The sequence below is a fragment of the Carya illinoinensis genome, chromosome 3 (assembly GCF_018687715.1).
Source record: "Carya illinoinensis cultivar Pawnee chromosome 3, C.illinoinensisPawnee_v1, whole genome shotgun sequence".
In the NCBI taxonomy this organism is placed as follows: Eukaryota; Viridiplantae; Streptophyta; class Magnoliopsida; order Fagales; family Juglandaceae; genus Carya; species Carya illinoinensis.
The window spans coordinates 2282119-2411233 of NC_056754.1; the positions used below are offsets into that span (position 1 = coordinate 2282119).

A 129115-nucleotide genomic window follows, 5' to 3' on the forward strand; every position below is an offset into this window, starting at 1 on the left:
ATCTTTTCTTTTCCACTCAATGATTTTCCTTTCCCATTACACATTCATGAATCGGTCTATTTCACCCCCCTCTTTCAATATTTCTTGCCCTACCCCTATCTTTGACGTGGTTCTTGTGTTATATTGTCGATGATTGGTTGACTACAACCCACTGAATGAAACCCTCAAATCCATGAATTATATGATTGTAAATTTAGTGCAAAATCATATTTACTTCTGCCGTGAGTTGGGCTCTCTGTTTTTGTGTGGGGGTTTGAAATTATTGACCATTTCTAGTGCTTAATACAAGCTGCAAAATTTTTTACCATGAATTTCAGATTTTTATTTTTACCATATTCACATGTTGCTTACTGCCATTGGCTCCTTATGTTAATTTAAATATTTGATATCTAGAGGAAATAAGCCGCCAACACTAGTCTAGCTAATTGTGATAATTGGACGTGAGTAAGACCTTAGGATTTAAATGCAATGAGGGTGGGTTGGATCATGTTGTATGCACACATCTTTGTGAGCTAATTGATTGCATGACTTTTCCAACCATCTACCCATCAAAACTATTGTAAGTTAGCGTGTGAATGCTGAATCCTTGAGTTTCATATCTAATAGAGTGTGTGTATATATATATATATATATTGATATTGAAACATATACTTATATATATGCATTATAAGCAGCTTGGAGCTTATCTGAAAGCTAGCCTATACCTAGAATAGGCTAATATTAGTTTCATCAAGTTAAATCCGATAAAAGTAATTGGGGAAACTTTTCTATAAGGATCAATGATTTGCCATTAAATCAGTGCATTTCTTTTTCTTTTTTCTTTTTCTTTTTTTGTTTTGTTTTGTTTTTGTAATAGAACTAAACACGGACATATTAGATCAATTTTATATTGCATACTAATGTTACAACTTTTTTTAACCACAATGAGTTTGTAATTTTTTTTTTCTTGTAATGTCTTTTTTTGTGAACCAAGTATTTTTCTTATGAAATGTTTATCTTATTTGCAAGATCGCTTAGTGACACACGTACAAAAGTTACTATTGTAAAACTTCTAAATCAGTCTAACAATAGCTTGTTTGGGGGTTATTGACCTCTAAGTAGCAATACTTGAACATAAAAAACTACGACACTTTGATCTATATTCCTTAATTTTATGATAGCTGGAAATTGAGTAAAATTGATCGACGACCCTGCCCTCATCATCTCTTTTACGCATTCATGACTTCCCTATAGGAATTAGTTGGCCTACATATACCCATGAGTTTGGACATGTTGCATCTCTAGGCTCCCTTTTTCTTTTTTTTAGGATTTTTTAGGATATGTTACATATGTCAACCTTGATGTATAATAGTCAAATAATATACTACGTCTTTCCCATGTGAATGAACTGATTAGATGTTACTGATAATCATGATAATTAGTAAGTAGTGTTCCCATGCATATTTTGCTGCGAATTTATTTTCTATTTGCAACCCAGAAAGCTAGTTATTTGCAGCGAAAATAGCCAAATTTGTGACCAGTATTAAATTAGTGCAAGATCATTCAAGGCGGAAAAACACAGGTGCAATAAAAATATTATGGACGTAACAAAGTTTATTGACATTTGCGACCTCTCTATCCTCTTTTGTTGAGAATTTATTTTCTATTTGCAACCCAAAAAACTAGTTATTTGCAACAAAAATAGCTACATTTGTGACCAATATTAAATCGATGCAAAATCATTCACAATGGAAAAACACAGTTGCAAGAACATTCGCAGCAAGAAAATTGGGTTGCAAAAAATATAATGGATGAAAGCACTATCGTCTTACATTACCATTGCATCTAATAGAATGGGACGCAAATAGCATGAGGATCATCCTCTCATTGGCAACGTAGAGGGCGCGACGCTAGAAATAAATTCTTTGTAGCGTAAATAAATTTTTACCAGCGAGTCAAATCAACATCACTGGTGCGATTTACGACAGTTGATATGAGCTTTTGCGTCTATGATGGATGATTTCTTACGACGTATAAAATTGATCGAATAACTTGTCATTTGCGATGTTTAATGCGTGCGCTGTATAAACTCTTTTGAGATGGAGTACGACCGGCCATATAGCAAGGAAAAGTGGACATCAATAATTATTAATGGCAAAATTTCTACCATTAGCTGCGATGAAAAATGCCGCAAAAATACAATAACAAATATTAATATATATTATGTAGAGAGGAAGTTTGCAATGTAAAATGATTTAAATAATATTCTTATTTTGTATGAGCAGGAGCAGGAGCAGGGGCAGTTGTATATAATATCTAAAAAGTAGCATCATGATGAACAAGTACTACCACTTGTTATTTAAAATTAATTAATGACTAATTAATGAATGCAAAGTAATTAAACTAGATTAGAAATTTGTGGTAGATCTCACCATCCCGATGATCAGCCAGTAGCTCACGAACCACAATAACTGAAGGAGAGGAGAATAGAAGAAGGGAGGCCAGCAGAATGCAAATGAGAACGATCGCCTTTATTTTTAGATAGGAGTACGCGGTGTCGATTGAATTCATGTCATGAAAAGACCCTTTTTCCTACACTCTTATTTATATAGGCCATTCCAAGTACTTCCATGTTACGTGGACTTGTGCTTGACTAATTGCCACGTGTAAATAGTATTAATACACGTAATCAGACCAGGCGGATCAAGCTTGAGGGGTATGATCAATATTCATCAAAAGGCAAAGCTAGCTAGTTGCAAAAGTTACCTTTAATTGGAAGATAAAATTTTAAACTTTTTACGAAGGATCACTATTATTAATGCGTAATACCCCATGATCGGATCTTCTTCCTGTCTAATCATGTGTCACTTTTTTTCTTAAAAAAAAAAATCATGTGTTGCTTTTTTTTCTTTTTAATATTTTATAGATATAGAAAATTATTGAGTCCTTTGTATATCAGTCTTGAGAGTAGTCAAAAAATTATTGAACCAAAAAATATATTTATAAGTGTGTTTATTAGTACATTTAATATATATATATATCATTGATGTGTCTTTGGTTGGCTTTCGTCATACCTTGCGTAATATTGCATGATCGAATCTTGTCTGAGTCTATTCACGGTGTGTTTTTTTTTTTTAAAATAAAAAAATATATAAAAAATAATATTATAATATGACATAATTTGATTTATAAAATTTGAATTTATAACTGCTTTAATTGATAGATTTAGGTTGATTTAGACTGATTCTAATATATTTTAAACCGGTTTGAACTAATTTAGAATTAGTTTTATTTTTAAATTGTCTAACAACTAAGATTTTGTTTTAACTTCTTGTACAAAAATATAATAAAATTAAATATATATTAACTTTTTCATCATTTTACTCAATAAAAATCACAGAAAAATTAAAAGATAAAACATGTAGTTCTTAATTTATTTATTTTTAGTTGAAGAAAAATATTAGGAAATGAATGAGTTTTTTTTTTTTTTTTGTACTAAATTCGTGGTTGTACATAAAATACTACATTTTCCATGTGCTTATAACTTGATAGTCTTTATTTTCTTCATATATATGAGGCAGAAAATGTTGATAATTGAGGTTGAATATATAAATGATGTGTATTGAAATTATTTAGATCCATACAATATTTTTATTGAAACTAGTAAATAAATTTATATTTTATACTCTTTTATACATTATGTTAAATGCTTGAATTGCATTATATATCAATTTTAATACTTTTTTACCAATATTAAAACAACCGATTCAAAATTATCGTGAATGGCTCCGTTCAATTTCTTGAATCCGTGATCTGATCTACCCTATTCTAAACTTGTTTCCAATTCTTCAAGCCTTGTTGCAGATCAATATGTCTTCCACAAGAGTTTCACACCAATTTATAAATAAATAAATTTTCTTATGCTAGCTTCATATGCTCTCATGAATTACCAATATCATTATAACTGGGCACAGACTTGGGACGTTACAGGGCTTCAAGACCACTTAATATATAGTACATCGTTGTGCGGAGGAGATGGGATCCGACTCCGAGTCCAAGTTTAGATTTTGCCATACTACACTTGCTCTTCATAATTGATAAATGATTAATATATATATATACACACATACATCTATATATGTATTGCATTGCCAAGTAGAAAGAAAGATATTATAGATCTATATATAACATTTAAAAAAATTATTTAATAATCACAACAAGATGACCAAAACTATGTCGGTCAGCTCCTTTTTTTAATTTATTGGCACTTGTACAGCATATCAAGATGCAGCATATTTTACATATATATTTCCATACTGGAAAGGAAGCTCGATCGAACAAGCTCCATTACAATATTAATCATGGTCATGTCAAACCAAATCTTATTTATTCTCAAACCATTACATGAGTACTACTTGTAACTTTAGTACTATTTATTCATACTTTCTCCACTCCACAATAATTAAGTAGTACTACTGATTCAAGGTCCTTGAGGTGGCTTGCAACCGCGGGTGTATTTGGAACTGCTTGGATCACACTTGATGGGCGTCTTTGGTTTTCCTATGCATCGAGCATTGCCATGCCTTCCGCATGATATTGCTGGCTTGTTGGGATTCTTGGTTCTGCTAGTACCTCCTGCATCGATCGAAAATAACTAGATTAGTTATATATACGTGTCTTGATGTGATCACTGCATGCCATGATTATTTTCTAGTACTAAAGTTTCTCATGAATGTATAATATAATATATGATACCTAATGAGTTAAGATCAATCTTGAAGAGCAATTTTAGCAGTGAAGAGATTGTTCTATATGATCCTTTTGTTTTATATGATCTGTGATAAAATCATAACATGAATAGCAAATGTTAATATTATGTACAGGGCAGGTAATTTACAATGTAAAATAATTAAAAATATACTTTTTTTTAAATAAAAAGGGCTGGTGGATATATAATATCTAAAATCTAGCATCACGAACAAGTACTAGTTCTTATGAACTATCTCTTCTAGTTCATGCATGCATGTATGTGTTATTTTATATATATATATATATATATATATATATATATATATATATATATATCTTTGTGTTAAATTCATGATAATTGACAATGTTAACATGATGATTGTGTAGAACATGCATATATAAAACACACATGATGATATTTGAACAATTTGTACACATATGATGTAAAATTATTTAAACATGATCACAAAATTAAGGATTAATGGGAAATCCAAATAAAAATTGTTATTATATAAATGCTGCAAGAGGATAATATTTAAACTGTGGTCATCATGAGCAACTTCTGACATAGAATATATAATATCTTTTGAATTAATTTACAATAAATTGATAACATGACTAATGAATATAGAAGATGTAATACTACTATGTTAATGATAGATTATGAAAATAGAAGCAAATTAAAAATCTGTACTCTCACCCTCGGCCTCAGGATCATGACCAGTCAATTCACGAGCCATAATTGAAGGGGACGAGAAAAGAAGGAAAGCCAGGAGCATGCAGCAAATGAGCGAGATAGTCTTCATTCTGGTGAATGCAGATTAATTAGATATATTGTACGTGTTGAGGCAATTGTCCACCAGTTAGCAACCCTACTTATAGGTCCATTCAAGTGCGAATTTGTGCTTGGCCTTGACGTGTTTAATAGAAAAGGAGGTCGATCGGATTTTCTTCATTTCATAATATTAGGCATAATATAATTGGAAGAGGCCAACTAATTTGAGTGGTATCAATTATATTTATAAAAAAAATAAAAAAAAAATCGAAAGCAACCACAAAGAAATCAATAAATAAATAAAAACAAAAGCAAAAGCTGGTGGGCTACTTGCTTATCTTGTCCCCAGCTGATGTCTTTAATTCTTGGAGACCATAATGGCCGACATGCTTATCCTCTTACATATGTAACATATAAATTAAATAAACAAAAGTTAAAGCTGGTGGGCTACATGCCTATGATCATCAAGAAATTCAATTATAAATAAATCACATTTTTATTTATAGAACGTAACAAGCATCGAGCCTGCCTTCTTTGGTCGGCTTTCGTCATCCCTATTACGTACGTACGTAATACTGCACGATAGATGCTAATCCGAGTCTATTCACGTGTTTACTTTTTCTTCTTCCCTTCCCATATATCGAATAAGGAAAATAATAATCTTACTACTCCTTTATAATTTATTTATTATTTTTTTTATATTTAATTTTTTTAATTTTTTATTTTACTTAATAATTAAAAAAGTAGATATTAGTAAAATTATATATTTTTTCTTAATAATTAAGAATATTAAAAAAATATTTAAAAGAAAATAAAATAAAAATAAAAAAACTTAAAATATACTTAAATAATAAATAGATAGTAATAGAGTAATAAAGTTACCACTATCCATCGAATAATTATAGACCATTCCGCGTACTTCCAAGTCACGTGGACTTGTGCTTGACTAATTTGCCGCGTGTAAATAGTAAGCGGTGGCATGGGATCTTTTCGTCATTATGTAATACATACATAATTATAATAAATAATATTATATATAATTATAAAGTATATAAATATTATATCAAAGTATATATAATTATAAAATATATAAATGTTATATAATTATTTAAAAAAATATCTATAATTAAAAAATTAATTTTTTATATTAATTAATTTTTTATATTAATTAAATTTTTTTAAAAAAACTATACAATATTTATATAATTACGATTATAAATATTATCTCAATTAGAACAGGCAACTGGCCAATTTTGAAAGATATGATCGTTGATCAAAAGTAAAGCTAGCTAGCTGCAAAAATTACTTTTAATTGGAAGATAAAATATTAAATTTTTTATGAAGGATCGCTATAATTAATGCATAATACTCCACGATCGAATCTTTTTCCTGTCTAATCATGTGTTGCTTTATTTCCTTTTAATATTTTTTAGATATAGAGAATTATTGAGTCCTTCATGTGTGAGTAGTTAAAAAATTATTGGACAAAAAAATATATTTGTAAGTGTGTTTATTAGTGCATTAAATATATCATTGATATGAATAAAGAAAGAAAATGCTAATTAAAATAGTAAACCAAATCAAATTGTATAAGATATCGTTTGAATAGTAAAAATATTTTATTTTATTATTATAATTTTTTTAAATTTTTATATTAAATATAATAAATAATTTAATTTTTTTAATTTTAAAATAATAATAATATTAAAAATAATATTTTAATAATATTTTATTCAACTTTCATCTCATTTTAACTCACTATCTAAAAAGTACATAAATTAATTAAAAAAATGTTAATACTCGACAAAGTAGGTAGAATAGAGTGTGAAAGTATGGAGGCAATCTCATTATGAGTCATTCGCCTTGTCCTAAAATATAATATCTTATTGATCAAATGGAAAATCACGTGTTTGCTTTTATTTTCTATTTTTATAATATATTTTATAGATATTTTGGAGTTAGAGAAATAATTTGTGCAAATTCTCAATAAGTAAGTTTCACACAAGTATTTGTTAAAAATTAGACCTCATTGAAAAAAATATATATATCCAAAAAAATTAATTTTTTATTAATGATACTCACTTTTTAGCAAAAAAATTTATACAAAATTATCTATTCGAGATTTCAATCTAAAAAATTATTGGAACTTGTATCAATTTTAGGTTTTGAGAATATTCAATCTAAAAGATAAGATGAATCTTTCCATGAGGAAAGACAAAGCAATTGACTAGAGATGTCATGTTCAAAAGAAAAATGAAAAGAAAAGACCAGAAATATTATGATGATCAAGTCGTTTAACTATGATCCCTCGTTGTTTAACTCATCAATTACAATTTTTAGTATAGGAAAATAGTAATAATATTAGTTTTTTTTCAAAACCTCCACGTGAGATATATGTCAATCCAACTTTAACTTTTTGATGGGTTTAGTGCTCATCAATCGCAGACCTCCATTTTTTCTGCTTATTAGGTTATATTAGTTAGTGATTATGTAGAATAAATAAAAGTTATTGATGGCAGGGTGTTCTTCGTGATTTCACTCTCTACTTTCCTTCTTCGACAATACAAACGATAAGCTTGTGAAACAATCTAAAACAATAAGGTATAAATGCATAAATACCTATATGGTCATAATCTTCTATATATAAAAAGTGTGTATGAAACGGAAAATCTTGTTTTAACGGTTTTTCTTGTTTTTCCGTTAAAGTTAACACCGTTTGTTTTAACGGTTTGGCACATAAAATGAAGACATAAATGTTGAAAGAGAACATTCAATGTTGTTATATGATTTATTAATCTCAATAATTATAATACTTAATAGTTTATATAATAATAAGTAATTAAAGATTAGTTATTATATTTTTCTCTTTCTCCTTAACATATACACGTGTATTAGGTGCATAAGACGTGAATCCCTAAATATAATATACGTATATTATACGTTTCATTAACTCAGATTATTGAGTATTCTAAATTTAAAAATCTCATATAATATATAATACAAGTGTGTTTAATCAAAGTGTTTTTTTTTCCCATGGTAGTATGACGTAACTTCCGCTAAGTCATATTCCATACGTGGGCTTGCTATGATAAGCACGTGACAAAAGCCGTGATCCTTGAGCTAATCAAGAAAGAGTAAATTCGGCCAACAATTTCAAAATATATTTTATGATTTATATATATGCTATATATAGAAAATATTATACCACAAATTTTATAAAAAGATTATTTTTTAACTTTATGTTGTCCCTGATTGACTCAACTAACAGCAAAATAAGAATTTCAATATTGTCTCTATTGATTGTCTACAGGATGACATAAATTGATGAATTATAATACAAGCGCCAAACGACACATATTTTGAACTGCCGTTTGTGTTAGACTTTTATTAAATTTTTCGTATACATCTTTACTAAAATTATAGATGTTATAAACATATATTAGATTATATGATATTTTGAACTAATTTTTTTATTTTCTCCAATATGCCTTAAATTATTAAGTGACATCAATAATTTTTATAAAATATATATTATTTTTTACAAATAATCATTTCATAAAATTAGACAAACGTGTTTTGCACATTACTCCTACCTAGTGTTTATAATAAACATATATATAGGATTACATGAAAAAAATTTTAATTTTTCAATTATCGCATTATTCACTACTACCTAAGGGTCGAGCGAGTTTCGAGCAAACTCTCTATCTAATATTCGTTCAAGCAATATGTCTATATTCGCTTTGGCTTGAGCCTCAAGCCTGCACTTTATGACCCAAGCCTCATTGATACTCCACCAAAAAATTGTGACAAATCCTTGTTGAATTGAGTCATCAAATCGGGCCGCAACAATAATTAATCATGCTTCACAAACCCAACACCTTTAACTTCATTAGTCTTTTTATTTTTAATTTTATGGGGACATTTATTAGGGCTACTCAACTCGTTTTGGTATTACATGCTTTTACTTTTACGAAATCGACTATAAACTGAATCAAGTAGTATAAATTAATGAAAACCAGTTAATGTTTGACAAAGTAGTTACAAAAGTAATATATATATATACACACTAGTTGATGGTGCAACGTGCAAGGCACGTTTTCCCCGTTGGCATTCAAAAATCTCTTTTTTCTTTCTTGGCCAAAGTCTTTAATTCAAAACATCTATTGGCACTCGAAAGAATGAAAATGTGACGCCCAAATGCGAAAAACTAATCATGTCTACCTGTGGAACATGGAGGAGCTAGGGAATAGTAATCTTATCTTCTAGAATAAAAACTAAATTCTATCATTTGAAATCCTAGAATGATATGCACTGAAAATAATTCATTCTAACAAGTCCAAAAAAAATATGCCAAAATCAGTAGTCATTACATTTAATAGCCAAAGATTTTCATAAAAAGTATCACATCTTCTCTAGCATCATTCCTGAAACAATCCAAAATTAGAAACATCTGAACCATTATCCAACAATTTCCTAAAAGCATCTTGCTACGGATTCTATCCACAAGGTATCACATCTTGTCATATTGTTGATCCAAATTTAGCATAGCACAAAAAATTACTTCCAAGTGTTTTTTGGGAGAATCAAAACAGCTATTACCTAGATAAGGCAGTATGTACATCCAAGAGTTATGTTGTTATATCATCTCAACATGAATGGAAAGGACATTGAATTTTTTTGTGGCGTCGTTGCTACCACTGGTCCATGTCAGCAGTAAGTTGCAAATAAAAGAAAGCGTCTAGAAAATGAAGCATTAGAATGGAAGAAACAACGAAAACAAAGGAAAAAAACAATCAACATAGAATTCTTATCCAAAACCAAGAAGCAGGAATAAATAAAGGCAAGACAAGCTCTTAAATTCACAACCTCACACAAATCCTCTAAATTCAAAACAACCTTTACAATTTACAAGCAAATAATCTTATCAAAACATCTACCTAAAATTTGCATTAATGGAACCATCACAAAGGAAAAAAAAAAAAAACAAAAATACCTAGCTTTTAACATTTGTATCTACATGTTGATCATATAAAATCTGCGCCAACAGATAGCAAATTACATCAATAATTACAAACAAAAACAAAATCAATCCTTCTTTCAATAATTGGGAGAAAACAAATAATATTTCTTGGGAAAAAATCTATCAATTTTTTTATGAGTGAGGTTCAAAGAAAGAGACCCGCAGCAGACAGCCAAAGTAGCTGATGAGAATGAGGGCCAGTAAAATGAAACAAACGATAGATCAAACCGAACAGATAACCTGTATTGAATTGAAATTAGCAACAAATGTTAAAAAAATACAGCAACAAAAATATTAAGTAAATAGACATCGAATCACAGTGAATTGCCATAAAATAAAAGTAAGCATGTAGAAAATGGAGCAAGAGAATGTAACAAACAGGAAAAAAACACAGCACATAATTCAGATCCAAAGACATAGACACAAACAAATAAGAACAAGACCAGCTTTCAAATTCAAACCCCACATGGTTGCCATGAACTTCAAAGAGCCTTTTCAACAAAAACATCTAGCTTTATACATCTGCATTGTTGGTGTTGGAGTATAGCCTCTCATATTGACAGCATGGAGTTGAAGTCTAAAGAAGAAAAGCTAAAGGCAGAGAAGGAGCCAAAGAAGATTTAAAATACCGTTATTTATGTTATACATTTATTTTTCTGTGTAGTATAAATATTACAAGACCTTCAGGTATTTGATATCAATAATATTAGATTACACAAACTCTCGTATTCTTCCTCTGTTTTAGTTTTTCTCTGCTATTCATCAAGTTCTCAACAGTTGGAACCATAATGAAAAAGCACCAAACCACCTAGCTGTATACGTTTAGATCTATAAATGCACCACACAAAATCTGCATCAACAAATATGATCTCATACAAACAATTACAAAACTAATATACATACACAGAAAGGGTACTAACAATACACACTAATATCTTGCTGCCCTCACTTCCATGAAATCATCAAATTACTTTGATAATTTCTATCAACCTCCATCGTTGGAAGATAGGAAAATGCAATAGATTCTTGCTGACATTAGCATTCATCAAAGTAGCAGTATTGACCACAGCTGAAAGGGTGCTTATAGTGATAATGACCCTTCTCTAGCCAAAAAGCAGACCACAGGGTCATCAACAGTTATGTACAAGGTTGATACTGCAGAGCAAGTTACACAAAACGTGACTCCCACAAAGAAGAAAAGGAACAACAAATATTGGGTTTCCATGACTACTGCTGAATGAAAGGTGGGCCACACTGAAATCAAGGCAAGATCATATAAAAATTCAAAATCATACATAAGATAACAATGACAAAAGTCAACCTACAGTGCATCTGAGCTATATTGTTGGTGTTCAAGAATTAGAATTTTTTATTCTAAATTTTGTTAGCAAGAATGGATTTGCGTCATTCTTGATGTAGCCATTTCATTAGGATCTGATAGAAAGGGAGACTAAGAAAGAAAAGAAATGGAACGATGCACTGTAAACAACAATCAAAGAAGCCTAAAGCTAAAAAGAAAGATCATAATAAAGTTTCTGAAGACTTTCCACCAGGTTACATCCACACAAGGCTAAGAAGGGATTAACCAACAAATAGCCACAGCCTTGCACAAAACATCTGTTAACTTTGTTCCTAAACACCCCTCAGATTCAATCCAGGGTCTTTCAGCATTCTAGACAGTTCCCACTTTATGCACCACAAAGCATCAAATTAATTTTTGCGGCACAAGTCATACCCACCCAACTATATGCATGCTTATAATTTTTCTATATGACCATTAATACACAGGTGCTTCATTGTAAATCTCGTGTAAATTGTTTCCAAGCAAGAAGAGAAAAAAAAAAAAAGCAAAAGCATCAAGATATTACAACGACTGGTTCTGGGCCGTCATAAGGCAGATTAAAATTGTCACATGTCTCTCTAAGCAAATAGATACTTTTTCTAACTATTTTTCTGAAAACCTTGTGCAACCTTGCCTAAAAATTAGCTAACTCAAAAGGTCCTCACATTGGATGACATAATCCATTACATTCTGAAAGAAGAAAACCCCAAACCAGTTACCATATTTTAATGACAGAATAACTGCAGCTAGAAGGAAATATAAAAAAGAGAAGTAAATAATTATCTAATTGAATATAAAAATATTACATTTATAAACAAAAAACTACCTCAAACATTGGCGCAAACTCAAACGCTACAAGTATCCCAGAAAATCAAAGATTAAAACTTAGGTAGAAATGAATTGCAAATCAAATTCTATAAGCAAAATTCAGGACATTTTAGCTGTTCATCAAACGTGTTCAATGCCACTTGCAGAAGCATTCAAACTTAAAACCCAAAAACAAACAGCACCAGAGCTTAACCTTTCAGTCTAACGTTCCACTCTTAACACTTACTGAATTCCTCTTCGTAATATCAAATTCAATAATTACAATTCAACGTTTGAACATATATTTTATTTTAAGGCAGGGCTACCATACCGCCCAGCGTGCCGCCTAGCTATAAATTTTTTTTTTCTCCTTTTTAATTTCACATTTTTTTAATAGATTTAAATATTTTCAAAAAGTAAAAAATACACAAACACACTTAAAATCACTTTTTTAATTACTAAATAAAACAAAAAATTCCAGAGCAGTACACTTGAGCCGTACCGCCCGGGCGGCACAACAGCATTTTCCTTCCTTTATTTAATGATAAAAAATATTGATAAAATCACATGTAAACACTCAATCAAATGGTTAGAGAAATGACACTCTATCCATCATCAAGTAAACACAACTGTGTAAAAGGGTAAAACAATAAATTTGAGGAGAAATAAATTTTCATTTCCTAAGAACAACCACCACATGTCAGCATTCATAAGTCATTACAAGAAAACTCCTAAACCAAATGCTCAATTGATTTTACATTGATAACCTACCAAATAAAACCTCTAACAATTGAACAGATTGTATTGATAGGAACAACCTGTTAAAGTAAAAATCAGGTGATTCTTTTTATTTATCTAAACCATTGAACGTTACTTACAAAAAATTTAGAAACCAAATAAATCAACCAAAAAAAAAAACAATGAAATTAAAAAAAAATGAATTGCCCTCCGTATAGATTTAGAATCAAGTCAAAACATAATATTGATAGGCAAGAAACAGAAATCGAAAATGTCGGATTCCCTCACACTCAACCACTTTGAACACGACCAACATGAAAGAAAATAAATGCAAAACAGAGAAATGGACAAAGGAAAAGCAATAGACAGAACACGAATTGAAGAAGAAAAATGGAAAAAAAGCACAGAAACTTTCAGACCTAGGAGCATATGTGAAGTACCCTTCAGAGTCATATTACGTAAAAAGCAAAAAAAAGGAACAAAAAGGGGCATACCAACTGGGCACCGCGAAGACCAAGGAACATATAAAAGCAAATGAAGATTAAAATGATTAAAAAAAATCAAAGAAATTAAACCCAAAAACCCTACAATGCAAACCATCTAGACGGACCCAATTGCACGAAACATAGGTCCAGCAGAACCCGCGAAAATCTAACCCAATGATCGCTGATAACAACAACCCAAAACACGATCAAGTTCGAAACACGAGACGTCAAAAAATGCCAACACGAAATTCCGCCAACAGAGTTTCCGTTGAGCTGGCTGCCTTTGACCGTGGAGAGGTGGTTCCTTTCGAGCCCCAGGAATACATTCAAAAGCCTCACATTCTCTCTCTCTCTCTCTCTCTCTCTCTCTCTCTACGGGCTTTGGTTTCCATTGGAGAAAGAAGCATCAGACAGTGCGGGAGGACAAAACCCTCATGTCCGGCGTGCTCCGCAGCTACTGACGACCGCAAGTGCCGTGAGGTGGAGAGAAAGAAAAGAGAGGGGGTCTGAAAGCCAAAGTGGTCGAGAAGTAACTGTTCACGAATCTAAGGGACAAAAACGTAAAATCGGAATAAAAGTAAAGCAAACCGAGGGACAACAATTAATGACTGTTTAGCTTTTGCCATACGGTATACTGCACTTGCTCTTCTTAATGGATAAATGATTAATATATATTAGCTCTCGAACACACTACAAGAATAAGGTCTTGTTCCAGCAATTTTATGTTTGATGGAACAAAAATTGTTGCAAAAAATCTTTATTTTGCAACAATTTTTATGTTGTTGCAAAATTTTTTACATCAAAATTCGAAATTGGTCTTTTGCAACACTTTTTGGCTTTTTACGTCGACTATAAATTGCTACAATATTCAAATTAATTTTTATGGCGATTTTTGAACTTGTTGCAATAAAAAAGTCGCTGCAACATCTCAAAAACAAAAAAAAAAAACTTTTGCAACGGTTTTCAAATTAGTCAACAAAACCGTGCGCCTTAATTTATACCCACTGTTTTTCACTTTCCCCCTACAGATCTTCACATCTTCAGTACGTTCTCCGGCCCCCTTATGGTCTACAGATCTTCCGCCGTCGACCCACCGCGCTGGCAACCCAACCAAGCTCATCTCCTTCAATGCCGTAAATGAACCCGGCCAGAACAGGGTCTTGTTAATGGTTCAAGGAGGAATTACGGCAAAAGAACTGGCCATGGAAGCACCAGCAAGAGCTAACTCTCCAAGATGACCCACAAACATGATTGAGATCACCTGCAAACCGCTCACCGAGAGACCTAGCTCGAGTTGAAGAAATTTCAGACTGAAGACCAGGGGAGCCTCTGCTCTGGGATCGCATAGATCTGACGACGAAGCTCACGGCTTCGACGGAAACGACCCTGTTATCGGCGGCTTCGTTCGGAATCACGATCCCGAAGATTTGCTTGAGGACCAAGAGCACAATCCTGAGGGCATTTCTGCGCAGGTCGACTTTTTTCGAGGAAGGATTTTGGGTTATCCAAGCCTACCAGGGGTCGTACCAGGGTTACCTACCAGACCCTATCTTCCAAGTACGGCTCGACGGCCGAACCCTTCACTCTCCATTTTTCCGTCTGCCCCTCACTCTCAGATCGGCGACGGACGGTCACTGAGTTCGGCCGCTCCTTTTGGTCGGCTTCTAAGGGGAAGGCAGAGGATCGAAGGGAGAGGCAGAGCACCGAACAAATTCTCTTCATCTCTCTCAGATCGGTTTCGTACGGAATCTCTGAACTCGGCCACTTCGGCGTCGAACCAGTGACCTTCTTTGAGCAGTCTTGATGCGGGATAGAGGAGGACAAAAAGTGAATATTCTGGCCGGTGGAATGAAATAAAGGGGAAGACCAGTTCTTTTCCTCTCTCTCGGATCGGCGTTTTGGACGGAGTCACTGAGCTCGTTTTCAGATTCAAACCAGGGCAGCGCCGTATGGCTGCCGCTGTGGTGGACGCGGTTTGCCGATGTAAAGTTAGAACTATTGTTCTACCGGCGGCACAGAAGAAACCCGTCTACTTTCTACCTCGTTGAGAAAAGACAGCATCAGCGAAATAACTAGTATTTGTGGTGGATGGGCTGCCGACGTAACGATACAAGTTACATCGAATTGTGGATTCAGTCGAGGATGCAATCGATAATTGCAGCGGCATCTTTGGGGGACTGCGACGTTGTAAATCGACCCAAACAATTAAGTGCAGCGATTACAATCGATTCTCCTAACGACAGTTGCAACGGCTTTCCTCTGTTTTTTCCATCAGTAAAAAACGATGGAAAACATCTATAAAGCCAACGATTCACGACATTAGCTGAGTTCCAGCAGTTGCAACGATTATATGACGTCCAACATGCGATGAAGCCACGATTGTTGGTACAATCCATCAGCTGCGAAATATAGGGTGATTTCCGAAGGATTCAAGAGCTGCAACATGGCGTATCCTTTGTAATGACATTAAGAAAATGATTAAATATTTGAGGTATAGGACAAGAAGATGACCAAAACTATGCCGGTCATCTCGATTATTTTTAATTTATTGGCATACGTACAGCATATGATCAAGGTGCAGCTAGCATATTTTACATTTAATATATTTCCATACTGCAAAGGAATTAAGTTCGAATATCGATCGAACGAGATCCAATACAATATTAATCATGGTATCAAACCAAATCCTATTTATTCTCAAGAGGAATACATGAGTACTACTCGATCGTAACTTAATTTAGTAGTACTATTTATTCATACTTTCCCCACACCACAATAATTAAGTAGTACTAGTACTGATTCAAGGTCCTTGAGGTCATGGCTTGCAACCGCGGGTGTATTTTGAATTACATTTGGGGGGCGGCGGCTTTGGTAAGCAAGAACTATATCGTTTGCCACGCCCGCATGGTACTGCTGGATTCTTGGGATTCTTGGTTCCGCGAGTAACTCCTGCATCCATCGATCGAAAATTAATAACTAGATTAGCTCTTCATATTTATTCAGTCATGATTAATTTGTAAACATATTTGCCAGTGCAATAATAGCATCACGTACAGGATAAATTATCATAGCCCATATATATTTTAATAATTCAGTCATGTATTTCATAATCTCCATGTTCTATCGTGTTTTTTTCCTATTATATGTGTCTTGATCTGATCACTGCATGCCATGATTATTTTCTATTACTAAAGTTTCTCATGAATATATAATATAATATATGATACCTTATAAGTTATGAGTCTTGAAGAGCAATTTTAACAATACTGAAGAGATTATTCTATAGGATCCTTTTATACGTTTTATATGATCTGTGATAAAATCAGAACATGAATAGCTAGCAAATGTTAATATTATGTACAGAGCAAGTAATTTACAATGTAAAGTAATTAAAAATATACTTATTTTCTTTTATAAAAAGGGCAGGTGGATATATAATTTCTAAAATCTAGCATCACGTACAAGTACTAGCTCTTATGAACTCTCTTCTATTTCATGCATGCATGTGTTATAATATATATATATATATATCTTTGTGTTAAATTCATGATAAACAATTGGTACGCATATGATTAAAATTATTTAAACAACTAGTCACAAATTAGGGATTGGGAAATTCAAATAAAAAAAATTTGTTATTATAGAAAAGCTGCAAGAGGATAATATTTAAAACTGTGGCCATCATAAGTAACTTATGACGTAGAATATATAATATCTTTTGAATTTTGCAATAAAATGATGACATGACTAATGAATATAGAAGATGTAGTACTACTCATGTGCTCTTACCCTTATACGCAGCCAATTCGCGAGCAGCAATTAGAGGGGATGAGATAAGAAGGAAAGTGAAGAGAATGCAAATAAGAATTATAGCCTTCATTTTGTTGATGGCTGAGTAATGGTTTGTACTGAGAGGCCATTTCACTCCTACACTCCTATTTATAGATGAGTACCATTCAAGTGCATGTGTAATTATAGTATGTGGTTAGAAATTTCTTCAGTTGATAATATATTATACGCACGTATGTACAACCAAATGATCGAGTTTGGTGGATAAGATGGAAATTGGAAATTTTATATGAATAAAAAATAAATAAAAGCGAGAGGACTTAGCAATTGACTAGATCAGATCAGATGCGATGCTTCTTCTAATTTTAATTATCATGACAGTCTTTTATTCTATTTCATTATTATTAGTCATTATAAAAAAATTATTTATTAATTTGTGATCAATTATTTATTCTCAAAACAATTATATTTCTATTATAAATAATTATTTTCATTGTAAATAATTTGTAGTAAATATTCATTTTTATTACAATGTATTCATTTTATAATACACATTTTCGTAAAATAGAATTTCAATAATCAAATCAAATGGAAAGTTCGTGGCTATTGTGTATACACACTACATTATGGGAGCTTGACCGAGTCCAATCACCAATCTGCAGAGTAGTGAGGAAGTCATGGGGAAGGGATGCATGTGGTTGGCTTGGTAGGTAGGTTGTATCATTCTGAAAAGACTGAAGAAATATCTAGATATTATCACTAAAATCCAGGCGTATATAGTTGACCCCAAGTCAAATAGTAAGGCGGCCAGGCACCGTCATGAAAGGGAAATGATAGGGATCCCGCTGGGGGATCCGTTCATTTGTCTCGCTTATTTTTTTTTTTTTAAATTTTTTTTATAGAAAAATTAAGAGAATGTTGTTTAATTAATATTTTTTTCAAATTATTTTTTTAACACTTTTAACTATTTTTAAAAAATAAATAAAATTCACAATATAATTAAATATAATTTTTTTAATATTTTTGTAAAAAAAAAATTTTAAAAATTAAAAAAAATAAATTAAACGAGATAAGTTAACGGAATCCCGAGCGAGCTCCGTAGCATTGTCCATCATGGAAATGGCCATATGCTTGTCTGATTATGGAACGTCGTCAGCACGCATAGAAGAATAAAGAATGGATGTCACTCATATAGTCCACGCATAAAGCCAGATTTGCTTCGCAAGGTTAAAGATTGGAGTCCTCGACGGCACATCCATCTTGCGGAAGTGTACAAGTGATAATACACAAAAATTAAATTTGAAAAGCTTGACACCTTGGATTGCGTGATCTCTGACTGCAGTGATTAAATGCTTTATTTATTATAAAGATGGTGCTAAGGCATAGCTGGTGGCCACATTTAGATATTTTTTTAAAAATTATTTTTAATACTTTTTAATATTTTAAAAAAATATTAAAAAAATAATAATATTACAAAAATTCTTAATCATTAAAAAAAAAAAAAAAATAATCAGCGGTGGCCCCAACGGAAGCCACCAGCTGTGGCCTTAGTTTTTTCCTTCTTGTAATTATTGTACAGCCACGACTTGTATCTATATATACAAATAAAGTATAATTTCTTCCAAATATATCTTGTTTAAGTATGTGGTTGGAAATTTCTTCAGTTGATAATATATTATGCGCACGTAAGTACAGCCAGATCGAGTGGTATCAAAAGGCCACCTTTAATTCGATAGATAAGATGGAATTTTTTATGTGAAATTATTTATTAAATGATCAATTATTTTTTATTAAAACGATTATTTTATATTAAAATAATTATATTTTTATTATAAATAATCATTTTCATGATAATTTATTTTAAATACTAGTTTTAATTATAACATATTCATTTTATCATATACATTTTCCTAAAATAGAATCTCAATAATCAAATCTAAGTGGAAAGTTCGAGGCTATTGTGTAACACATATTTATCTTTATATATATAAAGTGGTTATTTAATATAATTTTATTAATTTAATAATTTTTATTGTTTTAACATTAAAATTAAAATCGTTAGTTGTATGAATAAATTACAGTGGCTCTCTCTTCTTAAAAGTTCTTATTTTTTTAATCTCTCTCCCCAATCACTTATGAATAAATTCATAATTATCAAAGTTTATGCAGCATGCATTGATCCTGTAACTCATGCATTGATGATCATTTATTTATGAGGTATATTTGATATATATATATATATATATTCTATTATATATATAAATTATATAAATATATATTCTATATTCTATTATATATATATATGATATTTTATATAAATTATAATTTATATATAAAATTATATATGTGATTTAAAATTTCTATTCATTCCTTATATAAATAAAGAGAAATATAAAATAATTAAGTTTAAATCTATTTACTTACTACATTTGTGAATATAATTATTTTAATAAAATATTATTTATTTATCAATTTAAATTTATTATGAAACATTAAAATCAAATAATAATATCTTATAAAAATCATAGTATTTTATTTCTTTATAAAATTTATATCATTTTTTAAAAATAATCGTTTTATTAAATTAAGAAAACATTATGTTATTTTATTGTTAACGGTTTATCTTATGTTCTGCATAGTTTTGGTTTAAGATTTTTTTTTTCATGTATTTGTTATTATCAGTCGTATTCAAGAGTACATATAGTAGTAAATAATAAGATTTTGATTTTAAATACTTTAAAATTGATTTAAGTTAATTTTATTATTTGATATGAGATATTATTTTTTTTTTAAATATTACATTATTAATCAAAAAAATTTCTTATTAAAAATAATATTTCTTTAGCGATCGTCTTTGCCCAGCTACTAGTATATATATACACTAATTACTACATTATGGGAGCTTGACTGAGTCCAATCAGCAATCTGCAGGGTAGTGACGAGGACTGGGAAGGGGTGCATGTGGTTGGCTTTAAAGAAGCACTTGGTAGGATGTATCATTCTGAAAAGACTGGAGAAAATATCTAGATATTATCACTAAATTTAAAAGGCTTATATAGTTGACCCCAAGTGAAAAAGTAAGGAGGCCGTACACCATCATGTAAATGGTCATATACTTGTCTGATTATGTATAGTCGTGAGCTCATATAGAAGGAGGATTTCGTTAAGAGTTTTACCGTAAACAAATAAAGTTACGTATTAATCTGTATATTAATATTAATTTATTTATATTTAAAATTTAAATTAATATTATTTTTAATAAAATTTATTTTTTAACTAATCATATTAAATTAATGCATAAATTAATATATAATTATACTTATAATTATATTTTTTCTTCCGTTAAACGATGCCAACCAAATGCCTTTGGAAATTGAGTGCCTCGCCGCCGATTTGAACCTAAATTTAGAACTCCACAAGAATAATTTTTTTTCTATGTTTTTTTTATGTATTTTTAAAATATTATTAGATACATTTTTAAATTTTATAATATCAATAAATAACATTACTTAATTACTAAATAAAAATAATAATAAAAAAAAATATTGAGAGAAATAGTCAAAAAACCCATTATCAAAATTCCAAACATTTCTTTGAAAAACTTTTGGCCTTAGAATCATTAAATATCTGAAATCTCAATTATCATTCATTCAGTACGTGTCACCTACAGAAGTAGCTAGCTAGATCAAGTGAAATATTATTGAGTCATTGTAACTATATTTGAGAGAAGCTCTAAGATAATTAATTGATTATAAAATTTATTTATATGTCTACTTATTAACAAAACTATATAATATCATTACTTCATAAGCTTATTACATGATCAGCAAGTACAAAAAATACTTTTAATACGCTTCAAGCATTAACTATGAAATCTTCCATACACTTTTACCTAATAAATAACCTCATCTTCCAACATATTAGTTATATGAAACGTGTCTTCCACGGTATCTTTTGTATACCAACTAAAACTTTTAATAGATCGAATCCTCTAAACCAGAATATCATAACCAGACAGATTTGGGCTTAGAGGCTTTACTATTACTACTACTACTATGAGATCAGTATATTGGGCCACGCAAGTATGAGTGTCAACCTGGGCCTTAAGTCCTAATATTGACTAAATGGGCCTCTAGTTTAGGTGTTTCGGCTTTTACAGGATTGCTCTTGAGAACCAGATATATAGACTGACTCATTCTTGACTGAAATAGTAATATATCATTGTATTGCAATGTTGCATTACCAAATAGAAGAAAGAAAAAGTGAGTACTTGATAAGAAAATAAGCCGACCAAAACTAAGTCCGTCAGCTGATTTTTTATTGGTACACATGATATATATATATCAAGATGTATATTTTACATATTTCTATTTCTACACTGCAAATGATGAAACTCGAGCTCCATGACAATATTAATGGTATCAAACACCAAATCCTATTTATTCTCACGGCATTACATGTAACTGCATACTTTCACCATGCCATAATAGGTAGTACTGATTCAAGTTCCTTGAGGTGGCTGGCAACGGCCAAATATGGTCTTTTTATCATACCTGATGGGCTTTTGCTTTCCCACGCAAGAACTATATTGAGGATTGCTAGGCTTTCTGCATGATACTTTTGGCTTGTTGGGATTTCCGGTTCCGACAATAGATACTACATCGATAGAAGATAACTAGATTAATTAGCTCTTTATATTTTTACTCTGTCATTTGTAAACATATTTGTCATGCTCGATCGTGTTTCTTCCATTTAGGTGTCTCACTGCCATGATTATTTTCTAGTACTAAAGTTTCCGAGATCAATTAGAGGTTGCTTTTGAAAACTGGAGTATTCTTATATATTTTTAAATATCTCCTTCTTAAACATTACTTAAATATAAAATATTTTTTAATTTTAATTTTTCAATTTATTCATCTAATCATTATAACTTTTTCAAACTTTGAAACAAATACAAAAAATAATATAATTTTTTAAAAAAAAAATTTCAAAACAAAAATAATTGTAAAAAATTATATTCAAATAATTTGTTAACTTTATATGTAATATTGGCATTCAATTTTTTTTCTCTCTTTTATAATCATACATAATGAATGTTTCTTACGTACAAATCAGAAAATTTATTCGTTTTCTGTAAAATTATAATGCGAGTATATCATTTTAGAAAAATTCTATTTGCAGTTTTTCAAATGGAGACTACATGTATAGACCCTTTATTAAATGAGAAAAATTCATCATTTTAAGAAGGATATTTTTATAATTTTAAAAAATTTTAAACATAAATTTACCTAGACCTGCATTGCAGTCTCCATTTGGAGACTGTATGTAGTATTACTTCTCTTTTTCAAAATTATTGTGTAAGTATGCACATTCCACAACTATATATATAACATTATCGTATTTCAAAAAAAAAAATATATATATATATATAACATTATCGAATTGATAAGTTTTAATTTAAAATAATATAAAAAATTTCTAGTTATAAAGTATGTTTTTTTCAAGAGTAATGAGGAGGGACCGTACGTACACAGTTATAATTTTCATCTGAATTCTCAATAGCAAATTAATGTGTTTATTCATGTGTTTGTTCTATTTATTTATTTATCAAATTATATGCTACGTGGATGTATGTGGTGTATAATTCTTAGAATAAAGTTTTTCAAAGCATACTATAAATATTACACATATATATAGGTTAAATTAAAACGTACACGTACGTAAACATGATCCCTTTAATACGCGTACGTTTCAAGCATTAACTACGAAATTACCCATACGCATTCACATAACAAATAGCATCATTTTCCACCCCATTGATATGATATATAATAAGAAATAGTTTAAAGAATTAAATTTTAATTTTTTTTTTTTTTAAATATCATGACATGTTATGTTTGGAGAGCAAAACTTAAAAAAAAATAGCTTGATTCAGGCCGGTTCAATTTGAGTTGGTAAGAAAACGAATCAATTTTAGTAAACCTTTTAAATCGTTCACTAAACTCTTTCAATCGATTGATTTAGGCCGATTCAAATCGATTCTAGCCGATTTTAAACCGATTTGAACCGATTCAAAATTGTCTTTATTTTAAATTTTTCTTGCTCAAAAATATGATATAACTAAACATATAATAATTTTTTCATCATTGTATTCAATAAGAATCATAGAAAAATTAAAAGATAAAACATATAGTTCTTTATTTTATTTAGTTGAACAAAAATATTAGGAGATGAATGAGTGTTTGTATTAAATTAGTGGTTGTATATATATATATATAAAATACTACATTTGTCATGTGCTTGTAACTAATTAATGATCTCTATCTTCTTCATATATAAGGCAAAATGTGCCGATAATTAAGATTAAATTCATAAATTATATGCTTATTGAAACTATTTAGATGCATATAATATTTTTATTGAAACTAGTAAATGAATTGATATTTTATACTCTTTTATACATGGTATTAAATGCTTGAATTATATTATATATGAGTTTTAATATTTATATCAACACTAAAACAATCTATTCAAAATTAATGTAAAAAATCACTCGGTTCAATTTATTGAATCGCTCTTCTTCTTCTTTTTCTATCCGATTCTCAACACTAATCCGATTTTTCAAGCCTGGCGTCTTCCACAGTCCCACGCCAATTTATAAATAAATAATATTTTTTTACATCATTCATATCCTCTGAACGAATTACCAAATATCATAATTGTTAGTAAAATATACAATAATATAATAAAAATTACAAGGAAATTAAAAGTCAAAAGAAATCAGTTTGGACTGAGGCACGGAAATATCACTTTCTTTAAGGAGATTCAAGCTCTCTGCGGTGTACAAAGTTTCAAATTAACCGGTGCAGCAGAACTTCTCTTGACTTGACTCCTCCAGGATATAACAGTCCAATTGATCGTTGTATAACCCGAACCAACTCTGCACAAGTGGTTGAGCTCAAAGCCTCACCAGAAGAACACCTTTCTTTTATCTGGAAATACTCTCAACAAATATTTATGTACAATCCTCTATTTTATTTTATTGTATATCAAGATAACACTACTTTCAAAAGCCTCTTTGTAGACTAGATGAACGCCCCCAATATATAGAAAGCATTCAGCATGTAAAAAAGGTAACCGTTTGTACATACGGCATCTAGGCAATAAAAGAAGGAAAAACAATAAAAACGTTGGCCATTATCAAAGATCCGTGAAAAGAACGTTGGCCAATTAACTATAGTTATTACCCCATTAACACATACCAACGGTAAGTAAAATAGGCCAAATAAATATTGTTTAACACGTACCAACGGTAAGAAAAGCAACGATTAAAATATCAATTAAAAAAATATCAACATTTCCTCCCTATTTTTTTAATAATAAAAAAATATTTCTAGATAAAGAATGATTATTATGTATCATGAAGGTGTGCTCTGCATTGAACCTTCACTTAGTGAAATAACAACCTTTACTCCAGAGTTAGTAGTGGTCTCAGACTTAAACTATAACTGCTTAAGGGAAATAAAGAATTATTACTCACACATAGCAATCCAGTGTTGACATGAGCTTTATTAGCCAGCACATTACGGTCCTGTGCTAATCCCGGTTTCATGAGTGTATTTGAGAATAAACCCAAATCTCATAGAGAGCAGCCTCACTCTCACACTCACATAGGTGAAATCTGTTAAGGGTGCTCCTGTAATTCTTACACCCTACTCATAAGAGCTACAGAATTTCATTAAGAGTCTCAAAAAACTCATCCTCCACAACATTACAGGATAAATGCACTCACATCATAGGAATGAGAAATAAATAAATAGTACATTTCTTACGACCATCATATGATTCGTTTTTCCCATTGAACCCAGTTCTCAGGATCTCTAGTCCCCAGGTTGGGTATCCTCATATATGGCTCATGAATTTATGGGTTTTAATCTCATTCCCCTCGATGAATTCTAGACCCTTTCTCTTGTCAAGGCCTTGGTTAATGGATTTGCAAGATTATCACAAGATTTAATATAATCCACGTTAATAAAACCATCATTCAAATAAGATCTCATTGTACTGTGTTTTCTCCTTATGGATCTAGATTTACCGTTATAATAACGGTTTTGTACTCTACCAATAGTAGCAGTACTATCACAATGAATTAAAATGGATGGAACAGGTTTTTCCCATAAGGGAATCTCATGTAGTAAATCTCTCAACCAGTTTGCTTCCTCACTTGCTGAAGCTAAAGCTATAAGCTCAGCTTCCATGGTTGAGTTAGCAATAATCGTCTGTTTTTTAGACTTCCAACATACAGCACCACCATCCAATGTAAAAATATAACCAGTAGTTGAAAGAGAATCACCTAACAGGGTATTCCAATCAACATCACTAAAGCCTTCAAATACAGCAGGATGCCTTTTATAAAATAAGCCATAATTTTTTGTACCAGATAAATATTTCATTATCCGATCCATTGCATACCAATGGTCTCTTCTAGGCTTAATAGTAAATCTACTAAGTACTCCTACTGCATAACCAATGTCATGTCTAGTACAATCAGTCGCATAAAATAAACTCCCAATCATGCTAGCATATTCCTCTTGATTAATAACATCATCATTATTTTCAATAGAAAATAAATGAATACTAGAATCAAAAGGAGTAACTACATGCTTGCATCCAACATAATTATATTTCTTTAATAATTTTTCTACGTAATGCGATTGATCAGGAAAAATACTATCACATATTTTGGTAATTTTCATACCCAAAATAAAATTAGCCTCACCAAGATCTTTCATTTCAAAATAGTTACTAAGCATGTTTTTTGTTTCAACTATGACATGCAAATTAGAACCAAATATCAATAAGTCATCAACATATAGGCTAATAATAACATGTGAATTTTTCCAAGATTTATGATAAATACATTTATCACTTTCATTTGATTTAAAGCCATTCTCAATCATGCAAGAGTCAAATTTTTCATGCCATTGTTTAGGGGCCTGTTTTAAGCCATATAGGTATTTAATCAACTTATACACTTTTCTTTCTTGGCCAAGCTCTACAAAGCCTTAAGGTTGATCTATATAAATTTCTTCATCTAGGTCCCCATTTAAAAAGGCTATTTTAACATCCATTTGATGAATTTTTAAATTATAAATTGCTGCAATAGCAATCAATAATCTAATGGATGTTATTCTTGTAACTGGAGAAAAAGTGTCGAAAAAATCAAGGTCAGCTTTTTGTTTAAAACTTTTTGCAACAAGTCTAGCCTGAAATTTTTCAACTGTTCCATCCAGTCTAAATTTTTTTTAAGGACCCATTTACACCCTATGGATTTGTAACCCGATGGTAATTCAACTAATTTCCAAGTTTTATTAGAAATTAATGAATCTATCTCATCATCCACAGCCTCTTTTTAAAACACAGAATTAGATTATGCTAAAGCTTCTTGTAAATCTTTTGGATTTTCCTCAATATAGTAAATATAATAGTCGGGACCAAATTTTTTTTCAATTCTAGCTCTCTTATTCCTTCTTAATTCAAAAGATCCTTCATTTTCTAAATGAGTAGAAGAACTAGTTTCAGAAAAAGAATTTTTTCTAAATTCTTGACCCCCACTATTTTTTGATTTAAAAGGAAATTTTTTTTCATGAAAAATTGCATCGCCCGATTCAAAAATAACTTTATTTTCAATATCATAAAACCTATAGGCTGTACTATTTTTTGCATATCCAAGAAAAATACAAGTGGTAGTTCTAACACCCAATTTAAGCCTTTTAGGATCTGCTAGCCTTACAAAAGCCAAACAGCCCCAAACTTTAAAATATCTCAACTTTGGCTGATACCCTCTCCATAATTCAAAATGTATAGTTTTTAAATTTTTGTAAGGCACCCTATTTAAGACATGACAAACAGTTAAAACTGTTTCACCCCAAAAACTTGAATCAATAAGCATAGTATTTGTCAACTCAATCAAAGTTCTATTTTTTCTCTCAGCCACACTGTTAGAAGCAGGTGAGTATAGTGCAATTGTTTCATGAATAATTCCCAATGACTGAACAAAAATATTAAACTCATTTGAGACATACTCTCGACCTCTATCACTTCTAAATCTTTTAATCTTTCTACCAAATTAATTTTCAACTTCATGGAGGAATTCTTTAAACTTTTCAAAAGCATCACTTTTATTTTTCAATAAATAAACATATGTATATTTTGAGAAATCATCAATAAAAGAGATAAAATATTTATTTCCTCCACGAGTTAAAATACCTTCAAATTCACAAAGATTGGTGTGAATTAAATCTAACAATTTGGTATTTTTTTCAACACTTCTATGAGGCCGTTTTTTAATTTTTGCTTGACTACAAACTTCACATTTTTTAAAATCTTTTGTCAACTTGGGAATTAATCCTAAACTACTCATGACAGCAATATATCTACTATTGATATGAAATAAACGTGCATGCCAAAAATTTAAAGAAGAAAGCATATAAACACAAATATTCGATGCTTTATGCTCAACATTTAATTTAAACATATCATCACAAACATAGCCATTGCCCACAAAAACTCCATTTTTTGTTATAACAAATTTATCAGATTCAATAATTTGTTTAAAACCCGCTTTGTTGAGTAAAAAACTCGACAACAAATTCTTTCTCATATATGGTGTATAAAACACATCTTTCAACGTCAATATACATCCAGAGGTGAATTTCAATTCAACCTCACCACTACCAATAGCCTTGGTTTTATTAGAATCACCAAGTGTAATTTCTTTCTCTACTTCAAAATGAGTATAATTTTTAAACAAACCTTTATCATAGCAGATATGCCAATTAGCACCGGAATCTGCCCACCACCCTTCAACAAATTGAAAGGGTTTATTGAGATGTCCACCGCTTTCCGTGCATTTTTCGATTGTAGACTCCATTTGAAATTGAATCTCCTTAAAATTGTTAGTGAAATACACAATAATATAATAAAAATTACAAGGAAATTAATATTCAAACGAAATCAGTTTGGACTGAGGCACGAAAATATCGCTCTCTTTAAGGAGATTCAAGCCCTCTGAGGTGTACAAAGTCTCAAATTAACTGGTGCAGCAGAACTTCTCTTGACTCGACTCTTCCAGGATACAACAGCCCAACTGATCGTCGTATAGCCCGAACCAACTCTGCACAAGTGGTTAAGCTCAAAACTCTACCAGAAGAACACATTTCTTTTATCTAGAAATACTCTCAATAAATATTTATGTACAACCCTCTATTTTATTTTATTGGATATCAAGATAACACTACTTTCAAAAGCCTCTTCGTAGACTAGATGGACGCCCCCAATATATAGAAAGCAGTTAGCATGTAAAAAATTTATAGTTTGTACATACGGCATCTGGGCAATAAAAAAGGAAAAACAATAAAAATGTTGGCCATTATCAAAGATCCGTAAAAAGAACGTTGGCCAATTAACTATAGTTATTACCCCATTAACACATACCAACGGTAAGTAAAATAGGCCAAATAAATATTGTTTAACACGTACCAACGGTAAGAAAAGCAACGATTAAAATATTAATTAAAAAAATACCAACAATAACTAGGCTCAGATTTGGGACGTTAGAGGGCTTTACTACTGCCAATACTACATCGTTGTGCGGAGGTGATGGGATCCGATTCCTAGTCCATTAATTTTAGCTTTTGCCATACAGTATAGTACTACTCTTGCTCTTCATAATTGATAAATGATTAATATATATATATATATATATAATATGTATTGCATTGCCAAGTAGAATTAACCAATATATATTAGATCTATAACATTAAGAAGACGATTAAATATATGATATATAGGACAACAAGATGACCAAAACTATGTCGGTCAGCTCGATTTTTTGATTTATTGGCAGTACTTGTACAGCATATGATCAAGATGCACCATATTTTACATATATATTTCCATACTGCAAAGGAAGCTCGAATATCGAACGAGCTCCATTACAATATTAATCATGGTCATGTCAAACCAAATCCTATTTATTCTCAGAGCAATACATGAGTACTACTCGTAACTTGATTTTGTACTCTCTATTCATAATTTCACCACAACGCAATAAGTAGTACTACTGATTCAAGGTCCTTGAGGTGGCTTGCAACGGTTATATGTGGTTCTTGGATTACACTTGACGGGCGGCTTAATTGGTATGCAAGAAGTACATCGAGGATTGCCAGGGCATGATATTACTGGCTTGTTGGGATTCTTGGTTGGGGAAGTAACTTCTGCATCGATCGATCGAAAATTAATAACTAGATTAGTGCTTTAAATATACTCAGTCATGATTTGTAAACATATTTGCCATTACGATAATTGCATCACTTACAAGATATATAAATTATCATAGCCCATATATATGTTAATAATTCAGTCATGTATTTCATAATCTCCATGTCCTATCGTGTTTTTTTTCCTGTTATATGTCTTGATCTGATCACTGCATGCCATGATTATTCTCTAGTACTAAAGTTTCTCATGAATATATAATATAATATAATATAATATAATATAATATATGATACCTAATAAGTTAAGAGTCTTGAAGAGCAATTTTAGTAGTACTGAAGAGATTGTTCTAGGTGATCCTTTTGTACGTTTTATATAATCTGTGACAAAATCATAACATGAATAGCTAGCAAATGTTAATATTATGTACAGAGCAAGTAATTTACAATGTAAAATAATTAAAAATATAGAAGATGTAGTACTACTTATGTGCTCTTACCCTGATATTCAGCCAATTCACGAGCTGCAATTGAAGGAGACGAGATAAGAAGGAAAGCAAAGAGAATGCAAATAAGAATTATAGCCTTCATTTTGTGGATGGCTGAGTAATGGTTTGTGCTGAGAGGCCATTTTACTCCTACACTCCTATTTATATATCAGTACCATTCAAGTGCATGTTTAATTATAGTTAGGCCTGTTCAACCGGGTTCCAACTCGGAAACCCGGGTACACCCGGGCCAGGAACCGGATCTCAAATCCGGATCGAAACCCAGCCCAGATTAATCCGGATCAGACTCGGTCCGAAACCCGGATGCATCCGGATTTTGAAAAAACCAGATTCCGGGTTTCGGGTTGAACCTGGTTTCTACAAACTTCAACTTCTCTCTCTCTCTCTCTCTCTCTCTCTCTCTCTCTCTCTCTCTCTGCATCTTCAGTACCCACCAACCGACTTTTTCTTTCATTCCCAAGTTCCCCTCGGTCGAAGGCCTACCCTCCCCGTTCGACGACTTGGGCTCAAATCTTTCGAACTCCGAGCTCCACGAAACTGCTTATGAGATCCTCGTCGCTGCATGTCGGAGCACCGGTAGGCGGCCGTTGACCTACATCCCGCAGTCGGAGAAAACCGAACGGGCTCCTGCGATCTCGCATTCGGCTTCGCTGCAGAGGTCGCTGACTTCGTCCACAGCCAGTCGGGTGAAGAAGGCTCTGGGGCTGAAAACGTCGTCGGCTTCTAAGAGGAGGGTCGATGGAGGTGACTCAGTGAGTCAAGGGCGAGGGAAGAAGGCGGTCACTGTTGGGGAGCTTATGAGGGTCCAGATGAGGGACAAAGGCGGCACGGTTGTTAGCTTGATCCAGTTTGAAGAAACACGGGTACTGGGTTTTAAACCTGGGTTCCGAGTTTAAAACCCGATACCCGGCCCGGGTACACCCGGGTTTAGACATCCGAGTTTCGGGAAATCCGGTTATCTGAGTTCTAGTCTGGATCGAGTAAAACCCAATCTGGATGAACAGTCCTAATTATAGTATGTGGTTGGAAATTTCTTCAGTTGATAATATATTATACGCACGTACGTACAGCCAGATGATCGAGTGGTATCGAAAGGCCACCTTTAGTTTGGTAGATAAGATAGAAATTGGAAATTTTATATGAATAAAAAATAAATAAAAGCGAGAGGACCTAGCAATTGACTAGATCAGATCAGATGCGATGCTTCTTCTAATCTTAATTATCATGACAGTCTTTTATTCTATTTCATTATTATTAGTCATTATAAAAAAATTATTTATTAATTTGTGATCAATTATTTATTATCAAAACAATTATATTTCTATTATAAATAATTATTTTCATTGCAAATAATTTGTAGTAAATATTCATTTTTATTACAATGTATTCATTTTATAATACACATTTTCCTAAAATAGAATTTCAATAATCAAATCAAATGGAAAGTTCGTGGCTATTGTGTATACACACTACATTATGGGAGCTTGACCGAGTCCAATCACCAATCTGCAGAGTAGTGAGGAGGTCATGGGGAAGGGATCGATGCATGTGGTTGGCTTTATTAAAGAAGCCGGGATGCATGTGGGTGGGATGTATTATTCTGAAAAGACTGAAGAAATATCTAGATATTATCACTACGGTAATTTCAACTTTATATTTGTCATATTTGCATAATAATTTGTTGATTACGGTTGGTATTTTATTATATTAATTGGAAGTTTGTACTGTATGCAAAGAAATATAATGTGTGAATTTTTCGTATCGGCGGATATATTTTATCTGCAAGAAGAGAATTTTCGTACAAGAGAGAATAAGGCTTCGAAAACGTGGGATGATGTACTACATCGCGAGTATGACGTTCGGAAAAGAGAAGATAAAGTGAGAAAGATAGTAAAGAATCTAAAAAAGGAAAAACAAAAATTATTGTTTTTGTACTGGATTATTACATTTGTAATAATGTTTGCTTGATTTAGATAAATTCCATGTAAACATATTATTGTATATGGATTAGATTAGATGGTTTTTGAATGGTTGGCTTGTTAAGACCATGTTTTGATGAACAACATGTAACTAATATGTTGCTAAAGCAACTTGTGTAATGAAGTTTCAAATTCTGCACTTCAATCGTCTTCAGTAGCCAAGTCTTATTAGTTGATGGACTATGATCATTTAATCTATAATGAAAGCAGTCTAGTGTGCAACCTTGCCATGTTTTCACTTATTATTTGAGATGCGTATTCTATAGATGTTTGGATTGTTTTGGTTTTGCTATGATTGTGCAAATTTGTAATAAACAAAAATTGAAGAACCTGTCATGATTGTGCAAATTTGTAATAAAAATTTGTTTTTGCTATGATCTTTTATTATTTATTTAGCTTCTGATTTTAGAGATTAAGGTACAAAATTAATTAAAATCTATTAGTTAAATCGGCATAATTCATGATGGTCTCTTGCGGAGGGTCTTGCATGTTCTAAAATACAACAATTGCCTTTGGCTTACTCATCAACCTTGCTATTGTCCTGCTTTCAAGCTTTGAGTAGAAATACTTGGAATTGCTACTTGTCCAAACCAAGTGAGTGAGCATGCAGAATGCACTAATGGCAACAATTAAAACAACACTTTCTTTCTTGCATTTTGTTTACATATCTTGGTTACTATTTACACTGCATGAACACTAAATTATAAACCATACACAACTACTCATTCCTAAACTACAAAAAACATCGCCAGTCTCTGAGCCTTTCAGTAGCACCTCAAACTTCATCAATGTGCTTCGCCAAACATGACCAATTTATGAGCACACTGGAAGAAACCCGAGCAGTCATGCAATTGACTGGTGTTCAAGTAGGCTAATCAAATCCTGACAAATGCAATATTAAAATTTTAGAAATATTAAATCGTACTGTTCAATCAAGAAGCTCAATCATTCAACTTTTACTATCAAAAAGTTTTCCCATCTACTATGAAAAATTTATAGAGGAAATGATTGAAACAATTTAATATTTGTACATGGCTCATGACAGAAACTAAGGTTGAAATAAGAACATTCTAACTTGAAATGAAGAACCCTTACAGTGTCACTTTCTGCCCTTGCTCTTCAAAACTCATACAAGTCATGTACAAGCATTTGGACCTCACGATGACTTGGACAAAACTCATTCCACTTACTACACCATTGAAGTCCACAAAATACAAAATATTTAGAGTAAAACACCAAGTTTACTGCGTAATATCCTAACTTCTCTTAATTTCAACCCTGCATTAATATACACACTTAACCTCATCCATATAATTCAAGTTTAAATAGAGAGAGCTTACCGAGATGGCCAGGAACCGAAAGAGACCTTAAGCTTACTGATCAAATCCTGTAGCATATCTCCATACCCTCTCCATATGGTCACACCCAAAGTACAAAAAATTTACCCCCACCCCCATTTGAAATATAGAATAGTAGAGGTACAAAAAGTAAACACCAACCACGTGGTTTCAAAAAACCAAACCCCCACCCCCACATCCATATTAAGAACCCAATATACAAAAAATTTAACCCCCCCCCACATCCACAAACTACACCAAAAACACTCTCCAAGTGGTTTCAAAAAAATATATACCAGCCCATCACCATGGAGTTACAAGTGCACATTACTCTGGTCACACATCTGAAACAACCACACCAATAATTAAAACAAGGACAGAAGCACGGTTGGTCTTTAACCAAACTATTAGGTATCATGATGTCATACATGGTATTGAATTATTAAAACCACAGTTAACCTCATTTTGTGGAGTTGATTGTGACAGAATGACATTTTCTGTCGAAACAGCACCAACATCAAATGTGTGTTGTTTAGATCCCGGGTTCTTGCCCAATTCTGTTTCATCTACCAATATTTTCCTGCAAATCTAAGTTCCAAAACAAGAAAACACATATATTAGAATCATAAAACAAACTATTGAAATTCATACAACTTCAGGGATTTATTATCGGTTTCTTTCTCTTTCTTGCAATCTTTTCTACGGGTGGAACCTTCCTCTTACTTGGAGGTCTCCCTTTCCCTTGGACCATGTTGGGGTTTAATATCTTCTTCTTCCCTTTACCCAAGTCCACATTTGGTTGCAATGTCGTTTGTTCGCACTCCGACTCTAGTGTTAAACCCTCACATTTTGAGTCAAACTCATCAACAACACGCAAGAATGCACTAACTTGTGCATTATTTGAGGATATTTTTGGTTACTAATTTTGAACATCTTTTGACCACAAGCTCATAATTCCGTGCATCTGATCTGTCCTGCTGGTTATCGTAACTACTTCTGAGTAATGTGTATCTCCTCTTTATGTCATTTCTCTAATGATCCAAGACATATACTGATGGTAGCAGGTTTATTTTCTTCAACTGACAAACTCTAAGTGCATGCCTACATAAAATCTCCCGAGTCTCAAACAGTGCACACATGCATTTTACCTCCACCTCGTCCTCGTTAAAGAAAACTGAGAAATTTACTGTTTTGATGTGGTCTTCAATAGATATTTCATCCAACACATCGTAATTTAAAATTCACCCTTGTGTACTTACCAAGGAACAGTTACAACACATTAGGCTGAGCAACTCTTTTTGGACCTCTTTGAACTTTGCATTTGTATAAAACTTTTGAAACTGTTTTTCAATGTTAAAGTGAGACACGCAAGGAATTGTTTGGTTGATTGAATTGAAGTCAGCAGTGGTCTCTACCTCGACCTTCTTTCTAAGAGCATTATCAAATTGGTCGACGAATTCCTTCAACGTGGTTTCGGAATGGACATACCCGTCGAAAAATGCATTCATGCTCTCCGACCTTTGAGTCGTACTCATACCAGCCCAAAATACAGTCTTCATGTAAGCTGGAACCCAAAAATGCCTTTCCTCGTATAAGGTATGAAGCCAATTATTGTCAACCAAATCATACTTGGCAAGTACTTCACCCCAACTCTCATCAAATTCTATTGTGGTCTGTGAGTCATATACTGCAGTCTGAATGTCAATCTTCAACCCCGCATTGAATTTAGCACGAGATCTTAAATTCTCTGGAAGTTTGCGCATGATATGTCATAGACAATATCTATGACGAGTTTCAAGAAATACAATGGCAATAGTACTCTTCATTGCCCGATCTTGGTCGTTTATGATGGCTTTGGGCACCCGACCATTCATGCAATCCAACTACATTTGAAATAACCACACAAAAGTATCTGTGTCCTCATTTGAAATCAATCCCGCTCCTAATAATATGGACTGCCCATGATGATTAACACCAACAAACGGTGCAAAAGGCTTCTCGTACCTATTTGTTAGGTATGTTGTATCAAAAGTTACGACATCTCCAAAATATTCATAGGCTGCTCGACTCCGAGCATTAGCCCAAAAAAAATTTCGTAACCTTCCATCATCATCCACGTCCATGTTAGATACGAAACCATCATTCTGATCTCTCATTCTTTGGAAATACTGATTAAGGGCTTCGCCACCTCCTTTACCCAACCTCAAATGTCTACTCTTGTCAATGAAATTCCGACAATCTTTCTCTTGAAAAGTTAGGTTCTCAAAACACCCCGCATCAACGACAAGAGAATAATAATTTTTGTTCATTCTTATACCGGCTCGATTATTCAGGTCCAGGATCCTCTGACTGTATTCATCTAGAAACTTGTGTGATCGTAAGAATCTTGTCTTCTTGGGGCTCACAGTTATATGGTTGTGCACATTGTCAACAGTTGTGAAAACCCACTTGTCATTCTTGCTCAACATTGCATTTACTCTCGCTTTACAATCCGTTCTGGTTGTTGGGCGTGGCTTCGAGATATTACTATTCTTAGGTTAGTACTTTCTGCCACGGGCACAACCAACAGTGACATACACAGGCCTCCCATCATCACCTTTCTGGTTCTCTGTGTCCGTACACCAAAACCCTCTAGCTTCGCATATTGCTTGTAGTAGGTTGTCAGCTCTTTCAAACTTTCAAATTCCATCCCGGATCTTGGCAGTTCAACTCTACTCTCATCATCTTGGACAATAGTGGTATCCTCTAAATCTTCATTTAAATTGAAGCCCATTTCTACATTTATTTGCATATGGATGGATTAGCATAAAAATAATATTACAAAAACTATAATCAAGGTAGGTTGATAACTAATACCATCAGCGTCAGGAAAATGTGCATCAGTCATCGGTGATGTATTCCCCACATTTTGTTCAAATTCTGCAGCAGCTAACACAGTTGACGATGAGGGCGCCTCTTGTCTCTGGTCCTCCAAATTAGTCGGCGAGTAGGGCATATAATGTGGCATCTACTCAAACAGTACACGTACGTTGTTAGGCAAAATGGAATGACTATTAACAAATGCTATGATTGTTAATTTCTGAAATTTAAAAATTCAAAATTTTCATACCTGAAATGAAGCATGAAATGGCCGATTGTCTACCGGATGACTTGTCGAAGGGTATGGGATATTTACATCAAAAGAACTCTACAATAATGCAATTTTCACTTATTCATGAGCTTTTAAAATATAAAAGACATTAAGAACTATACTCACTTGGTAGACGATTAGATTGCCATAAACAATATCTGAAGGTGTCATTAATGAATGCGAACTCGACGTCGAGCAACTATGTGGCATTCTATCTTCGTCTTCCCCCATCACACTAAGACGTCGAATGTCTTCCGAGACTTTATAGACGAAGAACATGATGGCAAAAGAATAAAAAGGAAGATTAAACTCTCATACGTAATGCATATTATGAAAAGATAAGCACTTTGTAAAGAAATGATCATATGGAATGAACTCAACTGATCGATTGTGTTTAATTTTTATATTTTTAACCAAACCAAACTGAACATACATAGGTAATATGTCTGGTACCAAACATAATTAAGGAGTTCAGACTTCTAAGCCTAACTAATCTCCACTCTCACAATAATTTTTACAGCCAATGTTGCTGAAGATTTTGGTGTAACAATTCGCGTTTCCTCTTATATTTTGTTGTATCAACACACTCAAACTCTTAGATTTTGCTATACCAATCAAAAATTAAGCCCCAGCCATAAAACTTTTACCTAAAAAAAAGAATGATATATATATACTGAAAGCAGCAAAGATTTTTTTTTCCATCAAACAGAGCATTTCCATAATAAAAGCAGAGGAGAATAAACACTCTAAAACCAGATGGGTTTCTTCCGCGTATGCTCACAAAGATGAAATTTTTTTCTCCATGCCCAAGGCCCCATTACCAATCTCAGAAAACACAAAGCATCTCATCTCGATGTACACATGAATAACATAATAGTGTTGATTTGAAAATGAAAAATATTTACCTACGAAAGCTCAGCAAACCATTGGCAAAACAGAGCTGTTGGGGTAGTTCTTGCTGGTTTCGTGCATTCAATCAACTCGCCGAAAGTTGCAGTAGCTTTCGGATGTACGAGTGTTTGGAGTTGGCGTTGAACATGGAGACGTCGTCGCACGAGGTGGCCCTGGGAAGAGGAACCCCGACGTAGGTTCGTGACGACGTGGGTTTACGCGGGATTCAAATCGTGTTTGCTTACTCCGAAATATAGCTCGCGGGTTGTGGCGGACGACGCTGGGCTGACTAATCAGTGCCCCTCGGTGGCGCTGACGAGAGACTCGGCATCGCCGGGAGGCTCTGGGTAGAGGAAATGCACGCCGGTTGCTGTCGAGGGAGGAGGGTATTCGCGGGATGAATTCGAATGGGGATAAATCAGAAACTGATTTTCAAATGGAATCAAAACGCACGTTTTGGTTAAGAAGGAAAAAAAATAAAAAATAAATAAAACAGACCCGCCACTTAGTGAGTGCAATGTGTGCACCACTACAGTGACTTCTGCGTAGCTGAACTCTACTATCATTACTTTAGAAGCTTATTACCTGATCAGCTAGTACAAAAAATACTTCTAATACGCTTCAAGCATTGACTGAATTGGTAATGTATCATTGTATTATAATGTTGCATTACCAAATAGAAGAAATATATGTATAACATTAAAACGAAAGAAAGAAAAAGTGAGTACTTGATAAGAAAACAAGTTTACCAAAACTAAGTTGGTCAGCTATTTTTTATTGGTGCACATCATATATATCAAGATGCATAGTTTACATATTTATATTTTCACACTACAAATGATGAAGACCAAGCTCCATCACAATATTAGTGGTATCAAACCAAATCCTATTTATTCTCACAGCATTACAAGTAACTTTATGCGTACTTTCACCACGCCATAATAAGTAGTACTGATTCAAGTTCCCTGCGGTGGCTTGCAACGGCCATATGCGGTTTTTTTACCACATTTGGTGGGCTTTGGCTTTCCCACGCAAGAACTATATCGAGGATCGCTAGGCTTTCCACATGATACTTTTGGGTTGCGCGCTGGGGTTCGCGGTTCCTCCAGTAGATGCTGCATCGATCAAAGATAACTAGATTAATTAGCTTTTTATATTTTTACTGTCATTTGTAAACATATTTGTCATATTCGATCATGTTTCTTCCTGTTAGGTGTCTCACTGTCATGATTAGTTTTTAGTACTAAAAGTTTCCGACTTTAGTTTGAGGTTGCGTTTGTAAATCAAGTATTCTTCAATATTCTTCAATATTTTCTTTTTAAATATCACAAAATATTTTTTAATTTTAATTTTTTAATTTTTTTATTTAATTATTAAAACTTTTACAAACTTTCAAATAAAACACAAAAAATAATACAATTTTTTAAAAATTTCAAAACAAAAAATAATAGTAAAATATTATATTTAAATAATTTATTAACTTTATATATAATATTTTTATTCAATTTTTTCTCATTTTTTTTAAATCTAATAAAATATTTTAAATCAAATAATTTAATTACTATTCACAAATATTCTAAAATATTCTCAATATCTAAATGATCCCGAGTCTTAGAGATTAATATTAGCACTGAAGAAATTGTTCTATATCCTTTCGATTGATCTATGTGATAAAATGATCATAACAATAACAAATATTTATATTATATATGTAGAGAGGAAGTTTACAATGTATAATGATTTAAAAAATATTCTTATTTTGTATAAGCAGGGGCAGGTGGACATATAATATCTAAAAAGTAGAATCATGATGAACAAGTTCTATTACTTGTTATGTAAAATTAAATAATGACTAATTAATGAATGCAAATTAAACCAAATTAAAAATTTGTGGAAGATCTCACCATCCTGATCAGCTAGTAATTCGCGAGCCACAATAACTGAAGGAAAGGAGAAAAGAAGGGAGGCTAATAGAACGCAAATGAGAATGATCGCCTTCATTTTTAGACAAAATTGTCGATTGGATTCATGTCATGCAAATACCCTTTCCCCTGCACTCTATTTATAGGCCATACGAAGTCACGTGGACTTGTGTTATTTGCTGTGTGTAAATGGTAAGGTGGTGGCATCTTTTCATCATTCTATAATACACATGATGACTGGCCAAGTTCAAGGGGTATGATCATTCATCAAAAAGCAAAGTTTGAGGGGTATGATCATTCATAAGTGCAAATTTATGCTTGGCCTAGACGCGTTTAATAGAAAATAAGGTCGGATTTTCTTCATTTGATAATATTAGGCATAATATAATTGGAAGAGGCCAACTAATTTGAGTGGTTTCAATTATATTAAAAAAAAATCGAAAGTAACGACAAATAAAGTAATAAATAAATAAATAAAAACAAAAGCAAAAGCAAAAATTACCTTTAATTGTCAGAAAAGACGATTTTGTTTAATAAGGAAAAATGAAAGATGATCTCGTTAATTTTTGGAGACCATAGTGGCAGACATGCGCTTATCTTGTTATATATGTAAAATATAAATTAAATAAACAAAAGTTAAAGTTGGAGGGCTACATGCACATGATCATGAAAGAAATTCAAATTATAAATAAATCACATTTTTATTTATAGAGAGCGAAACAAACGATCGAGCCAGCTTTTAGTTGGCTTTCATCATCCCCCGTTACGTAATACTGCATGATGGAAACTTGTCGGAATCTATTCACGTGTCTACTTTTTCTTTTTCACTTTGGAAGTATGTGTGGTCTCCCTTCCCATATATTGAATAATTACAGACCATTCCAAATACTTCCAAGTCAGGTGGGCTGCTTGACTAATTATTTCATAATACACGTAATTAATAAAGATGTCAAATCGTATTAACGGATCGTATTCGTATTATATTAAAATATATATATTATACTATATAGTTCAATCTTAACCTGACCCGTTAAGTTTATCGTATCAAAATCTCAAACCCTAACACGATTTATTAATATATCGGGTCGGGTCGAGTAAACCTGTTTTGACCTATTAATAAATATTACGAAATAAGTTACCACGATACAATATGACCATTTCAAACTGTTTATGTATATAGATTGAATATAAAAAAAATTAGCCAGTTTGATCTGATTAAATTTAACATAATTTTATATAAATTTTAAAATCACAATATTTATAAAAATTATAAAGCTAAATACAAGTCTAAAATTACAATCCAAATAATAAAAATATCGAAATTGAAATTCTAATAATTTTATTTTTAAATATAAAGGTATAATTATAATTTTAACTTTCTTAACGTGTCATAACGTATTCTATATCGTTTCGTTTGATCTATGTGATAAAATGATCATAACAATAACAAATATTAATATTATAAATTTAGAGAGGAAGATTACAATGTAAAATGATCGCTATTTTTAATGCGTAATACCCCACGACGATCATGTGTTGCTTTTTTTCTTTTTAATATTTTATAGATATAGAGAATTATTGAGTCCTTCATGTATCAGTCTTGAGAATAGTCAAAAAATTATTGCACCTAAAATTATATTTATAAGTGTGTTTATTAATATATTAAATATATCATTGATGTGAATAAAGAAAGAAAATAGTAATTAAAATAGTAAACCAAATCGAATTGTATAAGGTCATGTTTCGATAGTGAAAATGTTTCATCTTATCTAATTTTATCATTATAATTCTTTTAAATTCTCATATAAAATATTATAAATAATTCAAATTTTTTAAATTTTAAAATAATAATAATATTAAAAAATAATATTTTATTTAATTCTCAACTTTCATCTCAACTTATTATTCAAGCTGCACCTAAATTAATTTTTTTAAAAAAGTTAATGCTTGACAAAGTACTTAGAATAGAGTGCGAAAGCATGGAAGAAATCTCGTTGTGTTATTCACCTTGTCCTAAAATATAAATCTTAATAATCAAACGGAAAACTCATGGCTATAGTTCATCGCAAGGGACACCCCTTTATTCGGCTTCCGTCGTCCCTATTGCGTCATTTCGAACACCATGATTGGAGCTTTTTGTGTCTAATCACGTGTTTGATTTTATTTTCTATTTTTATTATATATTTTATAGATATAAAAAATTAAAAAAATAATTTATTCAAATTTCAAATAAGTAAATCTCACGGTAAATTTTTATAAAAAAGTAGATTTCTCCTTAAAAATATATCCAAAAAATTAATTTTTTATTAAGAAAACTCACTTTTTTGCAAAACATTTACACTAAATTATCTATTTGAGATATCACCCTGAGAAATTATTGAGACTTGTAGCAGTTTTGAGAGTAGACAGTTAATTATTTTTTCAAGGAAATTTATTTTCATGTTCCTTTATCGATAACATGCATAGCTTTGATATATTAGGCTACGAGAGACTCGAGCAATAGAGTGGGCCTTGGCCCAGATTCCTAATAATGAGGAAGTGGGTTTGTGGTGGAGGAAATGGGATTCGAGTCCAAAGTATTTTTCTGATATTAACGGCTTCATCTAACACTTGCTCTCAAAGCCCAACTGAAAATAGAATAGGCGGTTATAAAGTTCGTACATAATTGTTTAAACAAAATTTATGACCGAATTGATATGCACTGATTTTATATTTTTTTAAAATCGATTACACATCAATTATTTTCCTAAACTATTAATCCGGTTTTATCGGTTTCTGGTCCGGTTTTTCAATTTTAATATGCTATATTATAAAGTGATATATTATAATATATAATATAGTGATATATTATAATATACAGTAATATAGTATTAGTATAACTATGAAAATGCACTATATAATATTAGTATAAGGAAAAACTATTATATATAATTATATATTATATATAAAACTTATATACAATATAAAAAATTAAAATATATATGAACTAATCCAGTTTTAGAAAAAGAAAAATCGAAACTAGACCGATTTTGACTGGCTTTAAGAAAATAAAATCGGTACTGAACCGAACCCACTGCTTCGATCTGGCCTGGTCTGATTTACCTGTTTGCTAATTTTTTTTACACCCCTAGTTTAGCGTATCAATTACTATTTTTAGTATAGGAAAATAGTAATAATATTAGTTTTTTTTTACGAAGCTTCCACACGAGATAATGTCAATCCAACTTAGATAGTAAGGTCTTTAATTTGATGGGTTTAGTGCTTATCAATTACAAACCGCCATTTTGTCTGTTATTAGGATATATTAGTTAGTGATTATGGAAAATGAATAAAAGTTATTGATGGTGGGGTGTTTTTCATGATTTCGATCTCCACTTTCCAGATTTGACAATACGAAAGATAAGAATATGAAATGCTCTAAAATGATCAAGTATAAATGCATAAATACCCAATACCCAAGTGGTCATATTGTTTATAATAAACATATATATATAGGGTTGGATGACGAAAGTTCTAATTTTTCAATTATTGCATTATTCTCTACTAACGAGGTGTCGAACAAGCTTAAGCAAATTCTCAATCTACATTTTGCTCGAACAACATGTCTATATTTGCTTTGACTTGAGCCTCAAGCCTACACTATGATCTAAGCCCCATCGAAACTCCACCAAAAAATCATGATGAGTCCTGGTCAGATTGAGTCATCAAATCGGGCTACTACAATAATTAATCAGGCTTCACAAATCCAACAACTTTAACTTCATTAGTCTTTTTATTTTTAATTTTATGGAGACATTTATTGAAGCTACTCACCTCGTTTTGGTATTACGTTTTTTTATTTTTATAAAATATCAATAAACCGAATCAAGTAGTATAAATTAATGAAAACCAATTAATGTTTGACAAAGTAGTTATACTAGAGTGTAAAAGCGTGGAGCCAAACTCATTCTATGTTATACACTGTCCTAAAATAACATCTTAATGATCGAATGGAAAACTCAAGCCCGGCTATCGTTCATCACCTTGGACGTCGCCCCTTTATTCGGCTTCCGTAGTCCCCATTGCATAATACCAAACCCCATGATAGGAGCTTCTTTGGGTCTAATCACATGTTTGCTTTTATTTTTATATTTTTGAGAGTAGTAGTTAGTAAATTATTTACATGTTCTTTTATTGATATATTAAACACATGATCAATACAACGTGTCAACAATGCTGGGGAGTGTTTAAACAAACTTCCTATAATCCCTCGAACCCAAATCGCTCTTGGTATTGCATGCAGTTATAACACTATGAATCTGCAAATAAATTTACCAAAACAAGCCGGATACTAGTTGATGGTCCCCGTTGTGTGAAGAGTAGCATTCAAAAATCTGTTTTCTTTCTTAGCAAGTCTTTAATTCAAAACATCTATTGGCACTCAAAAGAATGAAAATGTGACGCCCAAATGCAAAAAACTAACTATGTCTACCTGTGGAACGTGGAGGAGGGAATAGTAATCTTATCTTCTAGAATAAAAACTAAATTCTATCATTTGGAATCCTAGAATGCCATGCACTGAAAATAATCCATTCTAACAAGTCCAAAACATTATGCCAAAATCAGTAGTCATTACATTTAATAGCCAAAGATTCATAAAAAGTATCACATCTTGTCTAGCATCATTCCTGAAACAATCCAAAATTAGAAACATCCGAACTATCATCCAACAATTTCCTAAAACCGTCTTGCTACATATTCCATCCACAAAGTATCACATCTTGTCATATTGTCGATCCAAATTTAGCATAGCACAAAAAATTACTTCCGAGTGTATTCTAAGATCATTTTACGTTAACCAAACACAAGTACAATGCGAATGTTTTTTGGGACAATCAAAACAGCTATTACCTTAGATAAGGCGGTATATACATCCAAGAGTTATGTTGTTATATCATCTCGACATGAATGGAAAGGACATATAATTTTTTTGTGGCGTCGTTGCCACCACTGGTCCATGTCAGCAGTAAGTTGCAAATAAAAGAAAGCGTCTAGAAAATGAAGCATTAGAATGGAAGAAAAGACGAAAACAAAGGAAAAAAACAATCAACATAGAATTCTTATCCAAAACCAAGAAGCAGGAATAAATAAAGGCAAGACAAGCTTTTAAATTCACACCTCACATAAATCCTCTAAATTCAAAACAACCTTTACAATTTACAAGCAAATAATCTTATCAAAACATCTACCTAAAATTTGCATTAATGGAACCATCACAAAGGAAAAAAAAAAAAAAAAAAAAAAAAACAAAAATACCTAGCTTTTAACATTTGTATCTACATGTTGATCATATAAAATCTGCGCCAACAGATAGCAAATTACATCAATAATTACAAACAAAAACAAAATCAATCCTTCTTTCAATAATTGGGAGAAAACAAATAATATTTCTTGGGAAAAAATCTATCAATTTTTTTATGAGTGAGGTTCAAAGAAAGAGACCCGCAGCAGACAGCCAAAGTAGCTGATGAGAATGAGGGCCAGTAAAATGAAACAAACGACAGATCAAACCGAACAGATAACCTGTATTGAATTGAAATTAGCAACAAATGTTAAAAAAATACAGCAACAAAAATATTAAGTAAATAGACATCGAATCAAAGTGAATTGCCATCAAATAAAAGTAAGCATGTAGAAAATGGAGCAAGAGAATGTTAAACAGGAAAAAAACACAGCACATGATTCAGATCCAAAGACAAAGACACAAACAAATAAGAACAAGACCAGCTTTCAAATTCAAACCCCACATGGTTGCCATGAACTTCAAAGAGCCTTTTCAACAAAGACATCTAGCTTTATACATCTGCATTGTTGGTGTTGGAGTATAGCCTCTCATATTGACAGCATGGAGTTGAAGTCTAAAGAAGAAAAGCTAAAGGCAGAGAAGGAGCCAAAGAAGATTTAAAATACCGTTATTTCTGTTATACATTTATTTTTCTATGTAGTATAAATATTACAAGGCCTTCATGTATTTGATATCAATGATATTAGATTACACAAACTCTTGTATTCTTCCTCTGTTTTAGTTTTTCTCTGCTATTCATCAAGTTCTCAACAGTTGGAACCATAATGAAAAAGCACCAAACCACCTAGCTGTATACGTTTAGATCTATAAATGCACCACACAAAATCTGCATCAACAAATATGATCTCATACAAACAATTACAAAACTAATATACATACACAGAAAGGGTAATAACAATACACACTAATATCTTGCTGCCCTCACTTCCATGAAATCATCAAATTACTTTGATAATTTCTATCAACCTCCATCGTTGGAAGATAGGAAAATGCAATAGATTCTTGCTGACATTAGCATTCATCAAAGTAGCTGTATTGACCACAGCTGAAAGGGTGCTTATAGTGATAATGACCCTTCTCCAGCCAAAAAGCAGAGCACAGGGTCACATCAACAGTTATGTACAAGATTGATACTGCAGAGCAAGTTACACAAAAAGTGACTCCCACAAAGAAGAAAAGGAACAACAAATATTGGGTTTCCCTGACTACTGCTGAATGAAAGGTGGGCCACTCTGAAATCAAGGCAAGATCATATAAAAATTCAAAATCATACATAAGATAACAATGACAATAAGTCAACCTACAGTGCATCTGAGCCGTTGTTGGTGTTCAAGAATTAGAAATTTTTATTCTAAATTTTGTTAGCAAGAATGGATTTGAGTCATTCTTGATGTAGCCATTTCATTAGGATCTGATAGAAAGGGAGACTAAGAAATAAAAGAAATGGAACGATGCACTGTAAACAACAATCAAAGAAGCCTAAAGCTAAAAAGAAAGATCATAATAAAGTTTCTGAAGAGTTCCTGCCAGGTTACATCCACATTAGGCTAAGAAGGGATTAACCAACAAATAGCCACAGCCTTGCACAAAACATCTGTTAACCTCATTCCTAAACACCCCTCAGATTCAATCCAGGGTCTTTCAGCATTCTAGACAGTTCCCACTTTATGCACCACAAAGCATCAAATTAATTTTTGTGCCCCAAGTCATACCCACCCAACATATACATGCTTATAATTTTTCTATATGACCATTAATACACAGGTGCCTCATTGTAAATCTCTTGTGTAAATTGTTTCCAAGTAAGAAGAGAGAAAAAAAGCAAAAGCATCAAGATATTACAACAACTGGTTCTGGGCCGTCATAAGGTAAATTAAAATTGTCACATGTCTTTCTAAGCAAATAGATACTTTTTCTGACTATTTTTCTGAAATCCTTGTGCAACCTTGCCTAAAAATTAGCTAACTCAAAAGGTCCTCACATTGGATGACATAATCCATTACATTCTGAAAGAAGAAAACCCCAAACCAGTTACCATATTTTACTGACAGAATAACGGCAGCTACAAGGAAATATAAAAAAGAGAAGTAAATAATTATCTAATTGAATATAAAAATATTACATTTATAAACAAAAAACTGCCTCAAGCATTGGCGCAAACTCAAACGCTACAAGTATCCCAGAAAATCAAAGATTAAAACTTAGGTAGAAATGAATTGCAAATCAAATTCTATAAGCAAAATTCAGGACATTTTTCCTGTTCATCAAAAGTGTTCAATGCCACTTGCAGAAGCATTCAAACTTAAAACCCAAAAACAAACAGCACCAGAGTTTAACCTTTCAGTTCTAACGTTCCACTCTTAACACTTACTGAATTCCTCTCCGTAATATCAAATTCAATAATTACAATTCAGCATTTGAACATATATTTTATTTAAGGGCAGGGCTACTATACCGCCCAGCGTGCCGCCCAGCTAAAATTTTTTTTTTTTACCCTTTTTCATTTCACATTTTTTTAATAGATTTAACTATTTTCAAAAAGTAAAAAATAAAAAATACACTAACACACTTAAAATCATTTTTTTAATCACTAAATAAAACAAAAAATTTCATAGCGGTACACTTGAGCCGTACCACCCGGGTGGAGCAGCATTTTCCTTCCTTTATTTAATGACAAAAAATATTGATAAAATCACATGTAAACACTCAATCAAACGGTCAGAGAAATGACACTCTATCCATCGTCAAGTAAACACAACTGTGTAAAAAGGTAAAACAATAAATTTGAGGAGAAATAAATTTTCATTTCCTAAGAACAACCACCACATGTCAGCATTCATAAGTCATTACAAGAAAACTCCTAAACCAAATGCTTCATTGATTTTACATTGAAAACCTACCAAATAAAACCTCTAACAATCGAACAGATTGTAATGACAGGAACAACCTGTTAAAGTAAAAATCGGGTCATTCTTTTTATTTATCTAAACCATTGAACGTTACTTACAAAAAAATTTAGAAACCAAATAAATCAACAAAAAAAAAAAAAAACAAACAAACAAACAATTAAATTCAAAAAAAAAAAAAATGAACTGCCCTCCGTATAGATTTAGAATCAAGTCAAAACATAATATTGACAGGCAAGAAACAGAAATCGAAAATGTCGGATTCCTTCACACTCAAACCACTTTGAACAAAACCAACATGAAAGAAAATAAATGCAAAACAGAGAAATGGACAAAGGAAAAGCAACATACAGAACACGAAAATTGAAGAAGAAAAATGGAGAAAAAGCACAGAAACTTTCGGATCTAGGAGCATATGTGAAGTACCCTTCAGAGTCATATTACGTAAAAAGCAAAAAAAAAAAGGAACAAAAAGGGGCATACCAACAGGGCACCGCGAAGACAAAGGAACATATAAAAGCAAATGAAGATTAAAATGATTAAAAAAAATCAAAGAAATTAAACCCAAAAACCTTACCATGCAAACCATCTAGACGGACCCAATTGCACGAAACATAGGTCCAGCAGAACCCGCGAAAATCTAACCCAATGATCACTGATAACAACAACCCAAAACACGATCAAGTTCGAAACACGAGACGTCAAAAAATGCCAACACGAAATTCGGCCAACAGAGTTTCTGTCGAGCTGGCAGCCGTTGACCGTGGAGAGGTGGTTCCCGTCGAGCCTTAGGAATACATTCGGAAGCCTCACATTCTCTCTCTCTACGGGCTTTGGTTTCTGTTGGAGAAAGAAGCATCAGACAGCGCGGGAGGACAAAACCCTCCTGTCCGCGTTGGCCGCAAGTGCCGTGAGGTGGAGAGAGAGAAAAGAGAAGGGGTCTGAAAGCAACTGTTCACTAATTTGAGGGACAAAAACGTAAAATTGGAATAAAAGTAAAGACAATTAATTTAGCTTTTGCCATACAGTATACTACACTTGCTCTTCATAATCGATAAATGATTAATATATATATATATATATATATATGTTATAGAACTATCGAAAAGGAAAGAGAGAGATAGATTTATTATAAAACTTTCTAAAAGGAGAGAGAGAGAGAGATAGAACTCAGAGAAGTTATGAAACTTATGAATTTCTTAAAAAATTCAACGATATATATAGGCGTACAAAGGGAACTATGCCAGTTACTATGCAGTACTATACATATGTACTATGCCAGTTACTATGCAGTACTATGCTGGCACTATGCACTGTGCGATGTTGGCCATTTACTATGCCAGTTAGTATGCAGTACTATGCTGGCACTATGCGCACTGTGCGATGTCGGCCATTTACTATACTAGTTACTATGCAGTACTATGCTAGCACTATGCACACTGTGCGATGTCGGCCATTTACTATGCCAGTTACTATGCAGTACTATGCTGACACTATGCACTGTGCATTTGACTTCTAGCTCAAGGTGGTCATACAATTTTACAATGTTATTTTACAACACTCCCCCTTTGGATGACCACATATAATGAATATGCCTCGTTAAAACCTTGCCAAGGAAAAATCCTGTGGGAAAAAACCAATGGCGAAGGAAAAAGAGTACAATATTCATGTGTACCGTAAAATGCTTTAAGATTGCCTCATTAAAACCTTGCGAAGGAAAACCCAGTGGGATAAAACCTTAGCGAAGGAAAAAGAGTACAATCAGCATAAGTCTTCAAGACGTTACTCCCCCTGAAAAGTGCATGATAAAAGGTCTTCAAGTCTCCGCATTCCAATGTTCTGTACAATCTTCTTAAATGTTGCAGTTGGTAATGCTTTTGTGAATAAATCTACCAGATTATCACTTGACCGTACCTTCTTGATATCAATTTCAACTTTCTTCTCATGAATTGCAATGATCTTCTTGTGTGTATCTGAAAGATAACTCGCATCTGTACATCCAACTAACTGTGGACTTGATCCATGTTGATAAAATAATCACAACTAGATCTTTCTGCTCATCACTACTCTTCTGGAGTTGTACTCTTCTGGAGTTCTTGTAAATAACACAGTTAGTAGAGAATTCATCAACATTAAACCGCTAACCTCATTTTTTAATAAAAACGGTGGCTAGCCTTTTAAGATCAGACAAGCACCGCGGATTTTCAACTCCTCTGTAGGTGTCAGGCGTGCTGTCAGGCATCGCAGCTGTCAGACGTGCTGTCAAGCGCCGCAGAGCTATGAAGTTATATTTCGTCTCTTTTCTCTTGCTTCACGAGAGATGTTGTATCATAATTTTTTCTATAAAAGAGATATTCAGCTCATTTTCATTCACATCTCATCTTCTTCACTTTTCTGTAATCATACTGCATTTTTACTCTGCAATCTCTTTCTGCATTTTTACTCTGCAATGGCTCAGCGATCTTCTCATAGCCAATATATGAGGTACTCTGCACCTCGTTCATCAGCTGTTCCTGCCTCTACCACAGGTGCTATCATGCAATATAATGATTTGACTCGTAGGGCAGATAATGAAGCTATCTATGAGCTTGTGAGTCTCGGTACCCGATACTCATCATCCATTGTCGCATTTTCTCAGCGACTGCAATCCAGAACTTGTGGAGTTGACGATCTCCATGAGAATATTGTTATACTTCAGCGACTTCTTCTGGAGTCCAACATGAAGATAGAATCAATAAAGCAAGAGAATAGGAATTTAAAATCCTTGCTTAAGTCTTCTTTTCGATTGCCCACCGCTTTAGATAGGGATGCCATGCAGATTCTTGAAGAACAAGAGCATTTGAAGAATGAGGCAAAGTGCCTTAAATTTCTGTAATTCTTGTTTCAAGATAATAAAATAATATTTCACAAATATTCATATTTGTGTTTCTATCTTTTGGTAAATGTTCTGTGTGCTTTATTTCTTCTTTAATAATGCACATTTCATATCAAACCCATAATATGAATCTGAAATACTAATTGTATTAAAAGATGATATTTCATGACTAATAACATCATCCATCTTCCCCTTAAAGCCGCAAGGGTTTCAGATTTATATTTCAAATATGTGCAGTTTTTATGAGCTCTTCTGGAGCCTCAATGACATTTAAATCATATATATAAACTGCAATAATAGCTTGTTTTCATTTACGTTTGGATTGCTTTAGATTATATAAGGATCTTTGAAACTTGATAGAATACATATTTCCAGATGTATTCATATTAGAAGCTTCAGACATTTCCTATCCTTCAGGGATTTTCATATATATATCATGATCCAATGATCCATATAAATATGCAGTTAATCATGCATATCCAAACTTTCGATAACTTTCAAACTAATAAAAATCTTAATATGATTTAACCACTTTAAAATCATATCAATATTGTTTCATTTGTGTTTGGACTTCAAGTCCATATTTATCACATTTTACTTAGTGATATCAATTCTGCAGGAATTAAAAAACTGACTCGTGATTTATATATCACATTTTTATTTCCTTTCCATAAATACCCACTGACATTCAACAAGCATCACCTCTTTAGGTGTTTGGACTATAAGTCCCGATGCATCATATTTTACTAGTGAATCAATTCTGCAGGAATTGTTTCTTTCAAATATTGGCCAATATTTTACGTCGGTCTTCTTCGACGGTTCTTGATTCACTTTCTCCATTATTTCTGGTAATGTCAATTGACATCTCATATGGAAATACGTTGTCGACAACGATTTTATTTCTATCCATAATTTCTCCATTATTCGAGATCTCGTTATTTTCAGGTACCTGTCCCTCTTCAAGGGAAGACATTTTCAAGAAAAACCTCTTCAGGAGGCACTCTTCAAGAGTTTATATAGGAGAATTTTATACAAAGAATTTGGATGGACTTTATTGCTTGTTTTGTGGGTATGGCCTCTTCAGGAGCACCAAATTATTTGTGCCTTTCTCTTTTGAGATACTCTATCTTTTGTATCGATAAGTCTCACATGCCTTTATACACGTTTTTAGACTGCTGAATTTCTTAATTGTCCTACAGGGACTTCAATCCTCGCTGAGATTTTAGCAGTTAGAATATGAGACATTTTTATCTTATTGCATCCAAAATTTAATTATCATCTGAACTTCTGGTTCACATATGATAATCAAGATAACGTTGAATAATTTCATCTTATTTGCTTCAAGCAAATTTTTCTTTTCACTTCTGGTGGTAAGACTTTATAGTAAAAGAATCTTCTGGTTCTTTTATGGACGTCCATATGAAAATCATTCGACTTATCATAATTGATTTTGGATGATCAAGATAACCATGCAAAGATACAAATATTTTGAATCATATCATCTTTTAATGCATCATAATATTTGATTCAATAATTTGTATAATATCATCTCAAAGAGAAAGCTTACAGCTTTTCCAATACGAGCTTCTGGCCCAAAAAGATATTCATTATCACGTCCAATCTCTTAGTTTCTTTGAATGAAACGCATCATTCTTTTTACTTCAGGGAATAAAATGATATAAATTCATTATCATTCACTTCAGGGAATGATATAGATCTAGTAAGACGTGATTAATGATTCTTATCAAAAACTCATTATTTTGCTCAGTCACTGAAATACCTGACACAAATTTAGAATATATTGTGAACGTTTGCATTTCATATTACTACTTCAGGAGCATACTCGATATTGCTACTTCAGGAGCACATTCGAGACGTTCATTCAAATATATATTCTTTCCACAATTTCAATTATGCAACTTCAGGTGCATAAATCATAATGAGTTTTTGGTACAAGTATCACTCATATGAGATACTCAATAAAATTATTGATTTAGGGCGATCCTTCAGGGATGCTCCATTTCCATTCTCAGATAAATCATATCATCAATAATTTATAACAAGTATAAAAGAATAAATAAAACTTTCATTACTACAAAACATTGCAGAATATAAAAATATTTTATAATAAGATAAAGGAAATACATTAATTAAAAAGGAACATTTTCATGATCAACTCTACCACTAGAATCCTCAAAGAAATCAGAAACATCAAGGCTTGTAATATCTTCTCCATCTATAGAATCTAAAGCATATGATGGTTCAGCAAAATTTGTTTCAAATTTCTTTGTTTTTTCTTTTATAGAAGATTGGTATAAGTCAACCAAGTGTTTATCTGTGCGACAGATACGAGCCCAATGTCCAGTCATACCACATCTATGGCATCCATCTTCATCTTTCTTTAAAAATTTGTTTTGAGGACTTTTGCCCTTCTTTGAGTTGAACCACTTCTGGTGGTACGGTGTATATCTATTATTGTCCCTTTTAGTGTGGTCACTTCTAGGACCTCCACTTCTATAGTTTTTCTTACCACGTCCACGCCCTCTTTTTCTTTGAAAAGATGCACCATTCGCTTCTGGGAATGATGTAAATTTAGTATCATTCATTTCAGGGAATGATATAGAACCAGTAGGACGTGACTGGTGATTTCTTAATAAAAGCTCATTATTTTGCTCAGCTAATAGAAGACAAGATATAAGTTCAGAATATTTCTTGAACTTTCACTCTCGATACTGCTGCTGCAGGAGCACATTCGAGGCATGAAAAGTAGTATATGTCTTCTCTAACAAGTCATCATCAGTGACTTTTTCACCACATAATTTCAATAGCGAGCTAATTTTAAAGAGTGCAGAGTTATACTCACTAACACTCTTGAAGTCTTGCAACCTCAGGTGCATCCAATCATGATGAGCTTTTGGGAGGATTACAGTTTTCTGGTGTTCATATCTCTCCCTTAAATCATTCCACAAAATAAGTGGATCTTTTACCGTTAGATACTCAGTTTTTAATTCTTCATGAAGATGGTGCCGAAGGAAAATCATTGCCTTAGCACGGTCTTGCAGGGACCCTTGATTTCCTTCTTTAATTGTATCTCCCAGGTTCATCGCATCCAGATGGATCTCAGCATCAAGGATCCAAGATAAATAATTTTTTCCAGAAATGTCAAGAGCAACGAATTCCAATTTTGTAAGATTTGACATTTTTTACATATATAAATCAAGAATATAAAAATATATTGAAAAACTTACTTGAAGTAGAGGACTATTAGCTTCAAGATCGTCAGAACTTTCGTGCTGATAACGTGTTATAAGACTATCGAAAAGGAAAGAGAGAGATAGATTTATTATAAAACTTTCTAAAAGGAGAGAGAGAGATAGAACTCAGAGAAGTTATGAAACTTATGAATTTCTTAAAAAATTCAACGATATATATAGGCGTACAAAGGGAACTATGTCAGTTACTATGCAGTACTATGCATATGTACTATGCCAGTTACTATGCAGTACTATGCTGGCACTATGCACTGTGCGATGTCGGCCATTTACTATGCCAGTTAGTATGCAGTACTATGCTGGCACTATGCGCACTGTGCGCACTGTGCGATGTCGGCCATTTACTATACTAGTTACTATGCAGTACTATGCTAACACTATGCACACTGTGCGATGTCGGCCATTTACTATGCCAGTTACTATGCAGTACTATGCTGGCACTATGCACTGTGCATTTGACTTCTAGCTCAAGGTGGTCATACAATTTTACAATGTTATTTTACAACAATATATATATTTTGAAGAAGATTAATATATATTAGATCTAGAACATTAAGAAAATGATTAAATATTTGATATATAGGACAACAAGATGACCAAAACTATGTCGGTGATCTCGATTATTTTTAATTTATTGGCAAACAGTACAGCATAAGATCAAGATGCATCTAGCATATTTTACATTTAATATATTTCCATACTGCAAAGGAATTAAGTTCGAATATCGATCGAACGAGCTCCATTACAATATTAATCATGGTGTCAAACCAAATCCTATTTATTCTCAGAGGAATACATGAGTACTACTCGATCGTAACTTAATTTAGTACTATTTATTCATACTTTCACCAAACCACAATAATTAAGTAGTACTAGTACTGATTCAAGGTCCTTGAGGTCATGGCTTGCAACCGCGTGTGTATATTGGTTTACACTTGGGGGGGCGGCTGCTTTGGTAAGCAAGAAGTATATGGTTTGCCACGCCCGCATGGTACTGCTGGATTCTTGGGATTATTGGTTCCGCGAGTAACTCCTGCATCCATCGATCCAAAATTAATAACTAGATAATTAGTTTTTTATATTTACTCAGTCATGATTAATTTGTAAACATAATTTCCAGTACGATAATTGCATCACGTACAGGATTATAAATTATCATAGCCCATATATATGTTAATAATTCAGTCATGTATTTCATAATCTCTATGAATATGTAATATAATATATGATAACTAATGAGTTAAAGAGTCTTGAAGAACAATTTTAGCAGTAGTACTGAAGAGATCATTGTTCGATCTGTATATATGATCCTTTCGTACGTTTTATATGATCTGTGATAAAATAATAACATGAATAGAAAATGTTTATATTATGTACAGAGCAAGTTTACAATGTAAAATAATCAAAAATATACTTATTTTCTGATAAGAAGGGCAGGTGGATATATAATATCTAAAATCTATCATCACGTACAAGTACTAGCTCTTATGAAATATATATATATGTCTCTTCTAGTTCATGCATGCATGTATTTTTTATATATATAAATCTTTGTGTTAAATTCATGATAAACAATTGTTACACACATATGATATAAAATTATTTAAACAACTAGTCACAAATTAAGGATTGGGAAATCCAAATTAAAAAAAAAAAAAAATTGTTATTATACAAAAGCTACAAGAGGATAATATTTAAAACTATGGCCATCATGAGCAACTTCTGATGCGGAATATATAATATCTTTTGAATTTTGCAATAAACTGAAGACATGACTAATGAATATAGAAGATGTAATACTACTCATGTGCTCTTACCCTGATATTCAGCCAGTTTGCGAGCTGCACTTGAAGGAGACGAGATAAGAAGGAAAGTGAAGAGAATGCAAATAAGAATTATAGCCTTCATTTTGTTGATGGCTGAGTAATGGCTTGTGCTGAGAGGCCATTTTACTCCTACACTCCTATTTATCAGTACCATTCAAGTGCATCTGTAATTATAGTATGTGGTTGGAAATTTCTTCAGTTGATAACACGCACTTACAGTCAGATCGAGCAGGCCAACATCGAGTAGTGGTATCAAAAAGCAAAAAGGCGGGCTACCTTTAGTTTGGTAGATAAGATGGAAAATTTATTTTCTATGAATAAAAAGTGAAAGCAAGAAGACCTAGCAATTGACTAGATCGGGTGCCTTGCATGTTGGTGATTAAAAAACAAAAGTAGAGAAAACAACTGTCAATGCTGACTCATTTTCTTCATCAATTTTTATGGATTGTCTTTAAAAAAAAAAAAAAATCAAATGTTAATTATCATGACAATCTTTTATTCTATATTATTATTACTCGTCATTATATGAAAATTACTTATTAATTTGTGGTCAATTATTTCTTATCAAAATAATTATTTTTTTTTATCATAAATACTCATTTTTATTATATTATATTCATTTTATCATACACATTTTTTTAAAATAGAATTTCAATAATCAAATGGAAAGTTCGTGGCTATTGTGTGATATATATACACACACGTACACTACGTTAAGGTAGCTTGACCGAGTCAAATCACCAATCTACAGAGTAGTGAGGAGGTCATGGGGAAGGGATGCATGTGGCTGGCTTTATTAAAGAAGCAGGGATGCATTATTCTGAAAAGACTGAAGAAATATCTAGATATTATCACTAAAATTAAGGCTTTTATAGTTGACCACAAGTCAAAAAGTAAGGCAGCCAGACACCATCATGGAAATTATGGTCATATGCTTGTCTGATTATGCAAAGTCGTGAGCACGCATAGAAGAATAGAGACAATGGACGTTCCATTAAACGATGCCAACCAATGCCCGAGGAAATTTTGGCCTTGGATAATTAATATCTGAAATCTTCAATTATCATTCATTCAGTATGTGTCACGTACAGAATTATATCCTAGCTAGAAGTGAAATATTGAGTCACTGTAACTATATTTGAGAGAAGCCCTAAGATAATTAATCGATTATAAAATTTATTTATATATCTACTTATTAACACAATCTATATACTATCATTACTTTAGAAGCTTATTACCTGATCAGCAAGTACAAAAAATACTTTTAATACGCTTCAATCATTAACTATAAAATGTTCCATACACTTTTACCTAATAAATAACCTCATCTAGCTTCCAGCATATTAGCAATATGAAGCGTGTCTTCCACGATATCTTTTACATACAAACTAAAAATTTTCATGCGTCAAATCCTCTAAACCAGAATATCAAGACCAGGCAGATTTGGGCTTAGAGGGCTTTACTACTACTACTGCTACAAGATCAGTATATTGGGCCACGCAAGTATGAGTGCCTACCTGGGCCTTAAATCTTAACATTGGTTAAATGGGCTTAATCTGTAGGAGTTTCGGCTTTTACTATACTAGGCTTGGTCTTGAGAACCCATATATAGACTGGCCCATTCTTGACTGAATTAGTAATATATCATTATATCATTGTGAAGAAATAGATGTATAACATTAAAACGAAAGAAATAAAAAGTGAGTACTTGATAAGAAAAACAAGTTGACCAAAACTAAGTCGGTCGGCTGATTTTTTATTGGTACACATCAAATATATATCAAGATGTATATTTTACATATTTATATTTTCACACTACAAATGATGAAGATCGAGCTCCATCACAATATTAATGGTATCAAACACCAAATCCTATTTATTCACGCGGCATTACATGTAACTTTATGCATACTTTTACCATGCCATAATAGGTAGTACTGATTCAAGTTCCTTGAGGTGGCTGGCAACGACCAAATATGGTTTTTTTCTCACACCTGATGGGCCTTTGCCTTCCCACGCAAGAACTATATTGAGGATCTCTAGGGCTCCCGCATGATCCTCCTGGATTGTTGCGGTTCCCGGTTCTTCCAGTAGATCCTACATCGATCGAAGATAACTTCACTAATTAGCTCTTTATATTTTTACTCTGTCATTTGTAAACATACTTGTCATGCTCGGTCGTGTTTCTTCCAGTTAGGTGTCTCACTACCATGATTATTTTCTAGTACTAAAGTTTCCGAGAACAATTTGAGGTTGCTTTTGGGAATTCAAATATTCTTAGATATTTTTAAATATCTCATTTTTAAATATTACTCAAATACAAAATATTTTTTAATTTTTTCATCTAATCATTATAACTTTTTTAAATTTTGAAACAAAATATAAAAAATAATTCAATTTCTTTTTTTAAATTTCAAAACAAAAATAATTGTAAAAAATTATATTCAAAAAATTTGTTACCTTTATATATAATATTTTTATTCAATTTTTTCTCTCTTTTCTAAAAATTCAAAAAAAAATCTTAAATTTTATTATTATTTACAAATATTCTAAAATATTCTAAGTATCTAAATGATCCTGAGTCTTAGAGATTAATATTAGCAATGAAGAGATTGCTCTGTATCCTTTCGTTTGATCTCTTTGATAAAATGATCATAAAATGATTTAAAAAATGTTCTTTATTTTGTATAAGCAGGGGCAGGTGGACATATAATATCTAAAAAGTTATATCATGATGAACAAGTACTACTACTTGTTATGTAAAATTAAATAATGACTAATTAATGAATGCAAATTAAACCAAATCAGAAATTTGTGGAAGATCTCACCCTGATCAGCTAGTAGTTTGCGAGCCACAATAACTGAAGGGGAGGAGAAAAGAAGGGAGGCCAGTAGAACGCAAATGAGGATGATCGCCTTCATTTTTAAATAGGATTGTCGAGTGGATTCATGTCATGCAAAGACCCTTTCCTCTGCACTCCTATTTATAGGGGCCATACGAAGTTACGTGGACTTGTGTTATTTCCTGCGTGTAAATAGTAAGGTGGTGGCATCTTTTCATCATTCCATAATACACGTAATGACTGGCCAAGTTCGAGGGGTATGATCATTCATAAGTGCGAATTTGTGCCTGGCCTAGACACGTTTAATAGAAAACGAGGTCGGATTTTCTTTTTAGGCATAATATAATTGGAAGAGGCCAACTGATTTGAGTGGTTTCAATTATATATTTAAAAAAAAAAATCGAAAGTAACCACAAAGAAAGCAATAAATAAATAAATAAAAACAAAAGCAAAAGCAAAAGCAAAAGCAAAAATTACCTTTAATTGTCAGAAAAGATGATTTTTTTTTTCAATAAAGAAAAAATGAAAGACGATCTCGTTAATTTTTGGAGACCATAATGGCAGACATGCCTATCTTGTTATATATGTAACATATAAATTAAATAAACAAAAGTTAAAGTTGGTGGGCTACAAAAACAAAAAAAAAAAAGTTGGTGGGCTACATCCACATGATTATGAAAGAAATTCAAATTATAAATAAATCACATTTTTATTTATAGAGAGCGAAACAAACGATCGGGCCAGCTTTTAGTACTTGGCTGTCATCATCCCCATTACGTAATACTGCATGATGGAAACTTGTCCGAACCTATTAACGTGTCTACCTTTTCATTTTCCCTTTGGAATGTATGTGTGGTCTCCCTTCCCATATATTGAATAATTATAGACCATTCCAAGTACTTCCAAGTCACGTAGACTTGTGCTTGACTAATTTGCCGCGTATAAATGGTAAGGTGGTGGCATTGGATCTTTTAATTATGAGTTTTGTTATATATAAGTACAGTCGCACATTAATCTGTGTACTAATACTGATTTATTCATACTTAAAATTTAAATTAACATTATTTTTAATAAAATTTACTTTTTTACCAATCACATCATATTGATACACAGATTAGTATATAATTCTACTTGTAACTATATTTTTTCTTTAATTATTTCATAATACACGTAATCAGAACAGGCCAAGTGGCCAAGTTTGAGAGGTATGATCATTGATCAAGATCAAAAGCAAAGCTAGCTAGCTGCAAAAGTTACCTTTAATTGGAAGATAAAATATTAAACCTTTTACGAAGGATCGCTATTATTAATGCGTAATACCCCACGGTCATGTGTTGCTTTTTTTCTTTTTAATATTTTATAGATATAGACAATTATTGAGTCCTCCATGTATCAGTCTTGCGAGTAGTCAACAAATTATTGGACCAAAAATTATCTTTATAAGTGTGTTTATTAATACATTAAATATATCATTGATGTGAATAAAGAAAGAAAATAGTAATTAAAATAGTAAACCAAATCAAGTTGTATCAGATCCTGTTTGGATAGTAAAAGTGTTTCATTTTAACTCATTTTATCATTTTATTGTTACAACTTTTTTAAATTTTCATATAAAAAATATTATAAAAAATTTAATTTTTTTAAATTTTAAAATAATAATAATATTAAAAAATAATATTTTAATATTAATTTATTTAATTTTTAACTTTCATCTTAATTCATTTTATCTCAACTCATTATCCAAACCGCACCTAAATTAATTTTTTTAAAAAGGTTAATGCTTGACAACGTACTTAAAATAGAGTGTGAAAGCGGCAATCTCGTTTTGTGTTATTCACCTTGTCCTAAAATATAATATCTTAATGATCAAACGGAAAACTCATGGTTATTGTTCATCGCATCCCTGTGTTCGGCTTCCGTCGTCCCTATCGAGTCATTTCGAACCCCATGATCGGAGCTTCTTGTGTCTAATCACGTGTTTGATTTTATTTCTATTTTTATAATATATTTTATAGATATTAAGAATTAGAGAAATTATTTATGCAAGTTTCACGCAAGTTATTTTAAAAAAAGTAGACCTCGCCTTAAAAATATATCCAAAAAATTAATTTTTGTTATTATTGAAACTCACTTTTTTACAAAACATTTACTCTAAATTATCTGTTTGAGATTTCACCCTAAAAAATTATTGAGACTTGTACCAGTAATTATTCCATAATACACGTAATGTGTTTTTCTGATATTATGGGCTTCATCTAACACTTGCTCTCAAAGCTCAACTGAAAATAATGTAGGCTGTCATCAAGTTCATAGATGATTGTTTCTTAAATTCTAACGTAGAACAAAAAAATTCGTCCATTTACTACAAAATTATAAGGTGATTATACCATACATGCACGTATTGCATTGCCATAAAGAAAGAACTAGATCCCAAAACGTCAAGAAATTATTTTAAGTGTCTGAATTGATAAGTTTTAAAACTTTCTTGTTGGTTGAGTATGTTTTTTCCATGAGTAATGAGGTTGGGCTGTGCACAATTTGAATTTTCATCTGAATTCTCAATATCAAACATTCACATTTTTTTTTTTCTTTTGGCTAATTACCATTGATAATATTGTGTATGATCATTTCGTTTTATATCTCGATCAGAGACTCCTTACATTGTTCGACCGAATTCAACAACTTAGAACCTTCTCTCATAGATTTCCTTAACCACGTGGAATTCCATTAATTAGATAGTAAGAAAATAAACTAACCCAATTAATCAAGTCAGCTCTTTTATTATTGGCACACGTATATCATATTAAAATACAGTGACATGATTTTACATATCTCCACACAGCAAATCGAGCTCACAAAGGCCGGTCCTTTCTTATGATATCAAACCAAACTAACTCGACTTTTATTCTCAACGACACATACGTTCTTCTCATGATCATGACGAGAATTAAGTACCATGACAAGTAATTAAGTACTTGTTCAATTTCCTTTTGGTGCCAGCTCGCAGTCGCGCTTGTATCGATCCTTACACTTTGGCTTCTGTTTCGCTATGCATTTACTATACGAGGGATTGTCAGGCTTTCCGCATGAAATAGCCCTCTTGCATGGGATCCCCGTGTCGGCCACCAGAACCTGCACTAACTGATAAATGAATATAACTAAATAATTAGGTCGATCTTAGCCAATTAATGTAAAATTATTAGTTATCCCTAATATATAATTGCATCAACAGCTATAATTATATATTCTACAGCTGTCATCTGTATTTTCTAGTAAAATTCTTGAATATATCTATTACGTAATGAGTTTATGATATATTTTCTTGATTTTTGGGGCTAGCTACTGAATACCGTACGAGGCCCGAGGATACTCAAAACCCTTTCTTCTAGTTCATGTATGTGTTATAATATTATATATATATATAATTTCAACAATGTATTTAACATGATGATGTCATTTAGAACATGCATATATAAAACACGTGACATGATATTGTTTAAACAATTGGTATTCATGATGTACTGAAATTATTTAAACAATTAGTCACAAATTAATTAAGTATTGGGAAAATCCAAAAGAAAACTGTTATTATATAAAAGCAAGAGGATAATATTTAAAACTTGGGTCATAAACAACTTCATGTAGAATAATATTTTCGAATATTGCAATAAACAGACATGACTAATGAATATAAAAGATGTAGTACTGTGCTCTCACCATTACTCTCAACCAGTTCGCAAGCTGCAATTGAAGGGGACGAGGTAAGAAGGGAAGCGAAGAGAATACAAATAAAAATATGGATAGCCTTCATTTTGTTAATTGCAGATTAATGGATTGTGCTGAGGCCATTTTCCTCCTAACTCCTATTTATAGAATACCATTCAAGTGCATGTATGATTAGTACGTGGTTGGAAGTTTTTTCAGTTGATAACGATAATACGCCCGTACTTACAGTCAGATCGAGCACTAGCTAGCAGGCCAACATCGAGTAGTGGTATCAAAAAGCAAAAAGGCTACCTTTAGTTTGGTAGATAAGATGGAAGATTTATTTTCTATGAATAAAATATGAAAGCAAGAAGGCCTAGCAATTGACTTGATCAGATGCCAGCCATGTTCGGGATTTTTTTTTTTTTAAAAAACATATGAAAAAACAAAAGAAATTAAAAAGATGCCACGGTCGTGACATGGTACTGTCCATGTTGACTCATTAATTTCTTCATCGATTTTTATGGGTTTTGTTTTAAATCTAATGACTCGAAAAAAAAAATATATATCACAGATGTTAATGAACATTGGAAGGTCGTCTTTATGATGTTCTTTCAGTTATCTTTTGTACATTTTTTTTAATCACCCCAACCGGAAAAACAAATAAATATGTCACATGATGCATTCATTGTGCACAAAAAAAAAAAAAAAGGAGGAGTATTATAAATTATTTCGTGCCCTATATATTATATATAGATCAATGAGTAGTTCACACTTACCTACCGGGTACAGTGAAAAGAATGAAGATTGTACAGATCTATAATCTATATATTAATTAAGATTACTGGCTAGAAATTGGCCCCAACTGATGTCTTTAATTTTTGGAGACCACAATGGCCGACATGCTTATCTTGTTATATATGTAACATATAAAATTAAATAAACAAAAGTTAAAGCTGGTGGTCTACATGCACATACATGATCATGAAGAAATTCAAATTATAAATAAATCACATTTTATTTATAGAGAGCGAAACGAACGACCTGCATGCCTTTTTTTTATATAAAAAAAAAAAAAAAAAAAAAAAAAAAAAAGCATAAATCCTTTTCATTCATTCACTGATTTAGAAGACACATTGAAAGATAGTGGGGAGTTTCCTCCAAATCCACTATACAGTCTGTTACAAGTAAAGTCAGTTTACCTGGTTTATATGCAACTACATTACCTTCTCTATATACATGTTTAGTAATACAACTATCAAAAGATGCTAAACCGTCTCTGATTTCTTCAATGATCATCCCAAAGTAACTTTCATCTTGCTCTTGTTTCTGAATGGCCAAAATAACCCTCTTAGAGTTCCTTCAAGCACTACCCTTCTCATCCCCAAATACAATCCAAACTCTGCTGCTATACGAGCTCCTTTAGTCTCTGCTATTGCTGGATCAGGAGTATAACTTTCATTTTTTCTCATTGTGGCTAGAAATTTACCTTCCTCATCTCTGACTGCATGCCTTTAGTTGGCTTTTGTCATCCCTATTGCATGATACTGCATATGGAAGCTTGTCCTAATCGATTCACGTGTTTATTTTTCTTTTTCCCCTTTGAAATATATGTGTGGTCTCCCTTTGACCCTTTCCCCTACACTTAAGCCATGCCTTGGTACATCCAAGTCACGTGGACTAATGCTTGACTAATTTGCTTTCTCTAAAAAAATAACAATAATAAATAAAGTAAGTTGCTAATTATCCAAATTACTTGTGTTGAAACCGTACCATAAAAAATTACATTATAATTAATGAGTTTCAACGTACAACCTCATATTCTGGAAACCTTAAAAATTATAAAAGTGCTATATACAGTCGTGTTATACAGTCGGGGCGCAGTCGTTGACGCCATGTCGGTTTATTTAAGAAAAAAAAAAAGAAAGACGAAATGTGCGGAAATGAGAAGGAAAATAAACTCAAAAACAGTTTGGGTTCATCTTGCTTTCCGGTTCCCTCGTGCCTCGTGTTCGATCATCTGGAAGCTCCATTGGCCATTTGTTTCTCCATCGTCCATCGTCGTGCTCGTTTGAGCTGCTTCCATCATTTTAGTAGCATAGAAGCTCGTATACAAGAGGAAGAAGCACGCCAGAAACAGTAACCGAAACTGAAAGTCTGAAATAGAGTTCCGCTTTGGGATTCTGGGACCGTGGGTCTCCATTTTTTTTTGGGTATTTTTGTGTGGTCTTCTGCGGTATAACAAAATCCCCACAACCAATTGAAAAAGAGTTCATGAGTAATAAACCCAGATAATTTCCCTCATTTTCCCGCATTCATTGGAAGGAGGGAGGTCAACATGCCTTCGGTGTGTGCACGGTGACGGATTGTAATACATGGTAATAAATTGCACACCGTAGGGCAAATCCTCTTAATGACATATTATGCCTCAACGATTATTTTCATTGAACGAGAAAGCTATAAAAGCTATAAGAACTTTTGAACTCAATGTTTAGATCTACAGCCTCAACATTTTTGCACAAGACGACTAAAGTTTCACTAGATGAGGTTGCATCATCCTTGTGCTTAATCATACCAGAATCCACAAGAACAGGAACCTCTGCAGCAAGCCACGGTGCAAGACCCAAGCAGAGTGCATGCGCTATGCCAAACCCAGGACAGTTCTTCGCCCAAAGTAGCTTGAAATGCACAGTCAAGCAGATCTTCCCCCCTCTATACATCTTTTGGGTCTTGTCGTCGAGTTGGGGGAGCTCGAGCTCGGAGGCGGTGGAGGGGGTTGTGAACGTACCGGCATTTGCCGGTCCAACGAGTCCCCTCGAGATTGGCTGTGGAGATCTGGAACCAATCATTCATTTGGGAGTAGGCGATCAAAGCCTTGTACTCCTCCTTCAGCCTCTGCGTCCATGCCGCTCTGTCCCTATTTTCCTTCACGTTCTGGAGTCTTCTTTATTTTCCTTCACGTTTTGGACTCTGGGCAACGGAACAAATGAAAACTCACAAAAAGCAAAACGCTGTGTTTTATTTTTTTGCCAACTCAGCAGCCGCTTGCAAGCCGGTTACGTTCGGCGCTTGCATTTAGCTTTTCCCAAAATTATAATATCTCATACATCCGGGTGCTTCGGATATTTGATGATCTACTGATTTTTATGATTTTTTTTTTGTGAGAAATAAATAGGTAGAGATAATTAAATCGAGTACGTGTGAGGTCGTGCTATATTTTTTAACCTACTGTTTCTTTTTCAATTAAAACGATCATTTTTAAAGGAGTTAAAAAAAGCATGCATTTCATCTTATACATAAAGCATGCCATCATGCCATGGCTAAGTCGAACAGAATCCTTTTCTTCAGTACGTACCTCTCGAGGCATGGCCTCTATGACATGATATCTCCCAGAAGAAGGAAACCGGCATGCCTTATGCGCGCGCGTGTGGGAGAGAGAGAGAGAGAGAGAGAGAGAGAGAGAGAGAACAGAATGTTATTTCCATACAGAGCTATTAAAGTCATGGTACTGATCCCTACTGAGAGAAAATGTAATGCAGAAACTGACATGATGTACAAATAACGATAAGCAAACTCAATAGAAGCAGTTGATCTTCCCTTTGATGCCCTGATGCCAAAAGGCTAAGCATTCACTTCAGACTTCGGCAGCTTGAAGAAGGGGAGAGCTGAGTCCCTCGGTGCCTGATCTTGAATATCGCAATGACATCAGGCCTGGATCTCTATATGCAGTGACTAATTTATCATAAAATTCAGCCATGGTAGGATCGTTAACGTCCTCTCTGTCTTTCTTTACCAAACACTGCACAAGACACTCTTTCAGCTCATTTCTTGAGGAGTACTATCAAAAGAATGCACGAAAATAGTCTTTGCAAATAAATTCACTGTCAGAAAAGTAAAATTGCGAATAGTAAGGCTGAATGGTGCAATACAGGAGCATCTAACTTAGATGATATACCGCTGTAAAAGCTCTCATTTTAATTTGTTGTCGGGAAAGCTTTTTATCACCAAAAGATAAAGCAAAATTTATAAGGTCGATCCCCTGCAGAACAGCAGTACCAGTACTGCCTGCGCGCTTTACCAACCACAGTTTAGGCCATAGCTATTTCTAGCATGATGAACAATGTAAACTATAACATTCTGCATGTTATTGTACAGAAAAATCGCTTGAGTAGTGAGCAAGGGTGACTGGGATCAATGGATGCAACTACACCAGCATTAAAGAAATCAGAAACATGCAAGGTGCAGATCTAGGAATGAAAGAAATCCACAGGCATCTAGGAAGCTTAATAGGACGACACATAATTTCAAGAGGGAACATGTCTGGTTGCTGGTCATGTCAACGAGCCGGGCATAATAACATAAATATATTTAACATAAACAGTGCGCTGACTGCAAAGGGAGCCTTACAAGACCAAAGGGATCAGCCCATCATCAGCTCAGGGAAAAAGGAAAAACCAGTCGATCAGCAGTCAGGGTTCAAAGAGACAGTGCCACAATTGTCAGCTCATTCATTTTCCACTTATCATATCCTCAAGATACCAAGTCTTACTTGTAGCAGACAACAAGTTACTAGTTATTAAGTGGCAAATAGATCAATTTAAGATTTTTATCTTGTATTGCCACCACATTGAGCTTACATTTTGTTAGAGAATTGGGGTTTATGTAAAATATATCCTAGTTACTTTCTCTCAATCGTCAGTTCTTAATGGAACTTTCATGTTATCCTTTCCAGCAACATGAAAAGTACCATAAAGCAAAATCTAATGGTCCTTAATTGTTTATACTTAACTGCTATTCCAAAACCATGGAAATGGATCAATACGGCCATTGATCCCCATATTACCATTCTATATTATAATCATAACCATCTATGCAAGGCATTACAACTATTCTCAAGCCCTAATTCCAGTAATTAAGCATCATAAAAACAAATAATTGAACTTTAGATCCAGTCATGCTCCAAGTGGATCTCCTTGTAGTTTCAAGAAATTTTTTTTTTTTTTTTAAAGTACAAAAATTCTTTTTTAAGACAAATGAAGGTGATTTCTTCTCTGATAAACTTGTGGTAATCAAGTTCCATATCATTGGAAAGATGTAAAAGAAACCTGAATATATAGCTTATGCTACTCTGGATTAATACGTGTTTGATATTGAGCGTGATACCTATTGCTTCTCAGATTCTCAATTGACTCTTGACAGTAGAAACTAAAGAGAAGCAAGCTTTGCTAAGCAAGACAACAGTAGGTAATGTAAGGAAAACCACGCACATATAAGAAGAAACATTAGCAGATATAAAGGAACATGACAATTTCCCAGGTATCAGATATGCTATAAAGAGCTACCCAGGATAGGGTTTACGAGAATAACAAATGCAAAAAATAAACGAAAATGTTAAAACGAATTTCGCTTGAAATATCAGCCAGAAAATTAAATTAGCAGAATCAGAAAAATAAAAGATAAATTATAGTTATTTGTAAGCCAAGTCCCTCGGTAGGATACGTTTTGAATAAGGGTAGAAACCGTTTCTGGCAGTACTCATTGAAAAGAAGTGTGAGAATAGGAAGAGGAATAGTTAAACTGGAAGCTAACGGAACCTTCTTAATCCCAAATATCCCAATGGCAATAATATGCATCAGCACCAAAGAAAAAATGGTTGAATAGTGCACTATAGGCCAAAACTTTCCACCAGTTTGATATTGGAGTGCATATACATTCGATAGCTGTACAAGAAATTCATAAAAAGTCATAAAAGTAGGTACAAAGCATTGGAAAATAATATTACCTCCCCAAGCGAATCTCAACTAAGTAGTCCAAACAAGCAGTTTAGAACTTAAAACACTTTCAAAAGTCCTGCTTTTGGATTGATCGTCCCTCTTGTGTTCTTCCCTTCCAATGTATAAATGGTGTGGCCCCAACAGCCAACACCAACTGAAACTCTTTTCTTACTTTTCACAGGGTCAAAGACTTGGATGGATGCAGGATATACTCCACAAGGAGCAGTATGGACTGAAACATATTTCATGGAATAAATTTTTTAAACCAATATAATTTTAAGTCCTTTGTTTATCTTCTCTCCCGTATCAGCTTCTCTCTGAAAACTGAACATGTTGCAAAAGAGAGTACTCATTTGTCTTTACCAAAGCAAACCATAGGGCAAGTAAAATCCAAAATGAAGGATGGCAACACCTCTAGATGCATATGCCTCACCATTTGCTAAGCTAAAAATTATTAGCTCTAGATATTTAAGGTCCAACAGCACAATCAACTTTAAAACAATTATAACCAGTCATAATTTCATATACTACCATAATTTCATAATTTCAAGGATAATATATTGTATATTAGGCTAGACCACACACCAACTTTCCACTAGAATAACTTGACAGTAATCTCAGACTTGTTTATGATTTTAAGAGCAGTGGTAAATCAAGTGGGACAGCATCATGAAAGGTGCACCTATTATTTTTATTTGAAACAGAACCTTGCTTATGTTATTTTAGGCTAAGTGATTAAGAGAAATAACGAGGGGATAAAGCTCATAATGGTAAGAATGAATTAAAGAATGAAAATGACGGCATTCCACTAACCTGATTGCGGTAGATGATGTACCCCATACAATAGTAAACCAAGAGAAATGGCAGAATTAGTGGAGCAAGGAAGAAGTATGTTATACCAAGAAGCCCAAAGAAGAGAATCTTGGGAATTCCACTGTGGTACGGAATTGATGGAACCTCAAATTCATCACCATATTTTCCTGAAAATACTCTCTTGAAAAAACTGCATATGAGGGGAACCAATCGACAGAGTTCTGAAGATAGACTGGTCCAACCAGATGTCACGACATATGCAATGAAGAATGATGCCTACATCCAAATTAAAAAAACAAATATTGTGACGTCAATTGTAGTATTAAGAAATGGTTTCAATAGTATAGGCCAACATTTAAAGTCAAAATATAGTTTCCTAAAAATTGGTACAGGTTCTACCAAGTGCCAACTGATGAGATATTATTTTCAGGTTCATTACTTTTCAATTGGAATATTATTAGGATAAACGATGCCCAAAAGAAATAAATCAAAATAAAAATACAAGGAAAATTAGAAGGTAAACCAGTGTTATCCGACATTTTTTTTGGTGCACAGTGAACCTCATCACTGGATACGTATATCCCAAAGATTAACAGAGTCGACTGCCTTGAGTCAACCATGAATAAAGAGATCTCAAATCAGCACAACACAAATGTTTATCAAAATAAGTTGAAATTTCCTAATGTCATGAATGTAAAATAATGAGTCGGCTTTTGCAAATCTCTTTAATGTCATCTCAATCCAATTCAAAGTCACTGCCTTAGGCATCGTGTTCCCTTTCTGATCCTAAGTTCCACTTTCACTGCATGCTACTAATAATTGAGTTACGTTTGGAAAAGTTCCGACAAGCCATTGTCCTACCATGGACCTGCCAAGTGGGAATGGGTCATATGAAATGAGTAGCCTTTCAATTACAAAAAAATCTGTGTCTTCATAGAAATATCCCAAATTCCAAGCTATAAGCAGAAATATCTACTCACCTGTGCTGGTACAGCTTCAGCTAGTACGCTGGCAATCTTTTTGGGTTCAAGGAAGACGCTGACCTGGTAGAGAGCTGATCCCGATAGTACATTTGCGAAGAAAATGTTCCATATTGTAAACCACAATACCTTGATACATGCACTTTTTTCTATCTGACTAAGAGAGATGTATCCTTGCATGGAGGAAAACATTATCATGATGGGTGGCACAAAAGATAGGAACATCTGAAGAATGAGACTGGGAAGATATCCTGTTATCACTTCACTGACGAAGGTTCTGCAAAATAAAAAAATTGCATATTCTTGTATCATACCAGAGAAAGGCATAATTTCTTGAATAAAATCTCCGGCAAGCTTTAAATTCAGAAGAATGACACTTAATCAAGTATGAAGATTGATTTGCACTTACAGTTTTAGTATGCCTTTCAGGAAAGGAAACCAGGTCTCCAACTGATCAAGATTAGTAAGTCCTTGTACTAGTACAACTGGAATAAGAAATAGAATTGTAAGAGCAATACATGCTACAAACACCACCAGCACGCAGATCCATCTTTTTATGAATGAATCAGAGAAGAATGGCCAGTAAACATCCTGAGGCTCAGGTGCTCGCTCAGTGACCCACTTTGTGGGATTCACTGCTTGTTGAATGTGTAAAGCTACTGCAGCACCAAGCCGTGACTTGAATGACACAAATGCAGCAGGGACTTCCTATTAAAATCGAAAGGCAAAGGGCAAGCTGTATCAGATATGATCTTCTTATTAGGCTTGATTAATATAGAAGTAATCTATTGTGGGGTGAAATTCATGCATGCCACCACACACATTCGTAAGGTTAGCATCTGGTGAAGCTTTGAATCCAACACGAGGAATTTACATAATTAAATTTGTTCCATATTACTCCATGTCAATAATAAACTGCTGATTAATATCTTTATAACTACATGCCTAGCATCTAAAAAGTGGACTTGAAAGATACCTATTAATCTAGAGCTATTTCTATTAGATACTTCCTCCATCTCAATTTGTTTGTCCCATACAGGAATTCAAACTATTGAAATAAACATCAATATCAGTCTCTAAAACTGATATTTTTCAGAGTTTGGTTTATTATTTTTGCATGTTGATACTTCTGCAACATAGCTATTTACTAAATTCATCAAACTTTTTTGGCGTTCAAAATGGGTAAATAAAATGTGACATCCAAGAGAGGAAGGGCGGATTAACAAATGGTCCTCACCAAAGCCCCACCGAAGGCCTTTCTTCTCAAAGGTCCCTGATCAAGGAAAGATTCAAGGTCTTTGTTACAACAATCAAAACACTTTACAACAAAGCTTGCTTGCCCCACATCCTATGAACCTCCCCAAATGTCAAGAGACTAGTTATCACTGGCTGAATTCAATTACATCACCATCTATATATAAAATGTACTTTTGTGAATGTCAAACATACGCATCCATGTGCATGCGTTTGTGTGTGCACATGCTAATAAAATTTATGACCCTTCTAATTTTTCCATTTTTGCAATAGGTTATCTCCATCAGATGCTGGCAATAAGTATAGCCCATATAAGGATACAATCCAATCTCTTGGACATTTTCATGTGAAACTTATGTTTGATCTGTGTCCCCATTATAGTTTTTAGCATATGCAAGCGTGTCATGCCACAGAATTCTTTGGATGCTTTGACTTATCTTTTCTCTTTGAATGAGGAAAAACTATAAACAGGGTGCACATTTGTGGCTCATCTTGGTTTCCAACCTATCATCCCCTTTGCTCTTACAACCATCAAAATCATAAATAGTAATGCTAGATATAGTCCTAGGGTGTACAGGTCCCACACTCCTTTAAAAAAAGTAGGGTCTACCATTAAAAAAATAAATTTTCCATGTGGGTCCCAGATTTATCCACTTTTTCAAAGGAAGTGCGCAGGACTTACATATCCTAGGACTGCAAATTTCATTTCTCAAATCATAAATAGGTATACATAGCCGCCAATCATTTTGGCAGTTTTGTACATTCCACCTTCTCCGCTATAATGGTTCAAGAAAAAATAAAATAGGATAAAGTGCTATAAATAGGGTCAAACTGGTTTTCAATGATGAAATCCACAGGAACTCATGAGTCATGAACATTTCAAACAACTAATTTGAAGGAAACTATAGAGGATACTACTCAGTTTTCATATAAATAAATAAATATTTAGAGACTAGGTATTAGATAGTGATTAAAAAAAAAAAAAAAGACCTTTGAGTAGCTTTAATAGGGAAACACTCAATACTTCATTATCAAGCTTGTTGGAGAAAATCTCAGGAGATAAATAACACACCTTTCCTGCTGATGAAGATTGTTCCAATCTCACATTATCTTCTAAATCTTGCAACTTCTTTTCATAGTGATCTACAAGATCAACCTTTCGTCCAAAAATTCCCAAAAAGCCATCACGCCTGAACCTTTGTGGAGTATGATTGTTCAGTTTCAAGTAGGAAAGCCTTTTGTACAGCTTCTCTGTATCACCCTGCAAAAAATAAACACATAATCGTTACAAACCCATGATTTTGTAAGTAAATTTTTTTAAAAGAAAAGATAAATCCATAATGCTAAGGGCCCACCTCCACACCCCCAAAATACCAGCTATAATAGCATAATATATAAACACCAGTTATAATGTTACACCAATAATAATTCACCTCAAGTGCTTCAGAGAAGGGCATGTATAGGGACTTGCAATCTACAGGAATTCCTCTCAACGTTATATGTACATAGAAAGGTTTCTCCCAAAAGTAAAATGCTGGACGTACATTTCAGAAATCCAGAGATTTTGGTACTATATGTATACCACAGAATTGGTTATGTTCATACATAGACATTTCAAACTATTAACTAGTAAAAATATTAAGCTCTACTAAGAAATTTGAACTACAGTAAAGGCAAAAGACACAATCAATCAGAAGTTCACGTGGATGCTTACAATAAGACCTTGAAGTTTGCTAGTTCGGCGAACCACAGCATGTGAAAGATAAGTAGAAGGGTGGTTCTCTATAAAGAAGCTGTTGACAGTTTCACTGCAGGTGCCTCCAGATGGGATTGGGATACCGCGTACTAATATTGTAAATTGATGAGGCTGAGGTTTGGATGAATAAAAGTAAGCGATTCTCTTTGATGAAATATATTCATACTCCTGCATATGTAAAGTCATCAAATTGAGATTTCTTAGTTCTTTATTTATTTATTTTCAATGAACCAGAAAGTATGATGACATTAGTCAACCAAATGTGAATGACAGATTACTTACATAATAAAGAAGATAGCAGACAACTCCAGTGAAAACATATGCAGCACAAAAGTGAACCCATAACCTTGAGAAAGTCAAAAAATAGTAATCAGGGTTTCCTCACCATAACTTACAAAATGCTAAAATATGTTCATGTAAACTTGAAAGTAATAACTCCAATTAAAAACTTCAAGACGAGACATTTCTATGAACCGGTCCAAAACTGAAACAGGACACCATCAAATGGAAAGTTATTAGAGAAGTCAATCTAATGAAGAAAGTAAGAGTTATCACCTTTAAAGATATGTATATATATGTACATCTCATGAGAAATTAGCCAGGGTATAAATAGTAAGAGAAATGATATTTGCTTCATAGAGTGAGCAAGTGTGCCAGTACTCCTTTTAAAAAAAAGTGAGTTAATAAGGGACCCATATGAAAAAATTAATTTTTTAATGGTGAACCCCACTCTTTTTCAAAAGGAATGTGCGGCGCTTGCACAACCCATGACTGTATCTAGCACTACTCAAATAATAAGGATAATTTAGTGAATAAAATTACCCTTTGGGTGTCAAGAAAAAGCTGGTTTAATGTAATTCATTCCCACCCACAATCGAAATGTGGAAATCCAATAAAGTTTTGAGTTAAAATTAAATTAAATTAGGAAGTCTTAAAAAAGATAGGACATGAGTACTCCTTTGATGTCATAGTGTGGCCAGCTGATACTCACCAGTTTGAACCATTGTTGACATTTGAAATACTGAATGAGTCCAGTGACTTGTTTGAAAAGTGAGAAAAATCAACATTTAGCTGATTTCCCAGATAATTGACCGGAAGAAGAATGAAGATCCCAACAACCCCGGCAAAGGTAAAAACTCTCAAACTACATAAAACGAAAAAGATAGGGATCAGTTGAAGATGATATGTAAATGAAGTTTTGAAAGAAATGAAGATCATGATAACAAGGCTAAACACCATGCAGGAAATGCTTGAAGGGCATATAGGTAATAGGGGATTGGGAGCAAGGTGTTAGGCATAGCAAACAGTGGCAGAATAGGCATGTTTCTTTGGAAACAGGACAAATTTAAAAGAAAAATTGCACCATTTAAAAAAAGGATAATAGATAAAACCACCCCAAGCTAGGGGAATAGAGATACAATATCGGTTATGGCAGGAGCTACCAGTTCAATAACACATGGAAATCAGGAGAGGAAACTGATAAATAAGTCCCGAGTTGAGAGTTGAAACAAGAGCACAATAGCGTAGTAAAAAGTCTTGCCCCCCCCCCCCCCCCCCTTTTCTTCCTTTCCTTCTCTTCTTTATGGTTTAGTTATTCTTTCAACGGAAATAGGGGCTACAAAATTGGTATTGCCCATTCCCTTCCAAACTTGGTCCCGAGACATCCAAGTCTCCTTAACACTTAAGTGAAGTAATGGTAGTGTTAGCAACTAAAGCAGCATGGTGCAGGCCAGGGTGAAAATGGTGTGGTGGTGATGGACTGAGAGGCAATGTCATGAAATGAAAAACAATTCCTAATTGATATGATCTAAAATTAGTCCATCTAAAGGATGAGACTACTTAAATTCTTAAACTCCAAGGGTTTTTGAGCCTGTCATGTAGGTATGCATGCATGCAATGAAAAACCAGTTGACAGTTTCCCAGAGACGTCAATCTAATACACAATAGATCACATATTTCAAGTTAGCAGCTAGTTACCTGAAGATAAAAATACGCATAAAGACCACGGCATCCAAGCCCAGTACCGACAAGATTTCGTCCTCGGAGAGCTGCCATGCCTTTCTGACCCAACCAACAGTCGGTAACAAACTTTCCAAGTTGAATTGACCTCCCTGTTGAGCTTTACCTTCAGCAGCCAAGCGCGGTGCATAGACAGTGACGTTACCTGGCTGCTTCCTCAAGATAGAATACAGAGTGAAAAACAAAAGGCAAAGGCCAAGATTGATTCCGACAGAAGTTAGAAGAGCTGATAGAATCATTCCTCCAAACAAGTTTGAAATCTCTGTATCAACTCCTCACAGCCAGTAACCCAACCGGCACATCTGCACTTGCGGAAGAGTCTTCAAAGACTGCAGCTAGTAACAAAAATCACTTTGGAAGGAAGAGAGGGTTCAGAGGTTTACGAGAAGCAGCCTACAATTAATTGAGAAGAATAACCGATATGAGCTTCACAATGAAAAAAATCAATTAAGAATATATCTTTCTTAAAATATTTTTATTCCTTTAAACTGTTCATTTCCTGAGTTCGAGGAGCTCTGATCCTTTTGGGTACAATTGCGAGCACTGAAAGGCTCAGCCCGAACTGAATTAAGCCATCGACATAAACTATTCGTGCCGGAAAATTATTTTTTACAAGCCGGACATTTCCAAGACGACACAATTTTTCAACTTGCACTACCAGAAGAAATAACAGCTTAGATCCCCATATAAAAACTGCCTTCTTGAAGTGAAAAAGTGTACATCTCAATTTTCTCAGGACACCAAAATAAACCGAAAAACAACAATATTCCAAGACGCAGATTATCAGACTCTCGTGCATATTCCTGGTATATGTTAAATCAAAGAACAAATATTGTACATAAACTCACATAGAACAAAAAAACATCGGCAATTCTTCTTTTTCAGATGGGTGGCATAAAAACAGTGAGATATCAGACCTGGTTAAGACTTAAAAGAGAGAGGAAGGGCGAGAACCCAGACGTAGCAGAAGCAGCAAAAATGGCCTGGTCTTCTGGTTGATTACCTCCAAAATTGAGGAAGGAAAGAGCGGCTTTTCGTAAGTAACCGACTCTTTTTGGCATCTTCGATGTGTTACAGTAGTACTTCATAAAAATCAAAGAGTAGATAAGTACAAGGCAATATTACGTTAATTAAACCTCGAATTTATTTCGAGCTTATTTAATGCGTCACTTAAATTACGATAAACAAAACTGTTAATTTATACTAAAATTAGTGACTTAGCATATGATTAGGGTTGCGTTAGGAGTTTTAAAAAATATTTAAATAGTCTTAAAAAATTTTAATATAAAAGTTAAATTGTTTAGATATTATATATTAAAATATTTTTTAATTTCAAATAAGATAAAAAATATATTTAGAAAAAATATTATTTTAATATTTTTCTTCAAATATATTTTTTTGGATTATCTAGAATGTAGTTTAAATTTTAAAAAAATTGTCAATTAGTAAAAATACATATAAAACTTTCAAATAATTATAATTTTAAAATTTTTAAAGATATCATGATCATGATCTTCAAAAAATGAAATGATCATTTTCATCATCAGTAATAATCCACGTCCATATAAACGGTCAATGTTAAGAGTCTAATGTAACTTTTTAATCTCTCGTTACAAGACAATGCATATATATTTATATTTTAGGCATAAAAAGTGCACCAAACCATCATATTTTCTTATCATAACATCCTCTGCTTTGTTCCACAGCATCCTCTGATTTTCGTTGTCTCCATTTTTTGTTCTTTCTCTGCCAGTAGAGATGACGACATTGTCTTCGTCAACCTCCCGACAGCCTTCTTTGGTGATGCAGATCTCATCGACGGGTTTCACTTCGCTGCTATTGGGGATATTTCTGGCCCTAATGCCCTGATGCACGACGGGGGTATTGTGGGATTAATGTGGTGAAACAGGTTCTATTCTAATCTCTTTGCAATGATGACATGCCATCCTATTATTAGAGGTTGCAAATCTCATCTTCACACCATATCCGATTCCTAGCCTCTCTCCATCAAGTCATTAATTTATGAATTTATTTTTGTGAAATCTTTTTATGATTATAATTGAAAATGATCTTTTATCTCCACCAGACGATTCCAACTATACTGAGTAAGAAACCCATATGCTCACCACCAGGAGATTGTACTGTCTAATGGGATTAATACGGTAACTGTTGCCAAACAAATATATCTATTCCTAAAGAAACAAATTCTGGGAATTTAATAATTGAGTTTCCGAAATTTGAGAAAAAGATTGAAATATCTTTATCAGTAATAATCCAAATTTATATAAAGGGTCAACATTAACAATCTAATGTAATATTACAAGGCAATGCATATATATATATATTTCTATCTTTGGCATCAAGATACAGGCACACCAAATCATCATATTTTCTTATGACATATTTTCTTTAGCTGTCAAAATTAGTTGACAGTCAAACACGTTCCAAACAATGACACTTCTCCTATGAAAGGCAAGAAAACTTAGCTTTAGACCACTTGCAACAAATTTCATCGTACATAAAACGGATACTGGTCGCGGGGGCTGCTGGCTAACCTAGCTAGTTGGCTGGCTCCCGCCCTTTTTAGGTGACGATGGCCTCCCTGTGCTTTGATACTTCATTTTCGCTAATTTATTCGCCTTTTTTTGGATTCTCGTGTATGATGTTGTATGGCACAAGCAAGCATTGCCTATTTCCGAATCTCGTATCGCTTACAAAAGTCTGGAAACTACGCCGAATTTTCTTACTTTTCGTAAGGAGAACATAAAACCCTTTACTTTTAAATTTTTAAAACATTTCGATAAGCCACATGGGCACCATTATGGTACTAATTAGAATGTGGGTATAATATCTTGTCAATGTTGTCATCTTTTGTTATTTGGAATTTATTCTTTAGATCATATGCCTTGCTGTGAATCTGTCATCTATCTCTGTTTTTTTCCTCAGCAGAGCTTTATGCGAGATATATACAAAAGAACAAAAAATTTGCTAGTATGTCAAGAAATGCATGCCATATTATTAAATATTTCTTAAAAGTACCATTTTGTATTCATAATTTAAAAAAAAAAAAAAAAAAAAAAAACTTCTTGAGATCATGACAAGGTTTAGAAAATTAAGAGGCACTTTATAAAAAGAAATATTTTAGTTATAAAAAGATCTTATAAAAATAAATCTATAAATTGACGTGTCTTGAATTAATACGTTAGATTGTAAATTATTTTTATTATAAAATATATCTAATGTATTATTTAAAATCGTGTATTGAATTAATACGTTAGATTGTAAATTATTTTTATTATAAAATATATCTAACATATCATTTAAAATCATGCTAATTTGTAAATTTATTTTTATGAATCTCTTTATGACTGTAACACTTTCTTTTTTGTTAATACAGTCTCATGTTAGTATCACTGAACAATATGTAGCATTGTTCTAAATCTCTATCATCATTTGCGAACTGAGCTCAAGGTGCAGCTTGAAGCTTTCTTGTCATGTGTGCTTTTGAGGCTTGCACAAAGCAAGCATGGTTCTTCGTACCAACAGCAGGAGGTTGCTTTGGAGGCTCTGGTTGATCTTGCTAACCTGTTATCAAAAAGCGCATTTCTTGTGAATGGACCATTATCTGCAATGCACATTCTTGCCCTCGATGGTTTATATGCACGGTTCACGGTATGGCTGAGAGGCTAGGCAACGAACCGCCTTCTTTAAAGGCTTCCCTTGATAATGAGGTTTATGAAGCATTTTGGACACTGACATGTGAGAACTATAGCGACCCTAATTTTTGGGTCCACATGTCTGTAAGTTGAAGTTTTTCAAGAGAAATTTAATGGTTGGAGCTGACCACTTCAACAGGGATCCTAAGAAAGGTCTAGAGTTTCTTTAAGGAATGCATTTGTTGCCTGACAAACTTGACCCTAAAAGCGTGGCATGCTTTTTAAGATACACCACTGGGCTAGATAAGAATCTTGTTGGGGATTTTCTGGGGAATCATGATGAATTTTGTGTTCAAGTGCTTCCTGATTTTGCTTGGACATTTGATTTCCAATACATGAATTTAGATACTGCATTGCGTCTTTTCTTGGGAACTTTTAAGTTGCCTGGAGAATCACAAAAAATACAGAGGGTGCTTGAGGCATTTGATGAAAGATATTTTAAGCTGAAAGATATTTTGAGCAGTCACCACATATATTAATCAACAAAGATGCTGCTCTCGTGTTGTCATATTCACTTATAATGCTTAACACAGATCAGCACAATGCACAGGTAAAGAAAAAGATGACTGACGAAGACTTTATCCGTAACAATAGGAAAATCAATGGAGGGAAAGATCTTCCTTGTGAGTTCCTGTCAGAGCTTTACTACTCAATTTCTGATAATGAAATCCAGATGATCCCAGACCAAAGTGTTGGGTTTCCAGTGATGGCATCGAGTTGTTGGATTAATGTGATGCACAAATCCAAAAAAACCTCTTCTTTCATTGTTTGTGATTCAAAGAGCTCCTTACCTATGATATGTTTACCATCCTATCAGGTTCGACAATTGCTGCCATGTCAGTTATTTTTTATCAAGTGGAGCGGGAAGATGTTTTGCAAACATGCATTGATGGATTCTTGTTTGTAGCCAAAATAGCAGCATGCTATCACCTTGATGTTGTGTTGGATGATTTGGTCGTGTCTCTCTGTAAATTTACAACCCTCTTGACTCCATTATCCGTTGAGGAAGCTATAGTTTCTTTTGGAGATAACTCTAAGGCTAGGATGGCAACCACAGCAGTTTTCACTATAGCAAATAGGTATGGTGATTATATTCATTCTGGCTGGAAGAACATACTGGACTGTGTGTTAAGCTTGTACAATCTTGGCCTTCTACTAGCTAGTCTGGCTAGTGATGCAGAGTATGAGACGGAGCCCCCTTCTGATCCGGATCGAGCAAAACCTACTACTACTTTGTCAGCATCACACATGCCGTCTTTGGCCCGTTCTTGTAAATCATCTGGCCTAATGGGCTGGTTTAGCCAGCTCTTACCTTTTGATATGGAGGAGCTAAGGTCACAACCAACAGAAGAACAACTTTGTAGCTCAGCAGCACACTAGTGAAACAATACAGAAGTGCCACATTGATAGCATTTTTACAGAGAGTAAATTTCTCCAAGCTGAGTCTTTATTACAACTTGTGAAGGCCCTTATCTTAGCTGCAGGCCGACTCCATAAGGTAACTGGATCCATTGAAGATGAAGACACTATTGTATTCAGCCTGGAGTTGCTGATTACAATTACATTGAACAACCGAGACAGGATAATGCTTATTTGGCAACGTGTTTATGAGCACATATCTGATCTTGTTCAGTCAACTATTCTGTCTTGTCCTCTGGTGGAAAAGGTTGTATTTGGGCTCCTTAAGATATGCCAGAGACTACTTCCCTAGAAGGAAAACCCGACCGATGAACTCCTCAAGTCACTGCAACTGGTTTTAAAACTTAACGCTTGGGTTGCTGATGCTTATTGTGAACACATTACGCAAGAAGTTATGCGCCTTGTAAAAGCAAATGCAACTCCTATCAGATCCCATTTGGGTTGGCCAACGATTATTTCTTTACTATCCATCACAGCTCGGCATCCTGAGGCATTTGAAGTAGGGTTTGAGGTACTGGCATTTATTATGTCTGATGGGGCACACATGTTGCCATCTAATTATGCTATGTGTAGATGCTGCAAGGCAATTTGCTGAGTCTCGGGTTGGTGAGATTGATCAGTCTGTTTCTGCCTTAGATCTGATGCCAGGTTCAGTCCTTTGTTTGGTAACATGGTCTTTTGAGAGTGAAAATTCTGTGGATGAGGAGGCTTCAATGAAAGTCAATGAAGATACTCGGGAGATGTGGCTGAGGCTGGTCCAGGGTTTGAGGGAAGTGTGTTTGGACCAGAGAGAAGAAGTGAGAAACCATGTCATTTGTTGAACCCAAGGTTTCAAATTTTGTGTAATTATATATCTACACATGGATTTTGATGATAACAAATAAATTCAAAAAATAAAGAAGTCTCAAGCTCAAGTTGTTTACACAATGGAGTCAAGCACATCAAGGAAACAAGCATGAGCAAGAAAGGAACAAGTTCACATTAAAGTCATAAAATAATGTTGTAAATCTCTTAAAATTCGAAATTAGAAGTAAGGTTCAAAATTAATATTTTATCATAAAGTATTAAAATACATTTTTCACATGTGCATGAATATTTTGAAAATTAAATTTGAAAAATTTGAAAGATAATTGATTGTCATCTTTCACATGTGCATGCCTTGATTAAAGGGTTGAACTTTAAAAATATTAAAGATGATTGATTGTCATCTTTCACATGTGCATGTTTTATTTGAATATTTTCAAAAGTGATTAATGCTTTTTTTGACTTATGCAAAAAATAAATGATTTTGTTTGAAAATTTTGAAAAGTAAAATGTGCTCATTTTGTCATATGCAAAAAGTAAAAAATTAGGTTTGAATTTTTTGAAAAGTAAAGTGTGCTCATTTTGTCATATGTCAAAAGTAAAATATTAGTTTTAAAGCATTTGAAAAATGAATGATGTTGTCTTTGGTAATTAAAAAAGAAGAACCTTTTATTTGAATTTTTTGAAAAAGTGAATGATATTGTCTTTGACATGTGAATCTTTTTAAATTTGAATATGAAGTCTTATATGCTTATAAATAAATCATTTGAGAGCTTCACATTTACAATATCAAGAGCATACAACATTCATTCAAAATTTTCATTCTCTCTTCTTTAAGTATTGAGCCTTAATTCTTGTTCATTTTGAGAAATATAGTTTGCGCTGTATTGTTTTTATTCTACTCATTGAGGAGTGTTTTCTGATAACCTACCCACTATCAGCTTTTGTATCAATAAAAGGGCGTGTATAACTCTTGTGCGTGTAGAAAGTGTTCTACACAGGGAATAGTTGAATCACCACGTGTAAGGTGATTGCAAGTATAGAAGGTGTTCTACACAGATCCTTTATAATGGTGTTGTTCAAAGGTGTAATAGGTTTATATCTCTACCTGAATGAGGTTGAATAGTGAATTTGGGAATCCTCAAGGGATAGTTTGAGGCGAGGACGTAGGCAGTGGAGTCGAACATCATTAACGTACTGAGTTTGTTTCTCTCTTACCCTTACTCTTTATATTTATTACTATTTCGCATTTTGTTTATATTTTATATTATATATTTGATTTATAATTGTTATTTTTTTTAATACAACTCAATTCACCCCCCTCTTTTGTTAGTCATCTGGGCAACACCATTTTAATGTTGCAGAGGTCTTTGACAGTAGTAGATGGGATTCACCTTTCGAATACCTTGTGGTTGCAATGTTTTGACCAGGTGATCTTTGTGTTGCTTGATGATTTACTAGAAATTGTGCTCGGGAAATCTCCAAAGGACTACCGGCATATGGAGGGAACACTTGTCCTAGCTGTGAAACTCATGTCAAAAGTGTTCCTGCATTTAGTGTTAGATCTTGGGCGGCTACCTTCCTTCTACAAACTCTGGCTAGGGGTTCTTAATCTAATGGAGAAATATATGAACATGAAATTCAGGGGAAGATGTAGTGAGAAGATTCATGAATTGATTCCTGAGCTCCTCAAGAACACTCTACTTGTGATGAAGACGACAGGATTACTCACACCCAGTGATGCTATTGGTGGGGATAGTTTTTGGCAATTGACATGGTTGCATGTGAAGAATATATCCCCTTCTTTGCAATTGGAAGTGTTTCCTGCACATGAATTGGAGTAGCTGCAGAAAAAGCAAGTAAAAGCAGTGAGAATTCATGCGCCTGATGGGACTGGGCTTGTTCAGTCAAGTGAGACCACAGCATGAAAGGAATTTTAAATTGGAGGACTGCAGATTATACTGGTTTGGTAAATTTTAGATGGCCTGAAAAATATGCCGTATTGGTTTGCCCAAATACAGGTATACTAGCTATAACACAAAGGCTGTTAGTTATCGATGTTGATATTACAATTGACAGCCTTCAGGGTTCACAAGATCAAGAGTTTCTGGAGGAGATGCACAAATAAATAAGGAACTCGACTTTGGAACCTACTTTGACGCTGGATCGTTCAAACATCTTGCTTTGGCTAGGCCATTGCTTTGCTTTTCCGCTTGATGAATTCAGAATGGCTCTATTTGGGAGAGAGCATGTACAGTGCTCATTTGCTATATGCGAAGGGGTCTCTAAGTAGATCTCTCACTTGAATTTTGTTCTCGGCTTATTAGTTTCTGTACCAAAACCATCAAATTGCACCATTTTCCTGTGTCTACCATAGTGTCAATATATTCTATGATAATACAATGGTTTAGTTCAGCTGTCATTTCTTGAGCTTGGATATGTGTTCATATCGAACCAGATGGTTCTTTTTCTTTTGTATTTTCTAGGAAGTTCTGTGCATCTCCTTCAGCATCCTGTTTTTCTTCTGAGAAACTTATTTAGCTGATTACTCTCATTTTGTTACAATATTAGAGATGCATAAATGCATGGTCTTTACACAAATCTTATATAAGAAAGTCAGCACAATGATATAGTTTAATTTGATCCGTTAGATTGTAAAATTATATTTATTATAAAATAAATTTAATATATTATATTAAATCACATTTTAATAATAAAAATAAAATTTTTTATTTTTTTATAATGAAAATTTTAATTCGGTGATAATGTCATTCACCAAATATTATTATTATAATTTTTTTAAATTTTCATATAAAATATAATAAATAATAATTTTTTAAATCTCAACTTAAAATTTTTAAATTTTAAAATAATAATAATATTAAAAAAATAATATTTTAATAATATTTTATTTAAAATTTTCTCATCTTTTAATTAAAACGAGTCCTTTTTATTTTTATTTAAGAAAAAGTCAAGGTCCATGGTCCATACGGCCCAATAAGGACCACTCCCGCTGGCCGCTTCAACTCCCCCCGAAAAACTGGAATCCCTCCTAGCTGCATGCAAAACCTATACATTTGCCACGTCATAACGGGCTAGCTGTCTTCCCCAACACGATCGTGCCCCAGCGAGTGTGGTTATCAATCAAACATCACGAGAGCATTATCCACCGCACCCCCCGGCCCCCGGACGATCTAATCCGCGGTGCCGCTTCTATACTTCAAAATAACTCGACCACACCACCGGCAACTTCTCCGGGAATTTCCATCGCCACCTTCGATCTCCTTTCTTCTAAGGTCCTAACGTTTAATCCGATCTTAATATCTTCGATTATGTGACCGATTCGCTTGATTTTCTCTGAATTAGGGTTATTTAAGTTGTTTTTGATCGAGATGTTTCGAATTTTTTGTGGCCGATTATTTTTTGGATTAGTTTGATCTTTTTTATGATTGAAGTGGTGATCGGTGATTACACAGGAGGAATAAAAGGTTAAGGGACGATGAGTGAGGTTTTTGAAGGATACGAACGCCAATACTGCGAGCTCTCCGCGAACCTTTCAAGAAAGTGTACGGCGTCTTGTGCTCTCCATGGAGGTAATAGATATAGTTACTTTTAATTTGACAATTAATTTCATCATGTCATTGGTATATATATTTATTTTCGTCTTGGGATTTCAGGTATACGTGCTGACGAGTTTTGAATATTTTTTAATTAAATAATTGAGATTTTTTTTAAGGTAAAACTAAGGAAAATAAAATGAGGAAAATTGGAAAGGAGGAAATGGATTAGTCGATTAAAAATGTTTTGTGGTCAACATTGATGCATTATGGTTCTGAGATACATATTGACTTCTTTTGGGTATTTTTAAAATCACTATCCTTGAGAGAGTATTTAACGTGGATTGGTTTGATTGGTATGAATCTTAAGTGATTAGGATAATGCTAAGACTTCCCACCACTGTACACTAGAATGCTACGATTATGATCAACCTTAAGAAGTGAGCCAAGTCTACAAAATATCTCACCCTGTAAAGCTGCAAAGGGTAAGATAGTGTTAATAGCTTTTAGCCCTTTGGTCTGGGCAAACTGCCCACATTGCAGATGCCATAAGGCCAGTGGATACTAATGACATGAATGGTCTTATGTGGATTGTTATCTGACATGTGTTAGTAATGAGAAGTAAAAGGACCTGTTAACCCTTTTAAAAATTTTATCTGCAATTCCCAAAGTGTAGAACAGGGCTACTAGTTGCATGCTACTTTGATTCTGATTCTTTCTACTGTATGTTATATAGCTTGGCATGTTACAATGGTGTAATGAAAGCAAATACGGTTCTCTTATATTTTAGTGCATTGAAAAGAACAAAAAGAATGCTAAGATTCTGCTGCTACTGGGATGCAGATTTCCTAACTCATTTTAAACTGTATGTAACATATGTTTTGCATCGAATTATATCTTTGCCCTGCATGAGGATGTAGAAAGTGTCCAGCAGCTACGAGAGGTTTATGCACATTTTCTATACAAATCTTTGTGCAAGCAGATTTTCTGAGGGAAGTACATGACATAGATTGATCTGCTTGAACAAAGTGAGACTTAGGAAGTGTAATGTAGAGTAATATTGTATGTCGAAGGCATTAATTGCCTAACTTGTTCCTGTTTTTCCTCGTTTCTCTCTTTATCCATCGTCTTCTTCCACTTTAATTATCTTTATGCACTTGTATCTAACTTATCTGCAATATCTTCTGACTTTCTGTTTTCCTAGGAGTTTCAGTTTCATATTACATAACCCTCCTATCTGTCAACATTCAATTGCCATATAACCCTATTTTAAGTTCCTAGTCTTTCTCGCTTCATTCTTCATGTGTTTTTTTAAGTCATAGATTTGGTGATAGTTCATGCATGTAGTTTGGTTTTGTACAATACGCTTGCATTCCCCCCCCCCCCCCCCCCCCCCAACACACAAATGCCCCGTCCCGGGGGCTTATCCTTTGTATAACTAGTATGGAACTTAATTTCCCAATGCCCACCAAAAACCACCCCACCTGATATTGTTGTTTTTTGTAATGTCTTCCTGATCTGCAGAGCAAAAGAAACAGAAAGTTGCCGAGATAAAGTCCGGAATTGATGAAGCGGAATCTTTGGTACTTACTTGACTTTTGTTCTTGGGGAATTAGATATACATTATCTTGTATTCTCAGTATTAAAACAGGATGTTGCTTGTACATGTTTCAGATCCGAAAAATGGATCTGGAAGCAAGAAGTTTGCAGCCTAATATTAAGGCTGTCCTTCTTGCTAAGTTGAGGGAATATAAATCAGATCTGAACAATCTGAAAAGTGAAGTCAAAAGAATTGTATCTGGTAACTTAAATGCAGCTGCCAGAGATGAGTTGTTGGAATCGGGCATGGCAGACGCACTCACGGTATGCCTACATAGTTTCTGTATGCTTATGCTTTTGAAGTGACTTGGTGATTTATAATCTTTTAGCTGTTTTATGATAGACATGGTCACTTACTGGAAAAGAGATTTCAGCTTCAATGTTCTTTTAGCACCATTGTGATATATTCATGCAGTTCACTTTGTCATCTGAATGGTGGCAATCAAGTAATTGAGTCTGTGGATACAGGCAGCCTTAAGTCGTTTACATCTCTAAAATTCTTACTGGTTTTGCTTCTTCAAATTTGGTAAATTGAAAGTTTAATTCTGATTTCAATGCCTGATAACTGGTGAATATTGACACATTACTTTTTCCTTCTTCCTTGAATTTGTGGATTTTCATTTGATACATATGATTGATGTTGCAATAGGCATCTGCTGACCAGAGAACAAGATTAATGATGTCAACGGAGAGATTAGGCAAATCTGGTGACAGAATTAAGGAAAGCAGAAGAACCATACTGGAAACAGAGGAGCTTGGTGTTTCAATTCTTCAAGATTTGCATTCTCAGCGACAGTCTCTCTTGCATGCTCATAACACGGTAGTTAGTCATTCACGAAGGCTTCCAATTCAATTTATAGCCATTGATAAAAAGCTTCTTGTTGCATTTTGGTGGATATTTTATTATTTTATACAAGGATATATGGCTTTAAAAAAAAAAAAAAAAAAAAGGATGGAACCCCAATTTTATCAAGAAACCCTCACTTCTGGTAGATGAATACTGTTTTTACATAATTACATTGCCCAAAACCAAGGTGTAAAACTAAACCAAAACCGTGTCTATGTTCTATATGTAAAACCCATCATTTACAACATAATACTGGAAAACCTGTTTTATCTATTCCTAGTATTTGTATTCCTGTAATTTCCTTTGGATCTGGAAGAAAAAAAAAACACTTTCGTAGACCCTTTTGCACCCTGTCCTTTCACTTGCATTCTCATGCCACCATCGGGTATCATCTACATTTTTCTTTTTTGTTGTCTGTTTTTTTTTATTTTTTTTGGGTCTTAGCAGTAGTGCCTGGTACTGAGCACCTATTGTCGTTGACCATTTTATTAACTTTAGTTTAAGCTGCTCTATTTTTAATTATAATATTTTACCCTGCAGCAGAAATGGGGAAAATGTCACTTATATATCTGATTGCTTTCCTTCTGTTGCAGCTGCATGGAGTGGATGATAACATAGGAAAGAGCAAGAGAATACTGACTGCCATGTCAAGGAGAATGGCTAAGAACAAGTGGATAATTGGCATCATTATTGCAGTTCTTGTCATCGCGGTCATCTTGATCTTGTATTTTAAACTTTCTAAATAGCTAGGAAATTTTCTCCTGTTGAGCTTGTGGGGGTGTCACCGGGGGACTTGTTTTCTTTTTTCTTCTCTTTATACTGTTGTTGGTTCTTTTTGTGAGCTTGTAATTTGAGTGCTAACACAAAGATACTTTGCTGTGCGGTAACAGCTGCATGATATGCTTTTGTTCATCGTTGGATGTCACAATGTGTGCTCTAATTTGTCGTGTGGAGTATTGGTTCTTCTATGATTACTCACGATCCATCATTTCCTTGTGTAGAGGTTTCCATTATATCCTGTGTAACATCTTTCATGTTTGCATCCCCTTGAAATATTCTCGTATTCTTTATCGTAACTCTTATGTTTGTGACCGGTCTAATCACATTCCTTGTCTTATTATAAGGTTAATGATTACATAACACTTAAAAAGGGAGGTGATATTTACAGTTTTAAAATGTTTAAGTTCTATGCACATGAATAATGATATACACATATCATATTTCATAATAATGTTTTAAGATGAGGATAGTTTTATAAAGTAATATTATTTTTGTTATTCATTTTATAAAAATATATCTCATTTAAAATATAATTGTGTAAAGTGTTAGAATGTAAATCATTTTTATTTATTTAAAGAGAGTCCTCAAAATTCTAGAAAATCTCGTGAAGTCTTGCCAACTTTATAGTGGAAGCAGGACTCGCAGGAGGAAACTCTCAGTTGTTTTTATGAGTGCCACGGCCACCATGTGAATCGTTTTGGATGCTGGCCTACGACTTTGCAATTCCTCTCCCTCTCCCTCTCGGTTTCCACTCATTTAATGAAATGGCCAAGCTACCGTGCCCTCCCCTCACTCCCCCACCACTTCCGTTCCCTTCTTCGCGCCTGCGCTCGACGCTCCTCTCTCGACACGGGCAAGAAACTCCACGCCACTATCATCACCACTGGCCTTGCCGCTTCCCCGGACTCCTTTCTTCACAACGCCCTCCTTCACTTGTATGCTGCATGCCGTGACTTATGTTATGCACAAAAACTATTCGATGGAATTCCAAACTCGCACAAAGACACCATAGACTGGACCATCTTAATGGGCTGCTGTGCCCGACATGGGGAGCCGAGGAATGCGCTACATATGTTTGTTAAAATGGGCAAAGAGGGAGTGAAGGTCGATGATGTGGCAATGGTTTGCGTGTTCAATGCGTGTGCATGGTTGGGAGACCATTTGTTTGGCGTGCAAGTGCATGGTTGCGTGGTGAGGATGGGATTGAATGCTAGTGTGAAGGCGTGCAATGCAGTTATGGATATGTACGTGAAGTGTGAGATGTTGGGTGAAGCGAGGCGGGTGTTTGAAGAGATGGAGGAACGGAGTGTTGTGTCATGGACAGTGATCTTAGATGGTGTGGTTAAATGTGAAGGTGTGGGAAGTGGGAGGGTGGTGTTTGATATGATGCCAGATAGAAATGAGGTTGCGTGGACTATAATGATAGTGGGTTATGTGGAGAGAGGGCTTGTCCGGGAAGCACTGTTGCTTCTTGGCGAGATGGTTTTTTATTGTGGTTTGGAGTTGAATTATGTTACCCTTTGTTCGTTTTTATCAGCAAGTGCACAGTCGGGGGATGTGATGATGGGTAAGTGGGTTCATGTTTATGCCTTGAAGACACTAGGAAGGCAGATGGATATCATGGTGGGCACAGCTTTGGTAGATATGTATGCAAAATGTGGAAGAGTTGATGCTGCGTATAAGGTTTTTAAGTGTATGCCTCGAAGGAATGTGGTGGCGTGGAATGCTATGCTTAATGGCTTAGCCATGCATGGGCGGGGTAAAGTTGTGGTGGATATGTTTCCTCGTATGGTCAAAGAAGCCGAGCCAGATGATGTAACCTTCGTGTCTGTGTTAAGTGCCTGCAGTCACTCAGGTCTCGTTGATAAGGGTGGCCAATACTTCCATGACCTTGAATCTGTGTATGGCATTACGCCTAAATTAGAGCATTATGCTTGCATGGTGGACCTTCTTGGTCGGGCTGGCCGTTTTGAAGAAGCTGAGATTTTAATAAAGAAGATGCCAATGCCTCCAAACGAAGTGGTTATGGGATCCGTTCTGGGTTCCTGCAGTGTTCACGGAAAGCTACAAGTGGGTGAACGCTTTCTGCTAGAGCTCTTACAAATGGATCCCCAAAACACGGAATATCATATCCTGCTTTCAAATATGTATGCTTTAGCAGGAAAGCGGGACAAGGCTAATTACCTCAGGCAGATTCTTAAAAATAGAGGAATTAAAAAGGTGCCCGGAATGAGTTCAATTCATGTTGGTGGTCAAGTTCATCGGTTCAGCGCAGGGGATAAGTCACATCCACAAACCACAGAGATTTATATCACGTTGGACGAGATGATTAGAAGATTGAAATTGGCTGGATATGCTCCAAATGCTGCTTCCCAAGTTTTCTCCGGTTGTGACAATAGGGAAGGAAACATGGATCATGAACAGGAGGAGATAGAGCAGGCCCTATTCTCTCACAGTGAGAAGCTGGCAGTCTGTTTTGGTCTGATAAGCACAAGACCCGGTTCACCTCTTTATATTTTCAAGAACCTACGTATATGCCAAGACTGTCACTCTGCTATCAAGATAGTTTCTGAAATATACGATCGAGAAATTGTTGTGAGAGACCGCAACCGTTTTCATTGTTTTAAGCAAGGTGGTTGTTCTTGTTCTGATTATTGGTGACCATTACTTCAATACAGTCACGATTGTACAAAAATAGTTTAGGTCTTATTCTTTAGCTGCTGATCTCTTTGTACCTTCTGATTATCAGGAAGATTGTCCCGGAGGCTCATGCGTATATGGCATTTTGATATCCTGTTGGTTTCTTTTTTTTAATACTCGTCCTTTTAATTCAGTTAATCCCATGGCATCTCATTAAATTAATGATTTTGCAACAATTGATGGCTCATGTCAGTATTCAATATTTCCCAATGATTTTATGTTTAGCTATCATAGATAGTTTTTCATGCCCCCTTGACAAAAGGGGATGTAGCTCAAATGGTAGAGCGCTCGCTTTGCATGCGAGAGGCACGGGGTTCGATCCCCCGCATCTCCAACCATTTTCGTTTTTGTTCAGTAAAACTGCTCTCCTGCGTTCCCTATCCATCCCGAACTTACTTTCTACCGATGGATGTTTCAGAAAACTCCCATCTCATGTATATAGCCGTTCCATATCTCCATAATTTTTAGCTGGGAGTTGTCAATTCTACAGCAGTTCTCAGTGAGGAGCCGGATGCCAACTAACACTCCCGGTTAAAAAATCATCTATCCATTCAGAAAGCAAAACAAGAAGTACTTTGGGTTGCAAGACAAACGCTACTCTAAGCCGTTTCAACATGTGTAGGATCGTCATGTATTATTGACATCATCATAAGCTAGCCATTCCAGTGTCAAAACTCGCATATACTCGGACTAATTCCAAAAATACCTCGTGCTTACATCATTACTTACGAGGTACAAATTTATTTATTTCTTAATTTTTCTCAATTAGCAAAAGCATCTTGCTTCTGAATTATCGTCAGTCCTGGATTGCTAAAAAATGATAACATCTTTTTTAAAACAGTAGTATGAATAGTTCATAGTAGCACATATTAAACAAGTACATAGAGATCAGATATAATTCTTTACAACTCTATAGCATAAAAACATTGAAAGACAACACTAAATTCTTATCACGCAGATTTATCACAACACGCATGTAAGATATCAACAAACTCAGTTCTCCCATTAGTTGCTGGGAATCTTCAGCAGGTCACCTTCTATTAACTTCTAAGCAGAATATGGAATCCTCAAGGCCATTTTCTGGGCAAGCCAAGGTCTTTCTGGATCCGGATCAATGAAATGATGCATGATGAATTGTTCTGCTTCTTCATCTACCAATTCTCTAGCCCATGTGACCCGTTTTGAAGGGTTACTCCCCGGCCCAAAACACCTGCATATTTTATTACAGCATAACAAAAGTATTGATTGTGCTACTAGTATACTCATTAAAATAAGATGTGTTAAGGCCAGTAATGAAGCGGCACAAGAATGAATAAAGAGAGACAATATTCCTAGAGAAACCAAGCGTATTCCAAAATCAAAGCAAAGAAACTCGGCCAATCAAACCCGAGTCAAATCAAATAACTCAACATTTCCTTTTCTTAACTTTTTTCTGTACAAAAACCCAAGTCATCTTTTGGGAATATAATATATCATCCACTCACTCAAGCCCCCGATAGCTAGATTAAATCCATTGGTGATATTGCATCTGTTTCAAACAGACGTCTACTAAAAGTTAGGAGAAAGCGATACCTGTATTCATAAAAGCAAGCACTTCTCTCATTCTCCGCTTTGCCCCAGTTGTCCCACCCTACATGTTTGATACATGCATCCATATATGTGTATGCAAAGACCACCCTTCCAAAAGGACCCCATGGTCGTCCAAGACATGCATACGGAGTCCCTCCATTGCCAGTGATAACACATCTGCATCCACACAGTATTTATAGGTGACATAAAGAAGCAATTGTATAATCTCAAACCAAAAGTTTGAAGGGAGAGAAAGAAAAGTAACTATAAAGGCTAGGAAAATCTTTTTTGAGACATGGTTGTTTTAATCATATCTTTAAATAACACATTGGCTACTTCAACCAAGAAAAGTATAAAAAGCCATCAAATTTATGCAGCCTTACAGCCTGTAGCAGCCTTACAGCCTGTACCAGAAGTGAAATGCAAAGGTTTGATCTGTAGATTACAGAAAATGCTTGGAATAGCAAAAAAATAATAGGAGGAAAAAAATGACCTCAACATAATGCCTCAAATTAACTTATCAATTCGAAGTGTTTGGGTAAGAAAACAAGATGTTCAAAAATGAAAAATAATAAAATGCCATTCAATTAAATACCTTAAGAAAACATAACCAGTTGTCTCCTGAGAGGATTTTCTGCTTTGTGCAGTTACGAATCCTGCAGATTTGCAGTGGATATGACAATGCTCCAAGAGTGCAGTGCTATTGCCAAAAATGAAATCCACACTTCCTTCAATATAGCAATCTTTTAAATATTGTTTTCCATGATGCAGGTACAAAGTATCCTGTATTAGAATCATATAAGAAATAGTCATTTATGTATAATTATGTCTCAGATAACTTGTCTACTTTTTCCTGAATGAAGAAAACAATTGCAGACAACCAAACAACACATATAAACATCTATTTTTCCAAGACCCGTCAGTTGATCCAAGCTACTACGTAATAGATATTTCCTGAAAGTAACCATCAAATCAAGCATAAAGAATCCCCAATTACTTCACTTCAAGAAAATAAAAAGAATAAGCAAAATTATGATCAATGTAAGGCCATTCTTCATTATTTAGAGAGGAAAGCATGCATTTGTTGCATTTCGTTGCTTCCAAACTAACATCTTAAAGAGGTGCACTTTGAAGTCACTGACCTACAAAATTAACTGAGAATGACAAAATTCATGTACCTGCCACCCAAGAAATCTGCAATTATAGAACGCGGATCGATCGGCTGTTACTCTAATTGCCACAGCTTGGCCAGAACCCTACCGAAAGCAAACCAAAAACTAAGTAAGAAACTAACCTCTGAAAATTCTAAACGCCAACAATAAAATGTTCCTTTGAGTATGCTTGAAGCGTTAAAAAATAATAATAATAATAATAAAATTCCAACATACACAATACCCAAATTACCAAGACCAACCAATGTATTCATTAACAAATAAAAAGCCCCCAACTTTGAGTAAACTTAGAACCCCGGACTATAATTTCCTACATTCCAAACTATCTAAAACCTTTTTCTATGTTTGGAAAGTAGTAAGACAAAACTTATCAGATACTCGCAAAAAGAACAAAAATACAAAAAGGGAGAATTTTCAGCATATTCAAAACCTTAATCCACATATGGCAGCTTACCCATTCAGTACACGCCTCAGAAGTGGGTTTCTACCACATCCAGGCGAACACCCAATGGTAAAAATTCGTTAAGCTAGTAGACCCGGAAAATTGAAACATGTAAGAAAAAAACTTGAATTTTCTGTTAGAGTATATTCAAAGATTACCTGAGGAGAAGAGTTTTCAAAAGTAATATTCTCAGCAATGAAATCCTCCCCTTCCACAATAGTGCTTCCACAACCAAACGTTCCAGTCCCGATCACCCGAGAGCCCTGCAAAACCCATCAGCCACTCAGCAACCAAAATATCATTAAATTTTTCTGTACATGTGGCACAAGCCCCGAGCTACCCTGGGTGCGCCTACCTGGTGGTGGTCGATTTGGGAGGCGGTGTTGTGCCAGGTGAGCACGGTATCCTCGGGGTTGCGACCAGCGAGGGTGATGAAGTTCTTGGTCTTCGGCACGTACACCGGCTGCTTGTAGATGCCCGGCGAGACGCGAATCACCGTCCGACGCGTATTGCCGAGTGGAACCGCGTCTATTGCATCCTGCACCGTGCCATAGTCCCCGTTCCCATCCTGTGACACCGTTATTACACATGCCGCAGCCATTGATTCTCTCTCTCTCTCTCTCCCCCTCTACCGGAGATGGGATCGCTTTGCGGGAGGGAGAGAGAACGCGGACAGAAAACGTTAAAAACTTAAAGGTGAAACAGAATCTAATCTTAGTTTTCTTCTCGAGGGATGGCAAAGTATTTTGGCTTTGTTCGTTTAAAACCGACTTTAAAAAGCAGTCTGTTTTGGAATCAGAGCAGGTTTGGACAGTAAGAGTATTGCCATTCGCTTCATTAAAATTATCTTTAAATTTTAATGAAAAGTATAAATTTTTCATAATTTTAAAATCTTTATATCTATAATTTTATATTAGATTAATTATTAAATTTATCAAAATAATAATATAATATTATTTTTTTAATAATATATTATTTTTTTATATTTTATAATTAAACCTACTATATGTATATTAATAATTTAATTTGACGTAACGATGATCAAACAATTGAAATATGATAAGCACACAAAGTAGTAATTTATGTTCTGTCGAGCACTTGGTGCTCAAAACAGACACGCAAATTCCAAACAAAGACCAAAGATATAGGGGCAAAATCAAAGAGAAGAACAAAGACCAAGTAAATCCCAGAGAGAAAAAAAAAAAAAGAGTAGAGAATGGCCGATACAAGGGAAACGAAAAACAAAATCAATTTACTTAGAAAAAATCTTGGACTGGTCAAAATGAGGGCCAATGTGCACAGGTGAGATGAAATACAAGAGGTTCTCGTTGACGGCGCTAGAGTCCGTGGCCGAGTTTTTCGCTCACTGTTTGGCTCAACTTCCTGTTCAAGAACCCCGGCTCCTGCGGCTGTGATTTATCCATCCGAGGCGATGGGGATCGTGCGGCCGCGAAGGGTAAGAGAGACAGTGGGCCTGGAATCGAGGTTGGCGTCGATGCCGCATGGCAGAGCCCCAAGAGGCATAGGGATTTGCTGTGGCGGGCCGGGGAGAAGTCCGTGGTCGAGTTTTCGCTCACTGTCTGGCTCAACTTCCTGTTCGAGAACCCCGGCTCTTGCGGCTGTGATTTATCCATCCGAGGCGATGGGGATCGTGTGGCCGCGAAGGGTAAGAGCGACAATGGGCCTGGAATCGAGGTTGGCGTCGATGCCGCATAGCGGAGCCCCAAGAGGCAGAGGGATTTGTTGTGGCGAGCCGGGGAGAAGTCCGTGGCCGAGTTTTAGGATTCGATGTTTCAAATTTACGTTGTTCTTCGAAAGATGTGTGCAGCTTCGACGACTTGAAGCAGCGGATGCGAATGCTTTTTGTGTAGCTTCAGATCAGAGTGTTTCTTGTGAAGAATCCAAGTGCTGTTTCGGTGGATTGAAGAATCCGAGTGCTATTTCGTGCGAGAAATGAAAAAGAGAGAGGGGAAAAGAAAACGCGAGAGTTCGGTAATGAATTAAAATCGAGTAAAATAATAAGAAGATGAATGTGCAGTAGCACTTCATATTTGAAGGAAACCATAAATTCACTGTAGGTCAAAACTTGCCATTTACCGGTTTTGACTAATCCAATGCAGTGGCTTTTTACATATATTCATCATTTTATACATTTGCATTGGCTTTTGATAAAGCCAATGCCAATACTCTAAGAGCCTCTTCATTGGCTTGACAAACGAGTGAGCATCTTGGTCAAAATTTAAATTACTTATAGAAAAAAATTCATATTAGATTAGATAAATCTAAAATATTTTAGATTTTTATTACAGTAATTGATTAAATATGGAAGAGCATTTTCATTTATCAAAAATTAAAATATTATTTTTTTATTTTTATATTTTCATTTCACAAATTAAAATATTCTATATTTTCATTTTATAAAATATTTTACACTTTCATTTCACCAATTAAATATTAAAATATTTTACACTTTTATTTCAAATGATTAAATGACATTTAAAAATATGTTTTTTAATATTAATTTAATTATAATATTAAATTGATAAAATTATAAAATGTGATAAAAATAATTTTTTTAAAATTTTAATTTAATAATATTTTATTATATAGAGAATTAATAACTAGTTCAATGTAGAGATTGAATTTAGATAAAATATACAAATGTAAAGAAGTATTGATATTGACTAAATTTAAAAATGAATTTAACTAAGCCAATAAGGATGCTAAGACGAAAGAAGTTTTAGATTGAAAGCTGAAAATTAAATTATTTTCATATTATTATTATTTTAAAATTTTAAAAAATTAAAGTATTTCTTATTTAATGTGATAATTTAAAAAATTATAGCGATGAAATAAAATAAAACAAATTTATTTTTCTATCTAAATCTAGCATTTTACTGTAGAGACAATGGTCTCGTGTTATGAAATAAGGTGAAATTTGAAATTTAAACAAATTAAAAATGTTCTAAGTTATACCAAAAATTAATTTATTTTTATGAAACGATGTAATAAAATTAATAGAAAGTAATTGTGCCATTGTGGTTTCAAAAATACCATTCAAAGGACAAAGGAGATGCTATTGCTAACATTTAAATAGAGACTAATTAGATGTGAATATTCTATTTTGTTGTTTTAAAACTTCAATATTTTGAAGTTAAAGTTAGAGTTATTATATTCTCAAGCAGATGTATAAAGCACACTATACACGTTATATAAATGATAAGATTTAATTTGTAAAATTTAAATTTTAAAATTTATCTGTTAAATTAAATTATATTATATAAACATTTTATTATACGTGATTTATATACCGACTTAAAAATAAAATAACTCAAAACCTTAAGCTTTGAGAATAGAGAAAAATCTTGTTTCAATAACCAGCTTTCAGGGCATAGTTTGGCCATAGGCATAGTTAATGGGTGTCTCGATGATTTATCATTGATTGTTCTTATGTTAAGTTTGGTTATAATTCTCAAAGGTGATCTCAACTCATTTAGTTATTATAATTTTTAAAATTTTTTAAATGAAATATAATAAATAATTTAATTTTTTCAAATCTTAAAATATTAATATTAAAAAATAATATTCTAATAATATTTTATTCAAATTTTAACTTTTATCTCAACTCGTCTCATCTTAACTCACTATCAAAATTGTGCCTAATAAAACTGTAATAAGTTTCTTTGTTATTCAACTTATTCGCCATTGATATTGTTTGTTCTTTATTTGCCATTACTTCTTCTAGATAGGTTTGGTAACTAAAATGTGATACAATATTATCATTTTATTTTATTATTATAATTTTTTTAAATTATAACATAAAATATAATAAATAATTTAATTTTTTTAATATTAATTCAATTTTTTTAAATTTTTAAATAGTAATAATATTAAAAAATAATATTTTATTTCGTTTAATTATCGTCACGTTTTTCCAATCCAATGGGCAAACGTTACTGACAGTTCTGTTACAATTCTCAAAGGTTAAAAGAGGAATAAAACTGTGAAAACTGAAAAGAAATAAACATTTGTTTCAGCTAACGCGGTGTGGGCCCACTTCTTTATTGCTTCGGATAAGGCCCCTATCCATATATTGGGCCTGTCAACTCCCTGTCTCCCTTTCACATTAACAAATACTTTACCACGTGTCCGCACGACCGACCTAGTCCTCTGTCCTCGCATCTGACACGGTGCCGTTTTCGTCGGTCCCTACACAGTAATTGCCCACCATCTCCATCCCAATATTTTATCCTTTTTTATATCCTCTCCGTTTTCATTTCTCGGATCACGAAAACCAAATCCCAAACAACAGATATTTTCACGAGGCGCTCCGGATCAATATGTCGAGTTACGCTCGTGGCGGCGAAGACGATGTCGATGACTTCGACCAGTACGATCCAACGCCGTACGGGGGCGGTTACGACATCGTGCTCACCTACGGCCGGCCTCTCCCGCCGTCCGATGAGACCTGCTACCCTCTCTCCTCCTCCACGCATTCCGATGACTTCGACTATGATCGTCCCCAGTACACTTCCTACGCCGAGCCCTCCGCCTATCGCGACGAGGCCCTCGATACTGAATACAGCAGCTACGCCCGTCCCAAGCCCCGACCCGGGCCCCCTCCACCCGGTGAGGGAGATTTCGGAGGAGGTGAGTATGGGGCCAGACCGGACGTTGGTCATGGGTTCCCTCCTCCTGGGGTGAACAGGCCCGGGTATGGTAAGCCCGAGTATAGATCGGAAAGGCCCGGATCTGAATACGGATCTGGGTATAGCCGGCAAAGTGAGCCTGAGCAGGAACCCGGAGCGGACTACGGATCCGGATACGGACGGAAGAGCCAGTATGAACAGACTGAATCGGGATACAGATCTGGGTATGGGCGGAAAAGCGAATATGAGCAGCCACCCCCATCGGAATACGGTTCTGGATACGGTCGCCAGAGTGAGTACGAGCAGCCACCCCCATCGGAACATGGATCTGGATATGGGCGGAAGAGTGAGTACGAGCAGCCACCCCCATCGGAATACGGATCTGGATATGGGCGGAAGAGTGACTACGAGCAGCCATCCGAATCGGAATACGGATCTGGATATGGGAGGAAGAGCGAATATGAGCAGCCACCCGCACCGGAATATGGGTCTGGGTACGGGAGGAAGAGCAAATATGAGCAGCCACCCGCACCGGAATATGAATCCGGTTATGGCCGGAAGACCGAGTATGAGCAGCCACCCGCACCGGAATATGGATCCGGTTATGGCCGGAAGACCGATTATGAGACTACCGAATCGGAATACGGATCTGGGTATGGCCGGAAGCCCGAGGATGAAGCGCCCCCATCAGAGTATGGATCTGGATACGGGAGGAAGCCGAGTTATGGGGAGGAACAGGGTAGCGGTGGTTACGGGTATGGAGGGAGGAGTGAGAGGCCTGAGTACGAGAGTACTGAGCATGAGAGGCCGAGTTATGGGGACGAGCCGCCTCGGAGGCAGAGTTATGGGCGGTCCGAGGAGGAGAGCTATGAGAGGCGTGATGATGATGATGGTGGCGAGAGGCGCAAGTATGGATACGGTGAAGAGGGTGAAGAGGGCTATGGGCGCAAGAAATACGTAAGTATTTATGTTCTCCAATCACCATTTCCTTACTATATGTTCACTTCCAACCATAGTCTTTGATGTTTATATGATATATGTTGTTCTCCGTTTCTATATCTCCTAAAATTAGAAAACAAAACTTTATATATTATGAATGATTTTCCCTCATTATCTGCTAGTTTTGCTACGAGTTTTATCTTGTGAGAGCTTTTCATGATTTAGTTACAAAGCTGCTACTGACATCTCATTGTTACAATAGTTCAGCATTCTCATAATAGACAGGCAGACATTCTATATAGGTTGAGAACGAATGAATTTCAATAGTTTTTTTATTTTTATTTTTGATAGTTAATAAGAGAATTTTATTCCAAGTAAAAAGGTATAGCGCAAGTAAACAGGATGTATGCAAGTGAATACACCTAAATACAAGCTAAAACAAAATACGACTAAAACAGAACATTACAAATGTTCTCATCCCTTACAATATTTTTCACCCAAAAACTTAAAAGTGCTAAAGAAAAACTCCCTAAGTTCCCTATAGTTAGTTCACAATCTTCAAAACATCTTCCATTCCTCTCTAATCATAGGCACCAAAATAAACACAAGGGGATCATCCTCCACATTGCTGCACTGCCTCTACTCCTCACAAAACCTTGCCAGCAAGCCAAGAAATCCACCACATGCATAGGCATCACCCAATCAATGCCTACACTTGCAAAAATCTCATTCCACAACTTCGTCACGACCTCGCAATGAAGAAATAGAACAGATTCACCACCATCCTTCTTACACATATAATACCAATCAATGAACGGTAAACCTCTCTTCCTCAAATTATCCATGATTAATATTTTCCAAAGAGACACCAGCCAACAAAAGAAAGCAACCTTGCTAGTTACCTTGGCCCTCCAAATATATTTCAGGGATAGTCTTTAGCTCCCTGACTAATTAACACCTTGTAAAAAGATTTCATAGAAAATTTGGAGTTATTATCTTGCACTCACAGCAGACTATCCTAACTTGAAACGCTTCAATGGAAAGTCCAAAGCACATGGCCTATACTCCAAAAGAAGTAGTCAATGATACAATTGGAGCCTATTGGAATTTTATAAAGAGCAAGAACTCCTTATTCCCAAGTAATATGGGATCTCATTCATCACCTACCCTTGTCCTTATCATTATCATATGGGATATCACAATCTCTCTCGCTCCCTTTAAATTCCCAACGTCCTTTTAGGGCATATCCATTATAGGTAGCACAGCTTAAGTCCCACATCTCTGGTTGGGATAGGTTTTGATACAATTTGTAGCGCCCTAATGGAAGGTTCAAACCACATGGTCTATACTTCGAAATGACTAGTCAGTGATAAAATTGGAGTCTCATTGGAATATTATAAAGAGCAAGAACTCTTCCTTCCCAAGCAATTTGGGATCTCATTCACCACCTACCCTTATCTTTATCATATGGGGTATCACATCCATATGCTGATCAATCTTCATATCATATAATCCTCCAAAAAAATCAGGTACTTCACCCACTTCCCAGTCTTGCACATCTCTGTTAAATTCCAGAATCCAATGTAACATGCTATTAGAAAACTGATAAGAATCAGCCACTGCAGCCCCTTTATCTCTAGCAATCCTAAAAAGATTATCCTATACATACTTAGGAGCTGAATCCCCACACCAAGTATCATGCCAAAAATTGGGGTAGATATTCTGGAGGTATGGAGAATTGGAGTTTTGAGGGCGATGGAGTTTCCATCATCCCAGACTGGGGGACCTTTATCATGTACAATGTATGGAGAAGTTGGGGTAGATATTCTAGAGGTGCTTTGCTTATTAGCATATACAGCTCTTTTTGAGTTACTACCCAAAATTTTTGTGCAGTGGCACTGTGTGTCTGGGACCAGGGATGTACAGATCCAATGGTCCCAAGTCCCAAGAGTGTGGATGTTTTGTTTCGAACTCATGATGTATATTTTATACAGTTTGTCCAGGACGCACCCTTGGGATTATGCATCACTGAAACATTAATAGCCAAATAACCAATTTTCAAAATAATAATAAATTACAGTTCTCAGGGTAGTAACTTCCAAACAATAATGTTTTGACCATTTTCCTTCAGTATATGATTTGAATCTAAACCAGTTGGTAATGCTTAAGCAATTTTACAGTTGATACATATAAATCATGAAACACCTCTTGGTCATTACATACAAAGACAACTATTCCAATTATTTCTATTCCACTAATGTGTTGAGAAGTTTGGTCTTTTTATCTGATCATACTCATATGAATGAATGTGGCAGGGAGATGATGGCTCTGATGATGATGAGGAGAAGCGCCAACATCATGGGCGTCACCACCACCGCAAGAGCTATGATGATGAGTGATTGGAATGGAATGCAGGTTGCTTTGTGAATGGGATTCGTGCCATAATTTGATACTAAATAAAGGGTTGAGGCATGACTTCCTTCGAGTCCTTTTTCAAGTGGTATTGTACTGGTACAAGTCTGGAGTGTTCCATACTCGTCGTGTTTGGCTATGTAAACTCAAGAGTATACCTCAGTAGTATACCTCAGTGTGTGCTTTTAAATAAAATCCCATACACCTGGGCTGCTGTGTGTTCAATCATCTCTATTTCGTTCAGCTTGTTCATGTTTTTTGGAGTCGTATACATTTTTATTGGTCTCGAAGTTTTAACATATCAGGTTGATAGAGAACATGCCATTTCGAAAGTGGAACAAGTTAAATAGGCCGGTGGAAGAAGAAACTACATAAAGGTTTTCCAATAACAAATTACCTCTGGCTAATGATGGGTAGTGTTACTATGTAGGGCTCTGCATCTTTGGGGAGAACACCAGTTTTTTCGGTTCATCTAAAGAGTGACATTTGAGCGATTTGATTGTTTCTTTCAATTGTAATTTAGATACGAGTAATGTTATATTCTCTTTTCTTATCTCGCTAGGTAGATGTATCACTTTTCATATCCTTGGATCATCCTTTATATTTAAAAAAATAAATAAAAAGATTTAAAGATTGATGAGTAATGTCATCTTATTATAATAAGATAAACGTGAGATGAGGGTGCAGTATGCTTTTAGATCAGGAGTTATGCCTTATTTATCCAGCACCAGCTTAAGAAGCCGTCTAAAGAGCCTTTAAGAAAGAATTCAGTGCACGTGCGTTCGGATTAACAAAAAGTCCTAGTTTTGGCATTCAGTGCCCCATTGGACTTGGGAAATACTATGGCACTAATACATTATGATAAAAACTTAAAAAGGAAAACACTTTGCCACGCCAATCTGCAACTATTTATTGGAGTAACACAACCACAACAGCAGAAAATCCAAAGATGGTAACAACGCAATTTTTCGCATTTTGAAAATAGGTTGTTTTCTACAAAACTATCAACCACATGAACTCAAAAAGTGTGAGGGACTTCCCTAGAATTGCTTAAAACTAGTTTTGCAAGTAGCACGACTAGTCCAACAAATGGATTGGTGATGATTTATAGCCTATGAAACATTAAAAGAAAATACCAGAAAAGGAAATTGGTGGTCAAATTAGATAACCTTCTTTCTCTGGAAGAATGTCTTCAGATGCCATAACTGCAAACCAGCTACTGACAAGCAAACCACAAGCGAGAGGAAACTAAAGGTAGCCATCTTGGAGTTGGTTGCTCTATTGAGTTGTTGCATTTCTTCCTCCCTAGATCACCAAGGACAAAGATACATCATGTATAGCTAAAATGGAATGGTGCCCCTCATCAAAAAACAAACCAGAGCACACATAGGGGAAAAATTAGGAGAAATTAGTGCCAAATATTCATAAAAAGTAAATTGTGTTTGTACCTGTCACGAAGATAAAACATCTCATCATGAATGGATGAGACAGTCTCATACAATTTCTTCAACTCAAGTTCCATCTCCTAGCACGATACATGAAACCATGCATCAGCAGACCATACATGTGAAATATACATTTCTGCTAATCGTAAAATAACCAAACTGAAGAACCAAAACAATTAAGATGAGTCAGATGACAACTTAAAATTAATATCCATAAAAATACAACATTAATAGCAAATTCAAGCAGGACTCAGATAGAGAGATCCGGCAAGATACTCAATCCAATAGTCAAGAATGGGTTAAGTTCATTGACAATAATGCATGTTCCTAATCCAATGGTAAAGCTGGGCCTCTCACATCCATAACTTATTATCTCTGATGTTATAAGTAAGTTTTTTTTTTTTTTTTTTCCTGATATTATAAGGAGTTAATCCAAAGTTTTATCTTTCCACAGCCTAAAATGCAAAGGCAATTTTATACAATAACAACTCATTCATAATCAAATCAAAATCAAAACCAAAATAAAATTTTAAAAATATATATTATATTATGCATTAATAGTAGTTGTCGATTAGTTGTTAGTTTATCTTCAAAACTCTGATAAATCTCTTTCAACTACCATTCTCTATGGTGGATGTCCGCTAAAAATAGTCAGTCTTGTTTTCCTCTCTTTCCTAATCATGATAGCGCGCTATCATTTTTATCGTATCATGATATAGTGGATAAGAGTAGGGTTGGGTTGGTTTGGTTAATAAAATTAAACTTTCTCTCGTCAAATTTTATATAATTATTATATTTTTTTGAATTTTTATATAAAATATAATAAATAATTTAATTTTTCAAAATTTTAAAATAAAATTAATATTAAAAAATTATATTATAATAATATTTTATTTAACTTTTAATAAAATATCTCAACTCGTCTCATCTTAATTATATAAACAAACGAAACTTAAAGAAAAGAATAGATTGAAATAATAAATAATAGATAAATATTCTTATTTAAGTATATTTTTGGGAAAGGCAGGGCAAGGGTCTGGGATTTGGTCACCCCACCCTGGCGGTTCCGCTAGTGCTTTCAATTATTACATTGCATTAAACATTTGTCATAAGAGAAATGATATACACACAACATATTTCACAACAATTTGCACAACACATATAGTAAAATAAGGGTATTTTTGTAAAGTGTTATTAATTTTATAAGGCAGTTTATAAAAATACCTCTCTTTTCAAATATTGTTGTGTAAAATGTTGTAAAATGTAATGTATGTTTATGAGTTTCCTTGTCGTAAATGGGAAGCGGACTTTCCTTCTTCGTCTCATTTACTAGCTTAGTGCAGTACATGTATTGCTTCATTGGTGAAATGTCATGTATTTCAGTTCCATGTGGATTGCTTTTGTCTCAGTTTTGACTTGAAAATTTAGCAAATCTTCTCTTCTTAAGCTTATATTTCTCTATCCATTTACCTACAAATTCAAGGGAAATACCCAAACCCAAATCACTCTCGGCATCAACACAGTAGTTTAAAAGGCGAAATGAAAACTTACTTCAATCTGGCCTTTCTTAGCAACGTTAGACCAGTCTTTTGCAGCAATGCCAGTTTTCCAATCAAAATCAACCACCACTGTCACCGGGGGTTTATGATCAGGGGTCCAAAAGCAAGCTATGTAATCACCAGTTTCAACCCCAGTAAATGCAAAATTACCAGATTCCACTCGATTCTCGTAGTGATAACTATGACCGTGAGGCGAATTGACCTGAAACACAAACATGAAACAACCAACCATCTTAGCTAGCTATCACATTAATCCTCCAAAACCCAACTAAACCTTCTTATTACATCAATATCTCTGATTCTATTAATTAAAAAAAAAAAAAAAAAAAAAAAAAACCCCAACAGAGTGTACCAATTTTTATATATGAAAAACTCTATTTATTATGCCTCACATGTTATATTTATTTTTATATATGAAAAACTCTATTTGTAAAAAAATATGCAAAATGACTGCATTAATCTCCTAAAAAAAATAAAAATAAAAAACTCATTACCCTGACGTTGATCTTGTGGGTATCGGGGACGGGAAAGCTTTCAGTATTGGAATAGACGACGTGGTACTTGCCCACGGTCATGGCGTTGCCCTTGATGTCCTCCGATATGCATTTTGTGGCGCCCGATTTAAGGTCGAAACGCATCGATTCCGCAGACATTGTGAATATTATTAATATTCCTATGCGCCTTACAATCAGATCATGCAGATTCATTACTAAACCACACATCTCGATCTCCACAAAAGAGAACCTTCAAATTTGGCGAACAGAGCTTCTTAACTTCTGGGATTCTAAGGTTGTTTTTTTTGGTTTTTTTAACCTTTCCGTGATCCGATTAAGGCTGAGGATGCTGCACATAATATCACAACCGAAATATCATTAGATGACGAGGAGTATGTTATTTATTTATTTATTTTTAGGGTTAAAACTTAAGTCAATTATGATAGGCTGTGCTTGAACTGACGTGGCAGTATCACATCATATAAACGAGTCTTAAGGGCAGAATTTCTCCATCCTAATGACCGTAACATGCATCACAGCGAGCAACTTTGGTATTCAATTTCACACGCTTTAAATTCGTGACAAGTAGAGAGGTGGGGTACAAGAATTAAAGCTGATTTTTTTACATGCGGGCGAGACAGACACAGAATGGTTTCTCGTCAATGGCGTAGGGCGGCCTGGACTTGAATTTCCATCAAAATTCCAGTGGTTAGCTAAGAGAAATAAATGTTCAATAACTTTGAGAATGACAGACAGATGAACAAAACGTCAAGTAGACAGTGCAAGTAGATATATGGTGCTCTCAGGCCTAACGAGAAAAACGACGGCCGAGACCATTTCAAACCAGATACTCATGGAGTATACAATCATCTGCTAGTAAACATATAGTTTTGTTCTTCTTCAAGGTATTCACACTAAAAAGACTCAAAAAAGAAGCATGCCAATGCAGAGCCTGCCGTAGCTAATTGAATTTATGCCTTCATGCATGCTCGGTACTGGGATACGTACTAATCTGCAAATTAAAGCAGCTGTTTTTTTTTTTTCATAGAAGATGAAGTTCGGAAAAGAATTCGAATCACAGATGGTGCAAGAATGGCAAAAAGCATACATGGACTACAACGGTCTCAAAACAGTCTTGAAAGATATCTTGCGGTTCAAACAAAGAAACGCATCAACGCCAGTGGCATCGACCCCACGAAGATCTTTGAAAAGAAGAATGTCCCTATACAGAGCTTTTAGTGGACTCACTAATCGGTACAGAAACTCACCGAGGAATAATGATGAAGAAGTAATTCTTGTAGATGCAGTGCAGCAAGATGGGTCAGAATTAGGGCAGTACCAAACCACGTTCCTGAAGCCCGGGGAGATTGGAGGAGAATACGAGCTTTTGTTTTTCAGGAGGCTTGATGATGAATTCAATAAGGTCATAAGCTTTTATAAATTGAAGGTAGAAGAAATGATGGAGGAGGCAAATGAATTGAGTAAACAGATGGATGCTTTGATTGCTCTTCGAATGAAGGTGCATAATCCGATGATGAAATTTGATAAAGCTGCTTTGGAAAAACTTACGAGCAACAGCAGTACTAGGACAAAATCTGGTAAGGGGGCAAATGCAGCCAATACTGCTTAATTTCATTTTCCTCCTGTCTTTGTGGTTTGTAGCATGTATGGTACATGTAGTAGTTATGAAGTTGGAATTGACTATCTGAATGGGAATAAGCTTTTTTTTTATTTTTTTATTTTTTAATATTGAAAAGTGTTACAACATACTTAATAGAATAATTCAAAATACTGTTATCAATTTGAAGGAAGTCTGCATATGAATGTGATTCAAGAAGTTGAGATGAGCGGTGAGAGATATATGGACGATGAAATAAAAGAAACCGTAGAAACATCTGGTGTCCAAAAGAGGGGCAATGGACGAAAGGTGGTTTCCATACAGGGCTTTAGACCAGCATCATTGGAAGTCTTGGATCACGTAAAGCTCAATATCACGCCTGAAACTCCAGTATCTACTTTGAAAAACATTCTCAATTCGAATGTCGCCTTGTCATTCACCAAGAAAGAGCTGAGGAAAGTAGAAGAACGAATGATAAAGGCTTTTACTGAATTCTATCGAAAGCTGCAACTTCTGAAAAGATACTGGTATCGCGGTTTTCTTCAATTATCATAAGGTTGACATTAATCTGACTTTACCTGACCCTAGTGTTAATGAATGTAACAGCTTCGTGAACCTAATGGCCTTCTCAAAGATCATGAAGAAGTATGACAAGGTCCAAAATTTTCAGTTTTTAGTTCATCGATCTTAAAACTGCACTGCAGATGTTTATTCCCATGCACTAACTTTAATAGCACAGATCGCCTCAAGGAAAGCATCCAAGACTTACATGGAGATGGTGGAAAATTCTTATCTCGGTAGCTCTGATGAGGTCAGTAACAGATCAGGAAATTCAGCTTATGTTCCTAGAATGGATTTTATCACAAATCTTTCCCACTTTTCCATCTTGTGCCTCCACAGGTTTCTAAGCTCATGGAAAGGGTGGAGGTTAACTTCACTGAGCGCTTTGCAAATGGAAATCACAGAAAAGGACTCAGGATTTTAAGACCAAAAACCAAGAGGGAAAAGCATAGGATTACGTTTTCCGCGGGTAAGATGTGCTAGAAGAAGCGAATGTTCTACACACTTCAAATTTGTTTTCAGGAAGTTTGATGTCAAAAAATACATATTAGTCATCATCTATGCTTGCCAAAGCATCACTCTACATTACCCCTGTTAAATTATTCAAAAACCTGCAGGTTTCTTCTCTGGCTGCTCACTTGCACTTGTAGCAACCATTGTTGTGCTTGTACGTGCAAGAGATATCCTCAGGAGCCCGGGGCGTGGCCGGTATATGGAAAACATATTTCCTCTTTACACGTAAGTCTTTTTTTTTCCATAAAAATAAAAAAAAATAAAAATAAAAAAAAAAAAAGAAAGAAAAGAAAAGAAACTAGATGGTCTGTAGAGGGGAAAAGCTTCTTTTCACCCGCGGTTAGCATGAGAAAATTGTTTATCCATATGATTTTGGTTTTTTATTTAGTAATTTCTCGCATAAAGGTTGCGTAATGAAATTATTCAGTATAATAGTGTTGGGGCACCTTTTTGCAGCTTGTTCGGTTTCATTGTCCTGCATATGCTAATGTACTCTGCAAACATATTCTTCTGGAAGCATTATAGAGTCAATTATTCATTCATTTTCGGCTTTAAGCAAGGAACAGAGTTGGATTACAGAGAAGTATTTCTTCTCAGTTCAGGTCTTGCTGTACTGGCATTGGCCTGTGTCATCTCAAATCTAGATATGGACATGGATCCAGGAGCAAGTATCTTCGGAGCCTTAACTGAACTAGTCCCCTTGGGCCTACTTACTGTAAACTTTAGTACACAATCTCTTTTAATCACATTTGTCACATCAAGAAATTTTGCCTGATGAGTACAAACTGTTGATCCCTGATTGCAGGTTGTGATTCTTATAACAATCTGTCCTTTGAATATCATATACCGCTCAAGTCGCTTCTTCCTCCTCCGATGTGCATTTCGTTGTGTTTGTGCTCCTCTGTACAAGGTATTGGGAAAAAGAATTTCTAACAGCCATATATCACTCTCTTCAACCGACATAAAAACATAAAGTCTAACCTTTTTTTGGTCCTCCACCCGTAGGTTACTCTCCCAGATTTTTTCCTGGCAGACCAGCTAACTAGCCAGGTTAGACATCATATCTCAACATACTGATACTATGTCATGCTTTTTTTAAGTAACTTTGTATCACAGGTGGTTTACCTCATATTAAACTTTTCTTTGCCATGAAAGCCCCAGGAATATATATTTCCCATTCTACCAAGGCACCTGAGGAGCACGTAGATTTGCTAGTTTAACTTTTTTCTTTTTCTTTTTTTGCCCTATATTTCAGGTGCCAGCTTTCAGAAATTTGCAGTTCTATGTTTGCTATTACGGTTGGGGTTACTTCAGAAAACCCTCAAATAATAGGTGTCTTGAAAGTGAAGTTTCTCAAGCTTTCTATTTCGCTGTAGCTATCATTCCATACTGGAGCCGCTTAATTCAGGTATTTGACAGTGATACTTAATACATTTTGGGCAGCAATGACTGTACTATTTTTGGTTTCCTCGATGATGTGTACTTAAATATGAATTTTCAACCCATATTGGAAAACAGTTCTGCTCACAAGAGTAATGTTTTAGTGCCTTCGACGCTTGGTAGAGGAGAAAGATGTGAAGTATGCGTTTAACGGACTGAAGTACTTCTCAATTGTTGTAGCACTTGTCACGAGGACGGGTAATGAGTTAAAAATGGGGATGACGACTTGGAAGATCATGGCTGCCGTCAGTTCAGGTGTTGCGACAATTTATGCTACATATTGGGACATTGTCATTGATTGGGGTCTTTTGCGAAGGAATTCCATAAACCCATGGCTAAGAGATAAACTTCTTGTGCCAAACAGAAATGTTTACTATGTAGCTATGGTAAGAAGAATATAAATATTTATATATATTAGAGAGAGAGAGAGAGAGAGAGAGAGAGAGAGAGAGAGAGAGAGAGAGAGAGAGAGATGACTACTTTTGTTCCTTTGTTCTCTAAAATCAAGCATAATAATTATGGGTAATGTCAACTGAACTGCAGGTATTGAATGTTTTGCTACGACTCGCTTGGATGCAGTCAGTATTAGGACTAAGGGAAACACCCGTCCTGCATAGGCAAGCGTTGATTGCAATAGTTGCTTGTTTGGAGATAATTCGTCGTGGCATTTGGAATTTCTTCCGGTAATGCTATGTTACTCACTTCATGTTGTATTCATTTTTTTTTCCTTTTTTTTGATAGGTACTTCATGCTGTATTCAATCCACTTCAACTAGTTTTAGCTCACGCAAAACAAGTAATTAGAGCATAAAGGAAGCTATTCTGCAATTTCGATAGGACCCAAGATCAATTTCTTTTATTATATCAAATTCTTTTGGAAAAGAGACCCAAAAAATTCAGGACTTCATGGCATTTCCAGGCTTCAAAATCTCATGCGCTGATAATGATTTGATGTTGGAACTAATATCAGGTTGGAGAATGAGCACTTAAACAATGTTGGCAAGTATCGAGCATTCAAATCGGTACCCCTACCTTTTAACTATGACAACGATGAAGACAGGGACCATTAGACTGGTACAGCACAGAAGAATGCGGGTTTTCGTTGTCCATATGCAAAAAGATATTCCTTTTCTTTTGGTTTTAGTGTTCTTTATTATAATTTATGAGGGAAATTGAAATATTTGTTTGTGTGTGAGAGAGAGAAAGAGAGACTGCAGGACTGAGCAAAAACTGAGGCAGGGCGCCATATAATGACTTCTCCTACCTTTGTCTCTCTAAAAGGCACTTTTACTGGTGTGATGATGAGTAAAGAATGACGTCTATGCTGGTTTCTATAAGGAGTTCTTGTGCGGCCATTATTTGATGCATTGCTATCTATTACATGGTTTACCATCATTTTCTACTTCAGAGCCATCCGAGATTTGCTCTGCGAACTACTTGTGTGGTAAAACGTTTATAACACAGTACAAAATCAAAGAAGAAAACGGAAGGTTTGCGTGAGACCTGTTCGGGTTTCCTCTGCAATCCAGGGTATTCTACGGACAAGGAGGACCCAACAAAGGCATTAAAGACCAAGATAAAAAGAAATATTTTTTTAGCATTTGAGAACTCACACCAAGTGCACCATGCCCAACATCACAAAAAGAAAACTATAACCAAGGAATAACCTTTTGAAATTAGGTTACTGGAAAGAAAAAGTACTAAATTGCCAGAGAAGCAACAAAGAGAGTTCGATAATTAGAGCAGCTGAGGAAGCTAACCTATAACAGCTTTGTGCTTGTCTCCTCAACATCACTTTTTGTGCTTGAACTGTGGAGTGCTGCCTCCAGCAGATCCAAAGCAGCATTATTAGCCTGAAAGTGGTAACCGCTTTTTCAATTAAAACAGTTGAAAGAGCAATTAATCATCCACCAGACTATTATTGGTCAGTGTTGTACTGAAAATTCATGTACAGAAATCAAATCTGCTAATTGAAATTATTTGATTTAATAACACAAGTCTACTCCGAGCATTTAAATCGCAATTGATTAGGTTGTTGAACTGGTGATATGCAGCCATGGAGACCTATTTTTCAGTTCCAGCCAGTATCAAGACAATCAAAGAAGTGCACTGCAGCAACCTTAGAGATGGACTTGTCACATAGAATGTGAATCCTCATGATCCCCCTCCATCCCGCTATGCAAGGAGGCAGAAGAGTTTGAAGCAGAGTTTTCAGCAGTCACTGCACCAGTACCCTCATCTTCCTGGTTTCTAAAAAGGGATGAGAACGACAATGGATTGCAGGTGGAGCTTGCTTTTTGAAGGCCTCGTATGGCTTTCATTGCAGCAAGAGTGCCACGGTATAGATCCACAGTTTCCTCTGCAAGAGTTGATGATGTCTTGGATGAGATATTTGCTGAATTACATGGTTGTGGGTTTGACTGGTCTTTGGTACAAGGATTAGATTCAATAACTTCTGCTACCAATGGAAAAAGCAGCTCAAGATTTGCCTCACACTCACGGACTAATCTTGTGAGAGGTTCTGTTGTAAAAAAAGGTTGACGAAGGGCAAGTTGTGTGAAAGGTAGACGCAACAGTCCCCCAGTTCGTTTGTCATACTTCTTCAAGATCTTAACCAGCCCTGATGAAGCAAGAAGAATGCAAATGGTGATGACCTATACTTCACCAACACATATGGGTATTTAGGAAACAAGACAAAAGAGTTGACGATGTCAATGGTGTAGCTATGAAATTTACAAAGCTTGTATATTTCTTCAGTAGTATCTTGTACCATTAATTGTGACAAAGTTTTTACCAATCCCTGCTATATCTAGGAGAGAAAATAAACGAAGCAAATGCCATACCTGCAAAATTTAAAGAGCTATAATTTTTTAGAAGCACCATTTCCCCATGAATGGTGACAAAGTCTTTCCGAATCTCCATCATTTCTTCACTGAATTCATTCTCTGATGTGAAAACTCCACCTTTGCAGCTCTTCTCCTTAACTTGCTCTATTCTTTCCTTCAGCTCCTGTTAAAAATCGAAATGAGCATCAATGAGGAGCAAGGCAACATATTTGGGTGGTGCATTGCCATTCTAGATATGATATAGTAATATTATTATAAATACCCAGAGGATTCTCTGATTCTCCACTGACTAGCAATTGGCATCCATCAATAGTCAGAAGGGAAAGAAGCATCACATGGCTTTACAAATATACTCCTCAACAGGAAGGAAGGAGGGAAAACAACAGAACAAACTTTACAACTCATTAATGGGAGATGTATTTTCTCCTCTTATTATGGATCTCTAAGTTACCTAATTAACTACATTGCAGACGTAAATGTATTGTACAGCCTGAGACTACTCTCATGATACTAACACTTCATTGCTACAGTAGAAATTCAACTTATTGAACAGAGGACTTGCAAAAGGTTGGAGGGAAGTAAAAGGCAGTACCATTGGCATATGGCCATCACACCCACCATAGCCAATTCTACACCTTGAACATTGATGAGCAATAGCATTATGTATAAGACATACTCTATACATGCAGTGATCACTATGATGAATCGTACATGAAATTTGGAGTAGGGTAAAAACGGTGCATCAGAGGAGCCACAACCAAGAGTCTCTCCAATCTCAAGGACATAATATATGGACTCATGTTGAAGATCTTATCGGGACTCAATTATTCACATCAAGAAAAGTTCAACCATGCCAAGTTTTAATGTTCCCAAAGAAGATGATTGTGTCATTGTACGATTCTTGTTTTTCATTGGATATGGAAGAGATGGATTGTTGAGATATCGACAACATTACCATAGCGACACTGAAAATCAAATGTTCTTCATAGCTTGTTATTGAACCTTTATTCTTGAAAATCTGCAAGGCATCTACTGGCCTCCAATACCATCAATAACCAAAAAGGGATTTCCTCGTATGGTCCACATGTAACCCAACATTGCATATTCGATAGCCATCTCCTATAAATCAATAATACCAGATTGGATGGACGATCCACTTGACTTGCGTGATTTGGTAAATAGGTTGTAATCTGATCGCGAAGGCTAAATTACACCAAAACCTTCCAAACTAAAGATCACTTCTGCTATATAAATCTTTTAGCCAGGGAGTTGCATTGACTTTCACTTTGATGGCTTGATTTAGTCAATCAATAGTCGTAAATCTACATTATGTATCATGGAAGTCTCAAGTCACCAAATAGTTTGGCACTTAAAAGCAACGGGAGAAAAGAATTCAACAAATCTGGCCCCACAGAATGCTCTTTAAGATGGCTTAACTTGGCATTAATAGATATTATTACACACATAGACACACGCTGCCACGCATAAGGGAAGACAATCGTTCTCATGAAGAATAAGTTACTTCCATAACGATTTTGAAGCCCGAATGCCTAAGTGATAGTTGAACCAAACTGAGCTCAATGGAACCTTATCTACCGTTGACCTGCTGAAATCCTTCTTCACCATTACTGACAAGCATATTTTCTGTCATCAGAGGGAAGCATGTCCCCACTAACATAACCCATATTTTCATTGACCAGTATTTCCGTTATAGCACTCTCAACATGAATTACAAAGCTCCACATTAGTCACTAATTCTCGCTATACATGGAAAAACCAATTAAGAGGACCATCTTGCCATCTTTACTTCCTATGATGCTTCTATTAATCACTCATGTGCAAAGTAAGACATATTATATTCTACTTATAAAAAAAAGTAAGACATATTATATTCTAAGTGCTCAACAATCTATAATATCAAATATGGCTTACTTTACAGCCCGTTTAATGTAAATTTCATATTCATTTGGTACGTTTTCAAATAATCGCTCAACAGGCATATATACACACTAATCGCAAAGAGGTAAATTTTATTCTTTAAAACTATGTTTGAATAAATCCAACATTAATCTGTTAGCCTCGTAAAACTTGCAAATCCCAGTTACTCAACAATATGAAAAGGCATGTATACATACAAGTACCTTTGTAAATTAATATTGTGAGTGTCTATGTACATAGTCATGAAATTGAAAAAAGAAAACAGAAAACGAGCCAAAACCAAGAACCTGAAAGCGTATGACGAACTCTTCCTCTTTATCAACGTAGAAATCGTTGAACTTGTCGAGCTCTTCCTTAAGAATCCGAATGAACCATTCATGGAGGTCCACCAAGGTAGGTTGGTTATCAAGGGCATGAGTACTACTAGTATTATTATGATGGTTCTGATGAAGATTGGAATCTGGGGTGGTGGGATTGGGGAAGTGCTGCTTGAGGAGCTTCTTAAGGGGCTTGTAGCAGAGGAACTTGTCCCTCCACTCAGGGAGGGTCTCCTCCAGGTGGGTCGTGAACTCCTTCCCGAATTTCATTGTTCGCTGTGACTGATTTCTAAATGAGAAGAATATATTTATATATATAATAAAAATATTGCCTTAAAGATGATTATGCCGTCTGGCGTGCGGAAGAGGTGCTCGTGTCTGATGCATATCTGAATGAATTATGAATCAGAAGGACAAAAGGGGTGTGAAGGAATTTTGGAATATATGAAAGTGGACGGGAATGATAATGAAAAGCCGGAGCACCTATCCAGTGTAGTACTCGTCCATTGATTTCCTCATATATGGTGCCCGTGCTACTACTGTTTCCAATCTTTTTATCTCTTTATTTTCTTTTTTAGTGAAATAAACAAGCAAATTGACCCGAATTCGGCCAGTAAATGATACAAGCAAATTCGGCAGCAAATGAATAATCATATAAACTACACAATTAATTTACTTTATGATTTAATAATTTATTATCCCGATATATTACACTTGCATCTCGCTTTCATGTTGACGTAATATTATTCATTAATTAGAGTAATATATCTTATTTACATCCCGCTTTCACGTAATTTTATTCATTAATTACTTTATATCGTTTAACATCGTCACCAATTTTTTTTTTTTTTTAAAAAACATATTATTTTTACTTTTACACTAGGTGATATAGTATGTTATGCATGTATTTTTTTTTTAATAGTAATGCATGTTTTTAAGTAAAGGGTTTGAACTGAAAATGGAAACGTTATTAAGTTCCTGCTCAAGTTTTCCGCACTTGGAATTAAAATTCTTTTGAAAATAGTAAATGGGCTGTTTGAGATTCCTTTTATTGTCGAATCTAACCTGTAATTTTTCCTCCTAACAAAAAGAGCATATTATTCATTAATGGAAATAAAAACACACATCAGACGAATTTTAAGCTATTTATTGGAACATTTAATGATCAGTCCACAGGAGAAAAACAGCACAATTGATGATAAAAATCAATAGAAGCCCCAAAAGCGGTAGACCACAGAAAGATGACAGCGAAAAAAAGGACACGGTAGGCTATGCGCCATAAGATCCCGGATCTTTGACTGGAAATGTTGAGCCTATATTGTTTCCAGGGCCTGAAGTATATCAGCCTTCAAGTCTTCAAAATCTTCAACTCCAAAGCTATATCGAACCAGGTTATCCTTTATCCCATACTTGAGCCTTTCTGACTGAGGTAGATCCCTGTTTCAAAATGATTGAAACACAAGTCAGCAAATAAATCCTCACTTCACTTGGTTATAAACCGGCATATCTATCATCAAGCGTTGAAGTCTCTAATGTGGCTCAACAATTACATACTTAGGAAATTTGCTTGAATACATAGTATCTTCATTGCTCATTCTAGAGTCCATAAAGGCCAATTCACTTTGCAGACTATAGGGAAATATTCCCCAATAATAGATCCTTAAAAGGTAAAGGTTAAAACCGTCCAATATGTGAGGCTCCACTTGGTCCCACAAAAATCCTTGTAGAAGGTAGAAACAAATAGCAAGGAACAAATCCCCTAGACTCCACATTCCAGTGAACACCAAATCCAGCAAGATCACACATCTTTGGATTTTCCATTGGTGGGGTGAAGTTGATTTGGTTGTAAAGATATCTACAGTGCTCGTGGCAGAAACGTTACAAATAAAAACAGAAGTAAATTTATGATACCATATGATGTGGAAGTTGAAGGAATACCAGTAAGACATAATTGCTGGCTGATCCACAATGCTTTCACAGCCACCAAAGGATGGGGCAATGTATGGGATTTTCAGTGAGTCAACAAATTTTATGGTGGTCTGTAGGTCTCCATCAACCTGCATAGTTGAACAATAAACATTTATAGTGAAATGTGGCATGCCATAAACGTAGGCACACGAACTACAAAATGTAACCCCGATGTCAACACGTTAAAGCAGTTAGAAATAATCACCTCAAAACTGACCACACCACCAAAACCAGTCATCTGTTGCTTGGCAAGGTCATGTTCAGGATGACTTGGCAAGCCAGGATAATACACATGCTTCACCTGCCAATAATATCATGTGATTACGTCAATTATCAAAAATACCAGACAGGAAGCTCATAACTAATTCCTGGTATTTTTAATCTTTCCTATAATAATAGAAGCATCTTCATTGATAATTAATATGGTGATGGAGAAATTACAAATAATATATCAATGATGACAGAAGAAAAAGTTTGAAAGACGCTAATTAAGGACAATGTTTACTAGGCATTTAGAACAATCAGAGTATAATTTACCTCACCAAACACATAACAATGCAATATGTGAGAGCAAACCTGGGCAAAAGCAAGATAGTGCAGAAGTGGCATGGGTGATGTGCTAGCTATGCATCTACTCATGGGAGATGATGAGGTAAGGTTAGTGATCTAACATGTGAGTGTGGAGATGATGGTGGCAGCAAGAACCGGCTTGTAGAGGTAGTGTTATTAACGAAGTATGTATATTATGTTACTGGTCCATATCATCAGATGAAAGCCAGGAAAGCAATAGCATGTGGATTATAGGGTGGTCAGATCTAGTCCTGGTGGAGCTCCAAAAATTTTATGACGATGACCGGGTGATCATAGCACAAGCAAGCAGGAGAAATAGGCTGTGGAATTTCAACATGCTACATAAGTTAGTGGCAGCGTAATTGTTGGGAATTCAATTTACACTAGGGATTCAACGGTTGTAAACATCAATTTAGGGCCTGTTTGATAACACAACTGTTCTCAAACATTCTCATATATCCTCATATATTTCCTTTCCAAACATCAGTTAAACACAAAACACTTTTTAATTCCAAATATTCAACTTTTTCATCTAATCATTATCTAATTATTGCAACTTTAGCCCCCAAACAAAACACAAAACCCTATACAACTTTCCCAAACTTTCAAATAAAAATTATATTCAAAAATTATATTCAAACAATTTTTCAACTTTATAATATTTTAATTCAGTTTTTCTCTCTCATTTTTCAAAACCTAATAAAACATCTTAATTCAAACTATTTCATTACTATTCATAAATCATTTCACTACGATTCACAAATATTCTTTTTTTTTTTATAGGTAAATTCGATTCACAAATATTCTTAATATCCAAACGAGCCCTTAATTAGCACCTTAGGATGTGCCTCTAAAATTTTGGCCATCCCCAACGCTGCTGAATTCTGCTGCCGTACACGAAGATGCAGTGTCTTCATGCCTCGGATGATAAGGTACGCGGCATTCTGTAAACGAAAAAAATTACAAATAATAATCATGGAGCTTAAGATGCTATATTTGCAATAGTTAACAATAAAAGCCACAAATCTTGTGAAGACTATACAAATGACTTACTGGGTTGAGAGCACCACCCAAAATATGGTGCAAATTACGAACTTCTGAGACCAACTTCATTGAACCACTAATACAACCAGCAAGGACCTGTAATTGGAAGAATTCTTGTGCTCAACTTCATAATTATTGACAGCCTAATTGTTTATATTGTTCTAACTGAGCCAACTTACATCATTGTGGCCCCCAAGGTACTTTGTGGCAGAATGCAGAACAAGATCAGCTCCGAGGGCAAGGGCCTTCTGGTTGAGAGGTGTTGCAAAGGTACCATCTATGCAGACCAATGCTCCTCGCCTGTGGCAAAGCTCTGAAACCAGCTTGATGTCAACACATCTAAGAAATGGGTTGGTGGGTGACTCTGTGAAGAACAGAGAAACCTACATTGCAAGTATAATGCCACCAAACTCAGGATTTCGCATCTTCACAACGATAGACTACTTTTATGGACACTAGCAAACCACTATCTTCATTACTCACTTTGTTCTTATTTAGCGCAGATTCCAAGGCTCCTACGTCTGCTGGGTCAATGACAGTGGCCTGCATGAGTGATAATTATAATCAAGACCAAATCCGCTAATTCACTAAATGAAATTTTAAAAATAGCACCAAAACATCCCATTCCGTCTCAGTAAATCCCGCTCTTTGGGTAGGACTAGCTCTTCTGAGACAAGAAGGGAACAAATACTGAACTCCTCATTTCAAAATGTCAATAGATATGGATATGGAACATGTCTGGCCACCTAAATACATGAAACAAAAGCATGCAAATAACAAAACAAAAAAAGGAGCAAAACAATACTGTGATCCCCATTCTAGGAAGAACGGTCTCGATGAATATCCTAGTCTTCCGATAGCAATCAGTTGTCGTCACAAGATGCCCACCAGCAGGCACCAATGCCATCAACAGGACTGTGCTAGCACACATTCCAGATGCCATTATCAGGGTCGATTCAGCACCCTCAAGCGCACTGAATACAGGAATAAGAAGTACAAACATAACCTCAGTAAACGTTCAATCAATTAGATGAAAATCATAAAGAAAACTAGGCATCGGGAAACAAAGCCATGCCTTATCTTTTCCTCCAAAACCACCGTGGTAGGATTGCCATAGCGGCCGTACTCAAAACTTGCCCGTCGTTTCTCCTATCCCATTAGATAAAAGACACATTAATCCAACCAAATGAAGAAAATTACTTTCTATTTCAATTTCTTGCTTCCCATCAGAGCCCTTTCAATTAATGAATCGACAAATAATGCTGAGAAGGCGTTTCATTACAATGTTTACTTTTTTTTAGAAGTAATATATCTCTATTGTACGCACCAAAGGCATAAATTAAGTACGTACAAAGTTCAAATATTAAATGCTTTTATATATATGTGTGTGTGCGCGCGTGTGTGGAAAATGATACTTTTTCCTACAATACAAATGAGTTATCTACCCTTTTCTCATTCATTCATAAATGATCAATCACCACTCGATACATAAACGCTTTTTTATTTATGAATGAAAAAAAAGTAGGTAACTCATTTGTATTCATAAACATTTTCTCCACTCAATCACCTTTCTGGTTTTTTTTTTTTAATTTAAATTTTATTTTCCACTTTTACTTATTAAAAAACGTCTTCAAACGTGAGAAGATTTTATTTTTATTTTTTTATTAAAAAAAAGCGGGAATTGAACGGTAATTCAGCTGCTAAGTAGCATTGTCAAATGAATATATAATACACACACATACATACATTCATATATATTGCTAATTCCACGCAAAGGAAATGCAGCAGACCGAAATGGCAAAGAGCATTTGCAAACCTTGAAATCAATGAGCTGAGCAGTGTTGTCAAAAAAGTAGGCTGAAGTATTAACCACTGGTGTGGTAATTCCGTCAGTCACTATCCCGCGTCCAGATCTCTCACCTATGCATGCCACCGAAATGCAATTATGGTAGGAAACACAAGCATCAAACTTTCAAGTATAAAAGAAAAAATGGCGAACATAAAAAGAAAAAAGTTTCGTCACCAGCATGGATAGTGAGGCTCCCATCGGAGCTAAACACCGAGGGCTTGGATTTAGGAAAACCCTCGAGCTCCAAGTTTAGACCCCCAATCACACTACGATCCACTTCCTTCTCTATCAACGCCACGCCATCCTCGGCTGCAGCATCGACAGACGGTGGGATCGGCTCGGTGGCGGCTGGAGAGGCTGCTGAGGCCGCCGCAGCCGCCGCCGAAGATGAAGTTGGGTTGTTGGACCACGAGGCCGCGACGATATGGGCGACGCCGATGTTGCTGCAGTTCCTGCGGGCCTTAGTGCTAAGCTGGCGGACGAAGTTGGGAGGGAAGCGGAAGATCAGCGACGAAAGGCTACCGTGAAAACGAGCCGGTTTGAGCCCGCCAGCGAATCGGCTGTGGCTCGCCTTCCTATCCCCTTGTCCGATATTCGGCGCACCTGAGAAGTCGGGTACATAGCGACTCTCGAAGGAAAAGACCCTAGGACAAGTGGACAAGGCCATTCCGATAAGACACTTTTTGCCACTGACACACCGGCGACGTTTGGACGTTGCCTTCCCGCTAAGACTGTTTCGGAGAAATGCGGAAGGTTGTTTGGGTTTGGCCGATGACGAAGCAATTGACGGCTCTTTATACGCGGTTGTTGTTTGTCGCTTTTTGTTCGTTTTTTTTCCGTATTATATTTTCTTAATCATTTTTATTTATATAATAATACGCTGAAAATTAATAAATTTAAAATTTGAATTTTCTAAAAATGATTAATAAAATAAATCTTTTATAAATTTACAATTACATGGATCCGGGGAATTCATAAACAACGGTTTGTCAGAGGTGAAAGAACTTGCTGTAAACTCAAAAATCTCTAATGGTGTCCATGACCTTACTATTAGAGAGAAGTTGTTGAGGTGGTACGGGATTTGAATATCAATTTGTTGTTGGTGTCATGTTTGAAGGAAGGTCCAAAGTCAAGAGTACAATTGGTAATTATATATGGAGATAATATTGTTCTCCTCATTTCTCTTATACCAATAAACGATACAGAAAGTTCACTATAATTAGATTCTATCTAAACTTAATGAGATTTAGTATATCATAGAGATTTCACATGAAAGATGTGAAAACTAATTTAAAGCATTATTTATTGTGATTGAGGTAAGCCATGCGCTTGAAACTCGCTACATGTAGTGGGTACGGTTCATCTTTTAAATAATTTTTTAATTATTTATACTTCATTTACTCTTTCATTTTCTTTTACTTTTTTAACATTTCAATACAAATTATTTTTATTATTCATTATTTAAAATACCTATATTTTATTTTTTTCTAAAAAATTCTCAAAAATATTATGTATCCAATTTTTTTCATATTTGATTTTATTCTTTATTTTTATTTAATTTATAAAATTTTATTTTGTGTTTATAAGACTGAAATATATTCCATTATATATAATAATATATTGTAAATATAAAAAATATATGGATATTACAAATTTATTGATAGAAAAAAATGTTTAAAAAAATAAAAAATATTATTTAAATAATATAAAAAATAGATAAATTGATGTATGAATTAATAAAAATTAAGAATATTATTTTATAATATTATGACTTATTATAAAAATTAATATGTAAATCAGAAAAAATAAATTTTAATAATATATTTTAAAGGTGAATGTTCCATTAGAACCCTCTGTTAGCGATGATGATGATGAAGCTGACGTGGCGTGATCTATCGAATTGACCAGGTTGTGGTACGGTGCGTGCTCTTGATTTTATTCTGTACGACTACTTTTGAAGCTCATCCCTACCAGTAAATATAGGATATTCATTCCCCAAATTCGCAACCGAAGGGGCCTTCCCTTTTTTATTATTTTGTTTTAACACCGTAACAAAATGTTTTCAATTTGGGATGAGACTAAGGGCCAGATGGGGGGTTGTGGGGAATTCTTAATATATTTTACTATTATTTATTTGTTATTATTTTATATTATTATTCAATATTATTTAATTTATTTATTTTTTTACTTTTTCTTTATTATTTATAAAATATCTGACATCCCTTCAACATTTAAATACAATTTAAAATAAAAGGCATAATACATAACATAACTGGAAGGATAAAAAGATAACAGTATGGTAAATACTTTCAACTTTTTTGAGGAAAAGTGAAGTATAATATAAAAGTAAATTAAATTTTTACATAAATTTTACATTTATTTAAAATTCATTTAGTTACACAAATTATTTCATTTTATTTTATATAATTATTATAATATTTTATAATTTTTTACATATAAAATATAATAAATAATTTAATTTTATAAAATTCAAAAATAAAAGAATATTTTATTTAACTTTTTAAAAAATAGAATGACATTCGAGAGTAAAGGGCAAGGAGTTTCCGATGACAATTGTGGCCTCCGACAAAACTTGGTGGAAGACGAATAGTGAAACATGAGCAGCAGTCGTCATCATCATCTAATTTTTCAAAAAATAAATAGGAAAACTATATATATAGATATATATACGACAGCAATCTTTCTCGAGAGGAATAATAATGTGTATGGTGTAAAGCAGTGAATAATGCACCAAAAGTCATGATGGATGTTGACCTTGCTTTAGAATAAAAGTGGTCCCAAAGTGCCTAAAAATTAATACAAGTTGCAGGAAGATGAGAACAAATTATAGTTGGTGCACCGCTCATCAAAATCAATATACACATTAAACGTGGCCCTTCTTCTTCTCCTCTCTCTCTCTCTCTCTCTTTATTTTTTTCGCAACTTGACAGTTTCTCTTTGTGAGGCGGCAATGCGTTAACGAAGGAGAGGATTATACAGGCATCAATAATCCACCAATTGCCTTTAATCCACCAATTATACAGGCATCAATAATCCATGTGACGAGAGGATTATAGTGTAGTGTTATTATTAGGGTTATAAAGGAATCGATAGAACCGGCTGCTGGAGTTAGAAATCAGTGTAGTATGGGTCGGCATGTATATGTGTCAAATTGTTTTAACATGTCGCATTCATGACTTGTTAAGATACGTATATTATATCATATGGCTAAACTCGACTTCGACCCGTTAAGTTTATTGTATCAAAATATCAAACTCTAATACGACTTATTAACATAAAGAATCGTGTCAACCCGTTCATATAAATAGATTGAATAGACTCAAAATTAACTGACTTGACCTTATTAAATTTAGTATAATTTTATATAAATGTTAAAATCATAATATCTATAAAATTATAAAACTAGCTAAAAGTTTAAAATTACAATCCAAATAATAAAAATATCGAAATTAAAATTTTAAAAATGTTACTTTTAGGTATAAGGACATAATTGTAATTTTAAATTTCTTAACAGGTCATAGCGTGTCATAACGGGTTGACCCGTTATCAACCCATTAAATAATCGTGTCTTAACAAGTCAATCCGTTTTTATCCAAACCCTTAAAGACTAAATTCAAAATATACTATTATCGTGTAATGTTCATACTGAATTAACAGATCATGTAATATACTGTCACTGATGGCCAGTAGTGAGAATCTGAAGAAACCCGCGCCAATCCAATTTGATCCTGATTTGAACCATGTTGATTCAAACCGGCCAACATATTATACATATATATATATATATTAAGTGAAACGGCGTCGTTTTAGTTTAGGTTTAATCCCCCCTTGCGTCTTCTTCTTCTTCTTCTTCTTCTTCTTCTTCTTCTCTCTCTCTCTCTCTCTCTCTCTCTCTCTCTCTCTCTCTCTCTCTCTCATTGTAACGATGAACCATCTCCCTCTCTCATCGCACGGTCTCGACTTCGTCAATTCACATATCTATTTCTCAGTTTCCAACTATTCGCAACACCGAAGAGACACTGACAACCAACTAGGATCATACCAAAACCAACGTTGCCGGTTTTCTCCCCTTTTACATGCCGCTTCTAACCATATTTAGTTGTTGCCAAAACTGAAACAGCACTGAATCCATCGGTTTTCACCCCTACCTATTTTGTCCCTTAATTTGTTTATTTGGTGTTTTCCTAGTGCAAATTATATATATATATTTTTATTTCAAATATTTTTTAAACATGTTTAATCATTTTTTAAAAATTAAAAAAATACAAATATACTAATAGTCATTTCCTTAATTAGTAAGTAAAAAAAAAATTAAATACATAAACAGTTAAAATAAAAGAACATATTCTAGATTATAATACTTCTCCACTTTAATTTATTTGAAAAATTAATTTTTATTCACCATCCATCACATATCATACTTTCCTTTGTATATTAAAGTATTAAAAGTTTTGACTTATTAGTTAAAGTTATCTATATATTTTAAGTTTCATAATCCATTAAAATAAACAAAAATAAGTTAACACGGACGCAATATATTTTACAATATATTTCATAACATATATTTTAAAATGAGATTATTTTTATAAATCATTTTATAAAAATATATTTATTTTAAAATATAATTATATAAAATATTATAAAAAATGACGTCTATTTATCATTTTCATCCTCTGTTTTGTAATTTGTCTTTTCTTTGCAACTGGAAAGTGACCTTTCCGGGCCTAGTACTGCGGGATGAAAAATTTTATTTATAAATTTCATACACTATATATTATTTTTTTAATTTTTTTTTTAATTTTTTTCTTATTAAGGTATTGTTTGGCTATTTGAATTTTTCATCTCAAACATAAATTTTTTATCTCATCATTATAACTTTCCTAAATTTCTATTAAAATATAATAAACAATTTAATTTTTTTAAATTTTAAAATAATAATAATATTAAAATATAATATTTTAATATTTAATCTTAAAATTCAAAATTCTCATCTGATAATTCTCAATAGTCAAGCAGAACCTAAATATGTGGTAAATAGATAATTAGTAGAATAATTTAATTATTTTAAGAAGAATAAAATTAAAAAAATTAAAAAATTATGTGGTGTGTGATGTAAAGATTTATAAATTGCAAAACTCCCGCGGGACCCAACTATTTCGCAATCATGCATGGAATATTATGGAGAACTAGTTAAAATACACAGTGAAAGGCTACCCGCAGTATGTCATGAATTTGGATTGGATCAAACGGTGACAGACAACAAAATGAGGCCCAATGGGCAAGTTGCAACCGAATCTCATGGCCTGCAGTTGCAAGGACTGGAGTCTGAGTACCAACAATATTGACAATACAATTCACTTCATTTCAAATGAATATTGAGACGTATATATATACATACATACATGTGAACAGTGTATAAACAATAACACTTGTGAAGCAGATCGACAGCATGGTTGTTTCTTCTTTTTCTTAATAGCTGCGCGCGTGACCATAAATATTACAAGTTGGAATCGGTTTGCATGCAGCTCCAAAAGTCCTCATCACTAGACATGGCTACGAAGTTTTTTCCTCCATATTTAATGAATCTCGCCGGCCTGTTTGACCAGACCGAAAGTGGTATCAATTCAGCCCTTATCAATGCTACTCCCTATTAGTGCACAGCGTTTTTGTTTTTGGCATGTTCCATTTAATTCTGCATCTGTATTTTCACAGCAACTGCATGGTAATCTTGACGACTCTTTCTCTAGACATAATGGGTTGTAAAATATACAGTTTGGCCGAGTCTACGCACAAATATTAGATCACCGCACTGTTGGGTACGTACGTAGTAATTCAACAACTCTGCAAGACTATTCTAATTCTGGGGACCCAATCTGGAATGCAATAAACGAGGTTGGATCTGGTTAGTCATTTGGTGAAAGTTTGGGTCTAGTTTGTCTTTAGAGATAATATGAGATAAAATAAGATGGATTAAGATTAAAGTTAAAAATTAAATAAAATATTATTATATTATATTATTTTAATATTCTTTTTATATTAAAATTTAAAAAAATTAAATTATTTATTTTATTTTATATAAAAATTTATAAAATTATAATAATTAGATAAAATAAAATCTTATAAAATGAAAAATTTTATGAAAGAGGCAATCGATTACATCAAACTAGTTCTATATATATACGTGTTTTGTAAACTTCACTATCTTCTAAATATTTTTAGTTTTTTTAGAACATTCACATTCCATTTTTTATAAAATTTTCTATAATTTAGTTAAAAAGTATATTTCTTAAAAAAATTTTCTAAATTTTATTCATCTTTTAAAAATTTTCTACATCTTATTTTCTATTTTTCTATATTCTATTAAAATAATATTTTTTTATTCTTTCTTTATTACATTTTTCTCTCACCTCCCTTTATAAACTTAATTACAAACAATTTTATAAATTTAAAATAATAATTTAGAGACAAATAATAAATCTTTATATTTGGAAATTCACTGTAATAATCTCATCTATTAATGTCAAAATGAAAAATGAGACGTGGAGTGACTTGGAATGTAATCTCTAAATATTTTCTTAAATTAGGGAGAGTTCGGTGCTTTGGGAGACCGATGTGAATGTTATTAATCAGCTTGTACTCCGAAACTGTTAACTTGTCAGTACTGGAAGCTGATTCACGACAAAAAGTACTAGAGAGTAGAGAGGATATGACTTTTTGGGAGAGGGGGAAGAGCCGGAAAAAATTGTAAACATTCACTCCCCGTCCGGCCACTACGCCCACAGCTTACAATCTACGTACGAAACTAATTAATCCTTGTACTGTAGAACCTAGTGTGAATTAAAGCCCAAACGCTGCCTCATGTGCGTGGGCAGAATTCATTTTGAGTTGAAGCCGGCCCATTCTCACTCGGGTACGTAGAATCATAGGCTTATACATAATTCAATCGTATAAACACACGTACAAGCATGCTTATATATCGGCTTGCATGCATGTGGACTACCTGGTGTGTTCATATAAATTCTGAACGATCAACAAGAGTACATTAATTATAATCAACTAAGTCCATGGCCGGAAAATCATGACCTGACACTATAAAAAAATTGCTTATTTGTGACCAATTAATTTCAGCGAAATGAATATTTTTAACTAAAATTAGTTATAAATAATCTTTTGATTGCAATAATTTGGTCACAAAAGCTCAATTTTCTTGTAGTGCGGTAAAGTTTCCTTTTTTCCATGTTCACATGGTCGTTTAGTACTCCAGATCAACGTTGATTTAAATGCCATTGACATTAATCTTTGCCATATTCATGGACGTTTCTGTATTAGCCGGTTCCTCTAATATTTCACATGATATACACACACACAAGCCCTTCCAAATGTCACTATCTTAAATTTTCTTTCTTTTTGACAGTATATATGTACATACTGATTAACCTAAGATAGTAGTACTTGATATGATTTTTTTTTTTTTATCGGCAATCAAGAAGTTTTATTCATAATGATAGGCAAATTCTAAGTACACAGGGAGTATATATGAGAAGTACCTAACTAGAGTTTACAATTGAAAGAAGAAAGTCATGGACATTAGTACATTACAAACTTATAAATGAATATATTAATATGAAACTTACAAATTATATATTAATGTGCTTCACTGTTTAATTTTTTGCTGTATCTTCAACCTGATATCTGGCTAGTACTAAGAATTTGACTTATAATCTGTGTTTATAAGTAGGATAAATGGTAAAGATCACTTCAATAATGTCAAACTTCATTCACATTGTACAACTAGCTACATTAAGATCAAAACGATCGATCGATATGATCAGAAGCCAGTGCAACATGATGACTCAAGGTAAGTACAAACTGATCATGCAGTTGCATTGAACTCGTCACTCAAAATATAAATTTTCAGTTCGACGTAGCTAGGTACAAAGCACATACATAAATTGTAAAGCTATGGAGCTATATATTTACATATAATTGTTCATTTAATAAGCACCGTTGGCCTCAGTCGATGCAATTTAAGACCCATGTGATGTGAGGTGCAACATTATACACTGAAATAAATGCATGCTCTTGCATGTACAGTACATTAGCAAGAAAAGTCATGTAGAAAAAGAAAAATATGTAGGGCGTACGTCTTAATTTGAAATCTCCACAGCTTTCAACACAGCCTGGATTCACGACTCGACCCCCTATAGCTCATTTAATGCAGGGATATTCGAAGAATAACTTTTACTTGTATTAGTCCTTTTTTCTCTAATTTTTTACATGATTTTTATGGGATCGCTGACATAATTATATCGTCGCACATGATATACAACTCATACGGAATTTTTTGTTTCGTATGCATGGGCTCGATCTGTTTCCAAGCATTTTAATTACAACAAAAAATAAGAATCATGTGCATTCTGGCCGCCTCCAACACATGATGATAGTAGTAGTACTTTTCCTTTACATGATCTTCTTCCTTTTTTTCTTTTTCTTTTTTTCATGCATGGATATATGTATTGACTATTGATATATATATATATATATATATATAATTTTCATATTCAGGAACTATGACATAATGTATGGTAGGTGTAAAGAGGTAACGAAAGAGACCGGCGGGATGCCAATTAGATTAATTATCATAGCAGGGGTCGTCGCTATATATATATATATTAGATGCATTAATATGTGATTACCAGTTTAATCATTAGAAAAAGACTTTTTTTATTCAATTGAAAAAGAAGGATCGATCGATATTGGATCTTTGTTTTTTTTTTTTTTTCTATATATTCGATTTTTTAATTTATTTTTGAGCATTTATAGATACTATTGATAGAATATTATTCTAATAATTCCTAGCTTGCAGCTTGATGGTTATACCTAGCTAGGATCATATTGATCGGTCGTCTAAAGCATCAAATTAAGAACATTTTCGTTTCACGAATGTGTAACGATGACGATATTAAAAGGATCATATATGTGTAACGCGGAGTATTCAAAGCTACTAGCTTCCTTTAATTTCCTTGGTATAAATTTATTTAAAAGAAGCACCGACAAATTAGGGCATGCAAAGTGGTAATTAGGATATTCTACCTCCCAGCTTGTGCCTTGTAAGACGTCTGTGAGTTTCTGATCTCTTGCTGCATGCCCTTCCCCCTCATGACTCATTATCGAGGCTCCAAAAATACTATGCGCGCGTAAGAAGCCTTGGTAGTAGGCAGAGATCAG

At 34.2% G+C, this 129115-nt stretch overlaps 10 protein-coding genes, 6 long non-coding RNA genes, 1 other non-coding gene and 2 pseudogenes across 26 annotated transcripts; 6 read left to right on the forward strand and 13 right to left on the reverse strand.

The window, feature by feature from the left end:
- Nucleotides 1-4182: 4182 nt before the first annotated feature.
- On the reverse strand, nt 4183-5773 carry LOC122302425. The gene is made up of 2 exons (XR_006240461.1): nt 5429-5773; nt 4183-4614 (listed from the first exon to the last, which is right to left on the reverse strand). It is a non-coding gene; the product is annotated as an uncharacterized LOC122302425 (long non-coding RNA).
- A 4079-nt stretch (nt 5774-9852) lies between these two features.
- On the reverse strand, nt 9853-17845 carry LOC122302424. The gene is made up of 3 exons (XR_006240460.1): nt 17688-17845; nt 14002-16847; nt 9853-10766 (listed from the first exon to the last, which is right to left on the reverse strand). It is a non-coding gene; the product is annotated as an uncharacterized LOC122302424 (long non-coding RNA).
- Nucleotides 17846-35673: 17828 nt separating this feature from the next.
- On the reverse strand, nt 35674-36258 carry LOC122305829 (protein FAR1-RELATED SEQUENCE 5-like). The gene has a single exon (XM_043118359.1). The coding sequence runs from the start codon at nt 36256-36258 to the stop codon at nt 35674-35676; it is 585 nt and encodes a 194-aa protein (XP_042974293.1).
- Nucleotides 36259-38555: 2297 nt separating this feature from the next.
- LOC122302428 lies at nt 38556-40013 on the reverse strand. Its single transcript, XR_006240463.1, has 2 exons — nt 39716-40013; nt 38556-38926 (listed from the first exon to the last, which is right to left on the reverse strand). It is a non-coding gene; the product is annotated as an uncharacterized LOC122302428 (long non-coding RNA).
- A 4863-nt stretch (nt 40014-44876) lies between these two features.
- On the reverse strand, nt 44877-49064 carry LOC122302429. Its single transcript, XR_006240464.1, has 2 exons — nt 48561-49064; nt 44877-45295 (listed from the first exon to the last, which is right to left on the reverse strand). It is a non-coding gene; the product is annotated as an uncharacterized LOC122302429 (long non-coding RNA).
- A 5646-nt stretch (nt 49065-54710) lies between these two features.
- On the reverse strand, nt 54711-59024 carry LOC122302427. The gene is made up of 3 exons (XR_006240462.1): nt 58785-59024; nt 55948-58053; nt 54711-55163 (listed from the first exon to the last, which is right to left on the reverse strand). It is a non-coding gene; the product is annotated as an uncharacterized LOC122302427 (long non-coding RNA).
- A 2527-nt stretch (nt 59025-61551) lies between these two features.
- Nucleotides 61552-62692, reverse strand: LOC122305614. The gene is made up of 2 exons (XR_006241174.1): nt 62517-62692; nt 61552-61940 (listed from the first exon to the last, which is right to left on the reverse strand). It is a non-coding gene; the product is annotated as an uncharacterized LOC122305614 (long non-coding RNA).
- A 1097-nt stretch (nt 62693-63789) lies between these two features.
- Nucleotides 63790-65871, reverse strand: LOC122305831 (annotated as a pseudogene).
- Nucleotides 65872-65969: 98 nt separating this feature from the next.
- Nucleotides 65970-76177, reverse strand: LOC122302430 (CSC1-like protein HYP1). 7 transcript variants are annotated; one of them, XM_043113680.1, is made up of 11 exons: nt 76018-76176; nt 75059-75451; nt 74073-74225; nt 73364-73427; nt 73040-73249; nt 72398-72586; nt 70481-70779; nt 70072-70348; nt 69092-69367; nt 67991-68224; nt 65970-66303 (listed from the first exon to the last, which is right to left on the reverse strand). In XM_043113680.1, exons 2-11 carry the CDS (start codon nt 75337-75339, stop codon nt 66139-66141), a joined length of 2148 nt encoding a protein of 715 aa, XP_042969614.1. In that variant the 5' UTR covers nt 75340-75451; nt 76018-76176; the 3' UTR covers nt 65970-66138. The 7 variants fall into 7 exon arrangements, 6 of the variants coding, with proteins under 6 accessions (XP_042969614.1, XP_042969613.1, XP_042969615.1 ...); XM_043113679.1 differs by having other exon boundaries at nt 75059-75493; XM_043113681.1 differs by having other exon boundaries at nt 75059-75493; nt 75949-76176.
- Nucleotides 76178-78523: 2346 nt separating this feature from the next.
- LOC122305833 lies at nt 78524-82967 on the forward strand (annotated as a pseudogene).
- Nucleotides 82968-84098: 1131 nt separating this feature from the next.
- Nucleotides 84099-87982, forward strand: LOC122302432 (vesicle transport v-SNARE 13-like). Its single transcript, XM_043113686.1, has 6 exons — nt 84099-84335; nt 84516-84632; nt 86121-86179; nt 86271-86459; nt 86845-87015; nt 87636-87982. Exons 2-6 carry the CDS (start codon nt 84539-84541, stop codon nt 87786-87788), a joined length of 666 nt encoding a protein of 221 aa, XP_042969620.1. The 5' UTR covers nt 84099-84335; nt 84516-84538; the 3' UTR covers nt 87789-87982.
- A 416-nt stretch (nt 87983-88398) lies between these two features.
- On the forward strand, nt 88399-90636 carry LOC122303039 (pentatricopeptide repeat-containing protein At5g15340, mitochondrial). Its single transcript, XM_043114570.1, has one exon. The coding sequence runs from the start codon at nt 88582-88584 to the stop codon at nt 90481-90483; it is 1902 nt and encodes a 633-aa protein (XP_042970504.1). The 5' UTR covers nt 88399-88581; the 3' UTR covers nt 90484-90636.
- Nucleotides 90637-90783: 147 nt separating this feature from the next.
- TRNAA-UGC lies at nt 90784-90856 on the forward strand. The gene has a single exon. It is a non-coding gene; the product is annotated as a tRNA-Ala (tRNA).
- Nucleotides 90857-91329: 473 nt separating this feature from the next.
- LOC122302433 (pectinesterase 31) lies at nt 91330-94461 on the reverse strand. Its single transcript, XM_043113687.1, has 6 exons — nt 94061-94461; nt 93864-93968; nt 93270-93347; nt 92687-92874; nt 92095-92268; nt 91330-91732 (listed from the first exon to the last, which is right to left on the reverse strand). Exons 1-6 carry the CDS (start codon nt 94304-94306, stop codon nt 91570-91572), a joined length of 954 nt encoding a protein of 317 aa, XP_042969621.1. The 5' UTR covers nt 94307-94461; the 3' UTR covers nt 91330-91569.
- A 3505-nt stretch (nt 94462-97966) lies between these two features.
- Nucleotides 97967-101933, forward strand: LOC122302436 (uncharacterized protein At5g39570-like). Its single transcript, XM_043113692.1, has 2 exons — nt 97967-99311; nt 101609-101933. Exons 1-2 carry the CDS (start codon nt 98046-98048, stop codon nt 101690-101692), a joined length of 1350 nt encoding a protein of 449 aa, XP_042969626.1. The 5' UTR covers nt 97967-98045; the 3' UTR covers nt 101693-101933.
- A 722-nt stretch (nt 101934-102655) lies between these two features.
- On the reverse strand, nt 102656-105586 carry LOC122302439 (transmembrane emp24 domain-containing protein p24delta7-like). The gene is made up of 4 exons (XM_043113695.1): nt 105204-105586; nt 104702-104911; nt 103154-103230; nt 102656-103010 (listed from the first exon to the last, which is right to left on the reverse strand). The coding sequence occupies exons 1-4, from the start codon at nt 105429-105431 to the stop codon at nt 102866-102868; spliced, it is 660 nt and encodes a 219-aa protein (XP_042969629.1). The 5' UTR covers nt 105432-105586; the 3' UTR covers nt 102656-102865.
- Nucleotides 105587-105970: 384 nt separating this feature from the next.
- On the forward strand, nt 105971-110671 carry LOC122302434 (phosphate transporter PHO1 homolog 3-like). Of its 3 annotated transcripts, none has more exons than XM_043113689.1 (13): nt 105971-106801; nt 107012-107348; nt 107428-107476; nt 107561-107632; nt 107722-107851; nt 108000-108120; nt 108352-108610; nt 108701-108805; nt 108901-108945; nt 109151-109303; nt 109440-109721; nt 109879-109952; nt 110077-110295. In XM_043113689.1, exons 1-13 carry the CDS (start codon nt 106255-106257, stop codon nt 110108-110110), a joined length of 2208 nt encoding a protein of 735 aa, XP_042969623.1. In that variant the 5' UTR covers nt 105971-106254; the 3' UTR covers nt 110111-110295. The 3 variants fall into 3 exon arrangements, with proteins under 3 accessions (XP_042969623.1, XP_042969624.1, XP_042969622.1); XM_043113690.1 differs by lacking the exon at nt 110077-110295 and adding an exon at nt 110305-110671 and having other exon boundaries at nt 105977-106801; nt 108493-108610; nt 109879-110018; XM_043113688.1 differs by lacking the exon at nt 110077-110295 and adding an exon at nt 110305-110671 and having other exon boundaries at nt 105978-106801; nt 109879-110018.
- A 315-nt stretch (nt 110672-110986) lies between these two features.
- On the reverse strand, nt 110987-114938 carry LOC122302438 (SPX domain-containing protein 4-like). 2 transcript variants are annotated; one of them, XM_043113694.1, is made up of 4 exons: nt 114406-114938; nt 112178-112343; nt 111454-111954; nt 110987-111187 (listed from the first exon to the last, which is right to left on the reverse strand). In XM_043113694.1, exons 1-3 carry the CDS (start codon nt 114703-114705, stop codon nt 111470-111472), a joined length of 951 nt encoding a protein of 316 aa, XP_042969628.1. In that variant the 5' UTR covers nt 114706-114938; the 3' UTR covers nt 110987-111187; nt 111454-111469. The 2 variants fall into 2 exon arrangements, with proteins under 2 accessions (XP_042969628.1, XP_042969627.1); XM_043113693.1 differs by having other exon boundaries at nt 110987-111954.
- A 623-nt stretch (nt 114939-115561) lies between these two features.
- On the reverse strand, nt 115562-120652 carry LOC122302435 (cystathionine gamma-synthase 1, chloroplastic-like). Its single transcript, XM_043113691.1, has 11 exons — nt 120041-120652; nt 119834-119937; nt 119093-119166; nt 118823-118991; nt 118501-118560; nt 118197-118400; nt 118027-118113; nt 117810-117917; nt 116609-116704; nt 116374-116492; nt 115562-115872 (listed from the first exon to the last, which is right to left on the reverse strand). The coding sequence occupies exons 1-11, from the start codon at nt 120531-120533 to the stop codon at nt 115749-115751; spliced, it is 1638 nt and encodes a 545-aa protein (XP_042969625.1). The 5' UTR covers nt 120534-120652; the 3' UTR covers nt 115562-115748.
- Nucleotides 120653-129115: the final 8463 nt, after the last annotated feature.

What these genes read in the sequence shown, in the direction of transcription:
- LOC122302439 (XM_043113695.1), bottom strand. Translation starts at nt 105,431, where the DNA reads ATGTGTGGTTTAGTAATGAATCTGCATGATCTGATTGTAAGGCGCATA. An exon ending in CTAAGAAAGGCCAGATTGAA is followed by an intron (nt 103,231 to 104,701) that starts GTAAGTTTTCAT and finishes GTATCGTGCTAG; the next exon opens with GAGATGGAACTTGAGTTGAA. An exon ending in ATGTTTTATCTTCGTGACAG is followed by an intron (nt 103,011 to 103,153) that starts GTACAAACACAA and finishes TTGGTGATCTAG; the next exon opens with GGAGGAAGAAATGCAACAAC.
- LOC122302430 (XM_043113680.1), bottom strand. Translation starts at nt 75,339, where the DNA reads ATGATTCTATCAGCTCTTCTAACTTCTGTCGGAATCAATCTTGGCCTT. An exon ending in ATGCGTATTTTTATCTTCAG is followed by an intron (nt 74,226 to 75,058) that starts GTAACTAGCTGC and finishes CGTTTTATGTAG; the next exon opens with TTTGAGAGTTTTTACCTTTG. An exon ending in TCTGCTATCTTCTTTATTAT is followed by an intron (nt 73,250 to 73,363) that starts GTAAGTAATCTG and finishes TTACATATGCAG; the next exon opens with GAGTATGAATATATTTCATC.
- LOC122302438 (XM_043113694.1), bottom strand. Translation starts at nt 114,705, where the DNA reads ATGAAATTCGGGAAGGAGTTCACGACCCACCTGGAGGAGACCCTCCCT. An exon ending in AGTTCGTCATACGCTTTCAG is followed by an intron (nt 112,344 to 114,405) that starts GTTCTTGGTTTT and finishes GATTTTTAACAG; the next exon opens with GAGCTGAAGGAAAGAATAGA. An exon ending in TAGCTCTTTAAATTTTGCAG is followed by an intron (nt 111,955 to 112,177) that starts GTATGGCATTTG and finishes TTGCTTCATCAG; the next exon opens with GGCTGGTTAAGATCTTGAAG.
- LOC122303039 (XM_043114570.1), top strand. Translation starts at nt 88,582, where the DNA reads ATGAAATGGCCAAGCTACCGTGCCCTCCCCTCACTCCCCCACCACTTC.
- LOC122302434 (XM_043113688.1), top strand. Translation starts at nt 106,255, where the DNA reads ATGAAGTTCGGAAAAGAATTCGAATCACAGATGGTGCAAGAATGGCAA. An exon ending in CAGTACTAGGACAAAATCTG is followed by an intron (nt 106,802 to 107,011) that starts GTAAGGGGGCAA and finishes ATCAATTTGAAG; the next exon opens with GAAGTCTGCATATGAATGTG. An exon ending in ATGTTTACTATGTAGCTATG is followed by an intron (nt 109,722 to 109,878) that starts GTAAGAAGAATA and finishes ACTGAACTGCAG; the next exon opens with GTATTGAATGTTTTGCTACG.
- LOC122302432 (XM_043113686.1), top strand. Translation starts at nt 84,539, where the DNA reads ATGAGTGAGGTTTTTGAAGGATACGAACGCCAATACTGCGAGCTCTCC. An exon ending in GCATGGCAGACGCACTCACG is followed by an intron (nt 86,460 to 86,844) that starts GTATGCCTACAT and finishes ATGTTGCAATAG; the next exon opens with GCATCTGCTGACCAGAGAAC. An exon ending in TCTTGCATGCTCATAACACG is followed by an intron (nt 87,016 to 87,635) that starts GTAGTTAGTCAT and finishes CTTCTGTTGCAG; the next exon opens with CTGCATGGAGTGGATGATAA.
- LOC122302433 (XM_043113687.1), bottom strand. Translation starts at nt 94,306, where the DNA reads ATGGCTGCGGCATGTGTAATAACGGTGTCACAGGATGGGAACGGGGAC. An exon ending in TTGAAAACTCTTCTCCTCAG is followed by an intron (nt 93,348 to 93,863) that starts GTAATCTTTGAA and finishes TGCTTTCGGTAG; the next exon opens with GGTTCTGGCCAAGCTGTGGC. An exon ending in GCTTGCTTTTATGAATACAG is followed by an intron (nt 91,733 to 92,094) that starts GTATCGCTTTCT and finishes TAAAATATGCAG; the next exon opens with GTGTTTTGGGCCGGGGAGTA.
- LOC122302436 (XM_043113692.1), top strand. Translation starts at nt 98,046, where the DNA reads ATGTCGAGTTACGCTCGTGGCGGCGAAGACGATGTCGATGACTTCGAC. An exon ending in GCTATGGGCGCAAGAAATAC is followed by an intron (nt 99,312 to 101,608) that starts GTAAGTATTTAT and finishes TGAATGTGGCAG; the next exon opens with GGAGATGATGGCTCTGATGA.
- LOC122305829 (XM_043118359.1), bottom strand. Translation starts at nt 36,258, where the DNA reads ATGTTGAGCAAGAATGACAAGTGGGTTTTCACAACTGTTGACAATGTG.
- LOC122302435 (XM_043113691.1), bottom strand. Translation starts at nt 120,533, where the DNA reads ATGGCCTTGTCCACTTGTCCTAGGGTCTTTTCCTTCGAGAGTCGCTAT. An exon ending in TGGGTGGTGCTCTCAACCCA is followed by an intron (nt 117,918 to 118,026) that starts GTAAGTCATTTG and finishes TTTCGTTTACAG; the next exon opens with AATGCCGCGTACCTTATCAT. An exon ending in GTGGTGTGGTCAGTTTTGAG is followed by an intron (nt 116,493 to 116,608) that starts GTGATTATTTCT and finishes TCAACTATGCAG; the next exon opens with GTTGATGGAGACCTACAGAC.